The sequence below is a fragment of the Stegostoma tigrinum genome, chromosome 32 (assembly GCF_030684315.1).
Source record: "Stegostoma tigrinum isolate sSteTig4 chromosome 32, sSteTig4.hap1, whole genome shotgun sequence".
Classification (NCBI taxonomy): Eukaryota; Metazoa; Chordata; class Chondrichthyes; order Orectolobiformes; family Stegostomatidae; genus Stegostoma; species Stegostoma tigrinum.
This window is the reverse complement of record NC_081385.1, coordinates 10,519,729-10,636,761: the sequence shown is the minus strand read 5'-3', so window position 1 is coordinate 10,636,761 and position 117,033 is coordinate 10,519,729. Positions and strand designations below refer to the sequence as shown.

At 41.6% G+C, this 117,033-nt stretch overlaps 2 protein-coding genes across 3 annotated transcripts; both read left to right on the top strand.

Moving 5' to 3' along the window:
• The first annotated feature begins 6,667 nt into the window (after positions 1 to 6,667).
• LOC125466881 (uncharacterized) lies at positions 6,668 to 20,313 on the top strand. Its single transcript, XM_048561999.2, has 4 exons — positions 6,668 to 6,755; positions 14,237 to 14,296; positions 15,590 to 15,683; positions 18,364 to 20,313. Exons 2-4 carry the CDS (start codon positions 14,254 to 14,256, stop codon positions 18,851 to 18,853), a joined length of 627 nt encoding a protein of 208 aa, XP_048417956.1. The 5' UTR covers positions 6,668 to 6,755; positions 14,237 to 14,253; the 3' UTR covers positions 18,854 to 20,313.
• Positions 20,314 to 41,919: 21,606 nt separating this feature from the next.
• On the top strand, positions 41,920 to 104,170 carry LOC125467018 (POU class 2 homeobox associating-factor 2-like). Of its 2 annotated transcripts, XM_048562324.2 has the most exons (5): positions 41,920 to 42,067; positions 64,807 to 64,919; positions 89,291 to 89,336; positions 94,178 to 94,485; positions 100,867 to 104,170. In XM_048562324.2, exons 1-5 carry the CDS (start codon positions 42,058 to 42,060, stop codon positions 101,302 to 101,304), a joined length of 915 nt encoding a protein of 304 aa, XP_048418281.1. In that variant the 5' UTR covers positions 41,920 to 42,057; the 3' UTR covers positions 101,305 to 104,170. The 2 variants fall into 2 exon arrangements, with proteins under 2 accessions (XP_048418281.1, XP_048418282.1); XM_048562325.2 differs by lacking the exons at positions 41,920 to 42,067; positions 64,807 to 64,919 and adding an exon at positions 66,111 to 66,159.
• The last annotated feature ends 12,863 nt before the right edge of the window (positions 104,171 to 117,033 follow it).

The window sequence follows — 117,033 nt, the reverse complement described above, 5'->3', positions numbered from 1 at the left end:
GCATCCCACTGGATGTGGCAGAAGTGACAGATAATAATCCTTTGGATGTAGTTGCTGGTAGGATGGCAGATAAGGATCAGGTGGACATTATAGCTGTTGCGGGAGGGAAGGGAAGGGATGAGGGTTGAAGTTCAGAATGTAGTTCATCTAGCTATGGGCCCTGTCAACTATTTTGGTCATGGGGCATCTTTGATTGAGGAGGAAGGTGGATCTTCCAGAGGTGTCCTTGTCGAAGGTGGCATCGTTGAACAGATGCAATGGAGGTGGGGAGACCAGGGAGAATGGAAGAGTCCTCACAGGAAGTAGGGTGGGAGGATGTATAGTCGAGGTAACTGTGGGAGTCAGTGGGTTTCTAATGGATATTGGTGGCCAATCCATCTCTAGGAATGCAAACGGGGTTGCCAAGGAAGGGGAGGTGAAATAATTCCATACAGGCTGGTGTCCCATCACCAAAGTCACCCTTGGTTTACACATGGAAAGTCCTTGACACTGATGAAACTACCTCAGAGGCAGCTCTCAGAGTGAACAGGATACCTGACACCCCTGTTTTGACCTGTCAGCCAGGGCTCCCTGATTGGACTGTATTAACAGCCCCAATCAGGGAACTCATGTTCTGTGAGGTGCAACTAGTTATACATGTTCCAATCATGAGAGAAGGGAGGAGTCAGAGGTGGACCAAGTGAAGGTGAAACTGGATTGCAAACTGAAAGTGAAACTGATAAATTTTTCCAATTCTGGATGAGAGAGGGAAACAGCAGTGACGATATCATCGATGTACCAGCAAAAAGTTGTGGGGAAGGACCCAAGTAGGATTGAAACGAAGAATGTTCCATGTGTCCCACAAGGAGACAGGCATAAACGTACCCATGGCAATATCCTTGACCTGAAGAAAGTGTTGAAGGAGAAGTTGCTCACAGTGAGGATGAGCTTGGCCAGGCAGAGGAGGATGGTGGTGGTGGGACAGGTGTGTCCTGTTTACCAGGCAGAAGTGGAGAGCCCTGAGACTATTCTGATGGAGTAATGGATGTATAAAGGTTTGGCACGTCCGTGGTGAAGAAGAGGCAGCTGGAGCTCGCAATCTGGAAATTCTGAAACTGATGTCGAATTTTTTTTAAAAATATTATTGACTATTTAGCTATTATTTTGAACTGATGGGTGTAACTGAGAGTGTTCCAGATGATTCACAACAAGAGCAGATGATTTGTTGAACTGCCCACACATAAGAGTTTCAACATGTTTGGAGGATGCAGTGGCAGTGCATCAGAGTTTGCTTTTCAAATAGCCAGGTCATGGTCAAACAGGCAGTCCGGCTGATCAAACCCGAAACGTCAGCTTTCCTGCTCCTAAGATGTTGCTTAGCCTGTTGTGTTCATCCAGCTCTACACCTTGTTATCTCGGATTCTCCAGCATCTGCAGTTCCTTTTATCTCTGATAGACTGGCTGATCTGATGTGCAAATTGCACCCTCATGTGCAGAGGCGCCCAGAGATGCTCTCTCTTGTCGTACGTCAATGACACAGGAGAGTTTGGCTAAAAGTGAAAGGGTCCAATCGAGTGATGACGTCGCTATTTCAGATCTATGGTGTTGTTTCTCTTCTTCTGGCTATGGCTGGAAGGCAGCATGTCTCGGTAGAGTGAAAGTAGGAAGTTGGAAAGGGGAAGATTGAATCTACTTAATCTTTTGGATAGTGACGAAGGATGCTGTAGGTTGCAGAGAGACATAGATAAGTTGCAGAACTGGGCTGAGAGGTGGCAAATGGAGTTTAATGCAGACAAGTGTGAGGTGATGCACTTTGGTAGGAGTAACCAGAAGGCAAAGTACAGGGCTAATGGTAAGATTCTTAGTAGTGTAGATGAGCAGAGAGATCTCGGTGTCCATGTATACAGATCCTTGAAAGTTGCCACCCAGGTTGACAGGGCTGTTAAGAAGGCATACAGTGTTTTAGCTTTTATTAATAGAGGGATCGAGTTCCGTAACCAAGAGGTTATGGTGAAGCTGTACAAAACTCTGGTGCAGCCGCACTTGGAGTATTGTGTACAGTTCTGGTCACCGCATTATATGAAGGATGTGGAAGCTTTGGAAAGGGTGCAGAGGAGATTTACTAGGATGTTGCCTGGTATGGAGGAAAGGTCTTACGAGGAAAGGCTGAGGGACTTGAGGCTGTTTTCATTAGGGAGAAGAAGGTTGAAAGGTGACTTAATTGAAACATATAAAATAATCAGAGGGTTAGATAGGGTGGATAGGGAGAGCCTTTTTCCTAGGATGGTGATGGCGAGCACGAGGGAGCATAGCTTTAAATTGAAGGGTGAAAGATATAGGACAGATGTCAGATGTAGTTTCTTTACTCAGAGAGTAGTAAGGCAATGGAATGCTTTGCCTGCAACAGTAGTAGGTTCGCCAACTTTAGGTACATTTAAGTCGTCATTGGACAAGCATATGGACGTACATGGAATAGTGTAGGTTAGATGGGCTTGAGATTGGTATGACAGGTCGGCACAACATTGAGGGCCGAAGGGCCTGTACTGTGCTGTAATGTTCTAGTTCTATGTTATCTGCAGCTTGCTTATCATGACAAGATGAGAGTGAACAGGGAAATCAGAAGGGATGAAACAGACAAACTTTATGGCACCCACAATATACTCAGTGACAGCAGATGTTACAGGCAGGAGGAGATGGTCCCATGATGTGGAGCACAATCTTGTCTGTACAGCTCACAAGACATGGGCATTCGGGTTCTACATTGCTCTCATTGGTTATGGGCCATCATGGTGATGGTGATGCTGCCTGAAGGTGTACCCATTGAAATTAGTCACCCATGTGAGATTAGGAAGCTTCTTCTGGCACTGTCATTAGGGGCTAGACTCTGGGCATTAATGTACATGCAGAACCATCACCAGTCTTCCTGTTGACCCCATCACTGAGGTCTCTAGCCAGTGACCCTCGGAGTCCTTTCTCCTCTAGTTCTTTATCTGTACAACTCCTATCTGCAGCCAATGTCAGTACTAGCAGCTGGCGGCAATGGACAGCTCCCAGTTGCTCATGAGCCCTGTGCCTGTGTGCTCAAATGATGGGATTAGAACTATTTCGTCATTATTCTCTTGTGCATTTACACCAAGAAAAGAGTGAGGCAGAACAGAAAGGTTTGAAAGGTAGCTTTGGAAAGGCAAATCAAATTACTGAATTTAAAGGGAGGCTTGCTGCAGTCTTGAGATAGCATTCAGTAGAAGAATACATTGGCAGGGTGGGAGGTGTCTTATGTGGAATTTAAATACAAGGATAGCTGTATGGGTCTTTTTGAACAGCTTCTATACAGTGTGGGTCTTGCAGATTCTATACAAATCTATGTGGAACTGTGAGAACTTTATGCTGTTGTTTTCTTCTATAAAGGTCTAGCTTAGAAGATGTTTCTGGATTTCTCGAACACATGGTTAAATATCCCTTGCTGGAACTATTCACATGATCCAAGTACAGTCAGTGAAAAGGAGGAGAATATCCATCATCATACTTTGGAGCAGGTCAGTTTGATCCACGAAAGGAAGTACCAGGCGGACGAAAAATTACATGAGGCACTCGACAATGAAACAACATCCATCATTCACAAGGAACTGGAGTTGCGGACGGAAAACCTCAACGTTAACCGTGAGAATCTGATTAATCGTTTGGATCAGATATATGACGCCGCCACCCATCAGGTGGGGCAAGTCTAGAACGTTACCGCTCCTATCAGTGGAAACTTAACCGATTCAAGAACTGAACGATTATTTTACATCTGTGGTTGACGTGGCTTGTTAAAATTGCAGAGATCGCAGCAAAATTAGAACAAAAGTGCTCGATGGATTCTGACTCCAACGAGGCTCACTAGGGGCAGAGAATACTGAATTAAAATTTCAACCAATCATAATGTAATCTGCTTCCATTGTACAGTGATATCGGTAATTAATATAAATATATTCCAACTGCTGTCGCATGAAATTAATAATTATGCTTTTCAACAAAGTTATTTCTGTGAATGTGCAGTCCTAATATACACTACCTGTCGACTCTTTATGTATTTCTTGCGTAGAGAATTATCTTCATTTGAAGGAAAAGGAAAGAGGGGAAGGGTGGATGGTGCCTTTTCTGTACTGTCTCTATTAACGCTGCAATGTTTCAACTGAGATAATGCACGGGAAAAAATCTCTTGATGCTGCATTATCCCACTAACCCCACCTCCCACTCACCTCAGTCAAATTAAGTCAGAAGAAAATGTGTGTTTGGAACGAATAACCACCTGTAAGATGCACTGAAGCATTTCACCGAAGTTCCTTCAATAACACCCTTTAGTTCTGCAACTTCTGCCATCTAGAATTGAATAAAGAGAGGGATTCGGATCATGTGCAGACAAGATGGGATCAGCTTAAATTCAGGCGTCATGATGTGCGCAGACACTGTGGCTGAAGGGACCGGTTTCTATGCGGTATTGTTCTCTGTTGTACTCTTGAGTTCTATGTATAAGTAGATAAATAGGAACATGAAGTTCCCCTCGAAGGCACTCATCGTCCTCACTTGGAAAGGTATCACTGTACAATTTTGCTGTGCCAAAATCCTGAAAGTCCCTCCCTAACATCATTGTGGGTGTCTCTCTGCATCAAGGTCTGCAGCAGTTCAAGAAGGCAGCTCAGCACCACCTTCTTAAAGGCAATTAGGGATGGCAATAAATACCGGAGTAGGCAACGATGCCCGCATTCAGCGAATGAATAAAGAGGACTAACAAAAAAAAATCCACCAGCAATTAATTAAAGCAGGATTTTGCATGCAACGACATGCTATGTCAATATTTTAGTAACTGCATTTGTATGTTAACTAGTAGGTGTGCAGAATTGCTTTAACATCATCAAATGTTGCAATGGGATTTTGAATAATTTCAGTAGTCTACGTACTGTTTTAGCTGTATTACTCGATAAAAATGAGAAGCAAGACTCATTTTTCCTGAGTTGTTAATTAAAAATAAGTACTCAATGGTCTCTGCATGCGGCATTTGTAAATACGCACAATCTGGGTTAGTATCACCAATGCCCTCATCGTCTTTACACTGGGTTGGAGAAAACTCCGAGATCCAGACCATGTGACGTTTTGCTGCATCACTGAGACCTCTTCCATCTTCACCAGTCAACTCATTTGCTGCTGAAAACCTCCTATCCTTTGTCACTTCAATGTTCTTTTCGTGGGCACTTGCCTTCTCCTGTAAATTTGAGCTGCTTGTATTCTAACTAGCACCTCCTGTTTGCCCCTATCTTTGCTGACTGCCATCCGATTCCAGTCAAGGAGCATCTCAATTTTTACATCACCCCTGCCCTAGTATGTTCTCATGTGGCTCAAAATCAAGCTGTGTTTAGTGTTTCGGTAGGTTGTGAGATTTTTCTATTGTGAAGGTGCTATATAAATGTACGTTATTGTCTGATAGTGAACAAAAATATTGATTAAGGATGAACACCGAAGAGACGAAAACAATGGGGCTGAAGGGAATACGTTAGAACAGACAAGAATGAAGTTTGAAGTGGATGGTGACCCGAAGTAGACTGATTATTTAGGACAAATTGTAACGGAAGATATTAGACATGGCGCAAAAAATAGAAGGACAAAGAAAGCCAGCAGTAGTTTGGTGGAAGATGAAGAATATATTACAAAAAAACTCAAGCTTGTAAGCTGCTAATTTGTATCCACTTCCCCGATTGTCTCACAAAGCTGGACATCAAGATATATTAGCGAAATTGGAGACCTTTGGAATGTGCATGTTAAGACGTATGCCAAAGTTGCGTAAAATAAACGAAGAAGGGTTTGAAATTAAAAGAGCAAAATGAACTTGAAAATCTGACGCCCAGAAAAGACAGCATTTAGGTACGCTGACCAGTGTGGAAACGTTTCCAGCGGTCTGTTTCGGAGGGTAAAGCGGAGGGCATCAGAAAGGGGTTCCGACTGAAATGTAGTTGGAGGGCGGATGTCGCAGAGGGGCAATGGACAAAATCCTGCAGCAAGATGTCGCAATCCTGACCAGTATGGCCGTTGGCAGCTGACCTTCTGGCAGGAGTCGCTACTAGCAGCAGCAGGTCCCTGTGAGGATAGTAAATAAGCCGCGGATGCTGTAAATCTGAAACAAAAACAGAACTTGTTGGAAAAGCTCAGCCAGTCTGGCAGCATCTATGGAGAGAAATCAGAGTCAACGTTTCAGGTTGTGACATTCTGAGGAAAGGTATCTCAACTTTAAACGTTAATTTTAATTTCTCTGCACAGATGCTGCCAGACTTGTTGAGCTTTTTCGGCAACTTGATGGTGTGGGCCCAATCTGTGATGCATTTAATCATTGAGCTTTGGGTATTTAGACCAGTCTTTGTGATGGAGATTTTCTAACAGGCTTATCCTCTTGTATCCAAATCTGATTCTAACCCTCACCTCTCGCAGCATTGGGATCAGAAGTATTCTAGCTATGATCCAAATGACGGGACTGTTCTCAGTTATTAGCTCAGCAGATAAAATTCTCTATAGCGGTAGTTTTCTTTTGGAATTTAATTCGATTGCATTTAGTCTGCACATTCACGATCATCAGCTGATGCAGATTTCGACATTCAATGTTTGCTGCAAAACTAAAAAAAAAGCTACATTCTGCAGTTTACTGTTCTCTTTATCAGATGGAGCAGATAACACCAGGTTAATAAACCTCGGGCACGGGAAGTTGGGAAATCAGTTAGAACGGAAAGCCGGAGATTGAAGACCGAGAGGTAAGTGTTTCATGATCTTTAACAGCGTCACGAGAAGAATTAAAATGCACTTTTGTTTTGTAGTGACCAGATCGTGTGAAATTTTCACTTTAATCAGTTCAATTCAATTTAAACCTCTGGATTAAAATAGCAGGTTCAATCTCTGTACTGAGAATATGGCATTTACAATTGCACTTAACCTCACTGGCTTCGGTGAGTGTGTCGGGAGAGAGAGTCTTTCGCCCGGGATTTCTCCTCTTGGTCTGCAACAGGCGTGTAGGGTGCGTGTGTAGGCGATAGAATGGAACGAGCTCTCGTTGTTTACACCGTGGGGCGGAAAGGGATACGGAGGATGAATGATCCGTTGAGGAACCATACAGCCCCGGAGATCGGGAAAGGGGGAAGGGACAAAAACATGGTATTTTATGAGAAACTGTGGAAACTAGTATGAAGGGATCTGCTGTTCTAATCAGGAACATAAAGCCGAATGATTATTAAACAGCGCCAATGCAAGGAGAGTTTATCTCCAAGATGCTGCACCCTACTCTAAACGACATGATTAAACCGGTTACTGAACCGTTTTTAAATTGTTATGCAACTTCAGAATGAATAACTGAATTTAAAGTCCCCCAGTCATCGGAGGAAGTTTGAATTCGCGACCTCAGTCTTAATCATGAGTGTTTAGATATTTTGTTGTCCAGTTGTGTTTTTACCCGACTCTGGAACAGATGGTACGTGAACCCATGCCACCCGGATTAGAGAAGCTACCGTTGTTCGAAAAAAGCCCTAGCCCGGCCCTTTAGTTCAGTGACATGACCACGGTGGTTCGGTGATTAGCTCCTGATGCCCTCACAGCGCCAGGGACCTGGGTTCAATTGCACTCTCGGGCGACTGTCTGTGCGGAGCTTGCACATTCTCCCCGTGTCTGCGTGGGTTTCCTCCCACAGTCCAAAGATGTGCAGGCTAGGTGGACTGGCCATGCTAAATTGCCCGTGATGTGCAGGCTAGGTGGGTTAGACATGGGAAATACAGGGTTATAGGGATAAGGTCGGGGGGTTAGGTCTGGATGGAATGCATTTTTCTGAAGAAGAGTCCCGGCCCGAAACGTCAACTTTCCTGCCCCTCTGATCCTGCCTGGCCTGCTGTGTTATTTCAGCTCCACACTGAGTTATCTCTGACCCCAGCATCGACAGTTCTTGCTAAGTCTGCTTTTCAGTGTTTGGTTGGACCGAATGGCCTGTTTCCGCACTATGGGATTCTATGACGTGTACGCGCTGTCTCTCTGGCTAGTTACATAGTGCAGTTCGATTTCTAAATTTGCAAACTTTCCCCCCAAAGTTCAACTTGGTATAATATAGAATAGTTAGTCTGTTTCTGACTTGTGCACGAATGTGCTTGGTTCCTCTCTGGAGTATTCTATCTTGCGTTATTAGTGGCTCATTTTGAATTGTGTCACATTGTGTAATCACCCGTTAGGAACGGAACTGGACCGATTACGTGTGCTCCAGGAATCTTTCAACAATCACAGTCGTGAGGGTCGTGCAATTAGGACCATAGGAGGGGAAGTAAGGCCATTTGGCCCATCGAGTCCACTCCGCCATTTAAATCATGGCTAATGGGCATTTCAACTCCACTTCCCTGCACTCTCCCCATAGCCTTAGATTCCTTGTGAGACCAAGAATTTGTCGATACTTGCCTTGAAGGCATCTAACGTCCCGGCCTCCTCTGCACTCCGTGGCAATGAATTCCACAGGCCGACCACTCTCTGGCTGAAGAAATGTCTCCTCATTTCCATTTTAAATTTACCACCTCTAATTCTAAAGCCGTGCCCACGGGTCCTAGTCTCCCCGCCTAACGGAAACAACTTCCCAGCGTCCACCCTTTCTAAGCCATACATTATCTTGTAAGTTTCTATTAGATCTCCCCTCAACCTTCTAAACTCTAATGAATACAATCCCAGGATCCTTAGCCGTTCATCATATGTTAAACCTACCATTCTAGGGATCATCCGTGTGAATCTCCGCTGGACACGCTCCAGGGCCAGTATGTCCTTCCTGGTGTGCTGGTCACTTTGAAAACCAGGTCCCTCTGTCCCTGCTGGGCAGTGTTTGTTAATTGTCACTGAGACTCGGATGATTTAGCGGTAGTTTATTTAACTAAAATGCCTCAGTCCTTACTGGTGAGGGCTCCAATCCAGGACACCTTCAGGTGTTGCAGCAAACAGATGCTGGAGGTCTATAATATAATCAGAATTTGCTGGAGAAATTCAACAGGTCTGGCAGCATCCATGGAGAAACAGAATTAACATTTTGAATTCAACAAGATCCTTTTTCAGAAACTTTAGGTGTTGATATAAGATGTGTAAAACTGCGACACCACAGAAGACTAATCAAGGAATGTATCTCAAAGTAAGTGTTCTGATGAAAAGTCATTGTGACTTGAACTCAGTTCTAACCACTTGTTTTTCTCTCTCTCCATGTGCTACCTGACCTGTTGAGTGTGTCCAGCACTTTATGTTTTCATAATGTTTCAAAGTTCTGTTTTATCTGGGACAGCACAATTCAAATGCATTTTTGTTTGTGATATTTTGAAGAAAAATGTTGGTAACGGTTGTAAATCGATAGTTTCTAGTTACTCTACTGCTGCTGAAATGGTTTGATTATCAGTGTGCACCTCTGACACACTGATAAGAATATTTGTTAATCTGCCCATTGAAAGAAGGTGGATCCGACGGCTGCAAATAAGGAGACTCATGTGGAAACATAAACATTGGTCTAGATCAGTTGGATTAAATAGTTTCTATTTGTGTTACACCATGTAATACCATGTAACATCCCTGAACTGAAGTATATTCTTAACCAGTGATAGTATCCAAGATAAGATTGATGACGTATATTTTTATTAGAATTTCTGTCACCCTAAACATATCAACAAACTAAATAGGGGCAGAAGTAGGCCAATTGGTCCCTTGAGCCTGATCTCCCATTCAATAACATCACAGCTGGTCAGTTTGTGATCCGAATTCCACGTTCCCATCTACCCATGGTAGCCCTTGATTCCACAGACAAACAAGAATCCACCCAGCACGAACAGAAATTGCTGGAAAAGCTCAGCAGGTCTGGCAGCGTCAGTGGAGAGAGATTAGTGTTAATGTTTCCAGTCCAGTGACCCTTCTTCAGGACTCAGAACAGTTCTGAAGAAGGACCACTGGACCTGAAATGCTAACTGATTTCTCACCACAGATGCTGCCGGACCTGCTGAGCTTTTCCAGCCATTTATGTTTTTGTTTCTGATTTCCAGCTCTTTTGGTTTTTATTAAGCATCTATCCAACTTTGTCTTAAAAACTTTGAATGAAGTTGGCTCCACCGCCTTCTGAGGTAGTGTTCAAGCCTCTGAGGGAAAGAAATTCCCATCATCTAAAAAGATGGCCCTAAAGTTAAAATCGTGCTCCCTATTTCTGGAATCAACCACAAGATTAAATTTTGTCCCTACACCCGGTTTGTTAAGACCATTCAGGATCATATAAATTTCAATCAAGTCACCCCTAACTCTTCAAAAATACTGTGGAAATAAACCCAATCCATCATCACAAAACAATCTAGCATTCCAATCAATCTAGCAAAGCTCCTTTGAACTGTCTGCAATATGTTTACATCCTTTCTTAGAGATAAAACCTTCACACAGTATTAGAGCTGTGATCTTACTAATGCCCTATAGCTCAAGCATAACATCCTTATTTTTATGTTCAATTCCTCTCATAATGAAAGATAGCAGCTCATTAGCCTTTTTAATTACTTGTTGGATCTGCATACTAACATTTTGTGACTCATGAAACAGAACACCACGGTTTCTCCACACCTGAGAATTTTGCAGTAATTCTCTGTTTAATGCAATACTCTGCCTTTTTATTCCTCCTGGAAAGTGAACATTATACTATCTCTGCCAGATTTTTGCCCACTCATTTAAACTATCTGTATCAATCAGCAATCTTTTTATGACATTTCACAACGTGTTTTCCTACCTGTCTTGTAAATTTAGCACCATGCCTTCAAACCCCTCATCACAATCAGTGACAGAAATTGTAAAAAGTTTGTCTGGCACAATTCTCCATTAGATCCCTGTCATCACATCCTGCCAATCTGATAAAGAACTATTTATGTACATGCTCTGTTCCTTTACCAGCCAAACACTCTTCTTTCCATGCTAGTATGTAACCCTACCACCTTGTGGTCCTACTTTGTAATATAAAATGTTAATGTGGAACCTCTTCAGATGCCTGTCAAAAATTATCAAGTTTATTGTCTCTGACTAGCAAAGATAAACTTAATGTGGCAGTTAAACAAAGACATTTAGAACATAGAACATTGAACACAGAACTGTACAGCACAGGATCAGGCCCTTTGGCCCATGGTGTTGTGTGGAACATGACACCAAATTAAACTGATCTCTTCTGCCTGCCCCGGCCCGTATCCTTCCATTCCTTGCATATTTGTGTGCTTACCTAAAAATCCCTTAAGTGTATCTACTGCCACCGCCACTCCTGGCAGCGTGTTCCAGCCTCCCACCACTCTCTGAGTAAAAAACTTGCCCCTCACATCTCCTTTGAACTTTTACCCTTTCACCTTAAATGTATGCACCCTAGTAGTAGATATTTCTACCCTGGGAAAAAGATTCCGATCAACAACCCTGTCTATGCAGCTCATTATTTTATAGAGTTCTATCAAGTCTCCCTTCAGCCTCTGCCACCCCATAGAAAACAACCCGATTTTTTTCTAGCCTCTCCTCATAGCTCATACCTTCTAATCCAAGCAGCATCCTGGTAAACCTCTTCTGCACCCTCTCCAATGCCTCCACATCCTTCCTGTAATGTGGCAACCAGAACTGAATGCAATAGTCGTAAGTGTGGCCGAACCAAATTCTTATAAAGCTGCAACATGACATCCCGACTCTTGTACTTGCCCTGACCAATAAAGGCAAGCATGCCATATGCCTTCTTTACCACCCTATCTACTTTGAGGGAGCTATGGACTTGAACCGTAAGATCCCTCTGTACATCAATGCTGTTCAGGGTCTTGCCATTACTGTATTCATTTCCTTAACATTTGATCTGCCAAAGTGCAGCACCTCACACTGACCAGATTAAACTCCATCTACTATTTCTCTGCCCATTTCTGCAACTGATCTATATCTCACTGTATCCTTTGACAACCTTTTACACTATCCACAATTCCACCAATCTTTGTATCTTCTGCAAACTTACTAACCTACTCATCAACATTTTCATCCAAATCATTTATATATATTACAAACAGCAGAGATCCCAGTATGGGTCCCTGTGGAACACCACTAGTAATGGACCTCCAGCCTGAAAAGCATTCTTCCACCACTAGATACAGTAAGAACTGCCGATGCTGGAGTCAGAGATAACAGGGTGTGGAGCTGGAGGAACACAGCAGCCAAGCAGCATCAGAGGAGCAGGAAAGTTGACGTTTTGGGTTGGGACCCTTCTACAGAAAATCTTTCACCACTATCCTCTGTCATCTATGAGCAAGCCATTCTGAATCTTCACAGCCAAGTTACTGTGCATCTTAATCTTCTGGATGAGCCTACCTTGTTGAAAGCCCTACTAAAGTCCATGTAAACAACATCCACTGTTTTACCCTCATTGATCACATTTTGTCACCTCCTTGAAAAATTCAATCAAGTTAGTAAGACATGAACTGCCCTGCACAAAGCCGTGCTGAGTATCCCTAATTAGGCCGTGCTTTTCCAAATGTATGTAAATCATATCCCTAAGAATTCTCTCCAATAGCTTCCCAACCACCAATATTTGATTCACCGGTTTATAGTTTCCTGGATTATCCCTATTTCTCTTCTTGAAAGGAGGAAATTTAGCTACTCACCAGTCTTCTGGGGCCTTTCTAGTGGCCAGTGAAGATACAAAGATCTTGGTTAAAGCTTCAGCAATCTCCTCTTTTGCCTCCCTCAACAATTTGGGGTAGATACCATTATGCACTTTAATGCTCTTTAAGAGTCCCGACACCGCTTTTTTCTTGATCTCAAAATGCCCTAGCATAATAGCATGCTCCACACAAATCTTACTACTTACATAGCCTTCTCCTTGGTGAATACTGAAGCAAAGTACTCATTTCGGATCTTACCCATATGTCTCCCAAGCACAAGTTCTCTCCTTTATCCTTGAGTTTTCCTACCTTCTCCCTAGTAATCCTCTTGTTTTTAATGAATATATAGAATGCCTAGGGATTTTTTTAACCCTACTTGCCAAGGTCATTTCATGGTCCCTCTTACTGTCCTAATTCCCTATTTGAGTTATTTCCTGCTTTCTTTATATTTCTAATGGACACTATGTGATTTTAGCTTCCTACCTTGCCTGATAACAGCTCCTCCCAATTGACACTCCCTATCTCCTGTCTAATATTGATGCCTTCCCCCAATTTAGTACCGTGCCACAAGGTCCTGACTTATCCTTATTCATAGCTGTCTTAAAACATAAGGAGTTGTGATCAATGTTTCTAAAATCCTTTCCCACTGAAAGGTCAGTCATCTGGCCAGGCTCATTAGCCAATAGAATGGCCCCTCCTCTAGCTCGGCTGTCCACATGCTGTTTCAAGACTTCCTAAATTTAATTCTCATAACTATCAATTCCTATAATTAGCCTGTCTGCAATGTGTGTTCCTTCCATAATTATTGCTGCTTTATTGTCTGGCATCAGTGTAATAAACTTGACTCATGTCCTTTGCCAGCAACTTAAACACAAAGAGCTAAGCCAGCACTCCAGTGCAGTGCTAAGGGAGTCGGTGATAATATCTTTGAGATATTGAACCAATGTCCTTTTGGTTCTCGTGAATGGACGTGGCATTATTTAGAAAAAGAAGTCTGAGTGATCCTTGTTGTCCTGGTCAATATTTATCCTTCAATCAATGTCAGAGAAACATGTCATCTGGTCATTGTCACATTGCTGATCATGGGAGCGAGCAGTATGCAAATTTGCTGACCTGATTCCCAGATTCGAGAGTGACCAAATTTCAAACATTGGCTGTAGAATACTGAGAGGTGTTCAGAGGTCAAAAAGTAACGTAAATGTTATGTTGGCACTCATGGGACAATATTCTGGAGTTCCGTGCCCCACGGCTGCAATGGTTGCCTTGAAGTTTGGACTGAGTTTTAAGAATAGCAAAGCCTCTTTAAATCCATATGATTTTTTTAAACTGTTGGGTGTGGCCTCACTGAATCTGAGGCCTGAGTTGCGCTGTAAAAAAGCAGTGGAAAAGGTAGAATTCTTTCTTCAAAAATCTCTGCAATTTAAACAGTCCACTTTCATAAATCTCACTCTGCTTTCATGCCTGAAAGTGGGGTCACAGTGGGAACCATTGCATATTGGGTTTTGTTTTTATGGGTTTTGTGGTCCAAAGCTTGGCATTCGTTTAGCAATTAATCATTGAAATTTCAAAATTTAACCCCTGACATTGTCTTTTCACAGGTTGAAGATTGATCATCATGAAGATATTTGCGGTTGCTTTGGTCCTACTCTTGGCAAAAGGTATGTCCAAAAATGTTTTTTTGATTCCGGCTTTGGAAATCAAGACACTCTTGCCTGATTCGGAATGTTATGGGTCCGAACCCCACTTTGGAAATGGAATTTATTTTCTGATACTCTACCAGATTGGCAATAGAAATGTTCAACTCTGGTCTCCTTGCTGTAGGAAAGACATTATAAAACTTGAGGCTAAATAGGCTGGAGCTACTTTCGCTGGAGTGCCAGGAGCTTAAGGTTGACTTTATAGATGTTTATAACATCATGAGGGTTTATGGATAGGGCCAATAGCCAAGGCCTTTTTCCCAGGGTAAGGGAGTCCGAAACCTAAGGGCATAGGCTTAAGGTGAGAGGGGAAAAATTTAAGAGGCATCTAAGGGGCAACTATTTCACACAGAGAGTGGTGTGTGTATGGAATGAACCACCAGAGGGTGTGATGGAGACTGGTACAATTATGTCATTTAAAAGGCATCTATGGGTACATGAATAGGAAAGGTTTAGAGGGGTGTGGGCCAGATGCTGGCAAAAGGGACTAGATTAATTTAGGATATTTGGTCAGCATGAGCGAAGGTCTGTTTCTGTGCTGTACATCTCTACGATTCTATGACCTTGGGATCACAAAAGAAATGAGTAGCAGCTGTAGTCTGGGAAGGATGAGTCTGTGTGGAAGGCTGAGTAATGTGGCCCAAATTGGCTCCCAATCTGTTTGCACAAATATAATAGGTAAACCAGAAAATAATTATTTAGAACAATTTAAAAAATTGCAAACATATTAATTTTACAAGGATTTAGTTTGTATACTCTATTACGTGAATATGAATGGGCCAATTCTAAAAAGGAAGAGAAGGCAAAGGTTTTAATTAATCAAAGATTTTGCTGCTGATCACTGTCGTCAAGGATCAAGTCTGTAATTTTGCCCTAACCCAACGCATCTGCTTTTGAAACTCTCATAACTGCTTTCCATATATCCAGATTAGACTATTTGAACACTGTTTTGGTCGGTATCTCATCTTCCATTCTCCATAAAATGATCACTGCTGATGGTGTGCCTTGCAGGAATTTCTGAGCAATCATAAAATCAGGCTTGGTAGTGATATTATCTATGGGGCATTGCATTATCAAATCTAGATATATCTGCCTATAATACCAGGAGCTATTGGCACCAACTCAACACAGCCTATCTCCAGCATCTCTAGAGAAGAGGGCAGAATATAAATTGTTATTGAGGATGGGTGAGGTTATTATTCATATGATCTCGGAGATACGTGTGGACATTTCTTTTTCTGCTTTCATGACCAGGAGTGGAGGGTCGTGTCCTTCCAGGTGCATCAGATGGTGGACCAACCCATGGTGAACAACGCTTGGCTTTGCTGGACTTAGGCAATACAACAATGTAAGGACTTAATTTTCTTTTCTTCTACTGGTGTTACCCCTCCGAAAAGAAAGAAAATTTGCTCTTGTATAGCCTTTGCATAGATGAAAACAATATTTCCTAGATGCAAGAGCACTTCAATTGGTACAGGCATAAGTTAGAGCAATTTTTTAAATATAAAACTGGAATGCCTCTATGAAATAAAACTCTTCAATTATTCAATTGACATTGTAATAAACAATCACATCCATTACATTGTCCCTTCTGAACAGCAGCTCCTGAATTTCAACAGCATTAATCTCAAGGCATATTGATTGGCAGGGAATTCATAGAACCCCTACAGTGTGCAAAGAGGCTATTTAGTCCATCGAGTCTATACCAACCCGACAAAGAGCTTCCCACCCATACCCAGCCTCTTCCCATAACCCCACATTTGCCATAGCTAATCTGCCTAGCTTGCATATCCGTGGACACTGTGGGGCAATTTAGCATGGCCAATCCACCTAACCTACACGTCTTTGGACTGCGGGAGGAAACAGGAGTGCCCAAAGGAAAAACATGCGGAACCCAATGGAGAACATGCACACTCCACACAGACAGTCACCCAAGGCTGGAATCAAGCCTAGGTCCATGGGCTTGTGATGCAGCAACACTAACCACTGAGTCACAGTGCACTATTACCTGTTACCTCTTTCCAGTTAGCTGTTCCTTTGTTGATAGGTCTAAGGTTTATTTTTTCTCTCTTTGCAGCTGTTTTGCCCCTTTCCATCATCTTCAGACCCTCTTCCTGCTTTGCAGTTACTCCTTCCCTTTCCAACCCCTCACTGGGACCTCCATCATGGGCTTCCTCTCCTGCTTCGCTTCCCAGCCTCATTAGCTTTGTTCACCGGCTTAAAGTAATCTTAACAAGTCAACTACACCTAACTTTGTACTGGGTTTGGGTTTTTCAGGACAGGAATTACACCTCAAAGGCCAGCTATTTAGGCCACACTCACTATTTAAAGAAATGAGAATTTAAAGGGACCAGTCAGCTGCTCATATTTGGCCAGAGTTCTACAGCAACTATTGGTGTCTTGAAGCTTTTGAGGCTGTAATCCTGACCAATAACCCGACAGTTCAGAAGGTCTAGACTTATGTGAAGTAATGTAACTACACCTGTCTTGTTAAGCTGCCAAATTTCATTTTGATTAGCTTAAAATCCTAACAGCAGTGTCGCTATTGCTTTTCTCGATCAAATGAATGTCTAATCCAAGGAATCATTTTGTTGCCGTACAAACATACAAACAAGGAACAAGAGTAGGACATATCGCCCTTCAAGCCTACTCCCCCGTTCAATCAGATGACAAGATCTTGGCCTGTCAAGAGCAGTCATATTTTTCTGAGGTTTTCATATTGTGTTTGTCTAGACAATTTAAGAATATCACTGTAAAAAGTAGCAACATGTTATACTGTAAGAAAAGAAAGCATTGATTGTTGACAAAGTGGACTCTGAAAAGTGGAGATTTTTCCGGAGAGAATGCATTATCATCATCTCCATGGCAATGCCCCTACTGATCGGAGTCCACTTACCAGCTATTTAGTGCACTCTTCTTGCGTGATAAATTGTCCTCCTTTATATTGGTATTTCTTACAGGTATCCTAATGAGAGCTCAACAAAAAGCTTTGACAAAAATGCATAATTTTTCAGTGATATAGGAACCATGTCTTTTCACTTTAATTCCCTCTAACTGGGTAGCCAAGATGCAAGAACATCAGCAAACAATGACATAAATCAAAGGCAGATGTGAAATCTGATGTAAAACCATCAAAGTGCTGGAGAAACTCAGCAGGTCTCACTTTTAAAATTCAAGCTGTCCATGGCCTTGTCTTTACACACCCTGTACTCCGTGAACTTTGTAACCTCCTCTAGCTTTACCACCACCTACAGGGTCTGCATACATTTAATTTTAGCCTCATGTGCACCCTCCATTTTCTATCCTCGGTGTTGACATCTGTGCTGATCTAAGCCCTAAGGTCTAGCATGTACTCCCCAAACCTCTATATTTTCCAATTCTCTGCAATCCTTTAAACTGTTTCTTAAAACCTACCTCTCTGAGCTTTTAGTCACCTGTCCTAATTTTCCTTCCTTTAATCCCTGCTGTCATGTCTAATTGATCACAATGCTGTGTAGAGTGTTGAGTGGTTCTATTATGTTAAAGACCATTATATTAGTGCAAGTTGTTGTAATGATGATGTTTTGAGTCTGTGATTATAGCTCTTCAAGACTCCAATAGGAAATTAATAGGAAACCTGACAACAAGTTCACAGAATCACTACAGTAAGGAAAGAGGCCATTTGATATTTGAGTCCACACTGACGCTGTGAAGAATATCCCACTCAGACCCAACACCACCCCCCCAAACCCCCCTCCCCCCACCCACCTATTCCAGTAACTCCGCATTTCCCATGGCCAATCTAGCTCACTATGTATCATTGGACTGAAATTCTGAAGCAGAATCATATGGACTGAAAGTGTTAACACTGTTTCTGTCTCCATATCCCATAAATATTGCCAGGCTGCTTGCGTTTTTCAGCGTTTCCAGTATTAGTTTTAAATATCCGGGTGTATTTCAATGATTCTCATGTTAACTTTGTGCCAAAGAAAACACTGCCACTTATAATCTAGAAACATAGATTTATGCATTATTTTCTTCCTCCGCAGGAACATCCATAATATAAATCCCATTTTAGAAAAATTGGCACAGAACATGACCCTGTTGACGGAAGAAATCCAACAGCAACTTCAAACTTTTAGCACACATTTTCACGAACAGGCAAGTACGATCAGAGAAAGGTTGAGCTCCCTGTTTGAACAGCCTCCAGCACTACCTGAAGGCATTTCTAAACTGACCAGTCCAAACTTGACCCAACAACTGGAGATTTTGAAGAAAAACATCAGCCGTTTGAGTTTGAACTTCAAGCCTGTTTCTTTCAATCAGACTTCAGAAAAGAAGGTTTATCAAGAACTCGCAGAGAACTTGGATCAGTTTCACCAGTTGTTTGCACCTGTACTTAATTTTTTCCAAGGAACAATCACAGAGGGAGTTGAAAACCTGAGGAAATCCATGGGACCTGGGGTTCATGAAATCAAGAAACTTGTCGAATTGTCCAAATCGACAAAACTAAGTGGAGAAACACCAGAATCACATTAGAGTTATTTGATGGATTCTGACACCAATGAGGAAAATTAGTGATGAAGAACACAAATTAAACTTCAAGTAATCAAAATGGGAAAGGCCAACCCCTCTTCTTTAATCAAAAGCAAACGGTCTGAAATATAGTCAGAGAACAATGGAAATGCTCTGCAGACCAGGCGGCATCAGTGAAGGAGAGTGAGACAGAGAATTAAGCAATGACGTTCTGATAACTGGACATGGGGAATATGCAGGAGGCTATTGAGCCCCTCAAGCCTGTTCCACCATTCAATGAGAGCATGGCTGAATAATTGCCTAACTCTATATATCTGCTTTTGGTCTCTGCCCCTTAGTACTTCTGCTGGGGCAGCACCGTGGTTAGCACTGCTACCTCACAGCACCAGGGACCTGGGGTCAATTCCAACCTCAGACCACTGTTTGTGTGGAATTTGCACATTGTCCCCGTGTCTGCGTGGGTTTCCTTTGAGTGCTCCAGTTTCCTCCCACAGTCCAAACCTGTGCAGGTTAGAGTGGATTGGCCATGCTAAATTGCCCATAGTGTTTGGGGATGTGAAGCTTAGGTGAGCTATAGGTGTATGTGTCTGGGTGGGATGCTCTGAGGTTCAGAGTGGACTTGTTAGGCTAAAGGGTCTGTTTCCACACTGTTGGGATTTTATGATTAACAAAAATGTACCCATCACAAATCATGACGAGGAAGCCCGGTTAACTCTGGTTCTCTCTCCACAGGTGTTGCCAAGCCTGTTGACCATTTTCAACCTTTTCTATTCCCATTTCACATGTTATAATTGCAAAGGTATTTACAAAGAATTTGCATATAATAGGCTTTTCCATCCAATGCAAGGTCTATGAAACTTGTCACGTCCTCCAAACTTTCCTAAAAGGGAGACGGTGATGTTTTGGTAATGTCACTGGACTGGTAATCCAGAATCCTGGATTAATGTTCTGGGGACAAGATTTTGAATCCCACCTTGGCATTTGGTGAACTCTAAAATTAATAAACCATCTGGAATAAAAAGTTAGCCCGTGGTGACCATGTAACCATTGTCAATTTTTGTAAAAACTACTTGATTCACTTGAGGACATCTGCCAACCATACTCAGTCTGGCCTGCATCTTGCTCCAGATCCACAGCAATGTGGATAACTCTTAACTGTCCTCTGGGAAATAAATGCTGACCCAGCCAGTGAGATCCATATCCTGTGAAAATATAAATACTATTCTAACCCCATCAAAATATCCTGCAAATAAGTAAAATCAGTTGCCATGCATCTAATACATTAGATTGAAAGAATTTTGTTTGTCATTTATCTTAAAACTTCCCAATAAAGGAGCTGTCTCTATTGATTCTTGTTGGTGACCGTTGAATGTTTGTTAAGCCGGTCAAATTATTTTACAAAATCTGTAAACCTGCAAATGATGTCACATCATTAGAATAAATGTGTAATTCAGAATAACAAATGTGTAAACACAATCTTTTATCTTTCTGTTTATCCGTTTTTCCCTCTCTTTCACAGTTAGTCTGATTTGGAGGAGGGCTTGTGATACAGTCTCTGCCTTTGAGCCAGTTGTTCTGAGTTTGATTCCCACTCCAAGACTTGATGGTCATGGAATCTACATTCATAATGTGACCTGTAGGAACCTGTAAATCCTTGCAAAACATACTGAAGGCTGCCAGTGATGCTGGAATATGTTCCTTATCAGCCTTGTAAGGGAACAAAATTGGAGTGTCTGCCATTGGTTTCGGTAGCTGCAAGCTGCCACTTGCAGTTTACAGGTATATTTTGTTGCAGCAGTTCTACGTTGTTGGGGAGCTGGTTGATTTAGTTCACTGGATGGCCATATGTTTGTGATGGATGCCAACATGCACAGGGCTCGATCCCTGTTGTGGCTGCAGTGGATCAGTGTCATGGCTCCTTGCTCTAGCTGCAGTGGAGGACACAATGTTGTGGTTCACATGTGCCTTCAGCAGAGCATTGAGGTAGAAGGCCATCATTAAATTCAGCAGCATTAATGTGCTCATCAGGAGATAATCAGGGTGTCAACCTGCATAGTCTCCTTCCAAAGGAATGGGGCAACTGTAGGTTATAAAGACCAGTACTACAATATATTTCCTCTTAGCCTAGCTCCATGCTTGCTGGGATAGTCCATAAAGTTGGGTTGGGAGCCCACTGTGAAGATGATCATTGGGATCCTCTGAAGTTTAGGATCCTAACACCATGCTTTAGAGAACAGTTGGCACAGCAGATTTGATCAATTGTGTGTGTGTGTGAGTGTGTGTGTGTGTTTGTGTGTGTGTGTGTGTGTGTGTGTGTGTGTGTGTGTGTGTGTGTTGAGTTGGTTGATCACCTTGAATCCAATCATTTGAAAGCCACAGCTAACACTTGAGGCTGAGCACATAAGTGGAAGTTCCCATGCACGATCACTGTGGGGTCTCGTGGGCTAGTTTATCATTGTTGAAAGAGGCAGAGAAGTCTTTGCCTGATTATTTTCCCCCAAATTAGTTTGACATTTTTGCCTTTGTGGGGATATGCAGTGAGGAGTGTTAGAGGTATCACCCTTCAGATTTGATGTTAAACAAAAGCCCTGTCTCCTCCTGTAAAAAGTCCCGTACGGTAATTTCTAAGACGAACAAAGAGTTATCCTTGGTGTCCTGTCTGATGCTTATCCTTTAATATCACCAATATAGTTGGACATTACTTGGGATCTTGCTGTGCATAAATTGGCTGCTATGTTTCCTATAACAATGACTACACCCCTAAAGTAAATGATGGCTGGAAAGTGCTTTCAAATGTGTTGAGGTTATGCAAGGTGCTATATAAGTGCAGGTTTTTTCGTTTTGAGGGCACTAATAATCTGTATGGACAGTTGATAAACAGGAACATGGGAACATAGGAACATTATATCAATCGGTACAGGCCAATAGGAGACAGCCAAAAGCCACCTGCTTGAACCAGATAAACTGCTAGGATTTTTCGGCTAAGAATTGTGGATTAACCAAAAACTCTCATCATCATTTTGTAGAGGGGAAAAACATGACTAAGAGGGAATCACAACATGACTGTAGAATTATAAACGGAGCTCTTCAGTACAAATCTATATCCCTGAATGCATGAGTTTCAGTTCCAGGTTTTGCAGGGTTTTCTCTCAGTATAACAAATTAATAAAATATTCCTTTATGTTTTACTCCTGCTGACCTCTATGTATTCCCACTATTTCAAAGGGATGACATCTGAGTTTGCATTTGGTAGGGTCAGCCATGTCGTGCTCAGGGAAGCACAAAGCCCGAGTGTGCTATCTGTGCTTATTCCTGAAAACACACATTTTTGTCTCTAATATATTCTGTTCCACATTCTCCAGGAGGGGGCAGCAGTTCCATTTCAGTGTCACAGAGCATGGGAAACTCAAAGTCATTAATCCCATACTCGTCTTGCAGGAGTTATTCTGTGTAAGAATATTTATTCATTCATGAGATGTTGGTGTTGCTAGCTAGGCCACTGTTTATTATCCACTCTGAATTGCCCAGAGGGTAGTTAAAAGTCAACCACATTTCTTGGGTCGAGAGTCATAGGTAGGCCAGATTGGGTAATTACAACAGTTTCCTTCCCTGAAGGAACATCGGTGAGCTAGACCAGTTTTATGAAAAATCAGAAACAGTTTCCTGGTCATCATGAGTCTCTTAATTCCACATTTTTAAAAAATTTGATTCAGATTTCACCATTTGCTATTTAAGGATTCAAAGCTATGTTCTCAGAATGTTACCTGGGTCTCTGAATTAACAGTCTAGAGCTAACACCACTAGGCCATCACCTCTCCAAATGCAAATTGATAATGGGGCAGTTTCACAACCCTGGAAAACATGTTGGAGTTTAAAAGTGTATTTATTATAATTTTACTCACAGCACTAGATTTAAAAGTATTGGTAGACACAAGCTCATAACTAGCTGTGGCACCCAATACGTCAAACCATACTGGCAATAACAGCTATTAATAGTGACGGACCTTAAAAGCTCAGTGGGTCTTTCACCAACGAATGCAGAATGGTTAATAAAAACAAAAAGAATTGTGGATGCTGTAAATCAGGAACAAAAACAGAAGTTGCTGGAAAAGCTCAGCAGGTCTGGCAGCATTTGTGAAGAAAAATCAGAATTAACATTTTGGGTCCTGAGTCCTTCCTCAGAACTTAAGTTCTTATTAGAACAGAAGGGGCCTCTTTCTGTGTTGTGCTATTCCATGATTCTGAAAAGTCAAGAGGAAATGTGCATGTCGAAAAGAGATTATTTCACCTTAACCTCCTCCAACACCCTCCTGTACAACCATGAAATCCCCAAGTCAGATTTACAAGTTTGTTAGAAATAATCTTGACCTAAAGCTTCAACGAAATATCGCACTGTTGTCTACCAAGGTGGGTTCTGCCTTCAGAGATGGACAGTTACACTTGCTGCGTTCTCAATTTCTACAACAGATCATCTGACCATTATTGTATTCCTGTTAGTAGCAGTTTATTGCGCATAAGTTGGCTGCCACTTTACAACAGAGATTACTTTTCAGTTGAGACTCATTGACTGTAAAGTGCTTTGAGGTTTCCTGAGGTTATGAAAGACATTATATAAATGCGACATATTCTTTCTTTTGAGTTGACATAACATGATTTGTACCTCCAGTGCATGGCCAAATCACAGATAAAAGATCCTTCTGGGATCTCTGGATTCACTGAGCTCTTTATAATCTTAAAATAGAATTATTTTAAACCTTTTCAAAACATGCACCTGCCTATTCTCTCCAAAGAGTTGAAATCGGACAGCTGGGAGATGGGAGCTGCCTGTCTGCTTAAGCATACACAGCCAGAGCCAAGGTACATACAGAATTCAGTTGCATACAGATCTCACATCTATACAGATACATGCACATACAAAGCTCACACAGATACAAAGTTCACATGTGTACAGATCTCAGACATATATAGAGCTCATGTATGTACAGATCTTGGGCAAATAGAAAACTCAGGGATGAAGAGATCTCAGACATCTATGAATTTCTTGCATACGGAGCTCATACATGCACAGACTTTGTGTGCAAATTGTTCGTGTAAACAGAGCTCAAGTGTATACGGAGCTTCTACACTTGTAATGTTCATGCATGTATAAAACAGTGAGTTTGCATTGTTATTCAGTCAGCAGAGCACCTCTATCTTAATAACCATTGGAAAGATCCAAATTTACAAGCCACTTCTTGGATAAAGATCAAATACCAAATGTCGCTGCTGTTCAAAAATATCCTGTGATGTGAAGAAGTACACCGAGGTATTACAACGTAAGGCCCTAAGATACAGGAGCAGAATTAGGTTATTCAACCCATCGGGTCTGCCCTGCCATTCGATTATGGCTGATATGTTTCTCAACACCATTCTCCTGCCTTCAGCCCATAAGCCTTGATCCCCTTATTGAGCATGAACCGATCTATCGCTCCCTTAAATAGACTCAATGACTTGACCTCCACATACTTTTGTTGTAATGAGTTCCGCAGACTTCCATGGTAATGATTTCCATAGATTCACCAGCCTCTGGCTGAAGAAATTCAAGGGTCATCTCTTCTCTCTGAGGCTGTGTCCTCAGGTCTCAATCTGCCCCATCAGTGGAAACTTCTTCTCCACATCCATTCTATCCCAGCTTTTCAGTAATCTGTAAGTTTCAATCAGATCCCCTCTCATCCTTCTAAACTCCAACGAGAACAGAACCAGACTGTCCCCTATATGACCAACCTTTATGCCCAAGATCATTCTTGTCAACATCGTCTGGACATCCTCCAATGCCAGAACATCCTTTCTTTGATATGGGGCCCAAAACTGCTCACCATATTCCAAATGCAGTCTGACCTCAGCAGTATATCCCTGGTCTTTACTCTTGTCATCTTGAAACGAACACTAACATTGCATTTCCCTTCCTGACTGCCAACTGAACCTACACTGTAACCTTAAAGGAATCCTGAACTAAGTCTCCCAAGTCCCTTTGTGTATCAGGCTTTTGAAGCCTCTTATTATTTAGAAAATAGTTTGTACCTCTGTTATTCCTACCAAAATGCATAACCTCACACCCATATTCTATTCCATCTGCCACTTCTTTGCCCGCTCTCCAAGCCTGCCCAAGTCCTTCTGCAGCCTCCCCACTTCCTCAACACTATTTTCCCCCCAACTATTTTTGTGTCATTTACAAATGCTGTAAAAATGATGTTAGTTCCTTTATCCAGATTGTTAATATACAATGTGAATTGTTGTAATCCCAACACTGACCCTTATGGAACTTCACTGGTCACTGGCTGCCATCCTGAAAAAGACCCCTTTGTCGCTACTCTCTGCCTTCTGCCAGTTAGCTAATCTTCTATCCCTGCCATTACCTTGTCCCCAACACTGTGGGGTCTTACCTTATTTAGCAGCCTGTCATGTGACACCTTGTTAAAAGCTTTCTGGAAATCCAAATAGATCCCATCCACTGGATCTCCCTTGTCTGACCTGCTCATTACCTCCTCAAAGAATGTGCAAATGAAAACGCCATGTCACAGCCACGGTCTGTCTGTAACAATGTTATGCTTATTGAAACTTTGGAATGAAACCTGGTGTGACTTTGTTTGGTATTTGTCCTTCAGTGACTTTCAGGTGGGTTGGAGAATTGTCCGTTGGGTTAGGAACAAGGAAAAGGGAGAGGTAGCAATCAGATTGACCCTCACCTTTAAAAGCAAATAAACAGCAATATGCAAGAGTATACAGCTGGAAGAGCTATCATCACTTCTCCCTCCATCTAAGAATGAAATAGACATTGCAACAATGCAATCACTCAAGCAGATTGGGAACTTTCTTTTCCAAATTTGTAGCAGTCCATTTTTATGATGTGAAGAAGTCCTGATGTTTCAATTTAAAAGCTGTCTTGCATGCCAGAAAAAAAAGTGATGTTTGCTGATTTTAGTAAACATGGGCAGGTCCATTTTTTTCTGGGCAGTTGCATTACTGATGCTCAACTATGGGATGTGGGCTCTTCAACAATATAAAAAAAAGAGGAAGTAAGGGAATAGGTGACTTACAACATTAATTAAAACATTTTGGGTTGCCCTAGGATTAGTTCCTTGATGGGCCATGACCCTAACCAACTGGTAAGGTAATCATCATAACTTTGCCCCTTCTTTGCAATCAATAACACACACCATTTCCTGCATTTAAGCCAGTTTTCATTGAGCTATCTCATAGACTTCAAAATAATGCCTCTAATGACCTGAACAGCAATGTAATAATAACTGTATAATTGAGTCACTGAATTATCAGACAGCAATATGATATTCTCCATTTGCCTGGATAAGTGCAGCTCCAACCATTAAAGAGGCTTGACACTACCCAGAACCACGCAGCATGCACTATAATCCATAATAATTTATTCCCTCCATCACCGATGCATGGTGGTAGCAGTGCATAGCATCAACAAGATGCGGCTCACTAAGGCCTTTGTGAGAGGGCCTTCCAAATCTTTGGCTTCTGACAGGGTCCAGGGCAGGTTTATTTGAAATCACAAACTTGCAGAGCACTGCTCCTTTGTTGACTTCTCCTGACAAAGGAGCAGCTCTCCGAAAGCTTGTGATTTCAAATCAACCTGTTGGACTGTAACCTGGCGTTGTGTAACGTCTGACTTTGTCCACCCCAGTCCAATACCGGCATCTCCGCATCATCTCTGACAGGGTGGGAGAGGTTAGGATTCAGAAAGTGCTGTCAAAGGATTCTTGGTGAATAAGGACAAGAGTTGTGCAGGGGAACACCATCACGAACACTTACATCGCCCCCTCCAGGTCCCATAACTGCCAGACATGGAGCTATCATGTGTTTGGTGATTACACCTCATGAACTGTCCACCACCACCTTCTCAAGGGCAATTCGGATGGGCAGTTAGTTCAGTCAATTTGGCTGTGTTGTTTGGGTGTTTATCTAGTCTTTCACCTCTCCAGGGAATTCACCTGTTTTTAGGAGTGTTGGAAGTACCACAGCATTTGTGGGATGGACAGAATAGATTTGTAACAAAAGCAGCTGGCTTCACCAGCTGGGTTACATTTATAGGTCAACTTGAAACTAGTTTTGGAATGGCCATCTGTATAAGTTTACTCTATTTTTTAATGTGGAAATTCGAGATTTCAACGGACCTTTTAGCTCAAATGAAATACATGATTCCTCAAATAAAATTATGATATCGATGATAATCTAGTCTTTTCATCCTTTGTTAGAGATTTTACCAAACGGTGAAAACACTCTTGTGCTATTCATTGTTTCAGCATACTTCATAACTATGGAGAACATCTATTAGAATGACCCTTTAAAATTCTCTGCTCCTTAATTTAAAAAGCCTTCCTTCACCAGTCTAACCTTTTCTCCCAGCATTATTTTTCTCACACCTGCACACACACAACAAGAGTGCTGGGGAAGATAAGCACTATTTATCTGGAAGGTAGCAGTGTAGGGGAACAGAAAAAAAAGACCTGAGGAGTGAGATCGTCAATGGGCCATAATATCTCATTCTAGCCTGTCTGATTCTCCTGTTCTATATGCTATGTAATGTCTTTAGAATGTGCCACATCCAGTCATCTGCTTTTGGCATGAAGTCAATGCTGTAACTTGGGAAAGCAAGGCAAGTGATTTCAAGCCAAGGAGATTCCAAACACAATGTTGAGATAAATGACCAAATAATTTGTTTTTGGTGATGTTGGTTCAGTGACAGGTCTTGACCAGGATACTCTGAGAACTCCCACACTTTCTTTTGACTTCCGCAGTGAGAACTTTAACATCCCCTTGACAGAGCAGATGGAAAAATAAAATTAAGAATGCACGTAAGGTAAAAGGATTATACCCCCAGGAATAATAGAAAGGGAAGGTAAAAAGAAATGTTCTGAGGAAGAGTCACCGGACCCTAAATGTTAACTCTGATTTTTCTACACAGATGCTGCTAGATCTGCTGAGCTTTTCCAGCAACTTACGTTTTTGTTCGTGAAAGGGAAGGTTTGTTCATTTGGCTAGCATCCAAGGTGTGGATCATATCAATATCAACAGAACAAGATTTGATCCCTGTCCCAGGTGAGGTAGACCCAGAGTTTGATTTCTTGCCATAAAGGAAACATAAATTTATTACATTTCAACAAGTACCTGCCCGAGGATAGAAAACTCAAGAACAAAGAATAAAAAACAGTACAGCATGGCAACAGGCCCTTAGGCCCACCAAGACTGTGCCTATACATGCTGTCTTTATTCACTAAAAACCTTTAGCCTCTATGCTGCCTATTCTTATATCTATCAAGATGCCTCTTAAATGTTGCTACTGTATCTGCCTCAACCATCTCCTCTGGCAGCATATTCCAGGCACTTACCAGTCTCTATAAAAAAACTTGCCTCTCACATCTCCTTTAAACATCACACTTTTTGCCTAAACCCTATGTCCCTTAGTAATTGACAATTGTATCCTGGGAAAAAGATTCTGGCAATCAATGCTATCCACACCTCCCATGTATTTGTAAACTTCTCTCAGTTCACCCCTTGCCCTTCGATGTTCAAGTGAAAACAAACCAAGTTTGTCCAATCTCTCCTCATAGATAATCCCCTCCAAACCAAACAAGGTCCTGATAAGCCATTTTTGTGCTCTTTTCAAAGCATCCACATCATTCCAGTGACCAGAACTGTACAGAATATTTCTAATGTAGCCTAACTAATGTTGTATACAGCAGTAACAAGACTTGCCAAGTTTTATTCTCTATGCCCTGACCAATAAAAGCAAACAGTCTTGACCACCTTAATAATAAAATGTGAGGCTGGATGAACACAGCAGGCCAAGCAGCATCTCAGGAGCATAAAAGCTGACGTTTCGGGCCTAGACCCTTCATCAGAGAGGGGGATGGGGAGAGGGAACTGGAATAAATAGGGAGAGAGGGGGAGGCGGACCGAAGATGGAGAGTAAAGAAGATAGGTGGAGAGAGTATAGGTGGGGAGGTAGGGAGGGGATAGGTCAGTCCAGGGAAGACGGACAGGTCAAGGAGGTGGGATGAGGTTAGTAGGTAGCTGGGGGTGCGGCTTGGGGTGGGAGGAAGGGATGGGTGAGAGGAAGAACAGGTTAGGGAGGCAGAGACAGGTTGGACTGGTTTTGGGATGCAGTGGGTGGGGGGGAAGAGCTGGGCTGGTTGTGTGGTGCAGTGGGGGGAGGGGACGAACTGGGCTGGTTTTGGGATGCAGTTGGGGAAGGGGAGCTCTTGAAACTGGTGAAGTCCACATTGATACCATTAGGCTGCAGGGTTCCCAGGCGGAATATGAGTTGCTGTTCCTGCAACCTTCGGGTGGCATCATTGTGGCACTGCAGGAGGCCCATGATGGACATGTCATCTAAAGAATGGGAGGGGGAGTGGAAATGGTTTGCGACTGGGAGGTGCAGCTGTTTGTTGCGAACTGAGCGGAGGTGTTCTGCAAAGCGGTCTCCAAGCCTCCGCTTGGTTTCCCCAATGTAGAGGAAGCCACACCGGGTACAGTGGATGCAGTATACCACATTGGCAGATGTGCAGGTGAACCTCTGCTTAATGTGGAATGTCATCTTAGGGCCTGGGATAGGGGTGAGGGAGGAGGTGTGGGGGCAAGTGTAGCATTTCCTGCGGTTGCAGGGGAAGGTGCCGGGTGTGGTGGGGTTGGAGGGCAGTGTGGAGCGAACAAGGGAGTCACGGAGAGAGTGGTCTCTCCGGAAAGCAGACAAGGGTGGGGATGGATAAATGTCTTGGGTGGTGGGGTCGGATTGTAAATGGCGGAAGTGTCGGAGGATGATGCGTTGTATCCGGAGGTTGGTAGGGTGGTGTGTGAGAATGAGGGGGATCCTCTTTGGGCGGTTGTGGCGGGGGCGGGGTGTGAGGGATGTGTTGTGGGAAATACGGGAGACGCGGTCAAGGGCGCTCTCGATCACTGTTGGGGGCAAGTTGCGGTCCTTGAAGAACTTGGACATCTGGGATGTGCGGGAGTGGAATGTCTTGTCGTGGGAGCAGATGCGGTGGAGGCGGAGGAATTGGGAATAGGGGATGGAATTTTTGCAGGAGGGTGGGTGGGAGGAGGTGTATTCTAGGTAGCTGTGTGAGTCGGTGGGCTTGAAATGGACATCAGTTACAAGCTGGTTGCCTGAGATGGAGACTGAGAGGTCCAGGAAGGTGAGGGATGTGCTGGAGATGGCCCAGGTGAACTGAAGGTTGGGGTGGAAGGTGTTGGTGAAGTGGATGAACTGTTCGAGCTCCTCTGGGGAGCAAGAGGCGGCGCCGATACAGTCATGGGTCTAGGCCCGAAACGTCAGCTTTTGTGCTCCTGAGATGCTGCTTGGCCTGCTATGTTCATCCAGCCTCACATTTTATTATCTTGGATTCTCCAGCATCTGCAGTTCCCATTATCTCTGATACTGTCTTGACCACCTTATCCACTTGTGCTGCCACATTCAGGGAACTGTGGGCGTGTATGCCTAGAAGATGAGGAATAGAAAAAAGAAGTAATGTGGCATATTATGTACAGGATGGTGTCGATCTTAATCTATGTTCATGTTCCAAAATGTCTGTTTTAATGCTGTTTGTGCCTTTCTTCAGCTCATGGACTACATATTATATAGCAGCATTTCTGGATATAATTTGATCCAGCCCTTTGTATCAGGAAACATGGTGGCCTGGACCATGAATGGGATGACACTTGTGATTTTACTGACAGGAGAAATAGTTCCTGTAATTACATCAGAGGCAAGGAGAGGCCAAAGTGAGCAAGTTATTAATGAGTCATTTGACTATGGCGATCCCGAAGTCCAGAATTTAATGACTGCCCAGGAAGTAAATGGGAGTCACATGAATCCCACAGTCATAGAACATAGAACATAGAACATAGAACAGTACAGCACAGAACAGGCCCTTCAGCCCACAATGTTGTGCCGACCATTGATCCTCATGTATGCACCCTCAAATTTCTGTGACCATATGCATGTCCAGCAGTCTCTTAAATGACCCCAATGACCTTGCTTCCACAACTGCTGCTGGCAACGCATTCCATGCTCTCACAACTCTCTGTGTAAAGAACCCGCCTCTGACATCCCCTCTATACTTTCCTCCAACCAGCTTAAAACTATGACCCCTCGTGCTAGCCATTTCTGCCCTGGGAAATAGTCTCTGACTATCAACTCTATCTATGCCTCTCATTATCTTGTATACCTCAATTAGGTCCACTCTCCTCCTCCTTTTCTCCAATGAAAAGAGACCAAGCTCAGTCAACCTCTCTTCATAAGATAAGCCCTCCAGTCCAGGCAGCATCCTGGTAAACCTCCTCTGAACCCTCTCCAAAGCATCCACATCTTTCCTATAATAGGGCGACCAGAACTGGACGCAGAATTCCAAGTGCGGTCTAACCAAAGTTTTATAGAGCTGCAACAAGATCTCACAACTCTTAAACTCAATCCCCCTGTTAATGAAAGCCAAAACACCATATGCTTTCTTAACAACCCTGTCCACTTGGGTGGCCATTTTAAGGGATCTATGTATCTGGACACCAAGATCCCTCTGTTCCTCCACACTGCCAAGAATCCTATCCTTAATCCTGTACTCAGCTTTCAAATTCGACCTTCCAAAATGCATCACCTCGCATTTATCCAGGTTGAACTCCATCTGCCACCTCTCAGCCCATCTCTGCATCCTCTCAATGTCCCGCTGCAGCCTACAACAGCCCTCTATACTGTCAACGACCCCTCCGACTTTTGTGTCGTCTGCAAACTTGCTGACCCATCCTTCAATCCCCTCATCCAAGTCATTAATAAAAATTACAAACAGTAGAGGCCCAAGGACAGAGCCCTGTGGAACACCACTCACCACTGACTTCCAGGCAGAATATTTTCCTTCTACTACCACTCGCTGTCTTCTGTTGGCCAGCCAATTCTGTATCCAGGCAGCTAAGTTCCCCTGAATCCCATTCCTCCTGACCTTCTGAATGAGCCTACCATGGGGAACCTTATCAAATGCCTTACTGAAGTCCATATACACCACATCCACAGCTCGACCCTCATCAACTTTTCTAGTCACATCCTCAAAAAACTCAATAAGGTTTGTGAGGCATGACCTACCCCTCACAAAGCTGTGTTGACTGTATTTGATCAAGCCATGCTCTTCCAGATGGTCATAAATCCTATCCCTCAGAATCCTTTCTAACACCTTGCAGATGACAGACGTGAGACTTACTGGCCTGTAATTGCCGGGGATTTCCCTATTTCCTTTCTTGAAGAGAGGAATTACATTTGCCTCTCTCCAGTCCTCAGGTACGACTCCAGTAGAGAGCCAGGATGCAAAGATCTTCGCAAGTGGCGAAGCAATTGCATTTCTCGCTTCCCAAAGCGGCCGAGGACAAATCCTGGTCCGGGCCTGGCGACTTGTCAATCTTAATGTTTGACAAAATTTTCAGCACATCAGCTTCCTCTATCTCTATCCATTCCAGCATGCACACCTGCTCTTCAAAGGTTTCATTCACTACAAACTTCGTTTCTTTCGTAAAGACAGAAGCAAAAATCTCATTTAGGGCTTCCCCTACCTCCTCAGGCTCCACACACAAGTTCCCTATGCTATCCCTGATCGACCCTACTCTTTGTTATTCCTCACATAAGTGTAAAATGCCTTTGTGTTTTCCCTGATTTGTTCTGCCAAGCCTTTCTCGTGCCCCCTCCTGGCTCTCCTCAGACCATTTTTGAGCTCCTTCCTTGCCTGCGTGTAATCCTCTCTAGCTGAACTTGACCCTAGCTTCCTCCACCTTATGTAAGCTACCTTTTTCCTTTTCACAAGAAGCTCCACGGCTCTCGTCATCCAAGGTTCCTTTATCTTACCCCTTCTTGCCTGTCTCAGTTGTGTCCAACACATTCCCAATGGAGGAGTCGGTGGAGGGGGGCAGTCTCTTATTCACAGACAGCCAGTACCTGATTGAAGGACCCAACATTGGATGGGGAAGATCTCTGAAAACCATACCCTTTCCCTTGCTTCACAACACCCTTGTCCTTCCTCTCTGGTCACCTCTCCCCCAAAAATTCCCATTCTGCCCACCTACATTGTGTTTAGTGATTTGACTTGGATTCTGGCTGTGCTTCCTCAGAGCATTAGCCAGAACAGCAACATTCAGGTCCTAAGTTCTTGGAAATCCATGATACTAGCCAGTTAAGGGCCTGGCGGTCATTTAATTTCATCAGGCCTTCCTCATGAAGACAATGTAATATTCCTACAGATTCCCCAAACAAGGGTTTTGCCCCCTTTATCCATGCTAAATACCTCTACCCTTTATGAACCTTTATTTGTCCACAACCATTAAAGTTAGCGTAGAGCTATGTGTCATGAAAAGTTTCTGTTTTATGTATACGGGACTGTAATAAAAAGACGTTGGATTTAAAGTAGTGTCCTTCAGGGTTGGTTGCTTTTCTGAAGGGTTTACTAAAATGCTAGATGAGACAATCCTCCAGAACTGGGAGCTAATCCAGAATATGTCAGAGAGCAGAGATCTCCTGGAACATTAGTGGAAAATTGTTTTCGCTCTGCTCGTTTAGGGTAAGCAGAGTAAACTTCAAAAGCCAGTAGCTTGTTTTTGGTTCAGGATAATCAAGAAAACCCAGAGACTGAAAACTTTTAGGGTAACTTTGCAGAAGATCTGATTTGGGTCAGACATAAATGTAGCTTCCATTCAAGAATGTAGTAGAGAGCACTTTAGGTAAAGTGTAGCAGAAAATGTTAGTTAGTGCAACTTCCAGGCTAAAAGTATTTCATTAGAAATCTGTAGATTATTAAAAATAGAGAAAGTCCAAGGTCTCAATTTTATGAATATTCATGAAGATAATTTTACAGTTTACAGGAAAGATCTGGGGAGAACTGGTTAAGTCAAACTCAAAGATTTGGTACAAAGAGGTAACTTTTCTAGACCCTGAAACAGATAGTGTTAGGGTCCAGGATGATACTTTGTTTTGAAGCATGTTTTTTTGATCTGGCAAACAGTGTTCTGCACTTACACGAATAGCTGCATTTTGTTTTTGCCTTCTGTTTTATAAGCTTCTTTTGTTAAGGAAACTTTGCAGCCTGGAGTGACTAAGTTTCAGTGACTGTCAAAAATGTTAACCAAAATGATTTTAAAATATCCATCAAGCCAAATTTAATTCTGGGATTTATCTCGTCCAGTAATGCCACCATCTGAGATCATAATAGCAGTCATTTAAGTAGATTTTGTCGCTTTAATTCATCTTTAGTTAAAGTATTTGTTTAAAATCACAGAACAGATGACTTTGAATTGCTTAAAGCTGTTTTAAGCGTGACTGAATTGTTGTGCCTGTGACCATTTTTACACTCAGCGCCGTTAAATCTTATTCTCAACAGCTACACTTAAAGCAGCAACTAAGAAGGTTATGCTATCCATATTTCAGTTCCATTTAGCTGAGCATCTTTTCAAAGTAAACACTAAAAAGGCAACTATTATGATTCGGAGAAAAACGGCCAAATGTCTTCTGAAATCAGCTGTATTTTGAATTCTAGGTTCATTGCTCTTAGCTGTTAAAGTTGTTTGCGTGTGCTGGTGTATAGTTGAGGTTCTTTTATCTTAAAATCTGATGGACAATGCGAAGTTGTAGAACTTACAACAGTTTGACTCTATGCACCTGAGCAATGCCCCAGGCATGATTGCTGAGGCAGAAGATAAACAGGCCTTCTAAAAAGCTGTACTGTGCGATCTTTGTCAATTTGATACATTGGTGCAATTGCTGGATGGGAGACAGTGAATATTACCAACAGATCATTCACCCTGTGTCACCTCTCTGACCTAGAACTCCTTGTAGTTCTTGTTTTTTTCTCCTTCCGTGTCACATATCTCAGAATTATCTTCGGCGCTGACTCTGATTCCTGATGTACAGTGTGCCTCTAGTCTTTTCAATATTGCACAATGCCAAATAATATACTTTGCAAAAGGAGAGGCTCTGGAAACAAACAGCAACTCAACTTCTAACGAAGGATTCTACCTGAGAGAACAACTTGCTGCTGAGTATGCCACTGAGTCCAATAATCTGCATACCGATGAACTCACTCATTGCGGCATTACTCTCACCATAATGACAATGAAAAAGTGGGATGTGTAATTCTTAGCATCCAATTTACTAAATGATATGAATGGAACAAAGGCACATCACAACTTAAAGTGGCTCACGTCACTATCATCACTTTGGGCTGCAAGAAACCAGTTGATTCTTATCCAAATTTTAAAGGGGCAGGGTGAGGGAGGTGGAGTTCACTGGAGCTCCTGGAGGAAACCCACGCAGACACGAGGAGAATGTGCAAACTCCACACAGACAGTCACCTGAGAATGGAATTGAGCAGGGGTGTCTGGTGCTGTGAGGCAGCAGGGCTAACCTCTAAGCCACTAAGAGAATTTTTCCAGAATGTTTTTCTCCTTTAAGGACTTACGCAGGTGATCACTGATTACATGGTTCGTAGGTTGAAATGGGAATGGGGAGCACGTTGAGTGGCAAGGGAATGTGGTAACAAAGTATTTAGTGAAGATTTTCCAGCTGCCAAGAGTATGTGACAGACTTAAGGAGGCAGCTGGAGTCTTTCCTTTCAACTTTGTCCATCATAAGGATTGAGGATGACATCAGCACAAATGCTTTCGGATAGAGAGGACAGGGATTTTGACATTTTCCAATGTTATATAGATTCAGGATCAGTTCCTGCGGATTGGAGGGTGGCTAATGTTGTCCCACTTTTCAAGAAAGGAGGGAGAGAGAAAACAGGGAATGATAGACCGGTTAGCCTGTCATCAGTGGTGGGAAAGATGTTAGAGTCAATTATAAAAGATTAAATTACGACTCATTTGGATAGCAGTAACAGGATAGGTCAGAGTCAGCATGGATTTACAAAGGGGAAATCGTGCTTGACTAATCTTCTGGAATTTTTGAGGATGTAGCTATGAAAATGGACAAGAGAGAGCCAGTTGATGTAGTGTTCCTGGACTTTCAGAAAGCCTTTGATAAGGTCCCACATAGGAGATTAGTGAGCAAAATTAGGACACATGGTATTGGGGGCAAAATGCTGACTTGGATTGAAAATTGGCTGGCTGACAGGAAGCAAAGAGTAGTGACAAACGGGTCCCTTTTGGGATGGCAGGCGGTGACCAATGGGGTACCGCTAGGTTTGGTGCTGGGACCGCAGCTGTTTACAATATACATTAATGATATAGGTGAAGGTACAAAAGTAATATTTGCAAATTTGGCCAACTCCTGCACCTATTGTCTATTGTCCATTGTCTATTGTCTATTGTCTATTGACCGTGGCCAGAAAAGAACAGTGATACAGTTTCAGTCAAGGATAATTTTTGTGTTGGAAGAGAGAGGAGTATTGTCTCCCGCAGGTGAAAGAATCACTTGATGTCTTTGAGCACTTCCTAATCTCCATGCTCTCTCAATAAAAAAATGCTGTTTTAGCAACATCAATAACCTCATTTATTCTAAATTAATTAATTTTAGAATTAAGATAAACTCAGCATAAATCCAGGTTTACCTCCAACAGCAATGAGCCATTTAATTAATTTGTTTCTGATACATTTCAAGCAGAGAGAACATGAGCTAGATTTCTGACAGATGGTGACTTCAGCAGGTTGAAATCTCTTGCAAACGATGCTGTTTTCCCTGCAATTGGTGGAGGAAAACAAACCTAAAATTAATTGCTTAAAGCTCAGTGAAATGTAAGTGTTGAAGGAACTGATAAATTTGTATAATTTTGTTTGGTGCGATAATGGGTCGAAATACCAAGGCATCATGAATCTTTTGAACTGGAAATAGGGAAAATTTGAAGTTTTCACTGAAAAATGTCGAAAGAGATGTGGAATAGGTTGTGAAGTGAGCAACACAAATGGTTTCTAGGTTAATTTCATCCATTTATGGATAGAGAAGAAATTGGAGGTTATAAACAGTAATTCCATAATCTATACTTTTATGGAAATTCCCACGTGTAGAAACTACACACCAGCGATATAGTTTACAATACTATGCATACTAACTACTTGTATTTAGGTACAGAGATAATACAGTATGGAGTTGGAGGAACACAGCAGGCTAGGCAGCATCAGAGGAGCAGGAAAGGTGATGTTTCGGGTGGGGACCCTTCTTCAGAAAATGCTTTTATGTCGAGGTTGTCACAGTCAGGCCCAAATTGGGAATGGCCTGAATGTAGATTGGAGCCCATTAGGGATGATCCAGGCCCATAGATAGGTACTGAGAAAGGCAGCTGTAGTACCTGGTTTGTTTCACTATGCGGTTGAGCAGTTTCAGAGCCGAAGATATTACCAAAGGGTTGAAGTGGGAGAGAAGTCCACTGAGGTCTTTCCGGAGGGAGGGGGATAGCTTCTTCAAGGTGGGCATCCCTAGAAGAGGCTTCGCAGTGGCGGTTATAACTCACTGAGAAATAGTAAGAACTGCAGATGCTGGAGTCAGAGATAACACAGTGTGGAGCTGGAGGAACACAGAAGGCCAGGCAGGATCAGAGGAGCAGGAAAGTTGATGTTTCTCCGACCCAGTTCTGAAGAAGTGTCCCGACCTGAAATGTCAACTTTCCTGCACCTCTGATGCTGCCTGGCCTGCTGTGTTCCTCCAGTTCCACACTGTGTTCTCTCTGACTCCAGCCTTGGCAGTTCTTACTATCCCTGAGTTGTATTTAGTTACAGGTGGTTCTGCTATAATTGTGTGTTCTGGCAATGTGAATGGCTGTAATGTGATCGATGAATGGGGAATTGCTATTTCTAAAACTTGAAATTGTGTTGGCCATAACACGATTCCATCAATGTGTGGAGGAATACGCATTGACATTATGTGATTGTTTCACTGGCTTTGTCTACAACATTAACACCAAAAGAGTTTCCATGCCAGCATCATGTGATCGTTTCACAGGCTTTGTTGTGAAGAGCTTTGTGTGAGAGGTGCAGCACACCTTCCTCCCCCATCATCTTGACTTTTTTCAGTGTAAAGTGTTAAATTTACTTTTACTTCATTATTAGATGTGAATTAAAAATCTATTCAAATTGTGCTATCCCTTGTATTAGGCTATTCAGTGATTTTTTTGGGTGGTCTGCACCTAACCCCACATTGACCCTATTGATTTTCTATACTGCGATGTTGCAGAAGAATGCAACTATTGCATGATGGCAGAATCGACTGTAGGACAAACAGCCACCTCAAGATATCCTCAAGATCTTTACAGTCAATAAAATACTCCTTGAAGTGCGTTCACAGTAATAATAAGGAATGCAATAACAGCACGTAAACAGCAAGGTTCCAAAACTCGAGTTGATGGACAGATCAGTCACTTTAAAGAAAATTTTAATGGCAAATAAAAACCTGACTTCAGGGGAAATGCTGAACGGACAGAAATATGCACTGTCTAAAATGCTTAGAATACACCACACATGAAGTTCTGTGATGCACTTTCATATATAGCCTGGTGCACCATCCTTATAAGTCATAAAAACTGGATTTAAATTGTACATTCTCTCTCATATTGACAAAATTCATTGCCAACTTATTCAGATTGGTCTGTGCAGTTTCAACATTAATAACTGCACTGTTCCTTGCACTGCTCAACCTCACTGTTTGGAGGTAATATATTTCAAGTGACATAAGCAAAGTAACTAGTGTAAGCACATGTCTTATCAGTGAATTCCTGGTACGATCACTATATCTCTCCCATTTGTGTTTACAGTGACAGTTTTTACAGTTAAGGCTTACGGTTTACTGCTTATGGGCAATTTTACTGCACACTCCATATATGAAAATTTAACAGCAATAACTCTGAAATATTACACACTGACCAGTATCAATGTCACCAGGTTCTTCAAAGAAAACAATTGTGGTGCTGTACAGCTAAGTACGAGAAGGTCTATTTTGGTTCTTCCAGTGTAACCTTCTCACTGTGATTGCACAAAAGTCCATTCCTGCTGTTTCAAATGCACCCTAAATTGCTTCACCCCATTACTTAATAGATCATTATTGATTTCTCCTTTTTTAGTTGCTAGACTACATGCACATTTCAACAAATGTCAAAGATAACAAGGTGTAGAACTGGAGGAACACAGCAGGCCAAGCAGCATCAGAGGAGCAGGAAAGATGACGCTTGGGGTCTGGACCCTTCTTCAGAAATGGGGGAGGGGAAGGGGATTCTGAAATAAATAGAGAGAGAGCGGGAGGCAGATAGAAGATGGATAAAGGAGCAGATAGGTGGAGAGGAAACAGACAGGTCAAGGAGGTAGGCATGGAGCCAATAGAGTGAGTGTAGATGGAGAGTTAGGGTGGGGATTGGTCAGTCTGGGGAAGATGGGCAGGTCAAGGAGGCTGGGATGAGGCTGGTAGGTAGGAGGTGGGGGTGGGGGACAAATGTCAAAGCGCCTTTGTGTTCTGCTTTAACTTCTTCCTCTTCTTCCATGCAGGCTTCTTAGCAACATAATCTGGATGCGATGTAAGTTGTGGGTGCAGTATACATTACACAGTGGGATTGTGCTGACATTATGAATTACACAAAGTTGTCCACAATGGATCAGCAATTGTACTTTTGCCTCTGAACAGAGGGTCAGGGTTTGAATGCCCAACTCCAAAGACAATAATATCTAAGATAAGCATACATTTGCAAATCTGCCCATGTCTTACATAGTCATTTTTTGGATGAGATTTTAATCAGGCTTTAGATGAATATATGCAATTTGATTATTTTAAACAACTTGGGATTTCTTCCTGATGTCCGGACCAATGTCAATTCTTCAAACAAAATCATTGGAAAAAAAAATGTACTGGTTATTGTAAACATGGTAGGCCCTTGGTAAAAAGGTCACAACTTATGATGAAAACATATGGTCAGAGTGTTTTAAGCCCTATTTCCCTCCCTGAACGGGTTAAAAATCGTACCCACTTACCTTTATATGATTTCTGCATTGGAGATTCCTGGACAGGGGGTGTTCTGGTGTGAACTTGTCCAGGAATCCACAAAGCCATCAGTGGAGAGAATAGGCATCAAAATTACCACCCCTCTCGCCCACCACCCCACTCCTGTTCAGCATATATAGTGTGCGCTGCTCTGTGTTTAAATGTCAAACGTCAACTACCAAAACTTTTGTGAAATGGTAAGCATGTAAAGTAAGTGTGTGGTTAGGGTGGCAGATGGATAAGGGTCTAGCGGCCTGCAGAGTTAGGTATCAAAAGTAAGGGTTGGAATGCTAAGGGTAGATTGAGATTAAGATGGTAGGTGTTGTGGTGGGTTTGGGGACAGGAAACAACATTCAGTGAGGGTGGGGTGTGGGGGATGTCAGTGGGGTTGGGGGGTGGGTGGTCTGGCGGCTGGTGGTCAAGGTTTGTCAAGCCCAGAGGTCAGGCCTGAGGACAGCTGTGCCTAGTAAGGTGGGAAAGCATTGGGTCCCATGGTTGGGGTATAAGCGAAATTTTTTGGATGGATTTGGGAGGTTGGGATTCCTGTTGTAAGGACTGATTGGCAAGGGTGTGCAGTTTGTAAGGGATTGGAGGGAATGTATTTGGGTGGGGGGCTGGTGGTTGAATGCTGAGTAGGGCGTTCACTTTGCCAGTTACCCCAGTGTGCAAGTATGATTTAATCCTCTAACCATTTCTGAATAACTATTCAGGTAGCTGAGTCAGAACCCTCCAAATTCCTTGATTTAATGGATTCTTTCAGACAGTTCCAGGCACATAAAAATTACCCATTCGAATATTCAATTTCCTAAGCAATTCCCACAAAGTCTGCAGTGTTGGATGCCACAAACCCAATGCGCAAATCCAGTCTATGATGTTGAAACGAGTCTCTGACCATGTCAATAATGTGAGGCTATATATCTAGTGAATGTAAGATTTAAAATATGTTTAAGATGAATCTGAATTTGCCCTTTTGACAATAAAAAAAATTAAAAGTTCACGTGAATTTTAATAGAAGATCATTGGTCTGAAGCATTAACTCTTTATGTTCTGCTCGCCCGCCCCCCCATAGATGTTGATGGCATCCATAATTGTTTTTGTTCGAACTTCACTTCCAGTGTTTTGCTCTTATGGCTGAACAAATATTAACATGGGTGAAACAAGAAATAAGGTTTTGGTATATTCAAAGAAGAAAGGTTTAAAGGTTTGAAACAGTGAAAGAAAGATAAAATATGCTGGATTGGTTGAATGAGTCCTTTTTTATCCACGTGATCTTATGAAATCAAGGACAGAAATAACCTTTCAGCGACCCTCTGACACATGCTGTTTGCGGTCCTATTTTACAACATTGTAACAGAAAGTTAGGCTGGCATCCAGAGTGAATTTAGTAATACTGCGAACATAACTAGCTGAGCTCTCTCAATATCACTTTAATTTTAATTCTTAAAGGCCACGTTTAGCTCTTGGTATGATGTTTTGGATATAGCAACTAACCTTTTCACCAATGCAATACTTTACTTTGTTTTATACAAACCTTTTTCAGAAAACTTCTTTATTGGGCTCCAGTCTTTATCTTTTTGAATAGCTTCTTGCTGTAAATCAGTGGCTGTTTTCACAGAAATTTAAAATTCTAATAATGAAGATTAAAGGAGGTGATGCATCTGAGATTCAGTGGATTGATGCTTTGGAAAAACATTTGCAATACCCATCTGGAACTAATTGGTCAGTTCACTATTATTATTGTGACTGAGATCAGCTACGTTATCACAGCGCAAAGATCACACCTTGGGCCATTTTGCCCTGAGGACAGTGTCTTCACTTCTGACATGCAGTTGTAAAACATAAAATGTGTTATAATCTCGCAGAAGAAAAATATATAATTCTCTAAAAAAGGTACATATTAGCTTTTTGAAACAGACACCAAGTAACTAATGGTATGTTTGACTACCATCCAACCATCTATAATGTTAATGCAAATTCCAGAAAATCAACTGCTGGCAAGACTATTTGCATTTAAACAAATTGCAAAAGGTCAAACTATTTGCTGTATTGTATTGATGTACCTGAGAAATAGGTTTCAGCAGACCCACAACACATTCTGCAGTGGTACAATGTTCTAAAGTAATTGCTGTAAATCTTGCTCATCAAAGTCGCTTATTTTTGAGAATAATAAAAAGGGCCACATCTATTTGAGTTTTTGAACTAATTCCATCCATTCTGCTGCAACATGGAAACTAGTAAGTATTACTTCATTACCAGACATTCTTTCATTTATTGAATATCGTTAGCATTGCCTGCAAAAAGTCTCGTGATACAATCTTTGTATGACAACAATGGGAGTTGCTTTTTAAAAAAAATTCTAGTGTTTAAGTTCAGAATTTATTCAATTTTAATTATCAATATTTTTAAAAGAAAAATTGCCCTTTTGAATTTCACTCATATTTTGAACTATTGAGATACTTTTTGTCCATGAATTTGAAACTAAGACAAAATGGCTGTGAGTATATCAGTAAATCCTCACTCTAAACTAACAGAGTCTGCCTTCCTCATGGACATGGAGGGACTGTGGGCCCTGGGGTGACACTGAATTGGCCTCAACAGCTAAGTGAACTGACGGCGCTGTTAAATTGATGCTGCAACATGATACTGATGGGCACCTAGCATCCATTGAACCTTGTCCTGTAAGGAGTTAACAGTGGCGGAAACGGTGAAGGAGCAGAAAATTGGCAAGGCTAATACAGTAAACAACCATAAAATACCATTTCACAGAGAATGACTGAAAGTACATTAATATGTAATAAACTTCAATGACAAGAAGAAATTACATGTGGAAAGTAATTTAGCTCTGTAATTTAACTACAGTGGTCTGATCAGCTCCACTGAATCTCTCTGGTATATTTTTAATATAATTCAACCACAAAAAAACAGAAACCTTGTTTTACTGAATAAGACAGTTTACTCAGTGATACATTAATAATTGTTTATATAATAGAATTTCCAGCAACTGTTATGGGGAGGGAAGAAGAAGGCATGTGTTTCTGGCATAGGACTTGTGCTAACTGAAATGTTGAACTGGTAAATGGTTATGGATGATTACAGTTGCAAGACATTGACTGTCCTTCAGAAATTTAGAAACAATTCGATTAAACTTGTAAGAGACAAAAGCAAAAACTGCTGGAAAATTTCAGCAAGTCTGATAGCATCTGTGGAGAGAAGTCAGAGTTAATGTTTCAGGTTGAGTGATCATGGAAGGAAAGTTTTTAAACATTCTCAAATAAATAAAACAATGAAGTGTGGATGCTGGAGATCTGAAACACACAAAAACAGAAATTGCTGAAGAAACTCATGAGGTCTGGCAGTATCTGTTGAGGAAAAACAGAGTTAACTTCTAAGTCCAGTGACTTTAATGAGAACTACTCATAGAATTACTCTCAAATATGCCCCAGAATCTTTCAAATCATTAAATCGTTCCATTTTTAACAATGACTTACACACTTCTAGTTTTACATTCTTTAAGTTTCTTTGAGAATTCTCTTTCAAAACACGTAAGAAAAATAATTAACAACATTGAAGGAGGGCCAGATTTTTGCGAGGGATCTTTCAAAGCCAAATGCTACAAAGGGTTATCGACCATTTATTAATATGAAGATCGATTTTTGTATGTTTGAATGTCCTGTGTCCGATTCAGTATTTTGTGACTGCTTAGTAAGAAATGTTCACTCTGTGTTGTAGCATTCTTTAAATATAATTTAATTTTTATTAAAAATATCGTCCCCCGCCCTAGTTCCATTCCTGTCTGCACTGACACTCATTATCTTGCACATACTGTTAACTCGGTTTTCATTCTGAACGTAAAAATGAACATATCTTCTATTTTCGTGTATTGATCATCTTGTAAATTAGTAAAAGTGCTAAATTAATGATAACGTGGAAAGAGGTGTTTCTTTTCCCCCGACTCAGCTTCTGAAATAGACCCAACGTTACTGCTTGTGGAAGGTCAAGCTGAGAATTCATCTATTTTTAAAAATGAATTAATTTCTCCGGCGGTGCTTAAAAAAAATACGTCCAGACCAGACCCCTAAATTTTCAAACCATCCAGAAGACAAATGCACCATTTCAACTCCGCACAGAGATGTTTTACAATGTCATTATGAATAAGGCATGGTGTTAAGAGTAGATGGTTCCTATTGCACAGGTAAATCTTCTCTGCTGCAGACTGTATGATGTGCAATTCGGATGATGTGCACCTTTTAATTACATCAACCTGAGGTTTGGTTGCAAATCCCTGGTTTGGTCTCAGAATTGCCTTACATAACCTACCGGAAAAAAAATCTTGCTTTTCGGTTGTTATTTATTTTAAAGAAATGACAGACGATGTGGCAACTTTGAACGTAGTCTCTCTCTCTCTAAAAACACAATTTTTAAAAAATGGTTAATTACAGAGAGAAAGGAATCAAGTAAGCTCCCATAAAATAATTCCAATCCTCCCTCTCATATGTGTATATTATTCCTTATGCACAGTGTTGTTCTTTAAACCATTGAGAAGTTTGACTCTGCTATTAGTCTCTAAGAAATCCGAATACAATGCAATTAAAGTTGTAGAAACGTATATTAAAATCAATTAAGTGTGTTTATTGAAGCATGGAATTAAACACTGCGCGAAATTGTGTTTGAGAGTTTGTACAGAAATTAAGTTTCAGAAAGGAGACTGTACGCTCAGGTCAAATTCCTTCGCAACTCTCATTCTGATACATATTTAAAAGTGACACCTCTTGAAACACGAAGCCAAGAGGACTTTTTAAATTAAAATAAAAGGATGATTCGAATTTGAAATAGACTAGGTTTAAGTGGCGACTGATTTTAAGAACAACGTATTGCAGGGCTCAGCTTGGCAGGAGAAATAGACGTGTTGAGCAAACCATGGACCCACGAAATCTCTATCATTCTAAGACAGGATTTTAAAATAAGTTTTATTACAAACGAATTTTTGTTGAAATCAGTGAAGTTTTCAAGGGATTTTATTATATATCTTTGGCATGAAATCCTTTGTCTAAGTTCTGATCCCAGCAGATATTATTAGTGGTTGTTAGATCTCAGGCAGAAATACAGTACATGAATAGGAAAGGTTTGGAGAGATAGGGCCAGGAGTAGGCAGATGGGATTAGTTTCATTTGGGATTATGTTCAACATGGAATGGTTGGACTGAAGGGTCAGTTTCCTTGCAGCCTGATTCTATGACTATGACTGTATAACTGCAGATGCTGGAGATCTGACACAAAATCAGAAATTGCTGGAGCAGCACAACAGCATCTGTGGAAAGAAAGATGATTGAACCTTTGTAAAGAGCATTGGTTTGGCCTGTTTTAGAATACTGCATTCAGTTCTGGTCTCCTTGCTGTAGGAAAGATGTTGTTAAACTTGAGAGGGTGCAGAAAAGATTTACAAAGATGTTGCCAGGGTTGGCAGGTTTGAGCCACAGGGAGAGGCTGAATGGGCTGGGGCTATTTTCCCTGGAGCATTGGATGTTTATAAAATCATATGATGGCATGGATAGGGTGAATTGCCTAAGACTTTTTCCCAGGATAGAGAGTCCGAAACTAGAGGGCATAGGTTTAAAGAGGGGAAAGATTTAAGAGGGACGTAATGGGCAACTTTTTCATGCAGAGGGTGTTGCATGGATGGAGCGAGCTGCCAGAGGAAGTGGTGGGGGCTGGTAAAATTACCACATTTAAAAGGCATCTGGATGGATATATGAATAGGGAGGGTTTAGAGAAATATGGGCCAAATGCTGGCAAATATGACTGGATTAATTTAGGATATCTGGTCAGCATGGACGAGTTGGACCCAAGAGTTTGTTTCCATGCTGTATATCTCTATGTCTGTGTGAGTCCAGCGGCTCTTCTTCAGAACTATTTGCAACTCAGAAGAAGTGTTGACTATACTGAAGCAGAAGTTGTGGGGTGGGGTGTGTGAAGGGTTGGAGGTGACACAGGGACAGGGCTGTGGGAAATGGAGAGCTGAGTGGATCTGTTGGAGTTAGAGCTCACAGAGAGAGAGAGAGAGAGAGAGAGAGAGATGAACTGGCATATGATAATGATACAACACATTGATATTTACTGAAATTATGATGAATCTTCAAATGTTCATGGATCATTACACACGATGTCATTTACTTTCTGAGGAAGGGTCACTGACCTGAAATGTTAACTCTGATTTATTTTCTCAGATGCTGCGCTTTTCCAGCAACTTTTGTTTTTATGTCTTTACCTATTTTTCTGTTTTTCACTGTTTCTCCTTTTTCTTCTCTTTTTTAATCATCGTCTCAGGATTCTTGTGACTCAACCCTGGTAAATGCAACCCTCTTCTCTCAGCTATACTCACCTTCTGTACTACCAAGTAATCCCCTCCTCTGATCTCTTTGCTTCTCTTATTCACCTCTCCCTGCCCATTCGCCAGTTCATTTTCTTTCTGAGGTTTCCTGGTTGGACACTGTGAGCAAGTGCACCTTCAGCTAATGTGAAATTACGTCCCCTTTATGGTCCTAAATGAAAGACTCACTGCACCATGTGGTGAAATTGAATTCAATAAATGTGCTGACTTGAATTTTATAGGCAATCACCAGCCACAATAGCCTCAAAAAGCGGGACTTATACACTGAATGGCAGGGCCCTGGGGAGTGTTGTCAAACATAGAGACGTTGAGACACAGGTTCTTCATTCCTTGAAGGTGGAGTCATAAGTATACAGGTCATGAAGAAGGCATTTGGAACACTTGACTTTATGGTCAGTGAATTGACTATGGAGTTGGGATGTCATTTTGTGTCTGTAAAGGACATTGGTTAGGCCACTTTTGGAACACTGCATCCAATTCTGGTCTCCCTGTTATAGGAAAGATGTTGTTAAACTTGAGAAGGTGCAGAAAGGATTCATAAGAATGTTGCCAGGTTGGAGGGTTTGACCTATAGGGAGCGGCTGAATAGGCTGGGATTATATTCCCTGGAGCATTGGGTGTTGAGGGGTGACCTTATAGAGGTTTATAAAATCATGAGGGGCATAGATAGGGTGAATTTCCAAAGTCTTTTCCCAGAGTAGCAGAGTCCAAAACTTGATGGCATAGGTTTAAGGTGAGAGGGGGGACAGGTATAAAAGGGACCTGAGGGGCAATTTTTCATACATTAGTGATTTGTGTATGGAATGAGCTGCCAGGGCAAGTGGTGGAGGCTGGTACAATTACAACATTTAAAAGGCATCTGGATGGGTGCATGAATGGGAACTGTTTATAGGGTATGGGCCAAATCCTAGCAAATGGGAATTAATTTATTTTGGATATCTAGTTGTCATAGATGAGTTGGACTAATCTGTTTCAGTGCTGTATAACTCTATGACTCGAAGTTGATGGATTATCGTAATCATGATGTATCAAGACAGAGTAAGATGAGAGAATCCACTTCCCTTATAGGAAGGGTCAAGAACGAAAGGGCACTCATTAAAAGTGTTTGGAGTGTGTGTTCCTACTGCAGAAGATAGGGCACCATTATTAAATATGGCTACCATGAACAATCTATGTACACACAGTTGCAACCAGGATGTCACATGATTCACATTAAAGGTCACGACAGTCACAGCCATTATCATAGAGTCATACAGCACAGAAGAAGCCCTTCAGTTCATCGAATTGGCACTGGCGTATCTGCACTAATCCCACATCCCAGTATTTTCCCTATGGCTTCGATCATTATCACATTGATATTTGACACAATCTGAAGAAGCAATTGTTATGGCAATTGAAGACTCATTCAAATCAACCATGCAGTGCTTTATTCTTTGCCAATGGAAATCCATTTTTGAGTATTCAAAAAATAATAAATTTTGACTCCAAGTTTGGATCAAACTGCTTTATATTGTAGATATGTTCGGCATCCTCAGATTGCAAATGCATTGTGGGAGAACTTTTAATAGAAAAATGGACTGTTGTGTTAGATTTTCTTTTTAGAATAATTCATCCGAAAATGCTTGGATGACCTTATTTACATTTGTTTATAAAACTTGGTGCTTTGTTGTGGGAGTGAGCTTGCATTTGAAAGCAGCACCATGATTGTGCACATGGTAATGGCCATAATTACGGAGAAAGAAACCATTCAGAGCAGAGTCTAGATAGGGCCCAGAATGCACTGTCTCTGAGTGTGACAGAGTTTGATTCAATCATGGCTTTCGAATCAGAATTAGAAAATTATCTGAACAGGAAAGATTTGTAGGGCTATGTGAAAAGGTGGGTGGAAAAGGTGCAGATCTGGTATGAATGTAATGGAGCAAAATGTTTAATTATTGCTGGAAGGAGGCACGTTTGTTGAAGTTTTTGTCTTGCGTTCATCAGAACATTTTGCAGGAAATACCAAGTTTCAGTGAAATTAACATTAATACTGTAGGAAATGAGAATGTTGATTGGTTTGCAGAGTCCACCTGCCAATCTAAAAGACTCATCCTCTCATCAAGTAAGAGTATTGTTTGATTTTTCACATTTCCTGCAAATTGTCCTGCAAGTGAAAAATGAAAAGTTTTGACAAAATGTATCTTTCTTTCATTATTGATTTGGTTTATTAATGTCACCTGTACCAAGGTACAGAGAAAAATGCTGTCTTGTGTCCTTTATAGACAGACCATACTATATGAGTGCATCAAGGAAACAGAACAGAGTACAGGTTACAGTGTTACAGCTGCCAAGAAGGTGCAGAGAGAGATCAACATTAACATTTCAAAGGTTCATTCAGAAGTCTGATAACAGCCGTGAATCTGTTCGTACACGTATTCAAACTTTTGCATCTTCTGCCCGATGGAAGAGGGTGGAAGAGAGTATGACCAGGGCGGTCGGGGTTTTTAATTAACTTGGTTGCTTTCCCAATGCAGCTGGAAGTGGTCAATGGTTGGGAGGCTGCTTTATACTTGGGCAAGATCATGCAGGTTTCCACTTTCTCTAACTCTGGTACTTGAAGTTCACATCAAAGGCTAGGTACTGAGGAGGTTCCTACAGAACTTGTTATATTGCTAGATTTATATTTATGAAAGAATGGCTTTATACATGATTGCAATTCTCCTAAGTACCTGAAAACAATTACAATGAATTATTTGCAAGTGCAGCCATGTGTTATGTAGGCTAAAAAAGTAACAACTGTGGGAAGATCAGAAAGAAAAAGGAAGCCTTGAGAATTTATTAGATGCAAGCTCACTGACAATCCTGGAAAACATTGGAATTTCTGATTAGAAGTGGATAATCCAGACCAATATTTTAGATGGTTCGCAAATCAGGTGCTGATTTTTGGCTGTTGAAGAATCTTACTGTAAGCAAATTCAGTGCAGATATGGAAGGAGACAAAGAGATGCCAAAATGGTCGACATGTGCAATCAAATGTGTAAAATAATTATGAAATGAAAGCATTTTCATTTGATAAAATTGTGACAACAATTAGCAATTTTATGTACTCACTGATACCAAAGTGCCAGTAAATTATAGGATTCAGTCCAGATGACTGTGATTTATTATAGCAAAGGTTGTGATGTGAGCAGAAATATCTAGTAAATTGAGCATTCATATTGATTGCAATGTAGTTTCAACCTCTTAAAAAGTCACAACAAAGTTTCTTTGGTCTAATGATCCAACTGAAAATTCCAGAAATTCAGTTCTTTTTTAACTGTTTTGTAATGCAACAAGAGGATTGTCATTCTAAGCTGTTATTTTGCGAAGTGCATGGGGTTTTACAGCTACATCACCTTGGCTCAATTGTAGCAATCCTAGATCAGAATTAGGCAAGTAAAAAACAGCATATGATCGACACACATCAATATTAATTTTAAAATCATTGAACAACTTGTAGTGAGGAACATCTACGTCAAAAATTTTGAGTAGCTACAAGGCGCTGGCTAATTAATGCTGCTCTGCCTTTAGCTTAGCAAAAACAGCATTACATTCTCTTTATTTCACTTTCTGTACATGATTTAACCCTCAGTAAATGTCACCAGAGTTTCAGAGGGCCGTTCTCTTAATAGAGAGTTAACTGGTGGCAATTTAACCTGAGGGTTACCATGTCTCAGCTGAGAGCTGTAGTTGAGAAAGTGGGACCTTTGTGGTGACCACAGCAAGAATTGAACCAATGCTGTTGGCATCGCTCGACATTGTAAACCAGCAGTCACTCAACTGAGCAAGCCAACCCTTAACATAGACAAAAACAGAAATAGCTGGGAAAAGCGAGTTTTGAGAAGATTTGTAGCTCAGGTTGAGGTTCTGGATGTGAGTTTGGTCACTGAGCTGGAAGGTTAGTTTTCAGACGTTTCGTCGCCATTCTAGGTAACATCATCAGTGAGCCTCCGACGAAGCGCTGGCGTTATGTCCCGCTTTCTACTTATCTGGTTAGGTTTCCCTGGGTGTGCCACCTCCTCCTGTGACCATACACGGTCGCTTCTCCCAGATTTGCCCTTGACTTTGGGTGCCGGTTTGAGGCGTTTCTCTTTCCGTTGAACCGGGTGCCTGTGCCTCTCGTGTCGACCAAGGCCTGACTGTGTTGAAAACCGTTGATCACACGCGCTGCATGCAAAGTCCCCAGTTGGGGGTTGTATCATTCCTTTGCATTTAGGATAATGGCAGGCTATTGAATGGTATTCCTCTGCCTTATCGCAGCGTGAACATTTTGTTTGGATGTTCTTTGGGTAAGGAAACCTAACCAGATAAATAGAAAGTGGGACATAACACCAGCGCTTCGTCGGAGGCTCACTGATGATGTTACCTAGAATGGTGATGAAACGTCTGAAAACTAACCTTCCAGCTCAGCGAGCAAACTCACATCCATAGCTGGGAAAACTCAGCAGGCCGAGTAGCATCTGTGGAGAGAAAGCTGAGTTAACATTTCAGGTCCAATGACCCTTCTTCAGAGCTCTCACCTTCACCTGGTCCAACACTGGTTCCTCTCTTCCCTTCCTTGACATTTCTGTTTCTATTTCTGGGGATAGGGTGGCCAACTATACCTACGCCAAACCCATTGTCTCCCATAGTTACCTTGAGTATACATTCTCACACCCTGCTACCTATAAAAACTCGATTTCATTCTTTCAGTTTTTCCGTTGCATCTGTTCTGATGATGCCCATAACTACCAGAGAGCATCAGAAATGTCCACCTTCTTCCTCAACTGAGTATTCCCCACTACTGAGGGCAACAGGGCCCTCAGCCATATCAGACCCATCTCTTGTGCTTCAGCTCTCACTCCTTCACTTCCCTCCCACAAAAACAATGAGGGTTCCATGGTCCTCGTTTTCTATCCCACCAACATCCACATCCAAAAGATCATCAGCTGTCATTACTGCTACCTCCAGGCACATATTCCCCTCCCTTATCAGTCTTCCAAAGGGACATTTACCTCTGGGAGTCCTTCTTGTGCTCATTCTCCACTCTCAACACCTTCATGGCACCTTCCCGTGCAATCACAGAAGGTATAACACCTGTCCATTCCCTTCCTCCCTAGCTAAGGCTCCAGATTTACCTTCCAGGTGCAGCAGCAATTTACCTGGACTTCACTCAATCTAGTCTACTGTGTTTCAGTTTTGAAAAAGGGTCACTGGAGACGAACGTTAATTCCGCTTTCTCCATACAGATGCTGCCAGACCTGCTAAGTTTTTCCTTCAGCCACAATGGTTTAGCTGGTCATTTATGCTTTTACTCTGTGGGACCCTGTTGTGTACAAATATTGGCTGATATAACAAAGTCACCACACTTTAAAAAATAGATCAATGGTTATGAAATGTTTTGCAGTGTGCTGAGGATGCAAATGGTATTATATAAATGCAAATTTTGTTTTTGCTAAGTTTTATGCACTCAACAGTATTGCTCTGATTTGACAGCAGAACATTGGGCACTTTAGGGCTCAGTCTATAATAAGTAAATCTTGTTTGTGAAATTAAGATAGAAATGGTAAGTGGGCACTGTGCTAATCTTCTGCTTCCAAAAGTTGAGCGAATTAAGACTAATCTTCAGAACATGCGAAGTATTGAATTGCCTCTCTTTCTGGAATTTGAGACAATGTCATTTCCTATATGTGACAACTGGCATGTCAATTAAATTTGGTGACGCCACTTGAAAACTTTTTCAGCAAATGTCATTCAATCAGCAGGTTATGGTTTGGAGAAAGACAGAAAATTTTCCTTGTTCTAGTCACTAATGACATCAATGGATATAGCGAAAGTGGCTTGGAGGTAGATGTTCAGCCATGATCTAGAATTGTGCAGCAGGCTTGAGAGGCTGAATGACCAACACCTGCTCATTTATTTCTATACATTTTTTATTAAGAAAGAATGAAGTCTGAAATACTGCAAAAACCCACGGTTTGGGATATCTGTGAAACTGTAGCTCCATAGATTGTCTACTGAACTATAAAGATGATGGGAAACTGGGTCTGAGAATCTTTGACATCAAGGCCAGGATTTCCAATGAGTCCCAGCCAAAAGCTAGGTTATTGTATCATCCTGTATGGCCATAAAGGCAATGGTTCAGGCATGAGAAAACGAAGGAAAGTTGAGTGCAAGAACAATAACAGCACACACACACTGATTAAGCGAACAGGAAATGTTCAGATAAAGAAGCAACAAGTTGTGGTATGGTTGTATTTGGACAGAGCTTGCTTTGTATTTGCTGTTTACTTTCCTCTTACCAACACAAGCAAATCTCATTCTCGGTCAACTAATTTCCCTGGAGACACGCTTCCTTTTGTTCCACTGATCCATTTAACAGCAGCCATCAGGCCGACCTGATATTTGAATAGAGATCTTTACAAATAACCCCCAGGTGCAGGTGTGGGTTAACTGCAACAGGTTCACTATACACCAGTTTTAAAGGTTGCTTTGTGCAGAAGTGAGTGGTTAGCTTCTCTTAATTATAGCACATAAGTGGTTTGTTCAAAACTCATATAATAACACTTCCAAACATATGCTTTCTTGACCTGTTCCCTCTTTGAGCCTACTTTCTTTGATACATCAACGTCACAATACAATGGCTCAGTAGCCTCAGTAAAATTACATTTCACATTGTACTGTAGAAAATAACATTATTTCAAAAGCAGGTGTGAAAGTATATTATTTGTGTTTGATTCACTGGTGTTTCCTTTAATCTTCTGATATATATGCATTATAATTTTAAGTATGACCATCTTCAGTGCAGTGCTGATTACAGGACTATCATACAGCACTGTCAGAGCTGCATTTTGGATGAAATGTTAAATGAAGCTCTTTATGCCTGCTTGTGTGAATGGAAACGGCCCCATGTTACGATTTCAAAGTAGAGCAGGGGCGTTATCTTTGGTGGCCTGGACAATAAGTGCCCCTCAATGAGCAAATCCAAAACAGACTATTCAGCCATTAAGAAGTAATGTCTAGTTCCAGAGGACTCTGTTCTCTCTCCAAAGAGATGATTAGTGCTGGTTTAACTTGAGAGGCACCACGTCTCATATGATGGGAGATGGTTGAGAAGGTAATAACTTCATGGCAACCTCAGCTGGGACAGGAATTGACTCCATGATGCTGGTGTCATTCTGCATTGCAAGCCAGCCGGCCAGCAAACTGAACTAAATGACCCCTTAGTCCCAGTCCTTATCATGTTGTTTGTGGGAGGTTTCTCTGTGTGAATTGCATTTTATACCTTTGAACAGTGATTCCAAATCAAAAGTTCTTCATTAGCGCAATGTACTTTGAGACGTCCAATGGTCATAAGAGGCATTACATAAGTGCAAGTCTGTAATTTTACTCTAGTTAGATATTAGTAAAATGAAGTCAATGGCCTGGAGCTTATGCTTTTTGGGCTAAGTCCAAGTCTTTTTATTCAATCCTGGGATGTGGGCATTACTGGCTGGGCCAGCATTTATTGACTGTCCCTAGTTGCCCTTGAAGGTGGTGGTGAGCTGCTTCCTTGAACCACTGCAGTCCATATGCTGCAGATAGACTCACAAGGCCATTAGAGAGGGAGTTCCAGGATTTTAACCCAGTGACAGTGAGGGAATGGTGATATACTTCCAAGTCAGAATGATGAGTTACTTGGAGGAGAAGTTGCAGATAATGGCATTTCCATAAATCTGCTTCCCTTATCTTTCTAGATGTGAGTGAGCATTAGTTTAGAATGTTCTGTATAAGGAGCCTTTGTGAATTTCTGCTGTATGGTACACACTGCTGCGAGTGCGTCAGTGGTGAAGCAAGTGAATGTCTGTGGATGTGATGCCAATCAAGTGGGCTTTTTTGCTCTAGATGGTGTCAAACTTCTTGAGTGTTGCTGGAGTTGCACCCACCCACAAGTAGGGAGCAGTCTATCATGCTCCTGACTTCAGCCTTGTGATGACTTTGGGATGACAGGAGATGAGTTACTCGGTGCAGAATTCCTAGCCCCTGACCTGCTGTTATATCTATGATTTTTACATGATGAGTCAGTTCATTTTATAGAAAATTGTGCCAAATTCAGTGATTGTAACACCATTGAATGTCAAGGAGTGATGGTTAGATTTTCTCTAGTTGGAGATTGTCATTGTCTGGCACTGGTGGGTTATGAATGTTATTTGTCAATTTTCAGTTCAAACCCGGATATTGGCCAGGATTTTCTACATTTGGATATGGGCTGCTATCTGAGAACCATAGAATTCCTACAGTGCAGATAGTGGCCTTTCAGCCCATCAAATGTGCACTGACCTTCTAAAGATCATCCTAGACCCCAGCCTATCCCCACATAGCTAATCCACCGAGCCTGAACATCCTTAGGCACTACAGAACAATTCAGCATGGCTAATCCACCCCAATGAATTATGAGGTGTTTTGAGCAATGCTGAATGCTGTGAAATCATCAGCGAACATTCTTATATCTGGCCTTATGATACTGGGAAGGTTGTTATTGAAGCAGCTGAAGATGCCTAGGATGCATCCTGAAGAAATCCTGCAGAGATGTTCTGGAACTGAGATGACTGACCTCCAAGAGCTACACAGTGTTTCTTAGTCTGAGGAGAGTTTATTCCTCTAATTCTCAGTGACTCCAGTTTTGTTGGGGCTCCCTGATGCCATTCTTGGTCAAATGCTACTTTGACAACAATGGCACTCACTCTCATTATATCTCACCTCTAGGCTTCAGCTCTTTTATTCATGTTTGAACCAACACTGTAATGAGGTCAGGAGAAGTGTGGCCCTGACAGAACTCAGACTGAGCTGCAGTGAGCAGCTTATTGCTGCGCAAATGCTGCGTGATACCTCTATCCTACTGATATGCTCATTCATGCCCTTACTACTTTCTGACTCTATCCAGTTCTATTCCAATAGGGCCTCTTCCCTTTCACAGCCTACATCTTCTGACTTTAGTCACAAGGCTGTTATATATTTTTATAAAGACAGAAGATACAGAAGCTTAAACACACCCTCCAACAGGTTCAAGAATAGCTTCTTCCCTGCTGTTATTAGCCTGCTTAATGGGCCTCTCTAATTTCAAATTTAATGTTGACCTTGCTCTCCTGCACCTCCTGTGCAGTTGTAACCTTGTATGCCTCGCTTAGTCTAAGCACCCTATGATCGGTATGTCCTTGTTTGTTATGATCTGCTCGTACTGCTTGCAAAACAAAACATTTCACTGTACTTTGGTACAAGTAACAACAATAAATCAAATAAATCAAGTCAAATAAAGGATTTTTAAAAGTCAAAGTGAATTAGTGTTCTGCTATATTTACTTAGCATGGATTTTCTGTTCCAGGTAAAACCTTTTCTTTTGAAATCTGTGATGACATTTTTGTGATTGCTTTGTGATCTTGCTTTTCAAAAACAAGAATTACTTGCAGATATAGAGGACTGCTCACAATTGCAGGATGTCCGAAAGTATTACGTACCCAGTGATGTACTTTGGAAGTATAGGCACCGTTAGAATGTTATAAACATCCAAGGAAGTAAGAACACAGCAACTTCCCACGCACAGTGTTTAGATAAAAGAACAGCTCACCCTTTCCAACTCTGAAGGGGAGCCACGTCATCCTTTCTCACCCAACAGATTAACAGTTTTGGGGTATTCAGTCTGAGGTCATGACAAATTGGGGAACCTCACCTCGGGTTGGGGGGGGGGGTGTTGGGGGTGGGGGCCCAGCCATAACATCATCAGCGATGTTGGTTGATGGATAAATGTTGGTCAGGACATCGGGAGAGCCCGCTGCTGTTTGTCAAAACAGTGTCACGGACTCTTGTCCACTTAAGAGGACAGTCGGGATTTCAGTTTGATGTCAAATCCAATGGTTAGCACATCCAGCTGTTATGATGGATCAGAACTCTGATGTATTTATAGACTTTTTTAAACCCTTATTTGCAAAATATGCTGGTCTTTAAAAAGTGGACTACAGAAAAACTTCAGGTTAAAATTCAGACTAGCAAAGCCCTATGCAAAGAATGTCACAACAATAAATTGTCGGGAAAACCTAAAACAGCGAAGGACATAACATAGAACATAGAAAATTACAGCACAGTACGGGCCCTTCGGCCCTCGATGTTGTGCCGGCCTGACATAACGATCTCAAGCCCATCTAACCCACACTATTCCATGTACGTCCATATGCTTGTCAATGTTTGTCAATACTTAATGAGAAGAAATAACAATGAGGGCTGTCTTTCTCAACCCTCTTATTATAAAGTCACCTCTTGCAGACATATGTGTTTTACCCTTCAGGAATACACAAGAACAGGAGGTTAAAGAGCTCTACTGAAGTGGCCTAATGGGTGTCAATCTGCTTGTATGTAGCAGGATGGGTTTGAGTGCTGGTGTGCCATTAAGGGCAGAGTCAAAGAACTATCATGTAGTTGCCACTATATTGCACTTAAAGACGCTTTCCAACTCTGAAGAGGAGCCACTTCACCCATCCTCACCTGGCAGATTAACAGTTTAGGAGTATTCAGTCTGAGGCCATTACAAGTTGGGGAACCTCACTTTGAGCTGGGGGTGTTGGAGATGGGGGTCCAGTCGTAACACAACTAAAGAGCTGCTCCCAATTATTGCAGTGGACTGAATGTCAATCTAGATGATCTCTGAACAAGACCCCAGATCAAGATTTTAATGGGTCTGTAAAGCTTTAAGTTGCCAATTAAAGTTTTTAAATACATAGTGTTACTATGTGTCATGAGACATTGATCTAGATCTTTTGAGCAGTGGCAGTGATAGTTGGAATTCTCCTGATTTGGAAATTTGTCCCTAACTATACCAGAGAGCTGTGCATTTCTTCCAGGATCTTTAGAGTTCGCTTCTGCAGAAATGCACAGCGCTGCATTCATCAGTGAACTCTGTGGAAACAGAGCAGAATCAGTCATCTCTCTGGACTTTAAGCTACCCTTAGTTTAAAAGGTTTACTTTGAATGTTAGTGAATGAGTGAGTGAGGAGGATGGCTGAGTGGATAAAGCAGTAAATGGGTGAGTGTGTTATTCACAGAATCACAGTGGTGTTACCTTGCAGAAGGAGACCATTCAGCCCATTAAATCTGAATCGGTTCTATCACCTAAGGCCAATCACCTGCTTTCTCCCCGTATCCTAGAACTCTTTTCCTCGAATCATAGAATCTCTGTGATGTGGAAAGAGGCCATTTAGCCCTCTGAGCCTGCACTGGCCCTCTGAACAGTAACCCACCTAGACCCGTCCCTGCCCTATTCTTTAACCCCACATTAACCTTGGCTAATTCATCTAGCCTGCACATGCCTGGATGCTACGGACAATTTAGCATGACCAACGCACCTAACCTGTACATCTTTGGACTATTTCTACACAAATAATTATCCCTCTTGAATGCCTCAATTGAACCAATCTCCACCACTTCTCAAGGCAGTGCATTCTGTATCCTAACTGTGTGAAAAGCTTTTCTGGTAAGACTCTTGCATCTTTTGAACAATGCTTTAGATCCATGCCCTCTCGTTCTTGTTCCTTTTCTGAGCAGGAACTGTTTTGCCCTACCTACTCAATCCAGCCTGCTCATGATTCTGAAAGCCTCTGTCAGATCTCCTCGCAGCCTTGTCTCTAAGAAGAACAGTCCCAACTACTTCAATCTATCCTCATCTCTGAAGCTTCTCATTCCTGGAACTGTTCTTGTAAATTGAGTCGTTGGGAGAATAGTTGGATGCTCATGGCATATAGGGGCTGTAGTGGTGGAGCAGGGCTTGATGGAGTTATGGGTTGATTAAAAGCTGCAGTTATTCATTATCCCAGAGTTAGAATATGTCAGACAGATTAAAGCTTAGCCCACTTGTTATCGCAGTCAGTATCCCAGAGCTGTCCGTGACCTCCAATTCTTCTCAGAATCAAAGACATTTTTGAGTTTCCCAGAGAGTAGAGCCACTGCCACCTGAACTTTAAATTTCCTGTGCAACACCCTGTAGGTCTGTGTATTAGGACTTACACCGGGCTGTATGTCTGGTCTTTGGATCATCAGAGACTGAAGGATTTGGCCATTGTATAAATTCTTTTCCGATTTGGATTCAGTTGATTGTTTTCTGATAGCAGACATCGGCCATCCCCATCATTTTTTCATGGTTAGATCTTTTATTGTAACTTCTCGCTGACAAGTGGTGATGGAATAGTGGACCAGACTTCCGATGAGAAAGTTTCATTTCCTGAAATATCCAACTGAGCTCTCTGTTGGATTGATAGTTAATTTTCTACTATCAGTGCTTTGCTCAGAGTGTTGTGGACTCTCAGTTAGCTAGCAATGGCTAATTTGCTGCCATTTAAAATGTAAATGTTTCCATTAAGAGGTATTGTCTATCCCAAAGCTTAACAGTTGTCTTCACAATATCTCACTTATGTTTTGCATTAAGTGCTAACAGGTTGTGCTATAATAGCACAGTGGTTATGTCACTAGCAATCCAGAGATCTAGCCTTAAACTCAACAAAGATGAATTCAAATTCTCCCACTGCTAGTGAATTTTAAAGTCAGCTAATTAAAAAAATCTATAATTAAATAACTAATAGCAGAAATGATGATTGTGGAAATACTGACTTGTCCTATCCACTAACACCTTTTAAGAGTGGAAATCAGTGATAATGGGAACTGCAGATGCTGGAGAATCCAAGATAATAAAATGTGAGGCTGCTGTGTTCATCCAGCCTCACATTTTATTAAGAGTGGAAATCAATTGCCCTTACCCTGACTCCAGGGTATGATTCCAGATCCACACCAATGTGATTGATGGATTCTGAATTGGCCCAGCATACCGTTTCATTTTATTCAAGAGGATAGCTTACCTTATCTTCTCAACGGTAATCTTGCATGAGCAACAAAATACTGTGAGTGAATAAAGAAAGTTGCAGTTTACTTTAAGCATCCAGGATGGCAGAATAAACACAGGTTTTGAAGTCCATCATCAAAGGGGGAAAAAAAATCTCTGGCACAAAACCCATTACAGTATTCGACTAGTTCCTATAGAATTGTTTGTGTGAAGCAGTCCTTCCTAACAACAAACCTAAGTTCAGTTTGAACTGTTTATCTACCTAGAAGTAGTACTCCAATGGTACACTCACTATATTACATACACCCTTGCATATTTATTTAGATTTCTCCCTACATCAGTAGGACTCCCATTTTACCAAATAACCTGATTATTTTCAGTAATCACTCATTTTTGTTCATTCAGGGCCATAATATGTTAATTACAATCATTTGATCGTTGGCCTTCAATCAAGTTTTATTTGCATTGCCTTCATCTCTTTACAACTAAATTTCAATTACTGAATGATGGTATTAAAATTTTATTATCTTATGTAATTACAATATAGTTGGTACACAATTCTCACTATTCGCGGAAACTTGTGTTGCCTTTAGCAAGTTCACTACTTGATTTGTGCTGTCAGTTATAATAATTATTTAATAGTCTCTGTTGAAATGAATTATGTCTCTAGTATCTTAAACAGCCGAGAGCTGTCTTCACAATCGAAATGGGTTCTATTATAACCGATATAATTGTCAGTTAGTTAGCATCAGCCAGCCTGACTTGCAACCATAAGAGCTTTCTTTCACTGTTATTGGGTCAAAAACCTTGAACACGTTTATGGGTGCTGTGGAGGTACCAAAGTTATGAAGACTGTGATGGAGGCAGCTGAACACTTCCTTCTCAAGGGAAGATATTAGAATTAGTATTAGGTTTATTGTCACGTGTACTCAAGTACAGAAGTACAGATTACAATGCTGCCCCACACGGCACCATCTTAGGTACAAAATACTAAGGTACAAACTATAGATATACAACAGAAAAATAAAGAAAAATGAAGGATGGGCAATAAATATGACCTTGCTAGTGATGCCCTCATCCCCTGAATGGGTAAAAAAAGGTGCATTATACTCGTTTAATGCTCCGCATGTATTATTGTATTAGAAAGACCATTTACTTCAGCTCATTTGTCTCCAACCTCTGTGCAATTGAATGGCCCACTAGCTTGTTTCAGGAAGCAACTAACAGTTGATCATGTACAGGCCAGGCTAACTAAGGTTGTCTGATATTTTTCCCCTAACAAACACCAGTGAATCAAATTTTCAGCCCAGTATTTCGCTAATGTCATTACTGTTAAAAACCAAATGTGTCAAATAAAGCCTTACATTTATATAGAGCTCTAAATGTCCTCAAGGTGTCTCAACACACTTTGTGGGCAATGAAGCATATTTAAGGTGTAATGTAATGTAATGTAAGAACTTAGTATCAGAGATAATGGGAACTGCAGATGCTGGAGAATTCCAAGATAATAAAATGTGAGGCTGGATGAACACAGCAGGCCAAGCACCATCTCAGGAGCACAAAAGCTGATGTTTCGGGCCTAGACCCTTCATCAGAGAGGGGGATGGGGTGAGGGCTCTGGAATAAATAGGGAGAGAGGGGGAGGCGGACCGAAGATGGAGAGTAAAGAAGATAGGTGGAGAGAGTATAGGTGGAGAGGTAGGGAGGGGATAGGTCAGTCCAGGGAAGACGGACAGGTCAAGGAGGTGGGATGAGGTTAGTAGGTAGATGGGGGTGCGGCTTGGGGTGGGAGGAAGGGATGGGTGAGAGGAAGAACAGGTTAGGGAGGCAGAGACAGGACCGCAACTTTCCCCCCACAGTGATCGAGAACGCCCTTGACCGCGTCTCCCATATTTCCCGCAACACATCCCTCACACCCCGCTCCCGCCACAACCGCCCAAAGAGGATCCCCCTCATTCTCACACACCACCCCACCAACCTCCGGATACAACGCATCATCCTCCGACACTTGCGCCATTTACAATCCGACCCCACCACCCAAGACATTTTTCCATCCCCACCCCTGTCTGCTTTCCGGAGAGACCACTCTCTCCGTGACTCCCTTGTTCACTCCACACTGCCCTCCAACCCCACCACACCTGGCACCTTCCCCTGCAACCGCAGGAAATGCTACACTTGCCCCCACACCTCCTCCCTCACCCCTATCCCAGGCCCCAAGATGACATTCCACATTAAGCAGAGGTTCACTTGCACATCTGCCAATGTGGTATACTGCATCCACTGTACCCGGTGTGGCTTCCTCTACATTGGGGAAACCAAGCGGAGGCTTGGAGACCGCTTTGCAGAACACCTCCGCTCAGTTCGCAACAAACAACTGCACCTCCCAGTCGCAAACCATTTCCACTCCCCCTCCCATTCTTTAGATGACATGTCCATCATGGGCCTCCTGCAGTGCCACAATGATGCCACCCGAAGGTTGCAGGAACAGCAACTCATATTCCGCCTGGGAACCCTGCAGCCCAATGGTATCAATGTGGACTTCACCAGTTTCAAAATCTCCCCTTCCCCAACTGCATCCCTAAACCAGCCCAGTTCGTCCCCTCCCCCCACTGCACCACACAACCAGCCCAGCTCTTCCCCCCACCCACTGCATCCCAAAACCAGTCCAACCTGTCTCTGCCTCCCTAACCTGTTCTTCCTCTCACCCATCCCTTCCTCCCACCCCAAGCCGCACCCCCAGCTACCTACTAACCTCATCCCACCTCCTTGACCTGTCCGTCTTCCCTGGACTGACCTATCCCCTCCCTACCTCCCCACCTATACCCTCTCCACCTATCTTCCTTACTCTCCATCTTCGGTCCGCCTCCCCCTCTCTCCCTATTTATTCCAGTTCCCTCTCCCCATCCCCCTCTCTGATGAAGGGTCTAGGCCCGAAACGTCAGCTTTTGTGCTCCTGAGATGGTGCTTGGCCTGCTGTGTTCATCCAGCCTCACATTTTATTATAATGTAAGAATTTACTGAGAGCCAATATGCAAACTCCAACAAATAGCAGTGTGATAGTTCTGTTTGTTCATAGTGGTGACTGTGGGATAAATATTAACTAGTCCTTCTCTTTCTTAAAATAACGACATTGAATCTTCTGCATCCACTTGAGAGTAGATAAAAAGGCCCTCGGTTTAAAGTCACATTCAAAAACAAACTAGCAGCTCTGATCAGAGAATCTGTCGACATTTTTGAACTCAATTCATGACAGTCGGACTTCAGACAACAACCTTCTGATTTGGAGGTGAAAGAATTACCACCTGAGCCATAACTGGCACACAGGAAAGGATGTTGACCTACTCTGATTGGATGTTCCCTCACACACAAATACTCACACTTCAAAAATTTTATTCCTTGCGGTCAGGATTTTAAACCACTCAAAGCCCATCTCCTTACACAATTAAAGTTGGACTCCATATCTTTCTTAGTAACCAAATGCTGAGTCACTAGAAGTTAGTATGTAGGTACAGCAAGTCATTAAGAAGGTTAATGGAACGCTATCCTTTTTTAGGACAGGAATTGAACATCAAAGTTTGGATGTTATGCTTCAGCTTTATTGTCTATTGGTGAGAACACATCTTGAAAACTGGGGGTAGTTTTGGGCTCGTTATTTAAGGTAGTTTGTAAATACATTGCAGATAGTTCGGGGGAGGTTTTATAGACTGATACCTGGAATGAGCACCTGGCTTTTGAGGATAGACTGGACAAGCTGAACTTCTTTCCTAGACTTCCAGCTGAACTAGAACTGAATGATGTGTGATTTGATAGAAGTTTATAAGATCCTGAATGGCCTTGACAATGTGAAAAGATGTTCCTCCTTGTGGGTGAGCCCAAAATTAGGGACAATATTTTAAAATTAAGGGATGCCTTTTTAGGATAGAGTTTTTTTTCTCTCAAAGAGTTTCAAGACTTTAGATGTCTCTGCCCATAATGTAGTGGAGGTAGGGTCATTGAATGGCTTTGATGTGGGGATTGATATATGCTTGTTAGGCAGATAATCAAATGTTATTGGGGAATGTGGAATTTGGAACACAAACAGATCGGCCATGACCTTATTGAACGGCAGAACAGGTTGGGAGATGATTAGCCTACTTCTACTTCTGATTCTTACGTCAGTATATTCATAATATGTAAATCATACAAGCTAACTTCATCAAAAGTTAATAAGTGACTTTAGTCATTCCTTTTCGCTTAAGTTGTTTCCACTAATTCTTTGAATTTTCAATATTGCTGCAAATAATTTCCCTTTAGGAACGTGTTATCCATTAATAATGTGTGCGGGAACTATTTCACATTCTATGTTAGTCAAGAAATTCTCTCAGGTAACAAAGTGTGAAGCTGGATGAACACAGCAGGCCAAGCAGCATCTCAGGATGCTGTTTGGCCTGCTGTGTTCATCCAGCTTCACACTTTGTTATCTTGGAATCTCCAGCATCTGCAGTTCCCATTATCTCTGATCACAAATTCTCTCAGGTGACTGTTATATCTGAAGGTTTATAATTAGGATATTACACACATTATCACTCACAGATGAGATCTGTGCTGAAACAGATAATATTCCTGTTTACTGTTGCAATGGTACCACAACAGGTAACTTGGGAAGTCTCTTTAAATTTGATACAGAAACAAAAAAAAATTGAACTTTCAAAACAGCAAGCAGACATTTCTGGAGAGAGTTGTGCCATTATTTTATGTTTGTTCTTGGGATGTGAGAGTTTGCACCCTTTGAATGCTATAGGAAGGAGGCTAGATTCACATAATAGAAATTACTGAAGGTCCATATCACTGTTTCACTGTAACAACTTACAAACAAATAAGTAAGCATTAAACAGGTGGCTTGAAAAGAAATTGACAAACCTTAAAATATGGCTCATCCAACTCCTCTTGTTCCAGCCATTGTCTCATTCAAAGCAGAATAAAGATACTTTTGAGCATGACATTTTACAGTCAAGTTCTGGAATAGGGCTCTTAATCCAGTAGTTGAAAGCGTAAATGTTTGGACATGCAGAGGGGCTAATCCTATCTCAATGTTACCATTAGATCCTGCTAATACCTGACAAATCCAATGGATTCTCCAAAGATTTTGTAAGGCAACCTGCACTCTTACCAACCTGAGCTGTTGTGAGACTTGGGGACCTCAGTTCAGAATCATTCAGATTTGTCAGATTCAGGCAGCAAGCCTGGGATTAGTGTGAAATTGAAATATATTTTATTGGTAAAAATCTCTCTTTCTATACATTTATCTACGTAAAGGTAGACAGCAATTGCCCACAAACATGTAAATTTTCTACCACAATGCTGAATGACCTTGTAACAGTCTGTGCCATGCTTGCGACATTATACCTGGCCTCAGAGCCCTTAGTAAGGGTACAGACACATTGTCCAGCATTTCTACATCTGTTTGCTATTTTGTGACCCTTTTCTGGGAAGAGCAGTTGGATGAGAAACAACCTAGTACAGGGCTGTGTTGATCACCACTAATAAATAGTCCCTTCAACAAATTCCTTGCTCCTACATTTGTATATGTGCATTACATTTGCTTATTTTTTTGTTAATGTTTAAATGTTAGATGCCATTCACTGTGAATGTCATTCACGGCAGGATGCCTGGGCAGACTGGGCTCTGAGGTTAATGCCGTCTTCCTCCATGAGCAAGGTTTCCTCTTCAGTTTTGTTTTTATTTTAACAGTTCACTCGGAACACTCTAAACGTGTGTATCAAGGAGTCCGTGTCAAGCACACTGTCAAAGACCTCCTAGCGGAGAAAAGGTCCCGACAGACAAATGTGTCCTTCAAGAATAATGTGAGTAAGCTAAGTTTTGTTCCTTCATTCCCATAGGAATCTGGATAACACAAGAACAGGGAACAAGGCATGCTGTAATTTCCCATCCCAGTCCCAGAAGTTTTTTTGACCCAAGATCTAGTTGTTTACTTGTAATGCGGCAGGGAGGAAGGGATAGGGGATAAGCTTTCCTTTATTTGCTGGAATGATATACAAAAAATGAACTCATAAATAGCTTTCCTGGTTGTTTGATATGAACTTGAGTTTAAGATAATTACATTTATTAAATGCTGAATGCTTTACCTTATTCACAAATGGTTGAATTGGAGAATAAAATATTTGAATTATATTCTACACATTTGATGCTATTGTCTGGGTGTTTTTTTTATTTTTTCATGTGAATAACTAATTTATTATTAGAAAAAAAGGGAACATTTTATAAATTTGAATTAAAAACAAAAGTACAATTTCATAGCCAGGTTGCAATGCCTAATCCTCTGGGTAAAAAGCATTTTGAAATTATGTAATCTGTGAAATAAGCAGTGAGTTGTATTCTGAAGCTCATTTCTAGGGATTAATCTTTAAACCACAATAACCATTGGATAGTTTGCTAACGTAAATGGAATGGGAAACACATAGATCATTGTTCCACTATATAGACTGGGTTGTGGGAGGAACAAGATGAAGAAAAACTGTGAAGACAAAAAGCCTCTGATTTAGGATAATTAAAACTGATGGATTCTCATAATCATGTTAATCTATTAGGATATTTTATGTCCAGATGGCAATTTTATATCTTTTAGTTACCTTTCAAAATGCTTGTGAATTTGAACAAATGTATTTTTGTGTATATAGGCTGTGATATTATGAAGCACACAGTACCAGGAAGTCTAGTCACTCGCAAATGACATTCAAATCTCTTTCAGAAATTTGGATGCCCTCCCAAAGGCCAGTTCACCAGATCCAGATACTGGGACTGATATGCAAAGTATCAAATGATTTCACAGGCAAGAAGGTCAAAATGTTTCCCCAAGAAAACTGAGGGCTGAATTTGACTGAAAATCAGCTGCAAAGTGTCAATTTCAGGGAGTTTCATGGAGGATTTCTCTGTCAGCTGGAGCAAAATATCTCAAGCAGTTCTCCACTCTTCACCTCACTTTATATGCACCCACCTCTGTAGTGCGGCTTTCTGTCTATCTGCATATGTGTGCGTGCAGGTTTAGGAAAGGAACAGGGTTTAAGCCAGCAGGGTTAAAAGAAGGTAATTCATATTTTATTTTCCTGTGTTTAGAATTGATTTCTTCAAAATAAGCAGTAATTTCTTAGTAAGTGCAGAAACCTGATCAATGTTTTCTGTTAACTTAAGAGCATCAGACAGGAAAATGGAGAACTTTGCTTAAGCCAGTTAGGTTTTTGTGATGACCCTAGGGCTCAGGCATCAGTGCACACTCATAAGTGATGGTCGTGACACTTGGGGGAGTTCAGCTGTATTGACAAAGCGTATGCCTAGACCAGACTGCTGACCATGTCACAGGGAAACAAGATGGTGTGATCTGGCACAAATTACACTGCTGACAGCCTTGATACATTTATGAGTTGAGGCTTAAGAAATCTCACACAGGTCTCCAGTGGATCTTTAGAAGCAGCTAGTTGCAGAAAAGTTTAATGCAGCCATCACTTGACTGTTACTGGGATATGATGGCAATCTAGCACTTCAGGTCTCAATGCCCTGCTCCAGCTGATGGCACAGTTCTGTGGCTCACCCTGGGATATTTTCAGTTTGCAAGGTGCTTCACTCAACTGGGAGAAACAGCTTGAAGCTAATAGATAGTGAGCTTCCTATAGCTCCTTCATATCCTTGGTGCCTACAGCTACTGCCTCTTCATCTGGAGGCTGTTTAAAGTTGCTGAAGTTACTGTTGGGCCCAGGGCTTGCTAACATAATTGTTCCTCCTCTATTTCTCTGTATCTTTGTAGCACTGTACCCATAATTAGAAAAGTTCCTCCTGTAGCTGGATCTAAAGGTCATGTTTCCAATGAACCTGTGTGGGAAATATCAGAAACAAATTAGACACTCAGTATTGTGAGCAGTCAGCAATTGCATCATTCACAAATGATAGTTTAGCATGGAAAAATCAAAGGTAAAGTTACCATAGTCTTACCAGTCCATAGGACTGCTCTCTCACTCGAGAGAGATGAACGATAGTGTTTTAACCTGAGGGTCACCACTGCGCAGGGGAGGAGAGAGGTTGAGAAGGAAAGTCCTTCATGGCAACTTCAGCCAGTGCAGAAATTAAACCCATGTTAACTCTGCATTGCAAACCAGCCAATTGACCCCTTTTACCTTTAGTATAGTCCTCGTTCAGTGGGACATGGAGGAGTCTGACAAAGAGCTCCATAGATTGCCTCTAATTGACCTTTCACAGAATGTACCTTATTCTGATGCATGTGGCACAAGTCACTCTGTTAATGCGGTGGGACAACTGAAACCTTGTCCCCCAACCTAACACTCCACATCACCTTAGAAAGACTGCAGTGCATATAACAGGATGTTGTTAAATACTTACAATTGAAGATGAAAGGAAATCAGCTCCATGCCCTTGTGCAGCCTTGAATTACATTAATGAATTTAAAGGACACCCTGTGAATACTTTCACTTGACCATGATCAGTTTGGAATGAGCAGTGATATGATTGAGATTGCTTCTGTCCGGGATTTGCATCATTCATATTCGGACTGTGAGCATTTAACATGCAGGATTCTATGATTATAGAGGTCTTTAATCTGTCTGATTAATGCAACTCCCCCTTAAAGGGCCTCACATCATTTGCAAGTAGACCCCGCATGGTCAGACAATCAGAATGACTTGCCCTGGATGTGGTGGTAGCCATTTTTCATTTCCATTGTATATTCATGATCCACATGAGGATGAAAGGTAATCTGGTTGTGTTTTACAGAGTGAGTCGTAGGTTGAGCCTGATAATTGAAGTGACATCCCAAACATTCATGTTCCTTGCACTGCCTGTCAATCCCAATAGTTCCAAACTACCACATGTTCCCACCCAACTGCTTCATTTAAGGTTTCACCTCCCAACATTACCACTGCTTGGCCTGCTGTGTTCATCCAGCCCCACACTTCAGTACCACTTGAGTCCTGGGCTTACAACTGAGCCATGTCAATCATTGTGGCACAGAGGCTGCCCCATACAAGCTAAGGTGGTAACAGTTGATGACACCCACCTTCTGTGATCCATGTCCTCCAATGCACTATCATCCCTGACCCTTGTATATTGACTCACTCCTGTCATGATCATTGCCCCTTCAGCATCCTTAATGCTTCATTCAATCCCCACAACTGACTTCCTTCACTTCCCTATTACAGCTGTGGTCCCAACACTAACTGGGGACCACCCTCAACCGACTTGGCAGGGTGGCTTTGGCTGATGAGTGACCAGACCCCTGACTGATGAGTGACCAGACCCCTGACTGATGAGTGACCAGACGCCTGGCTGATGAGTGACCAGACCCCTGGCTGATGTCTGTGTAACTACTTAGTTGACTTACTGCTAATCCTGTGACAGGTTGCACTGGACCTGCAGAGCTTACTGCCCAATCCTCAGACTTTAATGATACTGAACCCTCACCCTAGCTGCCCCAAGCAGTTTTCTGACTGTATCCAAATCCCTGGACTGAGATTGGACACTATTCTTAATTGTCTGTTGTGGAACATTCTGTTTGACTTCACTGAGGACTACTCTCGTTAGACTTTGAGACGTTTGGTTGAAGCACATGCAACATGTTTGCCACATGAACTGCAATCACATGCTGGAGCCATAGCTCGATGCTGTACAGCCAAATGCCCATCCCCTTGATTGATCTATGATGACAGCCACGATAAGCTGCCTTGCTATGTGCCTGCATGAAAAATAAGGCGAGCCACAACCACTGTGAGTCTATCCGATTCAACTTAGAGGACAAAAGACTGAAAAAGCACAGCAAGGAAACACCATGTACGGAAAAGTTGCTATGATCCAAGTAGGTGCAAAGAAGTTTAGTGCTGAGAAAACAAATGCAGAATCCTGAGGTTGATGGTGCTCTGTGCATGAGATTAGTGCCTATTTCTGTGAGCAAAGCAGCCCAGGAGAATAAACTACTTTGAACCCAGGAGAATAAACTACTTTGTGCCATAAATCTTCCAAGAACTCCTCATCTACGCTATCTTACCCAGCTGTCTTTTCCAGTCAATACGTTGCTTAAAATCGCCCATGACTATCTCTGAGCCTTTCTGACAAACTCTCAGTATTTCTTCCTTAATGCTGTACCTCTAAGTGTGGTCACTGTTACTTCCACTTTAACCTACTCATTTCTCAACTCAACTCAAACTATTTGTGCAGCTTGGTTTCCTGAACTGAGGTCATCATTCTGTAATGTGCTAATATCATAATTAACTAACAAGATTATGTCTCCAACTTTTTCCTAGCTTCGTGTTGTCATTCTGAAACGTTCTGTACCCTTCAATATTCAGGTCCAAATCCATGTTATCCTGCAGCCATGTCTGTCTAATGGCTACCAGCTTCTACTTATCTAATATTCATGCATCGGTTCATCTGCTTTGCTTTGAATACCATGTGCATTCAGATAGAGAACCTTTAATTTCATTCACCAACTCTTCTTGTATATTCTAGTCCTATATGAAGCTTGACTCGTAGATTTGTATTGTCTATCACTTCGTATTCTGGTTTGTTTATTATTTCCCTCATGAATACCTTTCTATTTGAGCTTGACTCTGCTCCTTGATTTACCACATCTTTCCAAATTTGATCTCTTATGATATGGTGCTCAGTTAATTCATTGGCATATGGCCCTCACGCACATTCAGGCAAAATGAAACAATCTTAAACCTATTAGCAATTGCAAAGGCTGAGTAACCTGCGGTCTTGCAGTCATAGAGTCATTGAGTCACACAGAATAAAACACGCTCTTTGGTCCAACCAATCCATACCAACTATAATTACAAACTAAATTAGACCTACTTGCTTGCATTTGGCCCATGTACCTCCAAGCATTTCTTATTCATGTAGTTATCCAAATGTATTTAAATGTTGTAAATATCGGCATTGACCACTTCCTCTGGAAGTTCATTCCACACATGAACCCCTCTCTGTACATAAAAAAATTGTGGCTCAGTGGTTAACACTGCTGCCTCACAGCGCCAAGGACCTGGATTCAATTCCACCCTAAGGTGACTGAATGTGTGGAGTTTATACATTCTCCCTGTGTGGGTTGCTGCTAGGTGATCTGGTTTCCTCGCACACTCCGAAGATGTGCAGGCTAGCTGGATTGACCACGTTAAACTGTTCATAATGTTCAGGAATGTGCAGGCTAGGGGGTTAACCATGGAAATGCTCAGTTATAGGGTAAGGAGATCAATCTGGGTGGGATGGTCTTTGGAGGCTTGGTCAGTGTTGGACTGAATGGCCTGTTCCCACCCTGTGGGGGCTCAATGGAATGGTAAGCCCTTTGTAAACCTTTCCCCTCTCACCTTAAAAACGTATCCCCTAGTCTTGAAATTCCCCACCCTGGGGGAAAGACACCAGCCATTCACCTTATCTATACCTTACATGATTTTATAAATTTCTATAAGGTCAACCCTCAACCTCCTGCACTCCAGTGGAAGAAGCCCCAGCCTATCCAGACTCTCCTGGTAACTCAAACCCTCCATTCCTGCCAACATCCTGGTAAATCTCTTCTCAACTCTCTCCAGCTTAGAATTATTCTTCCTATAAAAGGCAACAAGAATTGGACACAGTGACCCAGAAAACAGCTTGCCAATATCTTGGACAGCCTCAACATGTGGTCCCAACTCCTATACTCAAAGGTCTGAGCAATGAAAGCAAGTGTGCTAAATGCCGTTGTAACCACCCTGTCTACATCTAATGCAAACTCCAAAGAATTATGCACCTGAGCCCCTTGATCTCTCCATTCTTCAACACTACCCCCGACCCTAATTTTAATTGTATATGCCCTGACCCGTGTTCATTTTACCAAAAAGCAATACTTCACATTTATCCAAATTAAACTCCACTTATCACTCTACAGCCCATTAACCTAATTGATCAAGAACGCTTTGTCATCTTAAATAAGATTCTTCACTGTCCACGATACTACCAATTATGATGTCAGCCCTTCCATCCAAAAAGCAACCCTCCACCATCATTCTCTGTCTCCTGCCATTAAGCCAATTTTGTATTCAATTGGCAAACTCATCCTGAATCGCATGTGATCTCTTTCCTAATTAGTCTCAATGCAGACCCTAGTCAAAAGCTTCATGAAAGTCCATGTAAACAATGACTACCACTCCATCCTCATCAAACATCTTGGTTACTTCCTCAAAAAACTCAATTAAGTTTGTGAGGCAAGATCTCTCTTGCACAAAACCCTGTCAATTATCTTTAATTATTCTTTCCTTCTCCAAATGCATGTAAACCCAACCTTTCAGCATCACCTCCAACACCACCTTAACTACCACTGAGGTCAGACTCACAGGTCTATAGATTCCAGCTTTCTCCTTACAACCCTTCTTAAACAAAGCCACAACACTAGTCAGCCTCCAATCATCTGGCACATCACCTGTAGTTTTAGATGATATAAATATTTCTGCAAGGGCATCACATTTCCTCCCTAACTTCCCATAATGTCCTGGGATCCATTAGATCACGCCCAGGAGATTTATTCACTGTTCTATTTTCTAAGACCTGCAGCACTTCCTCTTCTGTAATGTGAATTGTTTTCAAAATATCAATATTTATTTCTGGGTTCTCTAGCCTCCATTTTGTTCTCCACAGTAAAAACTGGCACAAAATATTAATCTAATTACCCTCCAATCTCCTGAGGTGTACCAAAAAGACAACCTCTTTGATCTTTAAGGGACTCTGCTCTCTAGTTGCTCGCTTGCTCTTAATGGACTTGTAGAATTTATTTGGATTATCCTTAAATATATCTACCAAGGCTATCTCATATCATTTCTTTGCCTTCTTGACCTCCCTGTTAAGAATTCCCCTACGCTCTTTATACTGTCGGAGAGATTAATTTGAACTCAGTTGTCTATACCTAATCTATGATTCTTTCTTATTCTTGACCAGAACCTCAATGTTTTTATTCATCCATTGTTACTAATTCTACCAGTCTACCTTTCACTCAAACAGGAACATAATGACTCTGAACTTTTATTATCACACTTTTGAAAACCTCCCACTTATCAGATGTCGCTTTACCCCCAAAAAGTCTTATTCCAATCAACTTTAGAAAGTTCTTCTATCATGCCATAAACATGAGTCTTAGTTCAATTAGTGCTTCCACGATGAGGCATTCCACTCCCGCACATCCCAGATGTCCAAGTTCTTCAAGGACCGCAACATTCCCCCCACAGTGGTCGAGAACGACCTTGACCGCGTCTCCCGCATTTCCCACAACACATCCCTCACACCCCCGCCCCCGCCACAACCGCCCAAAAAGGATCCCCCTCATTCTCACACACCACCCCACCAACCTCCGGATACAACACATCATCCTCCGACTCTTCCGCCATCTACAATCTGACCCCACCACCCAAGACATTTTTCCATCCCCACCCTTGTCTGCTTTCCGGAGAGACCACTCTCTCTGTGACTCCCTTGTTTGCTCCACACTGCCCTCCAACCCCACCACACCCGGCACCTTCCCCTGCAACTGCAGGAAATGCTACACTTGACCCCACACCTCCTCCCTCACCCCTATCCCAGGCCCCAAGATGACTTTCCATATTAAGCAGAGGTTCACCTGCACATCTGCCAATGTGGTATACTGCATCCACTGTACCCAGTGTGGCTTCCTCTACATTGGGGAAACCAAGCGGAGGCTTGGGGACCGCTTTGCAGAACACCTCCGCTTGGTTCGCAGTAAACAACTGCACCTCCCAGTCGCAAACCATTTCCACTTCCCCCCCATTCTTTAGATGACATGTCCATCATGGGCCTCCTGCAGTGCCACAACGATGCCACCCGAAGGTTGCAGGAACAGCAACTCATATTCCGCCTGGGAACCCTGCAGCCCAATGGTATCAGTGTGGACTTCACCAGCTTCAAAATCTTCCCTTCCCCCACCGCATCCTAAAACCAGCCCAGCTCTTCCCCTCCACCCACTGCATCCCAAAACCAGTCCAACCTGTCTCTGCCTCCCTAACCTGTTCTTCTTCTCACCCATCCCTTCCTCCCACCCCAAGCCGCACCTCCATCTCCTACCTACTAACGTCATCCCACCTCCTTGACCTGTCCGTCTTCCCTGGACTGACCTATCCCCTCCCTAACTTCCTACCTATACTCTCCTCTCCACCTATCTTGTTTTCTCTCCATCTTCGGTCCACCTCCCCCTTTCTCTCTATTTATTCCAGAACCCTCACCCCATCCCCCTCTGTGATGAAGGGTCTAGGCCCGAAACATCAGCTTTTGTGCTCCTGAGATGGTGCTGGGCCTGCTGTGTTCATCCAGCCTCACATTTTATTATCTTAGTTCAATTAAAAAGCTTTAACTTTTATGGAAGGCTATTTCTTTTTCTTAACTGTTTTAGAATCTCCTGCCTGTGCCCTTGACAGAAGAGTCTCCTATCGCAATTATGTTTTAAAAAATTTGTCAAACCCTGCACACCAAAAGATTCATTCATAATGCTCAAGATCTGACTGTCTCTTCTATTTTCCTCTGAGAGACTATCCTTTTCAACAGTACCCAAAACTAAGTCAGACTCTCCTATCCTTGATCACTGACAAAATCAGATGCGAAGAGGTGCGACTGCCTCTTGGTACAAAGAATTCAGGTAACTTTTACCATCTGTGATCCACCACTGTGTCTGTAGTTCAGCCTTTGAGTCATAAACACTGAAGCAAAGCTACTTGAACTCCAAGTGCTTACCACAGATATATTTGCCTTTATTTGTATTGGTATCCAGGAGCTCTCATATTCTGCAATTTTGACATATAATCTGTTCCGCTGTTCCTAATGTGCTCTAAGGAGTTACTTAATTATGTTATTCAACCATATGTGGGGTAGCGTAGTGGCTCAGTGGTTAGCAATGCTGCCTCACAGTGCCACAGGCCTGGGTTTGATTCCACCCTTGGGTGACTGCCTGTGTGGTTCTCTAACTATCTGCATGAGTTTCCTCTGGCTGCTCCGGTTTGCTCCGATTGCCCAAAGACGTGCAGGGTAGGAGCTTGGACATGGGAAATGCAGGGTTCTCGGGAATGGAGGTGGGACTGGGTGGGAGGATCAATGTAAACTTGGGTTGAATGGCCCACTTCTACATTGTAGTGATTCTATAATATACTTGCTCATACTTTTATGTATTTTATTAGCCTTTTGGCTGTTGTGTCTGTGGCTCACTAGAACCATAAACAGAACACCAGGTAGAGAGAGGTTAAAATAGAACAGGGAATTCTTTGTTGTGCATCCTTTCAATTCCACAGTCAGTCCTAAACTGTCTCCCTAAGTCATGTCTCCAGGTCACCTGAACCAGTCTCTGAAAGAGGCAACACCATATAACTATATGAATAACAACCACCAGTTACTGCCATTATAACTTTAGGAATAGAGTGAGCCACAGTCTCTTACCAGATACTGACCACAGAACTAGCTTCTTCTCCTATAGGAACAAATTGTGTGAATCAATTTCTGAGACTGAAAATGTTTAGGAAAAGCAACAGAACACCTCATTCCATTGCTCACCCTATCTCCCATAACTACCTTCCTCCAGTACTGTTTTGTAAGTGTGCTTAGGAACAAATGAAACTAGGCAACTTGGTGTGACTTAGTACTTAAGCCAAAAGACCTATATGACTCATTCAACGACTATCTAGATTCAGCTGCTTCATAGTTAAACCCAATTGCTTTTGCACTGGAGGCCTTGTTAAAATTTTGCTTAAGGCTGGGAACAGACTTTACATTGTAGTTTTCAGTAAAATGCCAACCACAAATTAGAAGCAAAAGTAGATATGTACGAAGTAAGGAACTGACTTTCTTCTCCAACAACTGCAAGGATTGAGTCCTGTGTTATGTCTGTGTTATAGTGGCAGTGTATCCATCTGGTACATCTGGCTCAAAGCCACTAATGTCCAAAAAAAGGGTAAAAGCAGAATGACTTGCACTTATGTCAAGCCTTTCACGTTTTTTAAAACCCCACAGTAGCCAGTGAATTTCTTTGACATGTCATTGTAATGAGCACAGTAGTAGCGCTCCTTGGAAGGAGGAGGAATTCAGGAACTCTTTGCATTTGAATTGGCTCTAGGATAATGGAAATATGATGGGAGATTGGAAAAGATTGAATACGCTGTGGTTGACCAGGTAATTTAATATTAAACCTACTTAATTGTGCATTCTTTCAGGGAACTTGTATTTCATAATCAATCAGGTTGGCTCATTGATTGGACATGTCCCATTGATTGGTTCGGTTCCTACACCTGAACCAAGAGGCCTGAGTTCAATTCCCACATGCTTCAGAGTTGTGTAACACTACATTTGAAAAGGTTGATTAAAAAATACCTAGAGCTATCTCTGGCATTAGAACCAAATGCACAGATTGCTGGATAAACCCATTAGGTCTGCCAGCATCTGTGGAGAGAGAAACAGAGATAACATTTCGAGTTTGGTATGACTCTTCTTCAGAAGTCTGATCCTGAACTTGAAACGTTAGCTTGGTTTTAATCTCTGCAGATGCTGTCAGACTTGCTGAATTTCATCACTATTTCTGCGCTTGTTTTCGATTTCCAGCATCCACAGTAGTTTGCTATTATCCAGCAGAAAAATGCCTCCCAAGCAGCTCCAAGCAATCCTGAAACTGAATGAGCAGCCTGGAAATGTAGTGACAGACTTATCTTTGCCCTATGCAGATTGGGTGTGCAGAATGTCCATCAAGCTATAACTCTCCATGTACTTGGAAATCTCTGGACCTTGACAGCAATTGAAATACATCAACATTCTTTGACTCTCAGCATTTGAGGAGAATACTTGCTCCACACGTAGAATAGAAAATCAACAGAGACTGAAACTTGGATTTGGAGAATCTAAAATAAGACAATAGGTTTCCATATGTGTCAGAAACCATACAGATAAGTTTTTAGTAAGTTACCTTACTGGAATTTTTTATAATGATGCACATGTATTGTATTGCTGTACTGATTGGAATGAAGACAAGTTTGATCTCATTGAGTCTGAAATCCCTGATTGGGATTGTTAACCTGGGCCAATCAGAGAACCCTGGCTGACAGATAGAAACAGAAGTCTCAGAGAGTCTCAATACTCCAAGAGCTGGCACAGAGCTAGCTGGTCAGAGTCCATATATTGTGCATGTGTAAGTAAAGGGTGACTTGCTGACAGGATACTAGTGTCTATGGAGTTATTTCAATTAGAAACTGAAAGAACTGTGGATGCTGTAAATCAGGAACAAAAACAGAAGTTGCTGGAAAAGCTCAGCAGGCCTGGCAGCCTCTGTGAGGAAAAAATCAGAGTTAACGTTTTGGGTCTGGTGAATAATCCGGTGAGAACAGAGTTCTGAGGAAAGGTCACCTGATCCAAAACGTTAGCTCTGATCTTTTCTTTACAGATGCTGCCAGACCTGCTGATCTTTTCCAGCAATGTCTTATTTTGTTCTTGAATTATTACAATAGCTTTCTTATATGTTGTTACTCTTATACAGCATCTTCAGGACAAAAAAAACAGTCAATATTAACACTAGCCTTTATAGTCACACAGTTGGTCCCAATCGGAAACATCAGCTTTCCTGCTCTTCTGATGCTGCCTGGCCTGCTGTGTTCCTCCAGCTCCATACTGTGGTATTGCTGACTCCAACAACGGCAGTTCTTACTAACTCTGAAATTTTAGGACAGTGGCTTTTATGCTACCTTCTCTAAACTTTTGGAATACATTAGGGGATTCTGTGGAACCAGTGAGTTCCTGAGAGAGTTCGATAGATTTCAAGTAGGATGTTGTGACAGTTGTTTATCTATGCGTTATTCCTGTGAAATATTAGTAGAATAAACCCTGCATTAGATGGATGCTCATGTCCTACTGTCAATGTCAATAAGAAATTCAGTGTGACCAAGGGGAGATGGAACTCAATCAATATTTGCATGGAGTTCACACACCAAAGGTTTATTAATTATTAATTTTTCCAGCGTTGTGGTGCCATGTCTTCAGCTGTTTGGCAGTGGAAAAACTTTGCCATTCTTTATCTCAAGCATCTTTTTAAGTCTCCTTGAAACTGGGATCTTTGGTAAACCTACTGGTTATCTGTCCTGATGTATCATGGTCTCACGTTCTGAAGGGTCACTAGATCCAAAATGTTAACTCTGTTTCACTCTCCACAGATGATGTCAGACATGTTGAGTTTCCCCAGCAATTTCCGTTTATGTTTCAGATTTCCGACATCCACAATTTGTAAGAATGGTTGTTTGGAATCAATTCTTTTTTGACAATGCGCCTTGTGAATTCTGCTGTTTGACTCCAATAGAGGCACTATTTAAATGTAGAGTAACATATCCCTGCAAAGATCTACTGAAATCAATTTCCAAAAAAAATCTGCATCATTCAGTTATTTGAAATTCATTCATAAAGGAAGAAAATTACAAAATTAAAACATATTAATTTTAAAATGTTCACATTAAAAAATTCACCTTAGTTTGCAGCTTTGATAAGCAATAAAGTTTAAGGTCATTTTTAATTGTTCGAGAGTTTTAGGATTGTGCCTGTGAAGTTGACTCATTAACAGACGACAAATCTTAATGCCAAGTTCACACAACATTCCACCAAAATAGATTTAAGGCAGACTTTTGAATGAGACTGTGGGAGAACAAAGATAGTATTTTGCTAATTAAATAGCAACTTCTACCTAATTCCCTGTCATTAAAATCGAGAAAGACCAGAGGGAAAAATTAAGTATAAGAAAAACCCATCATTATTGTAACTCATGTTAATACAGTGTCTTTTGTTTGGTGGCAATTGTTTTGAATTTTTTTAGTACTCGGATATTTAAAATATTGTATGGAGACTCGTGGAGTGGTATTGTTGGTTTCATAGTAAATTTGAGCTTCAGAAAAAGACAAAAGGGATAAATTACTCAACACATGACTTATGCAGCTGAGACAGATACAGATCAGAGTAGTCAAGTTGAATCTCAGAACAATGTTCAATATTGACACAAACTCAAGGATAAGCAAATCAGAAAAAGTGATAATTCTGTTTGATTGATGATTTGGGTGATTAATGTGGAAAATGGACTGCCCAGGGAGGTGGTGGTAATGAGTCACATTGACAAAAGATATCGATAGAAACAGTTTTGGCAGAGAAAGTGTAAGAAGTAACACGGAAAGAAATGTCTTTTGGGACTAATCTGATGGATAGAGATCATTATATTTGGTTCTGTATAATTAACAACAAACATTTGAACTTGTGTAGTGTCTTTAACATTGCACAACATCCTGAAGTGCTTTACAGGAGCTTTAGCGGGCAAAATTTGACGACAAGCCACATGCAGAGATATCCAAATAGATGACTGAAATTTGGTCAATGGGGCAGGTTTTGGAAGTGATTGAAAAGAGGAAAGTTAGAGTAGTTTGGGAAAGAGTGCCAAGTGGTGAAGGCACAGCAAACAATGCTGAGGTTATGAAAATCCCAGATGTGTAAGGAACTAACGTTATCAGCGTACAAGATCTTGGAGGGCTGTTCAGTCTGGGGAGGCTTATATTTTAGGAAAGTGTGAACCGGTAGAAAATGTTTTGGTTTGTTTACATGCATCCGATAATCCACCAAGGTAGCTGTTGTCTCCTGGAGCTTACTAAGCACCTCCTTTTTTTTGATCAAGTGTTCAGTCATCTGCCCTATAATCACCCCAAAGTGATTCAGTGTCAAATTTTGTTTGGTAATGCTCCACTAAGCATTTTGAAATACTTTACTACATTGCAGTGCTATCTAAATGCAAATTGTGGATTGTCTCGAGGTTGTGGAATTAAATCCCTAAGTATTTGGAATTTTCTTTTACTGCTGTTTTCCTCCACAGAGATTGCTATGAAGGAGAATGGTGTGTGCAGTTGCACAGCTTGAAGGATTGGGTGAACATTATTAAGCCTGATATGCTTTATGCTACTTGCTCATATGAGAGTTTGTTTGTTTGATTAAGCAGTGTACCTCGATGCAGTTTATGGTTTGCTATATTTTAGTCTGTGTAGCATTTAAGAACATAAGAACTAGGAGGAGGAGTAGGCCATCTGGCCCCTTGAGCCTGCCCTTCCATTTAATAAGATCATGGCTGATCTTTTTGAGACTCAGGTCCACTTACCCGGCCAAACACCATAACCCTTAATTCCTTTACTATTCAAAAATTTATCTAGCCTTGCCTTAAACACATTCAGCGAGGTAGCTTCAACTGTTTCACTGGGCAGGGTATTCCACAGGTTCACAATCCTTTGGGTGAAGAAGTTCCTCCTGACCCCAGTCCGAAATCTGCTTCCCTTCATTTTGAGGCAATGCCCTCTATTCCTAGTTTCACCTGCTAGTGGAAACAACCTCCTTGCCTCCACATTATCTATTTCCTTCATAATCTTATATGTTTCTATAAGATCTCCCCTCATTCTTCTGAATTCCAATGAGTATAATCCCAGCCTACTCAGTCTGTCCTCATAATCCAACCCTCTCAACTCTGGAATCAACCGAGTGAATCTCCTCTGCACCCCTCCAGTGCTATTATATCTCTTCTCAAGTAAGGAGACCAAAACTGCACACAGTACTCCAGGTGTGGCCTCACCAGGACCCTATACAGCTGCAGCATAGCCTCCCTGTTTTTAAACTCCATCCCTCTAGCAATGGCAGACAAAATTCCATTTGCCTTTTTAATTACCTGCTGCACCTGCAACCCCACCTTCAGCGATTCATGCACAAGGACACCCAAGTCCCTCTGCACAGCAGCGTGCTGTAATTTTTTACCATTTAAAACACAGTCCATTTTGTTGTTATTCCTACCAAAATGGATGACCTCACACTTATCAACATTGTACTCCATCTGCCAGACCTTTGCCACTCACTTAGTCTTTCTATGTCCCTCTGCAGACTTTCAGTGTCTTCTGCACACTTTGCTCTACCACTCACCTAAGTCATCTGCAAATTTTGACACACCAAACTTAGTCCCCAGCTCCAAATCATCTATGCAAATTGTAAACTATTGTGGTCACAACACTGATCCCTGAGGCACATCACAAGCCACTGACTGCCAACCAGAAAAACACCCATTTACCCCTACTCTTTGTTTTCTATTGGTCAACCAATCCTCTATCTATGCCAATACACTACCTGTAATACCATGCAACTTTATCTAATGTAGCAGCCTTTTGTGTGACACCTTGTCAAATGCCTTCTTTAAGTCCAGACACACCACATCTACAGGTTCCCCATTGTCCATCATGCAAGTAATGTCCTCAAAGAATTCCACTAAATTAGTTAAACATGACCTACCCTTCATGAACCCATGCTGGGGGCTCCCAATGGGACAATTTACATCCAGCTGTCTTGCTATTTGTTCCTTAATGATAGATTCAAGCATTGTTCCCACTATCGAAAGGTTAAGCTAACTGGCCTATAGTTACCTGCCTTTTATCTGCTTCCTTTTTAAAACTGTGGCTTCACATTGGCTGTCTTCCAATCTGCGGGAACCACCCCAGAGTCCAGTGAATTTTGGTAAATAATTACTAGTGCATTTACTATTCCCTCATCACCTCTTTTTGTACCCTGGGATGCATTTCATCAGGGCCAGAAGACTTGTCTACATTTAGCCTCTATTAGCTTGCCCAGCACTACCTCCTTAGTGATAATGATAGTTTCTAGGTCCTCGCCTGCTATAACTTTCTTGCCATTGGTTTTTGGTGTATTATCTGTGTCTTCCACTCTGAAGACCGACGCGAAATAAATATTTAATGTCTCAGCTATTTCCTCATTCCCAGTTATTAAATGGCCTGCTCATCTTCTAAAGGATCAATGCTTACCTTCACCACTCTTTTATGATTTACATATTTATTGAAACTTTTGACTCCTGTTTTTATATTCTGAGCTAGTTTACTCTCATAATCTATTTTACTTTTCTTTATAGCTTTTTTTGTGACTTTCTGTTGGCCTTTAAAGATTTCCCAGTCTACTAGTTTCCCACCACTCTTTGCTTTTTTGTATGTGTTTTTTTTCAATCTGATACTTTCCTTTATTTCCTTAGACATCCATGGCTGGCTCTCTCTTTTCCTACAGTTCTTCCTTATCATTGGAATATACTTCTGCTGAGCACTGTGAAAAATCGTTTGAAAGTCCTCCATTGTTCCTCAATTGACCCACCAGAAAGTTTTTGCTCCCATTCTACCTTAGCTAACTCCTCCTTCATTCCTTCATAGTCTCCTTTGTTTAACCATAGGACATAGGTATTGGATTTAGCCTTCTCACGCTCCATCTGTATTTTAAATTCAACCATACTGTGATCGCTCCTTCCAAGAGGAGGATATACCACCGAACCTTGATTTTTGTTGAGTCAGATATCTTGAAATGTATTTATAACCCTGGTTACAATATCATAGGCATATAGTCAGGGGTCTGAGACAGATGTCTAACTGATTCCATCATATCAGAGCAAATGACTGAAGGTGAGATGGGTGCCTTTCTAAGGGAATATCTCATGTCATAATGTCATGAAACTGTCTTAAATCTACAGGCCTGACTAGTCTTGGATTGATGCTACAAAGCAAAGGTCTTGATACATGTTCGGTTTTCGAACCAAATAAACCAAAATAACATGAGATCTAGTCTGACACATCAGTGTATCTGAGCATTAGCCACTTTTTCTTGTGCACTTCATAATACCTAAATGCATCTTTTCAATGTAAGATTTCTGGTAACTTCTCTCAGGAGGAAAATCAACAGCACTCTCTTATAATATTCTGCCAGAAATGAAATAAAGCACTCTTTAAATAAATTTACTAATCTGTCCATTCACCAACAGGATTGTGTATCCACATTGGGGGTCAGGATCCCGAGTAGGGTTGTGAGCTGGTATTTCAAGGTCTTGTGGGTTCTGTTGCAGCAATAGCCTCCATGGGATTTTGACAGAGTTATAAACATTGTACTCTCTGCTCTACCAGGGCACGTACTCACAAATCTTATTAAAGGGTCATACCAATTTTCAAGCTGCAAAATGGTATCAGGCTGGGAAAGGTTTGGGAGGCACTGCTTGTAATTACAGGAAATTCCAATTTGGGACATGCATCACTAAGGAAATTGGAGTTTATTGCTATACCTTGGATTTACATAGTAAATTTTAGAATGACTTGGGCTATGTGAATCAATCTTCCAATTCATAACTGAATTAGGGACTGCTGAGTTTGCTGAGACTGTGCTGGGTTAAAATTAACCAAAATAATTTTCCATACAAACATTGCTTCCAGCAGAATAAAGAAACCTTTTCTCTCAGTTTGGGCTGGGTTCATACTTAGATCTTAGAATTAAGATTGACTTCTTTTCGAGATAAGCTATTGAAGAGTACTTCTTTTCTGGGCACTGAAAAGTAGCATTTGTTTATTCAAATACTACATGAGATGTGGTTGACATCAAGAGGTAATTTTAATTCAGAGTGACAGTGTAAAATGGGATATATTGAAATGGTTTAATTGCATGTCTTGTAGATTTTCACCTTCGTTGGCTTCATTGAAGGAGTGGTGGCAAAGCAGTGCTGAGCACATTGCTATGTGGTCTCAGCATGCACTGAGATGGGAATACTACTCATACTGTAGTTAAGACAAGCATTAAGTCAAGGTGTTATATGGTCTGAACCAGGATGGTATATCCTTTGAGGTAGGAATGCTATTGCTACCTGAAGTCATTGAGGGTGAAGCTGATTTCTATTGATGCTAAATCAGGCAAGGTATAACAGGAACAAAAACAAAGCTGTGGGAAAAGCTCAGCAGGTCTGGCAGCATCTGTGAAGGAGGAAACAGAGTTAATATCTTGGGTCTGGTGACCCTTCCTCAGAATTGAGGAAGTGTGTGTGAGGTATAACAGGAGTTGTCCATTCACTGTCACCTATTCTGTGCTGTTGACAAAGATCAATTTCCCTGAATTGTTTTCAATGAGACAGTGAGCTTAGACATCGGCCTTGGAATGGCATTAGATTTACAGGCGTCCTGGCATGGACTGTGTAGATACTGGATATTGAAACACTGAGATTGTAAGTTGTGTGGATCAAGTAAATGTTGATCCCTTGAAGCTGTTTGTATCAGGATAATATGACACATATATACAGATGAGAAGTTTTTATGTATCTGAACATGGCAACTGCATGGCTGTATCTCGAACACGATGGAAGGTCGGGGATGGTGATGGTGGGAGTTGGAATATCACCAGATGGTGAAATTTGAATTCAGTGAAATAACTGAGGACAACAGTTAGTCTAATGGTAATCATTGCTGAAAAAGCATATCTGGCTCACTAATGTCCCTTAGGGAAAAAAATCTTCCAGCATCTTGACTGGTTTGCATGAGATTTTCAGACGCAGAGAAATGTGGTTGACTCCTAATTGTTGGCCCAGCCAGCAAAACTCACATCTCATGACAAACAGAGAAATATACTGATGCAGTCTACACCCAGCTGAGGAATATTTTTTTCACCCAGAGGTGATGGGAGCCTGGACACCCCGTTAAGCCACCTTCTGTAAGTCATCACTACATTGGCCAAAGTAACAAGCATTTAAAAGAGAAATATCAAACACAGGCAAGCAATGGGACAGTTCCAAAGATGAACTTTCATTGACAGCTGGCAAAAGTGAGCATCAACAAAATAAAATACAGGCTGCCAGTTGGCCACAATGTCAAGCAGTTTCTGGCATGATGACCAATGTGCTTGCCTGCTTTCAACTCTCATGAACCAGGTGTCAATCAGGCTCTGTCTTACCAGAAGTGTCCACAGTAGCTGAGCCCTGTTATACACAGGAACAGCTTTGTCCTTCCCAAAAACCTTGACCTGCTCCCATTTCCCCAGTGCCTCAGCATCTATCGCATTGCCTGTTTGCCTGCTTCAATAGTGCAGAGCATAGCCCGCTAGGATGATGTGCACTATCTGAAGATTTCTACATCCCCCTGGTCCAGTTCTGGCTTGAAACCACATCATCAGCACCCCCATCATCTGCTCCAGAATGACCCTGGTCAAAGCACAAGTAGCATTGTATCTGCACTCCGCATCAGTTCGAAGGTTGTGCAATGGTGTCGGGGAGTGTTTGGGTCAGGTTTCCTTCAGCATGGAACAGACTAAAACCTGTAAAACTCTCAGAGATGGTATTTATCCCTCATTTTATTCCTTACCCCTCATTAACCAGCCCTGTAAGGTACCAGAAGCCTCAAACATAACAGGTAGCCAATAGTGCTTCAGGATGTAGGTATCATGGCAGCTGCCAGGATAGTGGGCACACACTACCAGGAAGTGGTGACAGTGATCAGAGACCACTTGGATATTAATATAATATATGCCCTCTTATGGCGCAGTAGTAGTTCCCTAACTCTGAACCGAAAGGTTTGGGTTCAAGTGCCACTAGTTCCAGAGGTGTGTAATAACATCTCTGATCAGGTTGATTAGAAAAATAGGTTAAATGAAGAAAAAAATTCCTTCCTCTTGATGAATTGTGCCACATTGTAATACTGAACTCTGTGTACCACTTATGGGCAGTTAAAAGCATGCCCCTGAGACAGCTATATTCCCGAATCCCACTGCCCACAACATGGGGAAATAAAATGCACCAGTCTGACCTTGCACAGGTACCTCCAGTTACAGAGATAGAAGGAACTGCCAATGCTGGAGAATCTGAGATAACATGGCGTGAAGCTGGATGAACAAGCAACATCAGAGGAGCAGGAAGGTTTGATATTTTGGGTCAAGACCCTTCTTCAGAATACCTCCAGTCGCTGTCCTGATGCATTTCTGGGTGCTTCACTAAGCGATCTCACACAGGTCACCCCTTGATCCCTGGAAGGAGACAGTTGCATAGAGATTCACAGTGGCTGTCTTACATAGCTACTGGGAAAGGACAGCCTCCCACTCCTGCAGCCCTCAGACCTCGCTCCAGCATAGTTCCACCACAGGGTCCCAAAACATAAGGAGCCTGCAACTGCATTTCACCTCACCCATTCCCATGAAGTGGAGTCGAGGTTAAAAAACTTGGGACCTCCTGTGAACTCCTGTGTATCCTGAGGGGCTGTGTGACTGTGATCCCTCCCTGAGCTGGCTGCTCCACATCCTCTACAGTGGCCTGCTTGCCATCAGCCCTGGTGTCCCTTTGCTGTTTTAGGAGCAGCCTCAGCGATCCACACCCAACCAGTGGCTGGGTGCTGACTTGCTGGCAATGACTTAATTTGGAAACAGAAACAGCAAAACAAAATCTTAGCTCTGAGAGCAGTCAGTGGTTCTATAGCCTGCAGGTTTGCACTGCTCATCTTCCTCCAGGCAGTGAGGTACTCTGCACCCTGATAACGAGGGTCATGTCTCCATCATTCATTCAGCTTTAGTCTCAACTTGGTGGAGCTGCTGCCGCAGCTGAATGTCCAACACATTAAAACAAAAATAGCTGCTGTACCCTAACCCTCTTCCCATCCAAGACCCACATCAATGTCAGATGGTGAAGTGGTCACCTCCACCTCCCATAGCAGCCTTTCAAGTTTCACAAGTGATGGGTCAGTTTTGACCGGCATTTGCATCTTTTTATATCATTCCTGTTAATGCCCGCATCACTGAGATACCAATGTTCAGTTTACATGAAGCAATGTCATGGAGCAAACTGCCTTTGACCAGCAACTGAAGCCAAATCACATACAATCTGTATGCATTGTAAATGACCAATGAAATGATTGTAAATTAAATACAGCTGGGGCGTGTTTCGAGGATTTTTCCCAATGATGTTCTAGGGTCCAGCAGATGTGGATCCCCCATTTTCATCCATCAAACTCACACTGACTTCACCTATCAAGGTGCTGTTGTCCCAGCCGTTTTCCAGTTGCAGTTAGCATCTGTTGAATTGTGAGGATGGTGGAGAATGCAGCTTAAGGTGGGCACAGTCAGTATGAGGTTCCGATTGGTCATCAGAACCTCCATGTCCTCTTCTACCTCAATAAGCCATTTCCACACATGTTCCCATCCCCTTCCCCACAAGCCCCACTCCATGTAGATACCCAACACATTGAACTTTATCTCATTGTCCTCCTCACCCTTGACCCCTGATTTTATACCTTAATGGTGCCTACAGTGGTTTCCAGGGTGTTCCTGTTGAGGCCACAGTAGTGGTCACTGCCAAAAACACAACCCCCACCACACACCCTACCATGCCTTGCAGTGCTGTTCTGCCCACTACTCTTAAACCATTAATTTATCCCCATCACTGTCACTCAAATCCACTCTTGACTGCCCCACTCCTTTTGTCAATGAACGCCTGATGCCTTTAAGGTGTTCTCTAGCACCATCCTCAACAGCCAATGTACAGACTCCCCAGGACTGCACCCCATAACTCAAGCCCCACATCTCTCACTGACTTCAACTAGCAGCCCCTAGACATTACTGACAAGGCACCTGGCTGGTATCTTGGAACTGTTCAGTTGATGATAAATGATTCCTCTGACTACTTGTGATGCCACTTCGGGACAGCCCATTGCCCAGTCCTTGGGCTGTAATTGGGCATATGTCCTAACTGTGCCCAGGCTGAGTGGATAACTGACCATGGCTTAGCCCTTGGACTGTGTATGGCCTATGCCTATGAGTGAGTGTACTCCAGTTAAACTGTGCCACACCTTGATTGCACCAATCTTCACCCACTTTCCAACATGACTGCCTGGTTGAATAAACGAGCAATGTGTTTGCCATGCAGGCGGTTGACACCTGCTATTAGTGTTAGGTTGATATCTTGGCACACTGTAAAACAATAAGTTCTATAGTTCCCTTGCCACCTTAAAACTTCCTGGAGAGATGGCAAACATTCCGTGCAAAATGGCTTGTCAATATGACAGTACTTATAGCATCAATACACTAACAGCAATGGCAAGGATAATGTGAGCACACAGGCAGATGCTAAATAAGCAGGCAGTGAGAAAGCGAGTAAGCAATGCATGAGATGAGTGACTGTCCCTGTGCACAAAGTTCCCTGCAGTAGCCTTTCAAAACTAGTTGCCAGTGTATCCTACTACGTAGATCTGTATTTCCTCAGTGTCCCACAAGTGGATCAGAGAGGTGTCATGAAGTGTTGGCTATTGGTAAATGCCAATGACTGTGGATAAGAGGGGTGTGCAGCTGGTGCCCTTGGATTGTACTCTTTTGAATGTGGGTACTCAGCAGGTGCCTGCTCTGAACTCCATGCTGAGAAATCTTGGCATCTCATTTGCTTGCAGCAGATAATAGGATAGGAAACTGTATATTAGTGGTTTGATATGTACAATAATCCCATGCAATAGGCAGCTCACGGCCCACCTAGAATCAAATCACCAACACCCAGGTTTTGTTAAAAGGCACAACATGTTGCTCCCAACTTCAAGATAGGTCTTGTTGGACTTCTTGAGTGGTTCTGCACATTTCCTGCCGTAGCCCACATGTTTGAGGCCCCCTCAACATTCTGCTATTGTACATTTGATACTATTTTCGTAAATTATATCAAGTCTCCCTTGGTAAATATATAGCCACATGCTCTTCTCTTGCACATAATTCTTCTGTTCTGACATATTTCTTATATTCTGATCTGGACCTCACAATATAACAAAACAACATCATCTACTTAATATTGGCAGTTCAGACACACAATGCCAGTGCAAAAAACAGAGGTCCAGGGAAACATTGCCATTCATTGTGTAGCAATATGTTACGAGTACTCCTGCTTTCTCCCACGGTTTTGTTCGAGACAGAGCTAATGCTAGGTAGCAGCTGCCTCTTTCAATGACTGGTTACAGCCAAAGATTTAATTAGTTTGATAATGGTTTATTTCTTTAAACAGATCGAAATACTAATGTTGAATAACCGGCTGCAGCTCCTAGAACTCTACCTGCCGCATCCAAATACATTAACTGCTGCAGTATGCAAATTATGCTGGTTACATATTTGCATCAAAATTATTCTGGGAGAGGGGGAGGGTTAGTATTAGTTTAGTGGGCACATCAACAGTCTGCAATGTCAACTGATACAGTAATTTATTTTTCAATTTGGGGAGAATTATGGCCATTGTCCCGAGAATCCATTTCTGGCTTTGCACTATACCTAGATTATTTTCTTGTTAACAGCAATGTGGAGATGCAATTGTTTCGTGCTTATCTCATTTTGATGTTTTTCTTTTTCGATGACTTAGGTTTTATTTTTAATGATTTCCTTGTTAGCTTTTTCACAAAGGATTTTATCTGTTAAATGCCTTTCTTGACCTGAAGGGCTGGTAAGGGATTTTTTTCAACATTTTCTGTGGGGTATTGTCAAGACTAGCATTTGCTGCCCATTCTTGTTTGCCTAAGCATCTACTTCCTTATATGAGTGGAAAGAAGTTGCAGAGAACATACCAAATTAAGCTTTTTGGCACTTTTCTCTTTTTTTGGAACAATGCCCATCCTTGACTGCACTTGGCCGTCAGATTAGGAACTTAGCAGTAGAAAAATAAAATGTTGCAGTAAATTGAGGCATTGATACTGTGCCAAGGCTATGTTCCATATTACTTTTTATAGGAACCAAAACATATAATGCCTACAGCACAGAAAGAGACCATTTGGCCCTTTGAGCCCATACCCACAGTCTGCAAGAATAATTTAGCTCGTTCCACTCTGTCACACTTCCACTGCGATTCTTTTTTCCCTTCAGGTACTTATCATAATTGCCTCCACTAACTTTTCAAGCAGTTTATTCCAGTCATTGTATAAAAACACTTTTCTTCACTTTACCTTTGTGTCTTTTTAGGTTTGCACCTTGAATCTGTCCTTTTGAATGTTAGCATTTCCATCAACTGAAAGAACATCTCTTCATCTTCTCTCTCATGAACTGTCAAGATTTTCAACAAGCTTATCAAAACTTTCTTCAACTTTCTGTTTTCTAAGCAGAACAATCCCATTTTCTCCAATCTATCCAAGTAACTGAAGTTCCTCATTCTTGGAGTTGTTCTTGTAAATCCTTTTTGCACATTCACTGAAGACTTCATATCCTTCTGAAAGTCAAAGTTGGACACAATATTCCAGCTGAAGTTTAGTTAGTATAAGTGCTCATCACCTTGCTTTTGTGTTTTATAGATTTAATGATTGAACTGAAGACACCAGTGATTGAATTTAAAAGTATCTTTTTCCCATTTTTTCCCTTGTAGACTGGAACTAACTCTTCTCAAACATCAGCTTATGTCCAGATGTCTGGTAAGTACATTTTTTTTGCCAAAGTACTTCCAAAATACCAACAACTAAACAAAGGATATTAATAAACTCATATAAATCTTACTTATCAGTTGGACTCATGGTGTGATTTATGTTAACATGTTTCTGATGAAGGGTCTAGGCCTGAAATGTCAGCTTTTGTGCTCCTAAGATGATGCTGGGCCTGCTGTGTTCATCCAGCTCCACACTTTGTTATCAGCAATTTCTCTGTTCTTTTTGGAGAAAACAATTTGTCCCTGCAGTGCATTGTTATTGTCCAGGAAATGCTTATGGAAACAGACAATTCCTACTGCTTGGCCATGGCAATGCCCTGTATCGTAGAGGCTTAGACCCCTACAAAATGGAAAATAGGCCCTTTGACTCATCAATTCTCTGCCAGTCAAAAATAACCACCTAACTATTCTAATCCTATTTTCCAGCACTTGGCCAATAGCCTTGTGTGCTTTGGCATCACAAGTGTGCATCTAAATCCTTCTTAAATGTTATGAGGGTTTCTGCCTCTACCTTCCACTTCATGTTTAATTTTGGCATTAAAATCTTACTTCTGTTCTTGCTCTCTTCATAACGGTGGCTAAATATTCACGCAATTAAATATATTAAATAGGTACTGTGAGGGAGTGTCTTGTAGTTAATAGTTCAGTATTCATTCAAACTTATTTGAATACCAACATATTTTTGATTGCTTGGTTTCACCAAATTATGATTGTGTTTAAAAGATGAAGCTTGGTGACACCTCAAAGGGGCTGTGAGGCCACAATATATTTTGGATCCAGATAATGGATAAGGATGCACACAAAATAGGACTTTTTGTGAATACGCTCAAGTGTGGAAAAGGAATAAAACCCTTACCTAGGTGTTACTGAATGCCTGTAAGAGATCGCAATTGCAAAACAGAAATCTTTCTGATGAGTACCTGTCCTCAGTTACTACTCAATCAGGTTCTAATAAAGTTTGCACCTAAGAAGAGATGAATTGTGAATGTTGGGATTATCATTACTGATATTTGAATTTTTATACAGTATTATTTTCAACTTAAGATAATAGTGCATATAATATGCTCAATTCCACTGGAGAGAGAGAGATCTATGCCTAAAATACTAAGCTATTTTAACTATGAAATAATTTTTCAGTGCATTTAATGCACATTAAAAAAGAAACACTTGACGCATTGTGCTGTAATTTCTCATTATTTGATATTAATGCAGACAAATAATTTGTGAAACAATGCTTTCTTCAGTTTAACAAAAATCCTTGTTTTTTTTAATAAGAAGGTTATCACTGATTACTAAAACAGCATTGAAATGCATCTTTAAAAAAAATTCCTCAGAGTATTGTTTGAAAAGGATCGTTTCTATATTTCTAAGAATTTCCCTAAATGTTTGATGCTGGTCAATCAATATGCCTGGGACGAAGACCTCACATTGAATTGGTGCAGATTTAAGAAGAAAACCTTCTCCATAATATGGAGATGTCGGTGTTGGACTGGGGTGGAAAAAGTCAGAAGTCACCTGACAGCAGGTTATAGTCCAAAAGGTTCATTTAAAATCACCAGCTTTCGGAGTGCTGCTCCTTTGTCACGTGACCAAGGAGCAACATTCCAAAAGCTTGTGAGTTTAAATAAAGCTGTTGGACAGTGACCTGGTGTCGTATGACTTCTGACATTTTCCATAAAAGTTAGCAGGTACTCTGAGCTGCTTCTTTTAAAAAAAAATTTAATACAAAAGAGGACAGTGTCTCTGGGGAGAAAACAATACGCAACCAATCAATTTTTTTGGATATTTTTCTCAGGAAGACAGATTAGGAACAGCATTGTTAGAGGTTTGGAATAAGAATCCTTGCACAAGCTCATATTCAGAGAATGATCTCTGCTGCAGGATGTGTTTAAGGTGTAAGAGATGTCTAGCCTGGATGCTGTAGGCAGGGAAGATAGATAACAAAACCTGGTGAACAGTAACAGCACAGAATGAGGCCATGCCAGAGACTAATTTCGTGAGGGTGCTGATGCGTTGGATTAAAATTATTACATGCTGACTCAGTCTCTGTCAGGAGTAAAATGGGTGCCAAGCAGACTAACTTGAAAATGGGTCAGATTGTATCTGATTTGCCTAGGCATTTGTTCTACTGCCTGTCTTGTGGGGTCCCTGCAACTAGGACCCTTGAATATAAACCATAAGAAATAGGAGCAGGAATCGATGTTTCAGCTGTTTGAACTGCTCCACCCATTAATAAGATTTTGGTCACACTTTTACAGCAACTGCACATTCTGGCCCAATACCCAGAGTCCTTGATTCCCTTAATGTGCAAAATTCTTTTGATTGTGGTTTTGAATATATTTAAAGACCAGTAACAGCCTCTTGGTTGGAGAATGACAAAGATTCACAGCCCTCTGAGTGAACAGCTATCATCACATCTCATATGCCATAAGGTTGTAGCGAAAATTTGTAGCTCGGGTTGTGTATACAGTTGTTTGTTAGCTCGTCGAGCCGGTTGTTCTGTGGTGTGCTGATGTTTTGTTACCTTGCTAGGCAACATCATCAATGTGGCCTCTAATCGAAGCGTTGATGTTCTGCTTCCTTCTTGATTTATATGATCCTCTGGTGTGATGTTCTTGTCGCTCCCGGTTCTGTTGTTTTAGCGGCAGTCTGTATACAGGATCTATTTCTGTGTGTTTGTTAATGAAGTCCTGTGTTGAGAACCAGGCTTCCAGAAATTGCCTTGCATGTCTGGTGTTTGCTTATCCCAGTCTGGTCACTTTGTCCCAGTCAAGCTGATGGCCCTCATTATCTGTGTGTAATGAAACAAGTGAATATTGGTCATGTCTCAAAAATATACCAGAAATGACTACCAGACTCCTAAGATCACATAAGGTCATGATTGCACATAAACGTACAGCAACACTGTGCCAAATGTTATCAAAGATTAAAGATCTCATGCCGCCAGTAAAAAAGACCAAAGTGATATATGGAATACCACGCAGTGAGTGCAGTAAACATTATATAGGACAAACAGTGAGGAATATGATGACCAGGGTGCATGAACACCATCTGGCAGTAAAAAGACATGACCAATATTCACTTGTCTCAATACACACAAACAATGAGGGCCATCATTTTGACTGAGATAAAGTGACCATACTGGCACAAGCGAGCACCAGACAGGCAAGAAATTTCTGGAAGCCTGGTTCTCAACATGGGACTCCATTAACAAACACATAGAAATAGACCCAGGAAACAGACATATTAAGGAACTGCAGATGCTGCAGAATCTGAGATAACAAGGTGTAGAGCTGGATGAACACGGCAGGCCAAGCAGCATCAGAGGAGCAGGAAAGTGATGCTTCAGGCCTAGATCCTTCTTCAGAAAGGGCTTCTTCATCCAGCTCTACACCTTATTATCCCAGTATATAGACTGCTGCTAACACATCAGAACTGGAAGCGATAAGACCATCACACCAGAGGATCATACAAATCTGGAAGGAAGCAGAACACCATGGTACTATGCTGTCAGCCTCAATCATCTACCCTGTCTAGCACTATAAACATTTGACATGTTTTGATCAGAATGTTAAGGAGCGGGCTAATATCTATTGAAAGTTGCCTTTTAAAAATGAGACCCCAGTGTAAGTGAAGACACTGGACTCATTTATTAGCTACCTCTGTAGCCATTAATTGGTCACTGGGGAATGTTTTGAAAACCAAACAAAACATATTCGTGTAGAGGCAGCATGACCTGCAGAATCCATGAGAATAGCAACCAATCCTCTCCCCTCACTTCCTATAGCCAACTCAAAGTCCCCCATTTCCTGGGATTTACCTTAGGATTTTGGCTGGTGACACAGGAGATCTGTTATTACTCTTCCCCATTACAGTGAACTGGCAGTGGTGATATGACTGATATCAGTCGTCCTACCAGTGTACTTACTTGAGACCAGTGGTGACCAATTATATTGATTTTTGGACCCACTGTTTCAGGCGCTGTTACTTGCAAAGCATCTGATGTAAGCACAGAACAATCCCACTCCCTCGTCCGTGATAATAAAATGTGAGGCTGGATGAACACAGCAGGCCAAGCAGCATCTCAGGACCACAAAAGCTGACGTTTCGGGCCTAGACCCACTCCCTCCTCCACTGACTCTCTGTAGCCAGCAACGTGCACCATCTACAAGATATACTCCAGAAATTCACCAAACATTCTGAGGCACCACCTTCCAAACCCACTGCCATTTCCATCTAGAAGCACAACAGCAAGCAGATTTATGGGAAAGATCCTCCCACAAACCACTTAGCATTCAAACTTGGAAATGTACCTCTGTTCTGTCAGTGTCACTGAGTAAAATTCTTGGAATTCTCTCCCTAACACCGTTGTGGGTCTACCTACAGTAGGTCTGTAATGGTTCAAGAAGGCAGATCACCACCACCTTCTCAAGAGCAACTTGGGGCAGACAATAAATGCTGGCTCAGCAAATGATGCCCACATCGCAAGAATAAATTTTAAAAATTACAACCAATATTTATCCCAGGGTCTTCTCACATCACATCCAGCAACAATAGTTATTTTCCGCTTTTCGTTTGACTAATGAAAGTTAACAGAAATCTTAATTTCTTAAAATGGCTACAGTCAAAGCAGAAAATGTGCTTATGAACATCGCTGGAGTGGAATGGGTGTTTTGATTCCTTTAACTAATCATTTTTGACAATGACCCCTTGAACAAGGAATGCTCTTAAACTCTCATTTTCTTATTAAGGTTTTCTGGTGATTATTAATTATAAATTTCATGGCTAAGCTGCAGTGGATAATAGCACACATCTTTTCTTTTCGAATAGGTTCCCATGTAATACCTGGTTATTATGGAGTAAGAAGGCCTTACCTATCAGATTCTGAGCTATCTCATTGTCATCCGTCTAAGCAGTACACTGCAGATGTATACTCTTCTTCTATCAGCGGGAAGTCGATTGGATGTGATCCACCGGGTGTCTCAGGGTATCAGCCCCTCTTTGACCCATACTTTACAGAAACATTTGGAGACTACCGCACACCAACATTCCCATGTGTGGCAAATTCCATTTTCACGCCACAGGGCCCCCCACCTCTCATTCCACCTTTTCCCAATGAGTCATCACATTTTTTGCTGGTATGTAATCATTTACTTTTGCCTGCTATTGTTGGTTGATATTTCCTGATTGGCAATTATGTTGAACAAAAGTGTCCGGACATGTGGTTGAACTGAATGACTTCTAGTCGGGGATTTCAGACTTGAAGCTGCCGCAACACATTGTGCATTCAAATACCTCATGGTGACTCATGGATTCTGAGGAAGGTTCACTTGACCTGAAACATTAACTCTGATTTCTCTCCACAGATGCTGCCAGATCTGCTGAGCTTTGCCAGCAATTTCTGTTTTCGTTTCTGATTTACAGCATCTGCAGTTTTGTCATATGGATTTCTGCTTCTGAAACTAGATTGGGACTTCAACTCAGTTGAAATCCACCCACTTGTACAACATCAACCTAGAGCATCATGCAAACTTTCTTGCTGAGTTTCAAAAGCTCTGCACAATAATATAGAACATCAACAATCTAGATGTGCACAGTGCCTTTAATATAATCAAACAGTGCTTCATCAGAGTGTTATAAAACAAAGTATATTGCAGGGTGACATAAGGAGATATTAACTTAGATCTTTGCATAGTCAGCCAGCTCTGGAAGCCTATACAAATGGCAGTGGGATTTGTTTCTAGAATTCCCATTCCCATTCCCATTCCCAGGTGCTGCTGATTTTCACTGGAATAGCATAAAGCTACAGGTAATGTGCCAGAACTTTGCATCCACCTCCAGGCTGGCACCCTTGCAAGGATTGGCACCATGTACACTGCTGCAATTTTCATGGAATTTGGCCAACCTGTCAAGGAGTTGTGGTTCAGGATGCCTCAGAGGAATCGTGAACCCTAGTCTGGATTCAAGACCTTTTGAAAACCTTTACCCATGCCCCTTCTCATCTTCCATTCCCCCTTTGTGCTCCTCCAAGCCCACACACCCAAAATGTAGGATGAACAGAAATGTTTAATGGCAATAAGCCTTGAAATGCTGATGTAAATCAACACCAATTCAGCTATCTGTTCTGTAAAGCCTGCTGCTTTTATAACTCTATAAAATATCAAACGTTCATAATTATAACCTGGCAACTGTGTCAGCAAAAAAAAACCCATAAAGGCCTCATTTGGAATGCTTGGTTGAGCCCCATAACTGACTAGTGGATCAATCCATCTGGGGTCTGTTTGTGCTGGCAGAAATGGTGTGTTAGATTTGATTGATAGGCATCTTATGAGGCTCTAATACGTTATTCTTTCTTTGATCTGTTTTCCCTGATGTCTGCATGTTTATTTGGGCAATGTTAAGAGGTACAAAGTGGGGCAAAGCTTCTGTAATTGAAATTATACATGCCTGGCTCTATTTGATACCTTGATAATTTTGTAAGAACAGCAATTTGGCTTCCGTGCATTTCTTTTACTGGCACTTCAAGATGCGTTGTGGTTAGTATATGGGTAATTTGTTCTGCACATAGTGTGCACTGAGTAATTAGGTATAACGAATGCAATGGGGCAATGAGAATGAAGGTGAGGGTTAAAATGCCTAACTATCTATTATATAACTTGGTCAGAGTCCCAGAGAACCAGGATAGGGCTTATAACCAGCTGGCTACATTCCGATCCTGCCTCACCTGAGTGAATTTGTGAAGTAGGGGTCAATTTAGCGGAGATGGATCTGCTGAGTTAGAAATTTTCTGATTCAAGCTGTGCTGCTAAGTGATGGGAACCTGGCCCGTGATGACTGGTAACCAAAGGCTTGGTTGAAGTGATAGGTTTTAAGGAGTGTCTCAAAGGAAGACAGTGATGCTGAGAAGTGTAGACATTTAGGGAAGATATCCCAGCTTCCAGGCCTGAACACCTGCCATGCTGGAGCAATTCAAATCAGGACAATGCAAGAAACTGAAGTGAAAGGAATGCAGTTATCTCAGAGGTTTCTTGATCTAAAAAATATTTAAGATAGATAAAGGAGCTAAAGTGAAGAAACATTGGTTCTAAATGCCTTCAGCAACTTGATAAATGTGATAATCTAAATGTGTTGTTGACCGATGATGCTATGAATAAGATACCAGCCATTATGTGTGTTATAATTAGGGCCCAATCAGTTTGTACTCTTTCTGTGGTGAATGCTTTTTTTACATGTTTCTAAGGTATATAACTCCACATAATTAACTTAAGTAACTCATACTTTTGACACTGAGCACTTAAAACCTGGGACACTGCATTAAATTGTATGAGAAGAGGAAGATGAAACAGCACACTTCCATACTGCCTGCATTGACATGAATTCATTTGGTGCAAATACCTAACTGACCTTAATTTGAATTACCACCAGAGCACTGGTATAACGTATTGTCAGCTACAGCAGGGATGGTAGTACAGGGTATCTAAAAGTAGGGGCTGGGACTCCATGTGGGATTACGAGCTGAAGGTTTGGGGTCCCAAGCTCTGGCACAAACAATGGCTGCCATGGATCTCTGACCAAACCTAAAACTACTCTGCTTGCTTGGTCCCCATACTCAACTCTCTCAGATTTCACTGAGGGATCAGGACAATCTTTAGGCTTACTGGGATCGTACTGGTGGAAGATTTGGTCAAGCACCAGGTTAGTGTAAAATACCTGAGAATGGTGGGACAGTGGAGAAAGATGGCTGGCTGATTTTCATTGCAATCAATGCTCCCCTCCCCACTGTTTGGAGAACTGGTAGGATCTCTATGTTGCTTCCAGAGGAAATATCTTGATGTAATTAAATGCCCATCAAGTACTTAACTGGCTGGTGCCAGGGCTTCCGTTGGCTGACTGCCCAAGTGATTAAACATCTAGATAATGGATATCCTCCCCCATCACCTCCAAAATTTGATAGTCAATCAAAACCTTGCAACTTTCTATTGCAGTCCCTGTCGCTGGGAATGATGGTTATTATAGGTAACACAGTGAGCTCCAGCTCCGCGATGTGTGCAGGATCTCAGGACACAGGAGATCAAAGAAGGAATGGGATTCCCAGACAGCGATTCTCCTGCAAGAAGACGAGGGTGGGATTAGAGGAAACAATGGGTCTACCACCATGTGCAATGGATCCCACCTCTACTTATGCTGGACCTCTTGACTGGACCAATTGTGTCTGTGCCCCACCCTGTTTCCCACCCCCAGTAGATCTCAGGAGGCTGCAGAAAAATCTGACAGAGTTTACTGGGTGACCTTCAGGAAGCAGGAGAAAGACAAGTGCGTTCAGTCGAACACCTAATGTCACTACATTTGGACAGGCTCAGGGGTGATTGGATTTAGGTGACTCAGTAATGAGCCTAATTGGGCCACTCTGGCAGTGTGTGTGATTCTTTCGTCAGCCCCTTCTTGCTCCCCATTTTAATCAGGTACAAGTTTCCCTACAAACAAAAATCTGAAAGAACTGCGGATACCGTAAATCAGAGAAAAAAGTAGAAATTGCTGGAAAGGCTCAGCAGGTCTGGCAGCATCTATACAGTTAACGTTTCAGGTCAAGCGTCCCCTCCTCTGAACTCTGATTCTCTCCACAGATGCAGCATCTGTGGAGAGAATCAGAGTTATGAGAAAGGGTCACTTGACCCAAAACGTTAACTGTACAGATGCTGCCAGACCTGCTGAGCTTTTCCAGCAAACACTGTCTTCTCTACACTGGGAATCTGATGCAGTTACTCCAACCCAATTTTACTGAGAACTCCCCTCCCTCACACATCACACCTGCACATAATTCACACTCCCGGGTCTCCACTAAACCCAGCTTGCGGTTTCTTATTTTTATTTGTAGCAGAAAACAAGAATAGTTTGTTGTAACAGTTTTCTAAATGTGACGATGGAGCTAAATAAAGACCCGTTAGCAGCCCAGGCCAAATCACTCACTAGATATACAGATCCCTTTTCAATGCAATCTACAAAGCTCCAAGCTTTAACATGTTTGGCAAGCATGGATCAGCTCTGAGCGTATTTGTATATACAGCGCAATATGTCGGTCATTCTGCAGCTCAGTGTCCACAGCACTTGCGGAGAACCACACACCTGTTCCTGTTGCAACAGCAGCAGCAGCTGAGCTATTCAAATCCTTACCTGAAAAACATTATTTGCTGCCAAGATAATCTTACTGATCTAGCCATGAGTCATCTGGTAAATAGCCATTGGTGCGCAGTCACTAGTGCAGCGACATCAAAGGCAGAATTGAGCCTGTATCATTGTCACTTGGAAAAACTTAAACAACTAGATTTACATAGAATTTAGAAGCAAGAAAGAGGTCATTTGGCTCAACTTATTTTGCTGTTTGTGCTTCACATGTTCCATCAGCTACAACACTTATCTATGATCTCTGCAGTATTTAGATATCTACAACTAAACACTATGTATAACTTACATCCATGTCTCTATAATCTACACAGTGTTTATATGCCTATAATCAACCTACACCCAGTGTTTATACATCTATGTGTATCTTTAAGCTCCCCCCAACAAACACACACACACACACACACACACACACACACACACACACACACACACACACACACACACACACACACACACACGATGAGCTACTTAGTATTCACATATCTATAATCAATATTGTGTACCTGTAACCTGTGCCCATGTGTCTGTATTTTATATAGTTTTATAATCAACACCATAAATCTTTAATGCTGGGTGCAACACAATGTAAATAACTCCACATTCAATGGGCCACGCGGCCTTTCAGTGACTTCTCACAACTGGTGACTGTTGTATTTTGGCTTATAAGTTAGGTCCCCAGTCATCTCTTGTATGAATGATTGTTCCTTTTGTAGCTGTGGGTGAGAGTGGTATAAGGTCAGTAAAGGTAGGTGGACACATTACTGAGGCCTGCTGACATTTCCCTTTTGCATAACCCTACCTTCTTTGATGCTTTTTCTCCCTCTCATTTCTTCCTGTAAAAGACATATCCAGTATTTGTTTCAGGTTAGTCCATGTGATAGTAAATTCCACACTCTCATCACTCCTTGGCTCAGGATGTCTCCTCAACTCTTTATTGGATTTTCTGACCCCTAATTTTAATGCGCACGATAGCACCAAAAAAAATTAATTACTTACTCCTTCCTCATCTCTATGCTATTTTTTATTCCCTATACCGCATTTCTTGCAGGAGAGCATTCAAAAGAACTCTCATTCCAGGAGCTATCTCAGTAATCATTTTTCACATGTGAGCTCTAAGAATAAACATCACTCAGCTACAGAGATAACCATAGACAAGTCTAGATCCTGTCCTGAGATGGTGTTCACACACAGACACATAACTTCCTCCAGTACTAGTTGGGAAGGTTTTTATTAATAGTCCATAGGGTATGAGCATCACTGTTGAGCAACATCTATTGCCCACTGGGGCAGTTCGGAGCCAAATATATTGATGTAGGTCTGGAGTCACACGTAAGCCAGACCAGGTAAAGATGGCTGATTGCCTTCCTCAAATAACAGTAGTGAACCAGATGGACTTTTACACAAGTGGTAGTGAGTACATGGTTGCTATTAGATGACTTCATCTCTTTTAAACTCCACAATATTTATTCATTTCATATTTCATCATCTGCCATGGTGGGGTTCAAACATGTCCCCAGAATGTTAGCCTGAGTTCCTAGATCACAAGATCAATAATATTACAGTTATGACACTGCCTCCCCACAGATTCAGGAGCAAAAGCCCTGAACAACTTTTCCTCTCCCTAGCATTGTCCCTCTGCTCAGCTGGACCTCTATATATCCGATGTTAGGACGAATGAAATTGCGTGAACTCTTGACTGACAAAAAGATGAACCTTTAGGACTTTGGAGCTCTCTTGGTTCTGTTCAGCTATTGTATTTAACAACTCAGTTTCTGGGGGAAAGTCAATCAAAATCTTTGCTACTGAATATTGATGAATTCCTTTATTGAGATAATAACTGGCAGATCATTAAGATAAAGTGAAAAAGTAAGAGGTTTCTTTAAAGGCTTTCATTCATTCCTCAGGCTAAATACATCCAAATGCTCAATACAGTTTTACATGGTTATTTCACAATTTAATCTTATTTAAGTCTTATTTAATGGCACTCTAATAGTTCCATATTTCATTGACAAAACATAATGCTTTCAACTGATTCTCATCATGCATGCCAGGCAATATTTGCTCCTGAACTAAACAGTTAATGCGTCGACATGCTGTCATGTCATTAACTTGTGATGGCCTAAAATTAGCATTGTTGCCCACTTATATATCCCATCCAATTTTTGAAGATGAATTATTTACCCCTTAACAGCATCATCAGTAAAGGGCTTATATGTATGATATTTCACCATGAGTCTTAACATTTGAAGATGGGTCTCATGGCTTTTATGAAGTTATCTGTGGCTCATTGCAGTGTAAGAAGTGTGTATTAAAATGTACCTTTCTTTCAAACATAGAGAGATTCATGGGAAAGTGTTCCAGACAGTGTCATCCAGGGCGAAGGGCTTTGTGACACCCTCCAGCAAATGCAGGCGACCGCGAGTAATTGCCAGTCTTCACAAGATAGTGGCCAAGCTCTGCCTGGTCCTGACTCCAGCTCTCCATCTCAGTACAGGAGTACCAACAGGAGCAACAGCATGTCAAGCCAGGGATCCCAGCCATATCCACTTCACCCACTAGAGGAGATGCATTTTGCCTCAAGTTACCAAGCCGCCTCAACGTATGGATGTGCCCCTTTTATGACTGTACCATCGGAACTGGCTGCCAAGGTGGTCCATCTCTCACCTGAAGAATCTTCTGACATAACAACTACTTCAATGCACGATGTCTCTTCTTGGGGAAAGGAAGATGCCAGCAGCACCTGGCCTTTGTATGATGTCAGACGGACCTATTAAGATGTCTCATTTGGCAATTAATTTGTATATTTAGTTGGAGGAAGGGCCATGGTTGTGTTTTTCTCACGCTGTTGTGTGCTTATCATAGGACAAAACAATCAAAAATAATCCACTTTTAATTTTACAATGGCAAAGGAGTGTCAGACAAATTCTACCTATTTCACTTAGTTGTAGAGTACACAATAAGTTTTTAATTGGAAATGAGGATATGTAACGCAAGCATTCATTTCAACCTTGGTCACTGCCAAAATACAAGTAAGTGAGCTGTGCTTTGTGATGGTTAGCCAACTCATTAACATCTGGGCAAATGCGCTTGGTAAATGAGAACAAAAGATCTTTAGAAATAAGAACATGAGTGGATCATAAACCCCATGAATCTGCTCCACCATTCAAAATGGCTAATCTTCCTCCTCAACTCCTCTTTCTCCATTTATTCGTTTGGTTCCTTGAGACATCAAACAGCTGTCCATCTCAGTCTTGGATAAGAGCAATTACAACCCATTGGGTAGAAAATGCCAATGATTTGCAACTCTCTGAGTAGAGACCTTTCTCTTCAGCTCAGATGCCTTATCCTAAACCTTTGCTTCCATGTTGTAGATTCACAGCCATGGGAAAGAGCCTGTCTGTCTGCACTATCAAACCTTTCAGAATCTTAAACGCTTCAATGAGATCACTTCATTTACTTGGCTTCACGTCATAGGGTTAATTTAGAGGGAGTGTCCAGGGGATTTGTCTTCTGTTTCTGTCGAACACACCAACGGGCTAAAATGGGGTGACAGTTCCTAAGCCACTACTTCTCACTTTTTCTTACAAAAGACTCAGCCAGAAACTGATAATATGGTCCCCATAGAAACCATGGAAAACTCATCTGAGTGAGTTGCAGTCAATTTCAAAATTTAAACTTAACAATCATAATGGTGTCAAAAGTCTAACCTCTTTGGTAGCACTGAAGAGACATATTTCTATGGGTATACACATTGAAAATCCTACAATAAAGTTGGAAAGCTTTTATAACTTCAGGTCTCTTTAACACTATTGACCTTTGTAAGGCTGATACAGAATGTAAAGTTTGAGGGAGGTACAGCTCAATCAATCTGATATTTCATTGTGTCCCATGGTTCATTACACAACTGAAAATACCGTGACCATGCATATTGCACATAGAGAGTTCTCAGTGCTTAGTGAAGTATCTTTGTGAACGCAAAGCACGCACATGGCTGTAATCAGATACCATGATAGACTCTGAGCATGACACCCAAGTGACTTACAACCATTTCCAGACCCATAATGAGGCTACAGTCTTGCAATTTGTCAATATATTGCTGTATATTTTTGTACACGTACTGCAAGGAATCTGGTTTAATTGTGCGCTTTATTTTGATTTTGGAGTGTAGGAAGGTAGAATGGCAGTTGCATGGACTCTCTAAGATGTTGATGTTTACACTGAAGAGCTATTGATATTGACATGGCCACTACAAGCATCCATAGTAGTTGATACCAGTGAATAACATATTAGTAGTTTAGATATTGTGGGTAGATGAATAAATGGAGTGTATATCCAATAACACATTATTTTCCTGTTTTTAAGTAAAAGTCTTAACTGTATGGTTTATATCCAATTATTATTGATAAAACAAATTTTGACACTGAGTCTGTAATGTATGGGGCCATGGATATAGGAAATGGAAAATGTTTCACTATGGAATAGTTGGTGACCTTCTGTGGTTATGACAAAGAGAATGGAACTTGAGCTGACACATAACCATGTTATAGCTGATTTGAGAGTGCTTGTAGCTGACATTGGTTGTAAATATAGGAATACAGGAACAGGAGTGGCCCACTTAGGACCTTGAGCCTACTGTATTGTTCCAGATCATACTGATTGTCCATCGAAGGTGAACCATCACAGAATCCCGACAATGTGGAAACAGGCCCTTTGGCCCAACAAGTCTACACACTGACCCTCACAGCGTCCCACCCAGACCCATCCCCCTATAACCCCCTAATATACACATTCTTGAACACTATGGGCAATTTAGCATGGCCAATCCAGCTAGCCTGCACATCTTTGGACTGTGGGAGAAAGCAGGAGTAACTGGAGGAAACCCACGTCGACACAGGGAGAATGTGCAAACTCCACACAGACAGTCACCCAAGGGTGGGATCAAACCTGGGTTCTTGGCACTGTGAGGCAACAGTGCTAACCACTGAACCACCGTGCTGGCCCATGGTGTAAGGGTATGAAAATTATTATGTGGAATTGCATTGTAAACATAATATTTTGTGTGAATTCACGTGTAACTGTCAGGAATGATCATTTTTTACAATCAAAAAAAGATTGGGATGAGAGCAAATCATGAGCTAGTTGCAAATTTCAACCAATTTTAGGCATCATTTTGCTATAAAATAGGTGCCAGTTTTCTATTTTCCATTTTATTTCAGATTTCCAACATCTGCAGTATTTTGCTGTTCGGCCAAGCTCTCTATCACCCGTTTTACCAGCGGCGGCTGTTAATTTGATCCATTAGCCGTGACCAGAGTCATTGTCAATCCAAATACCCAAAATGTCACCAGTTGAGCACAAGATTTCACTCACATGCCAAAGAACTAAAGCCATGTCCTTGGTAATATTAAGCTCTAAATTGAGGGTATGACCAATGCATTAGATGAATTAAATCTCTCTTGTCCTTTTGGAATATGAATAGTTGCTTTCAGATGTTCCCTGCCTAATGTCCATCTGAATTACTTTGAAGGCCTCACCACTAATTTTGATTCCTCACTTCTGTTTGTTTACTGCAGCTATGAATTAAAATGTGCTGTGGATTTAGCTCTTGTGTAATACGATTGAAATAAATTTGTGGTTTAATGACGGAGAATAAATATGATTCCCAAAAGAAATGCTGAACCGACTAACATGAGAGATATTTTCATTAATAAAGTAATAGGCTCTATTGGAATTGCAAGTGTGACTTTTAGTCAGAGATGTCACTCCTGCCTGGTAACTTCTTGTGTCACCAGTTTTGTGTCACCAGTCGTGTTCAGTTAGCTCAGCTAGCTGGATGGCTGGCTTGTTATGCAGAGTGATGGGTGCAACTCTGAAAAGTTCTCAACCTCTCCCCTCAGATTAATCTCACCACCTACTGTCTCTCTCTCCACACAGCAGTTCTAATAGTCTATGCTAACTATTAGATCTGATCTTTTAGATTTGTGCGTGAGCAGAACATGAATCTACCCTTGTATATAAACACAAAAATGTGCAAAGTTACTTTGTTTGTACTCAAATGCAATGCGAATGTTGCAGTTTGCAGTCAAACATCAGAACTTCTTTGTGTTCTGGTAATCAAACTTATAGGGCGAAGCCCCATTGAAACTACATGATATTAACTCTAGCCGAAGTAACAACCTGTCACTGTAACTGAGGTTTCTCACATATTACTTCATTTGATATCACATTTACCCCAAGTGTCAGCAGTTATCAGCGTTTATCTTTCCACCCATTTTTGGATCCATTCAGAGTCAGAACTAATTCTGAATTCAAGGTACTGATTTTACTAAACTGCAGATAGTCCAGTCCAAATATAGAGTTGAGATTAGACACAACTTGACCTGCAGCAAATTTCCCTGGACCTTAAACCTCCCGCGTTCATCATTCCCTGACCATTGAAAATGTCAGGGTCATTAAGCTGAAAAGTTAATTCCAGCTGAGAATTTGTCGGGTCTTGACACAACAAGTCAACTTTGATGCATGCAGAACTTCAAAATTGGCAGAACCCAGAGAAATTGTGCTGCAAGATTAGCTGAAGTTTTGGTGTAATTGGTAACAAAGTATACACAGGATAAAGAGAAAGGACTTGTTTGATGGCTCTATACCTACAAGTGCAATCTGTGCAGTGAACCAGTTCAACATCTATTAGATATCCATGTGTCTGTCACGAGGATACCTGCAGTGAGATATAAACGTGGCAAATATTGACACTAACAACTGAGAGACCATCACTGATGACTGTAACCTCGTGGTAGGTTATAAGAAGGGGCAGCTAAAAATGGAAAGCTGATAAGTGATCTAGCTTTTAGAGTATGGGGATAATTTCCAAATTTGTGGTTGATATAAAACTTGGATGTTTTGTAAGCTGTGATTGAACAGTGTAGAACTTCAAAATGAATTGGACATGGAGAGACAGTTTAAAATATAAAGTATTATTCTAAAGGGAGTAGGAGCAGAGAGACCGGGGTGCACAAGAGCATAAATCAACAAAGGAAAGAGTAGTAAATAAACCATTCAGCATCCTAGACAAGGGCAAAAACAAAGTTGCTGGAAAGGCTCAGCAAGCCTGGTAGCACCTGTGAAGGGAAAAAACAGAGTTAACATTTCAGGTCCAGTGACCCTTCCTCAGAACTGATGGTGGTTGGGAAAATGTCAGTTTATATGCAGAAATAAAGGGAGGGGTGTGGGCTAGGGAGTAAACAATAGGATAGAGCCTAAAGAGAGAGAAGAGCAGTTGGACAGACAGAGGAGTTACTAACGATCAGGCTGGGAGGGTGAATAGTTGTTAATGGGGACTGTTAGTGACCAACAACAGGGGGTGTGTAATGGCAGGCTACGTGGTAACAAGGCCTGGTGTGTGGAGTAGGGGAATGGGACATGGGAGAGTTTGGGCCCTAAAAAGAGACCCTGCAGCCCCATGGACTCGAAATCGAGTTCACTAGTTTTAGCGCTTAAACTCTCCCAGTCTCCTACCTGACACACCAGATCTTGTTACCACATAGCCTGCCATTATATACCCCGTGTTGTTAGTCACTGATAGTCCCCATTAACAACCATTCACCCTCCCAACCTGATCGTTAGCGACTCTTTGTCATTCCAACTGCTCTTCTCTCTCTTTAGGCTCTATCCTAACGTTTACTCCCTACCCCATCCCCCGTCTTTCTTTCTGCATATAAACTGGCATTTTCCCAGCCACCATCAGTTCTGAGGAAGGGCTGCTGGACCGGAAACGCTAACTCTGTTTTTCCCTTCACAGAAGCTGCCAGGCCTGCTGGGCTTTTCCAGCAACTTTGTTTTTGTTCTTGATTTACAGCATCCACAGTTCTCTCAGTTTTTATTATCCTCGACAAGGGTCTCTTGTGGTAGAGTGTTTGTGTCTGTACCCCTGGGTTCAAATCCCATTTGCCCCAGGCAGGTGTCATAGCATGCCTGTGCAGTTTGATTAAAAATGTCCATACTATCTGAGGCTATATTAATAGGGGTATCGAGTACAAGAACAGGGAAGTTATGGTGAACTTATACATAACACTAGTTCAACCTCAGCTGTGGCATTGTGTACAGTTGTGGGTGCCAGATTTTAGGGAGGATGTGATCACGTTAGAGACAGTGCAAAAGAGATTTAGAAAGTGGTTGTAATCATGAGAAGCTTCAGTTATGAAGATAGATTAGAGAAGTCTGCATGGATTTCCATAAAGAAGAGAGGCTAAGAGAAGGTTTGACTGATGTTTTCCAAATCATGAGAGATCTGGACAGAGTAGATATGGAGAAGCTGATCCCATTCATGAAAGAATGAAGAACAAGAAGAAGCAGGTTTGAAGTGATTTGCAAATATCATGAGAGAAAAATATATTTTACAAACAAGTAGTTTGGATCTGGTGGCATTGCCTGGAATCATGGTGAAACAGATTCAATTGAGGCAGTCAAGAAAGTATTAGATGAAAATTTAAATAGAAGTAGTGTACAGGGCTATGGAGCCAGGTTGGGGGAAATGGCACCGCATCTTAAATGTGATCAGAAGTATAGACAGAGTGGACAGCCAGAGACTTCTTCCTAGGTTTGAGATAACTATTACGAGGGGCCATAGTTTTAAAGTGAGTGGAGGTAGATACAGGGGAGACTTCAGAGGTAGGTTCTGTACTCTGAGAGTAGGTGCATGGAATGCATTGCTGGAGAGGGCAGTGGAGTTGGCCTCATTAGGGGCATTTAAACTGCTATTCGATAGGCATCTGGATGATAATATAAGGTAGGGGTGGAAGTTAGATAGACCTGAAGTTTAGGGTAAAGGTTTGGCACAACATTGTGGGCCGAAGGGCCTGTACTGTGCTGTACTGTTCTATGTTCTATGTAGCTCAGCGAGCCAGTGCATTCAGTCACACTTGGCTCAATGTCTCCCTACTGTGCTGTAATGGTACTGTGATTCTGATCTGGCTGTGAAGAAAACCGAGAGAAAACAAAGGCCAGTGAATCATGAATCAGCATTTTCCTTTGCTTTAATTGTGACAGGGAATACTGCCTCAAAATCGGTCTTCTGAGTCATCTGGTGCTGTTAGCACAAAACCATCCATCAAGTCGTTATCTTATAAGGCAGAAGGCTGCGAAAAGGTTTTTCACTTAGCAAGCAGGTTCACACTGAGGGAGCATTGTTTTATAACAATTGCTGGAAAGAATGAGAGGGGAATTGAAGATAATTTTAATTTACCAATAGGATGCTGGGGATTGGGAATGCTCTGCCTGGTCGAAGCTGAAATCCTTATTTGTAAAACAGTTGAATTTTCACTTAAAATGCTGGAACTTACAGCGCTATGGACTAAGAGCTGGAAAGTAGAATCAGAAGCCTTCTTTTTAAAAGCACAGAAACGATAGAATGAATAGGCTCCTACAGTGCCATACATTTCCAGTGGGTGTTGTTGTTATTCCATATGTTCTAATCCCACTTCCCAGCTTGCCATCTACTGGCCATGATGAGAAATCCCACAAATGGAACAGTGAAGGGAAGAGACTGATGCCAATATAGCAATTGATGTTTCAGTTTTGAATACATGTGCCTGAGATGCTAATAATGTATGCAGGGTTCACTGAACTGGCAAACACAATCTTTTTCATCTATTTTCTTTTTCTTTTTCCCCTTAGTTTTTTTAAAAAAGCTCTCCTACATTGAATTCTCATTAATTCACACAAATTTCATTATTCAAAGACACACTGAAATGTTTTGATTCCTACATTGGCAATTTGAGTCCTATACTGTGAAATTCAGCTATCCCAAGATATCAGTTATTTTATATTCAGAGATCTTATCAAGACAATAACCTTCAAGATTTTCTTTCCTGATAATTGCAAACACAAAATCAAATCCTTTTCAGAAAGTTTTCTCAATGCTAGATGGACTAACAGGATAGCTTACTATCAGGCTGTAAATCCAATGCAAGGTAGTAAATAAATCAATCATACTGGAGACATGCAAACCCTGCCACTAGAGGGATATTTCTTCTGCTTTCTCTCTGTAATGAAATGCAGTTCCTACATTCATATTCACAGTATTCTTAATGGGAATGAGTTTGCATGAGTTGATTGGATGTGGTGTCAAACAGTATAAATGAAGCTTTTCTGGTGAAATTTCATCTCAGCTCAATTAACAATAAGACTTTAGACTGTCACTCCTATTAGTAAACAAATAATAAGGAGTTGGCCACTTGCCCCCTTGAGACTCTGCTTTCACTACTATTTCCAAACAACATCAAGATTGACATCATCCAAGATAAAGCAGCCCGCTTCATTGGTATTACATCCACAAGCATTGACTCCCTCAAAGATCTTTAGCCAGCACTTTCCAAACCCATGACTATTTCAGTGTAGAAGGACAAGGGCATCAGAAAATAGGAACACCACCACCTGTAAGTTCCCTTTTAGGCCATTCACAATTTTGTCTTCACCGCTCCTTCGCAGTTGCTGGGTCAAAATCCTGGAATTCACTCTTTAAGGACATTCTTGATCTACCAAGAATGCCGCAGTTCAAGAAGACAGCTCACCACCACTTTCTCAAGGGCAACTAGGGACACGCAATGTAATGTTGGCCCAAACAGCAATGTCCATGTCCCACGAATGAATTTAAAAAGACTTGTGATGCTTTGAAGGAAATAAAATGTCTCCTCATCTCCATTTAAATGGGCAACCCCTTAGTTTTAAACAATGGCCACCTAGTTCTAGATTGTCCCATTGGAAGAGTCATGTTCTTTGCACCCAGCTTGTCAAAATCTACTAGAATTTCATACGTTTCCATCAAGTTGCCTCTTACTCTTCTAAACTCTACTGAATACAAGCCTAGCCTGTCTAACCTTTTCACAAGAGACAATAAACTCATTACCAGTATTAGTCTGGTGAACCATCTCTGAATTGCCTCCAATGAACTGATATCACTCCTTAAGTTAGGTGACCTGTGCTGTACACAGTGCTCCAGATGCTGTATAACTTAAGAATAATCTACCTACTATTCAAATTCTCCTGCAATAAATATAAATGCTCTGTTTGCTTTTCCAACTACTTGCTGTACCTGCATACTGACATGTTGCAGTACATGCACTAAAAATTTGCAACTTCTTCACGGGGCAATGCTTGAAAAGCCCAGATTATCCTGTTTTTATCAAAATGCTTTAACTGTGAGAGCTTGCTATGCACAGGATAGCTGAAGCATTTTCTGCATTATAAAAATGACTGCATTTAAAGCAAAAATTACTTGACTTCAATGTGCTTTGGTGCAATGTTTCGTCTAACTTTTGTTTGCTGTCAGGGTCATTTTGTTGCATAGTGCAGCAAATTGTGCTTAAAAGTGTAATATGGCCCTAAATGCACGAATCTTAAAGGGAATATCACTTGGACACAATCCCTTTGTTCATTTTTGATTGCTGCATAAATGTGTTTCTGTGCGTTACCACCACTTCCATGTCGAATGACAAGGGTAGTTACAAGGAATAACCACCATCTGTAAGTTCCTCTCCAAGCCATTCACCATTCAGGCTTAGAAATTTATCACCTTTCCTTCAGCGTTGCTGGGTCAAAATCTTGAAATACCCTCCCTCCAGACTTTGAGTGTGTACTAGCGGATCAAGAAGGCAACTCAGTAAGACTTTCTCAAGGGAAACCAAGGATGGGCAATAAGTGGGGGCCCAGCCCTGTTTGCCAATATCTCAAAAAGCCACAACCAATATTTACCCTTTGCTCATATTACATCTCGTGACAATAATTAGTTTGTGCTTTTAGATTGACTAAACTCACTAAACTCGAAAGGTAAAAATGTGCATTTGAACCTCATTGGAATGGATTGAGCGCTTGATTCTGTTGATTATTCATACAGTCAAGGGCAATGAATCCAAGCCCAGCTGCTCCCATGAGTGAATTTAAAAATGCTGCTTAGATGGATCAATGCTTTAAATGTTGAAACTGTGAAAAGCACCATTTAAATACAAGTTTTTGTTTTACTCTGCTGAAAGACATAAGGAACAGATAAAACTTAATTCATTGAAATTACCGTGAAATTGCATGCCATTTGTAGCATATTTACGGTGTAAGATTGGAGCTTTTCTTTGTGCTGTGTTTCAATTAGGATAGAGGTTATTCCTTTTCCTTCTTTTCCTCCAGTTCCCACTGCTTTAGAGCTGCAGTTAAGGAGGATACAAGAAATGTAACAGAGACCTCTCATACCCACTGTTTAAGAAAGTAGGATTTTTGGGTTTCTGTGAGTGGTTCCTATTTTGTTGGAAAAGCTAACAGCAAATTCATGGGACAGCTTTGGTAGGGCTCTTGTGAGTGTTGTTGAACAGACACTCAACAGTGCAGACGCCTAGTTCTTTGAATGTGGAGTTGCAGGTAGACACAGTGGCAAAAAAGCCTTTTGGCACGCTTGCCTTCATTGGTAGGTGCACTGAGAATAGGATTTGGGATGTCATGTTGTGGCTGTACAGGACATTGGTGAGGACACTTTTAGAGCATTGCAAACAATTCTGGTCTCGCTTGATATAGGAAAGATGTCGTTAAACTTGAAAGGGTTCAAAAAAGATTTACAAGGATGTTGCTGGGATGGAAGGGTTTGATTTATGGGGAGAGGCTGAATAGGTGAGGCTCATTTTCTCTCGAGTGTTGGAGGCTGAAGGGTTTCAAAAATCATGAGGGGCATTGATAAGGTGAATGGTCATGATCTTTTTTCCAGGGTAAGGGAATCCAAAACTAGAGGGTATATGGTTAAAGTGAGAGGGGAAAGATTTAAAAAGGACATGAGGGCTAAATGTTTCTCGCAGCGGGTGATGTATGTACAGAATGAGCTGACAAAGGAAATGGTGGAGGCTGGTGAAATTACCACATTTAAAAGACATCTGGATGGGTATATGTATAGGAAATGCATAGATGGATAGGGGCCAAATTCTGGAAAATGAGACTAGAGCAGTTCAAGGTATCTGGTTGGAATGGGCAAGTTGGTCCAAAGGGTCTGTTACTGTGTTGTATGACTCTATAATATTACATGAGAAGGTGGACCTTCATATCAAGTGTGCACCAGACCCTTAACAATGTAAAGAAAGTCAACTCTTGTGTCCATCCCCATATCATATGCACAATGTCCTGGGGCTTTGGCTTAGGACCACAAGCTCTCCATGGCAGTGGACAGCATGGTCAGTGGACCAGGCCAGGCCATACCCACCAGCATGAGCAACTCTCACAGAATAACAGCTGTAAACCACTTAAGGAGCAAAAGGCAACTTCATTGAACTATCCACCAACCCTTGGGTTAATCCTCGGCCCATTACCCCATATTGTTGGCATCAAAGCCCCACAAACTACAGGATTTGGTAGGTAATTCCATTTCTCTCTCCACGGATGCTGTCAAACCTATTGTGGTTCTCCAGCAATTTATGTTTTATATTTCCTTCCAACCAGTTGTTTTACTAACTTAATTTGATCATGATGGAGAGGAGAGTCAGAGTAATTATAGTACATGTAGGCCATTGAGCCTATCAAACCCATGCTGGTACTTTATAGAGCAATCCAGTCTGTCCTATCCTGCCCACTCAGTCTCAGCGGTCCTCCAAATGCATTTCCATGAAGTGCCTTCTCATTGAAATTGGTAGCAAGTCCCAAATCATTGCCACCCTCTGTACTTCCTCATACCACGCCACCCCCCCCCCCCCCCCCACCCCCGCCCCGGTAACCCTTGTCCAACCCCTTAACACTGTGTCCCTGTTTATTATTGCTTCCATTTGTCAACATACATTAAGCCTGTTATAATTCTATGAGTCTCTCTCAAACGTATGCCTTAGCCTCCTTTGCTCTGAGGGCAATAACCTCAACTTCTTCACTCTAGCCTCATCAACCTAACCTATCCTTCATTCCTACAATCATTCTGTTAATTGCCTTCTGCCTCTCAATGCTGCCCTACAGTATGGTGACCTGAGGAGGATGCAATGCTCTAGATGTGGTCTAAGCAAAGCTTTACAAAGGATTCATGCTCATAGCACACAGATTGCCGTGTAAAGATCTGAATGTCAGCACTGGATCTCGGGGAAGAGAGAGCGCAGAGTTCCCTCTCTTCAAATGCCTTCAGTGTTAGCAGGATAACATTTACTCAATGTTGCACTGGGGTCTTAACTTAAAAGTTTATTTTTTCTTGGGAAGTGAGATAAAAAGAAAAGCCTATTACAAGTTTTCATTCTGAGTAACAAAAGGGGCATTCCAGACATCAATACTGATCATAGCCATTTCCTTGGTTGAGATTGCTCACAGAATTGGAGTTCTATCATTGAAAGATGTTGATGTGATGAGCTGCCTGAAAACCTCCAGTTTGTCCTTCACAAGGCATGGATCCCTGGCTTTGAACCATCTGCTACAATCAGTGAAGTTAAGATCCTCTCTGAGCCACCCAAAGTCGAGATTCTCTTTTGTGGACATCCACTGCCCACGAATTGGCCCATTGCAGACTGAATTTCACCTCTGCCACACTTCATGTAGCGGAGATAATGGTGATGTTACTGGGCTAACAGTCCAGAACCCCATGCCATGGAGGTGCTGGTGTTGGGCTGGGAAGGATAAGGTCAGAAATCAGATGACACCATCTTACAATCCAACAGGTTTATTTGAAACCACAAGCTTTCAGAGTGCAGCCCCTTCGTCAAACAAACTGTTGGGCTATAACCTGGTGTCATCTGATTTCTGACAATAAAATCTGGAACAGCGAGCTACCCTCATGGTGACTGTGTGACAGTTGCCAACAAAACCCATCTGGTTCACTAATGTCAGAGAATCCCTTACAGTGTGGAAATAGGCTATTCAACTCATCAAGTCTGTACCAGCCCTCTGAAGACCATCCACCCAGACACAGCTCCCTGCCCTAACCCCTGGACTCTATGGGCAATTTAGCTTGGTCAATCCATCTCACAGACAATTGCCCAAATCTGGAATTGAATCCAGGTCCTTGATGATTGAAGGCAGCAGTGCTAACCAATGATTCACTATGCTGGCTCATGGGTCTATGATTTTCCGCCCTTTAGTGAAGGAAATCTGCCATCTTTACCTAGTCTGGCCTACATGTGTTTCCAGATCCACAGCAATGTGAATAGTCTTTAACTGTCCCCTCAGCATTTAGGGGAAGGCAAGTGACTCCCATATTCTGTGAATGAATAGAATAAAATCTGTGGATGGAAGCTTCATTCATGCCATGGATTCAAGCGACTTTCTTAATGATTATGAAATGCCAGGAAGCAATATGTGTTTGTGAATTCAGTCAGCATTGCATACCCTAAACATATCAACCTGGCATGAAGAAAGTCATATTCTTTTCTTGTACTGACCTTTATGCAAAGAACAATGACAGAAGTGGAAGTGAGTTAGTTTTATCATCTAAACGTTGAACTTAACTCTTGTGAAAGTGGAAGGACACCTTTTAGAGGGTCATAAGGAATATGTAAGCTTGCAAAATTGTCTAATCAACCTGTTCAGCCCTGTTACTACACACCTCTTGGAGAAGGTAAGACTTGAACCTTGGCCTCCTGGTTCTGAGATGGGGTACTACCACTACACCCTGTACTGAAGGATGTTTGGTGAAGTAACTGCAAGCGGATCAAGTAGACTGAGAATTAGTTTCACCTATAATTGCACAAGATCACAGCCTAAAAGGGTGTAAAGAAAGAGCTTGTTAGACCACAGCCAAAAGAGAACAAGATCATGGTCAAGTGATAGTACCACAGTCGATTGGAATCCCACAGATCGACAGAATCCTAAACTGACTGAACACCATTTGCTAGGTATCAATGTTGTATTGAAAGCATACATTGCCATCATTATAGCTTCTCTCATTCACTATAAGAACATACGAACTAGGTGCAGCAGTATTCAATTTAGCTCCTCGAGCCTGCTCAGACATGTAATACTATCATTACAGCTCTTATCTCAACCTCAATTCCACTTTCCTGTCTGCTACCTACAACCCTTGAACCCATTTCTAATTAAAAATCTGTCTATCTCCATAAATTTACTCAATGCCTCGGTATCCAATGCACTCTGGGGGAGTGAATTCCACAGATTAACATCCCATTGAAGGAAGTAATTTCTCCATATCTCTGTTTTAAATCTGCTAGCCTTCATCCTAAAACTATGACCTCTCATTCTAGATTGCTTCACATGAAAAAAAAATCCTCTCTATGTACACTTTATCAATCCGCTTTAGCACCTTATATACCTCAATTAGATCTCCTCACATTTTTCTAAGCTCCAGAGAATATTGTCCTAAACTGCCTAATCTCTTTTCATAAGACAAACACCTCTCTCATAGAGTTTGAGAGCTGTTGGCATTGCAGCTTTATTGTCTATCCCTAACTGCCCTTGAGAAAATGTTGGCAAGGCATCTTGTTGAATCCACTCAGCCCATGTGGATGGCAGAACTGTTAGGAAGGGAGTTCCAGGATTTTGACCCAGCAATAGCAAGGGAACAATGACAGAGTTGCTTGTGTGTGAGTCAGTGTGGCTTGAAGTGGAACTTGCAGCTTCGACATTCCCATACATCTGCTGCACTCATCCATCTAGGTGATGACACATGCTGCAGCCACTGTGCATTAATGGTGAAAGAGTGGCTGTTTAATGTGGTGGAGGTTTGCCAGAACCTGTTGGCAGAAAGGCCTGCTGTGTATCTATATAATTTTATGTGACATATCAGTCCATAATCTAAACATCCCTTGCAAGATCAAAAAGATATCTGTTTCTTTCCTCCTATGCTCTGCTCATCTTCAAAGCATTTGATATGCATGCCACATTGATTTGGTCATGCATCTTAGCATTAATACCTGAAGGTTTTGCTATGGCCTTTGATCTCATTGGGATCCTGTTTCTTGCGCTCTAAATTATAGATTAATCAATTGAACTAGAAAAAACTGATGATTAACTTCTAAAATTTTAACAGCTCCAAGAAACTAGCAACTTAAAAACACTTTGAATATGTGTTGAACATAATTTCACTGATGTTGCAGGAAATCAATTATAAAAATATCCTAAAGGATACACGTTGTGAATTTTTACATTAAAAATTTGCACCCTGGTCAATCTTAAACTTTTTAAAAATAATGATAGCTTTTAGTTATAGGGTTCCATCCACATTGGAAAATCTCCACAATACTCCATTGAAATAGGATCAAGCAGATTGTTCCCAAATCCATTGCTAGAAGTTTTGAATAACAGCTTGAGTAAAGAGGTTGGTTTTAAAGATGTTCCTTGAGGATAAGATGAAGTGGGTTGGCTAAGTTTAGAGAAAGCAAATTAAAATGAACAACCTGAAATAGTTAAAATATGTCAACTAATAGTGAGGTGAAGGAAGTTACCAATGCACAAAGGACAAGATTTGAAGAAACGCAGAGATCTTGGAAGGTTGTTGGACTGAAAGAGGCTGCAGAGTTAAAAGAAGTGAGGCCATGGAGACATCTGAACACAAGGGTGAGAATTTTAAACTTCAGACAATGGTGAACTGAAGGTCTCATTGTGGCATGCAATAAAGAGTGCAGATGGAGTTCAGTAAGTATGCAGGATGGTAGTCTATCTGGGAGAGCACAAGTAATAGTTGAAATTAGATTTGACAAAGGCATGGAGGAAGGTTCCACTGAGGATGGGCTGAGGCAAGAACAGAGAGAGGTGATATGATGGTGCAGGGGAATTTGTGATCTTACAAAAAATGGCCTTAATGCTTACGTATGAATTGCTAAAAATGGCATTTTTAAAAATAGCAGGATCCCTGGGATGGTGCTAAGTGTAAGGGTTAAATATGAGGTTGACACTAAGTGGGAAACTTGGAAGCAATGCTGAAGTTTCATCTCAAATGTGAAGAGTCCCAAATATTCCAATTGTTGATTTTTGCCTCCAAACCCTAGTGCTGTGGGTGTTTATTTGTGAAGTATATTGAACACTAGGATTGCTAGACTTGTTGGACAGTGGAGAAAACAGGACACCTGGCAAACAGGCAGGAAATTGTAGCTCAAGTAAATACTCAGCTCTGATTAGATTTAATAGCACAGTTAGTTTGAAAGATTGGACGGCTTTCTCCTCCGCTTGTCTCGGCTCCTATGCACTCAGATAGCTTCAAAGTTTCTATTCTTTATTTGTATAGTCAGATTCCAGTCTATCTATCTGAAAATGAATATCCATCACACTATCGCCCAGCGAGTGTTAATTTTGTAAAAATTAACAGAATTATCAGACTGTCAATGAAGGAATGTGTAAGTAGGTTATGACCACCTAACCATATAGTAACTCAATTGTAACTGAACCTTATATAGTCGACCTCTCTCTTTCTCCTCAGTTATAATACCTGTAAAGAATGTTAGACTTTTGATTTGGTCATTTTGCTCCACAGCTATACTTGCCAAAGTAAAGCAGTGGTTTGCTACTCTTTCTTGAGATTTCTGTCTCAAAGTCTCTCCCATAACACCATAAGAAATAGGAAC

Coding starts and splice junctions, on each gene's coding strand:
- LOC125466881 (XM_048561999.2), top strand. CDS start 14,254: ATGAAGATATTTGCGGTTGCTTTGGTCCTACTCTTGGCAAAAG. Junction 14,297..15,589: donor GGTCCTACTCTTGGCAAAAG/GTATGTCCAAAA, acceptor TTTCATGACCAG/GAGTGGAGGGTCGTGTCCTT. Junction 15,684..18,363: donor GACTTAGGCAATACAACAAT/GTAAGGACTTAA, acceptor CTTCCTCCGCAG/GAACATCCATAATATAAATC.
- LOC125467018 (XM_048562324.2), top strand. Junction 89,337..94,177: donor AGCTTATGTCCAGATGTCTG/GTAAGTACATTT, acceptor CTTTTCGAATAG/GTTCCCATGTAATACCTGGT. Junction 94,486..100,866: donor AGTCATCACATTTTTTGCTG/GTATGTAATCAT, acceptor TTTCAAACATAG/AGAGATTCATGGGAAAGTGT.